Below are 102,862 nucleotides of genomic sequence, written 5' to 3'. Positions count from 1 at the left end.
AGGGTGCTTCTACTAAATACTGAGCAAAGGGTCTGAATACTTAGGACCATGTGATATTTCAGTTTTTCTTTTTTAATAAATCTGCAAAAATGTCAACAATTCTGTGTTTTTCTGTCAATATGGGGTGCTGTGTGTACATTAATGAGGAAAAAATGAACTTAAATGATTTTAGCAAATAGCTGCAATATAACAAAGAGTGAAAAATTTAAGGGGGTCTGAATACTTTCCGTACCCACTGTAGATGTGTTCAGGCCAGAAATATTATAAAACGTGAAGTTTGGAGCAGATCAGACATTGTATGCCTGAGTTACAACAATTTCCTGTTTCGTGGCGTTAATTGCGTACATTAGCACTTAGCCAAGTGTTGCATGATTTAACGTGTTTCTAGCATGTTTGGTACTTCACGGCATATTAAAATTGTGTTACTGGAAGTGAATTACAGTGTAAAGCATGCCATTTCCTGTTGCCAGCAGGTGGCACTATGACTAACTGAATATTGTCATATAGATGTCTTCAGGGCAGGACTCTCATCACACATGTGCAGTTTGAGGCACATCAGACATAGTATGCCTGAGTTACAACAGCTTCCTCTTTCATGGCGAAACATCAGACTTTGTCAGTCCGCCGCGGACACGCCCTTCAGCAAAAACTCAAGATCTTTGACATTTATCATCGCTATGTCTTAAGATTAGACTGACAACATATGATATGGTTCTGGTTTATGGTTCCAAATCTCTAAGAGGATTTAATCCCAGTGTAAAACGTAATTTCCTGTTGCCCGCAGGTGGCGCTATGACTGTAACTGAGCATTGCCATGTAGATGTCTTCGGGTCAGGACTCTAATAAAACATGTGAAGTTTGGAGCAGATTGGACATTGTATACCTGAGTTACAACAACCTCCTGTTTTATGGCGAAACATCAAACTTTGTCAGGCCGCCACGGACACACCCTGATGAAAACTCTAGATTTTCGCAATGTAACGTCACAAAGGCCTTGACCAAATATGACATTGATCTGATTACAGCTCTAGGAGGAGATGGTTAAACATCTGGAAATGGCAAAAAATGGCAATTTAATTCAAAATATCTGACTTCCTGTTCAGTTTCAAATTTTGCTCCAAGAGACATTTTTGTAGGTATTGAGCTTTTAAATGTGTGTACCGAATTTCAAAATCTACATGAAATGTAGCGTGAGGGGCACTTCGTTAGGTGGCACTATCGAGCCGTTTTTCCCCGCCCAATTCTGAAACCCTTATCAGACGTAAATTTTCACCACTTCTGATGCAAAGTTTAATGAGTTTTCGAGCACATTCAGGCCCTCAAAAATGCAATTCACTTTGGAGAAGAAGAAGAATAATAATAAATGGAGCAATTCCAATAGGGTCCTCACACCGTCGGTGCTCGGGCCCTAACTATACAGTTTCTAAAAATTATTGTTATTATTAAAATGAATAACTATCAAATTGCTGTCAGAATCCCTTTAGGATACATAAGTACATTTCTATAATTGTGTCTCATCAGTTTTAAGCTATCAAAAATATCAATGCCAGACCATTAAAGTTTAAAACTCAAAAGACAGACCAAGTTTATTATTTATATAAATAGTATTTATTGTCAACATTTTACAACTAACCCTAACTACTGTTGTGATTCATGCTTAAAATGGGCACCATAAATGTGAGGACTTGGTCTACATGGGCACCAGATAATATGAGTTTTGGTCACGTCGAATCACCTTTATTTATATGGCGCTTTACAAAATACAGATGGTTTCAAAGCAGCTTTACAGGGATAGTGGTCAATGATTCATTGATGCAGTTCATTTCAGCTGTACAGCAGCTCTAAAAGAAAAGTCATTGATTCAGCTCCCTTGTAAAGATCATCGATTATTAAATTAGTTCATTTCTGAAAAACAGTGATGTCGTTGTCCAGCTCAGTTCAGTTCTCTTCCAGTAGGCTCAGTACAGACAAGTGTAATAAAATACATTTTATTAACAAAAAGAAACCAGAGTTAATCAACAAAACTTCTAAATGAATACCATAAATGGTAAAGGAATAAAGTGCATAAAATACAAGTGATTAAAGGATTAGTTCACTTTAAAATGAAAATTACCCCATGATTTACTTACCTTCAAGCCATCCTAGGTGTATATGACTTTCTTCTTTCTGATGAACACAATCTGAGAAATATTAATAATACCCTGAAGCTCTCAAGCTTTATAATGGCAGTGACTTTTAGAAGTGATGCGTTTGTGGAAGAAAAATATCCATATTTATCAAGTTATGAAGTAAAATTTCAAGCTTCACCAGACCACCTTCTGTATTCAACTTATGACTTAAGTGTAAAACTCTAGCAGTTCAAAACGCTGACGTTATACCCTATGCCTTCTGTATAAAAATGTAACTGACGTTTTTCGTAAGTTGAATACGGAAGGCGTAACCCACTGAAGCCGTGTGGAGTGCATTTATAATGGATGGATGTACTTTCTTCAGCTTCATATTCGTTTGTTCCGTTCACTGCCATTATAAAGCTTGGATGCGTCAAGATATTTATTAAAATATCTCTGATTGTGTTCATCAGAAAGAAGAAGGTCATATACAGCTAGGATGGCTTGAGGGTGAGTAAAGCTTGGGGTATTTTTATTTTAAAGTGAACTAATCCTTTAAGTTGGGTGTGGCTATGGCAGAGTTACATTATCTTATGGGACCCTTATTAAACATCAAAAAAATGAATTAAGGATGACTTGTTATTAACAAACATCAGTTATATTACCTCTAATGTAAATTAGAAAATCATATCCTGATAATACACAACAATGACAAGGTCTCTGGAAAGAGGTTTGATAAAGTGATATTTATGTTTCACGTGAGCAGTCTGATGACGGTGAACTTGAAGCCTTGAACACAAATGTGTAAGATGTTGAACTAGAAAGATATTTTAGTTGAAATCCGATGAGGCCTCTATTGACAGCAATGACATTTCCTCTCTCAAGATCTATAAAGGTACTAAAAACATATCTAAATCAGTTCATGTGAGTACAGTGGTTCAATAATATTATAAAGCGACAAGAATATTTTTGGTGCGCCAAAAAAACAAAATAACGACCTATCTAGTGATGGCCGATTTCAAAACACTGCTTCAGGAAGCATCATGAATCAGCATATCGAACCATGATTCGGATCACGTGTCAAACCGCCAAACTGCTGAAATCACGTGACTTTGGCGCTCCGAATAGCTGATTCGACACGCTGATTCATAACACTCCGAAGCTTCCTGAAGCAGTGTTTTGAAATCGGCCATCACTATATAAGTCGTTATTTTGTTTTCTTGGCGCACCAAAAATATTCTCGTGGCTTTATAATATTAATATTGAACCACTGTACTCACATGAACTGATTTAAATATGTTTTTAGTACCTTTATGGATCTTGAGAGAGGAAATGTCACTATGGAGGCCTCATGGAGCCATCGGATTTCAACTAAAATATCTTAATTTGTGTTCTGAAGATGAACGAAGGTCTTACGGGTGTAGAACGACATGAGGGTGAGTAATAAAAGACATTATTTTCATTTTTGGGTCAACTTACCCTTTAAGGAATTTTATGGGAGTTGGCTGAATCCTCAGGGATTAGTCTCAAGATGGGTGCAGGGACGAAACTGCCTTTGGACTTCCCACGCTTGAGATGTCTGTCAGTTGTCTTAGCATCCTTATCTGATGATATTAAACATTTGTTTGTGCTAGACCAAGAACCAACCAAAATGTTGCAAAAGTTTCTCCACTGTTACAGTAAGAAAGGGTCCCTGCCATAAAACTGGGCCCTGGAATGCGAAGTTCCCTACACTGCCGACTTATAAATGCTCAGAGGGCATTATAGCTGCTGTGCATCCGTAAGTGGAGATCTTTGTTCGTGTAAGTGAATATGACGCCCTCTTGTGGGGAAAACGTGCCCTGTGAAATCTGTGTGAGTGTTTAATTCTTACAAAAAGTTGACCAATTAACTGAACACACCACCCATACTGTTCTACAATATGAATTTATTTCTTACTTAATTTAACTTACATATCTGACAATTTCTTTGTTTGAAATAGTGCATTAAAATGGAAAAAGACAACCTGTGTTTAACCAAACCTGAGATAAATAGACACACATTATGTGACTATATTTATATATATGTACACACCACACATTTATATATATATATATATATATATATATATATATATATATATATAATATATATATATAATAATAAAATACTAAATAATTTAATAAATGGCGATATGACAAATAAATAATTTCAATAAATATGCAACATTGAATAAATAAAATCTTTCATAAATAAAGAATACATATCTTGTGCGAAACCAGCAAATTATATCACTGAAAGTTTAGCTATCATTTTCCCAGTTGAACTCATGAATATTGAATGATATGTCACCGGAGCAGGGGGGTGACAGCTATATAAAGGTCAAGCTTGCAGCAGTGGGTATATCTCTTACTGGACCAGGCTTCACATGAGGTCTTTCCTAGCGGAAACTGATTCTAGATCAGCGTAGAAGCGTAACTCCTGACAGGAGGTCTGGTTCAGAGGTCTTGGTGAAGGTCTCCATGCTCTGGCCTTTTGCTTTGCTCCTCTGGATGCCACGAGACCAGACGCTGGTAGCGCTCCTGACGCTGCTGGTCGGGGTCGATGTTCACCCACACACTTCCTGTCCATTTGAAGCCCCGAGTGACCGAGCAGTCGCCGTGGAGAGAGAATTCGTCCAACTCTCCAACCCAACCTGACGGAAACGAATGGAGAAGAACATGAGTTCATTAATATTCATGATGCATACATGACGGTCAAAAGTTTGGAATGATTATGAAAATCACCATTGCCATCTGAAAGGTGGTTGTACCACAGTAGAGCAGTTCCAGCAACAGGTTTGATCTTCAGATTTCCTTTATCACAGTACTGCTGAGAGAGATCACCTAAGACCTGAAACGCGCACAGTTTTCAAATGAAGCCATAAACACTGCAATAACATCAAGATAGCCATCACAATTCAAGACCTTCTTCCTGTCACCGGCTGGTTGCTATGGCAACAGAGCTCACCTCCCCCTGTTGCCATAGAAACAAGACATGGCTCACCTCCTCCTCGTATGTCCTGTTGTCAGCCACAGGGAAGCTGGTCTCTCCACCTCCATCTGCCGAGTTCAGATACAGCAGGACCGTCAGATACCTGGGAAATAGAAACACCTTTATTATGCTGCAACAATTTTACGAGTCAATCAAATTGGATGCAAAACGTCTTAAAATGTACCTGCATGCAACTTGGTTAGAGGCGGAGTTATTTGCTGCCAGATGTGTGTGGGCGCAGCTGCTGTCAGGGCTGGGGGGGCTGCTGTCGTGGTGGGCGTGGCTATACCCGCCCTGCTCATAACGGACGACTTCCATTGGCTCGCTGAGATCGACCAATGAGGACGGCAGGCGTGTTAAACGGGTCACTCTGGAGAAAAACAAATAGTTTGTCTGTGCTTTTATACTGGTTTTGTTCATTCAATGAATATCAACAAAATGGTTCTTTTCTTTTCTTTTTTGTTTTGGACAAAAACAGTTGAAACATTTTTCAAAATGTAGCCTACTCATTCTTATGTCGTTCCAAACATGTATGACTTGAGTGTTTTGAAGGGATGGAATTCTGGAATCCACTGCCGCTTCAATATATATCTTTTAAGTTATTAATCAACATTTATATTTCTGTTAAATTATTTGAATGACTTCTTCAATGTATGTTAAAGCATCTATTTCCTCTGTACCTCTCACTGAGAGAAAAGAACATGTTATCAGTATGTTTTGGGGAAAGTTTCCTGCTCAAAGCTCAGAGCTCAGATCAACTTCAGCCTTGAAGAAGCTGTGAATCATGTGTATCTGTGTATGTGCGCTAAGTGTTTTGTCCAGTACAAAGGGATCCTGCACAGCTGGGATTCTGCTTGAGACCAGCAGACACTGTGTCATGACCCCAAAAGGACATCCGGTACCTAAATCCAGGGTCCCCTCGTCATCACCGTAACAAAGGGAGATATGCTTCTTACTATCTGTCCACGTGTGGAAAATTTCTAATCTTGTCTATTTTCCTTAGCCAATCAGAATCATTCAACCTGAAGTAATGACGTAGTTAGTTGACTCTGTTAGAGTATAATTGTTGTGGAAATGTGAATGTATGCAGAGCGGCCTACGAACTCCTTGTGAGACTTGAAGCTGGCTTCTGCTGATGAAACTGCAAACTATTTTTCAATAAATTTTTCTTCAATTTATTAATCTTTTTAAAACTTTGACTCCGGGTCTTTATTCAACATATCTGGTTTCAAGGGTCCTAAACTGTTTATCCCCAACAGTTTCAACTGTTTTTGTTCATTCAATGAAAGTAAACGAGGTGTCTAAAACAAAACGAAACAAAACAAAGCAAAACAAAACTACATTTCAACCATTTTGTTCATTCAATGAAAGTCAATGAGGTGAACAAAACAAAACAAAACTAAACAAACAAAAAAAAACCTACATTTAAACTGTTTTGTTCATTCAATGAAAGTCAATGAGGTGAACATAAAACAAACAAACAAACAAAAAAAACTACATTTAAACTGTTTTGTTCATTCAATGAAAGTCAATGAGGTGAACAAAACTAAAACTAAAGAAACAAAAAAAACTACATTTAAACTGTTTTGTTCATTCAATGAAAGTCAATGAGGTGAACAAAACTAAACTAAAGAAAAAAAACTACATTTAAACTGTTTTGTTCATTCAATGAAAGTCAACGAGGTGAACATAAAACAAACAAACAAACAAAAAAACCCCTACATTTAAACTGTTTTGTTCATTCAATGAAAGTCAATGAGGTGAACAAAACAAAACTAAACAAACAAAAAAAAACTACATTTAAACTGTTTTGTTCATTCAATGAAAGTCAATGAGGTGAACAAAACAAAACTAAACAAACAAAAAAAAACTACATTTAAACTGTTTTGTTCATTCAATGAAAGTCAATGAGGTGAACATAAAACAAACAAACAAACAAAAAAAAACTACATTTAAACTGTTTTGTTCATTCAATGAAAGTCAATGAGGTGAACAAAACAAAACTAAACAAACAAAAAAAACTACATTTAAACTGTTTTGTTCATTCAATGAAAGTCAATGAGGTGAACAAAACAAAACTAAACAAACAAAAAAAAACTACATTTAAACTGTTTTGTTCATTCAATGAAAGTCAACGAGGTGAACAAAACAAAACTAAACAAACAAAAAAAAAACTACATTTAAACTGTTTTGTTCATTCAATGAAAGTCAATGAGGTGAACAAAACTAAACTAAACAAACAAAAAAAACTACATTTAAACTGTTTTGTTCATTCAATGAAAGTCAACGAGGTGAACAAAACAAAACTAAACAAACAAAAAAAACTACATTTAAACTGTTTTGTTCATTCAATGAAAGTCAACGAGGTGAAACAAAACAAAACTAAACAAACAAAAAAAACTACATTTAAACTGTTTTGTTCATTCAATGAAAGTCAACGAGGTGAACAAAAACAAACAAACAAACAAAAAAAAACCCTACATTTAAACTGTTTTGTTCATTCAATGAAAGTCAATGAGGTGAACAAAACAAAACTAAACAAACAAAAAAAAACTACATTTAAACTGTTTTGTTCATTCAATGAAAGTCAATGAGGTGAACAAAACTAAACTAAACAAACAAAAAAAAACTACATTTAAACTGTTTTGTTAATTCAATGAAAGTCAACGAGGTGAACATAAAACAAACTAAACAAACAAAAAAAACCCCTACATTTAAACTGTTTTGTTCATTCAATGAAAGTCAATGAGGTGAACAAAACTAAAACTAAACAAACAAAAAAAACTACATTTAAACTGTTTTGTTAATTCAATGAAAGTCAACGAGGTGAACATAAAACAAACAAACAAACAAAAAAAAACCCTACATTTAAACTGTTTTGTTCATTCAATGAAAGTCAATGAGGTGAACAAAACAAAACTAAACAAACAAAAAAAAACTACATTTAAACTGTTTTGTTCATTCAATGAAAGTCAATGAGGTGAACAAAACTAAAACTAAACAAACAAAAAAAACTACATTTAAACTGTTTTGTTCATTCAATGAAAGTCAATGAGGTGAACATAAAACAAACAAACAAACAAAAAAAAACTACATTTAAACTGTTTTGTTCATTCAATGAAAGTCAATGAGGTGAACAAAACAAAATTAAACAAACAAAAAAAACTACATTTAAACTGTTTTGTTCATTCAATGAAAGTCAATGAGGTGAACAAAACAAAATTAAACAAACAAAAAAAACTACATTTAAACTGTTTTGTTCATTCAATGAAAGTCAATGAGGTGAACAAAACAAAACTAAACAAACAAAAAAAAACTACATTTAAACTGTTTTGTTCATTCACAATGAAAGTCAAAGAGGTGAACCAAAACAAAACTAAACAAACAAACAAAAAAACACATTTCAACTGTTTTGTTCATTCAATGAATATCAACAAGGTGAACAAAAAAAAAACATAAAACAAACAAACAAAAAAAAACACATTTCAACGTTGAAAAGTCTACGATGAGGTGCCCAAAACCAAACCAAACAAAACACGTTTTAACCATTTGTTCATACATAGAAAGTCAATGAGAAGTCCAAAACAAATGGATTAAAACATGTAAAGGATTGGAATGATATGAGGTTGAGTAAAAGCGAAGGTCCATGTACCTTCTGGTCATTTGAAAAAGGCCAGTTTTAGGGCCGCCCATGTATATTAATCAAATATTAAAGGTGTAAACTCATTTTTATCCTTGAAAAAAAAAAAAAAAAAATAATAATAATAATAATAATAAAAAAATAGCTCAATTCTTATTCTGTTTCTTAAACAAAAAGAAAAAAAAATCAACAACAAACAATTTTGCATTTCTCTTTATTGCTTTTTAAGTATGAGAAGGTACATGGATCAAACAATAAAAGACTTTTCATTTCAGGGTGAACTATCTTTAAGTGTGTTGCTTGAGTGCATAACTGTGATGGATCAAATCAGGATCCTTTTGATTCCCAGCCCTGAGCTTTAACCACTACTGCAGCCATCAGAATGTATTACCTATTTCTGATGCTCTTCAGCAGGTGGTGTGTGCCCTCTCCGAGATAAAGTTGTGTGTGTGTGCTTCTCTGCCTGACCTTGGCGTGGCCATCCAAACCTTGGCCAGCTCCGCTGTACTGCAACACTCCACCACTGACACGCTTAAACTCCTGCAGAGACAAAACTCCTGCATACACACACCAGACAGCAATCTCAGTCACATAGCAATAAAATCAAATTCTGCACATTATGCTTCTATTTGACCATTTAAAGCAAAGATGTCATGATAAAAAAAAAATATTAACTGGAATTTAGATTTCATTTTTAAAGGGGACCTATTATGCCCCTTTTCGCAAGATGTAATATAAGTCTCTGGTGCCACCAGAATGTGTCTGTGAAGTTTCAGCTCAAAAATACCCCACAGATTTTTTATTATAGCATGTCCAATTTGCCCCTATTTGGGTGTGAGCAAAAACATGCCGTTTTTGTGTGTGTTCCTTTAAATGCAAATGAGCTGCTGTCCCCCGCCCCCTTTTATAAAGAGGGCAGAGCCTTTACAGCTTGTGCTTCGGATACTCCAGCAACAACAAAACAGGAGAATCTCACGCAGCCAAAATGTCATAAATTGTCAGCAGCGGTATTCAGCCTTATATGTTCGAACGGAGAGACTCAGGAAGAAGTTACAACTTTTACACCATGTCTACACTGGACACAAACGTTGTCGCTCGTGTCGCGACAGCTAAAAGCTATCTACACTCGTTGCAAAGCATTTGTCCTTCATGTCAGTACATCATAAACAGAATGAGGCATTACTGATTATAATTGGTTCCATTGCCTTTTGTCGTGTAGCATCGCGCCGCTTGCGTCCGGTGTAGACACGGCGTTCGAATGCAACAGGACGTTTCTGAATGGTTAGCTGATGAATTTATGTAGTTGTTGTGGAATTAACTTTATTAAACTTATTGATTAGCATGTTCAGTCATGATCATCTATAAATTATTGTACAGGTTAAAGACTATAGATATAGAAATAAGGTTCACTCCTATTAGTTATGAATGGGAGAAACTGCAATGTGCAATATGGCGGAAGACATCCCACCTTCTAAGTAAAAGTTAATAAAGTTATTGCGTCACTGCAGCTGCTGTTAGAGGCTCCGGTTCCAGTAGAAACCTGAGACTCGCGCTTAGGAATGCACATGCGCATTGGCTATATCGACCCATCTTTTATAATTAACTTTTGTGCAAATCCAGCATTGAACTGACCATTGTTTGTGAAGCAGTCCGGCGTAAAATGATTTGCACAAACATTTAAGACTTTACCTAATTTCTTCAGCCTACCTTATTTCTTTCATAAATAAAATTAATCCACTGTGTCCTCAGTGTATATGTTGAACGTCACATGACCAAACCAGAAAACTGGTCTCACTGCATCCACTTGTCAGAGAAAGTGTTAACAGCAGTATGAACTGTCGGCATATCTATGGACTTTTAAGGTATTCAGCGAAACTACCTAGTTCACATTGTTATAGGTGTTTTATTCTATTAAATATGTAAATGTTAGTGTGAAGAAGAAAAATTAAAAAAGCTTTTTAAAGGTGCCATAGAATTGAAAATTGAATTTACCTTGGCATAGTTGAATAACAAGAGTTCAGTACATGGAAATGACATACAGTGAGTCTCAAACTCCATTGTTTCCTCCTTCTTATGTAAATCTCATTTGTTTAAAAGACCTCTGAAGAACAGGCGAATCTCAACATAACACTAACGACTTGTGACGCAATATGTACGATCCCAACTTTTGCATATGCCAGCCCATGTTCAAGGCATTAGACAAGCCAGTATTAACGTCTGGATCTGTGCACAGCTGAATCAACAGACTAGGTAAGCAAGCAAGAACAACAGCGAAAAATGGCAGATGGAGCAATAATAACTAACATGATCCATGATATCATGATATTTTTAGTGATATTTGTGAATTGTCTTTCTAAATGTTTCGTTAGCATGTTGCTAATGTACTGTTAAATGTGGTTATAGTTACCATCGTTTCTTACCGTATTCATGGAGACAAGAGAGCTGTCGCTATTTTCATTATTAAACACTTGCAGTCTGTATAATTCATAAACACAACTTCATTGATTCTTTATAAATCTCTCCAACAGTGTGTAATGTTAGCTTTAGCCCATTAGCCACGGAGCACAGCCTCAAACTCATTCAGAATCAAATGTAAACATCCAAATAAATACTATACTTACATAATCGGGTACGCTGCATGACGAACACTTTGCAAAGATCCATTTTGAGGGTTATATTAGCTGTGTGAACTTTGTTTATGTATTATAGAGTCGCGGGCTTGGGGGTGGGGAGCGTGATCATTTAAAGGGGAAGCAGCCTGAATCGGTGCATTTATAATGATGCCCCAAAATAGGCAGTTAAAAAAATGAATTAAAAAAATCTATGGGGTATTTTGAGCTGAAACTTCACAGACACATTCAGGGGACACCTTAGACTTATATTACATCTTGTGAAAAAGCATTCTAGGGCACCTTTAATATCAATCTACATATGTGGGGGACATCAGTTATCCTCATCTTTGCTCGCTCCTTTTAAGTTATCTTGAATAAAACAGATCATTTTTCATGAAGCACATACAAAAGACCTAAACCGAAAACGGAAGTTAGATCGTCACCATTCATGGGCGGGGCTTGTGACATCAGAGTAGGGAGAAATCTGGAACAGCGTATTTTCAGACACCGCTTCTGGTTTATGGGGATTATTAAAAAAGTAATGGGCAGATTTTTACCATTATAGCCTGGTTGTTTACACACACTGTCGACACACATCAGTGTTCAAACACTATGTAAAAGTGAATTTTGCATAACAGGTCATCTTTAAAGAAAATATGAGTGGTGTAATGCTAGTTTATGGTTATGTGGTTGCAAAGATGTTGCTATAAGGTTGCTAAGATGTTCTGAATGTTTTAATGCACTGTTACGTGGTTGCTGATGTGTTCTAAGTGGTTTCCTTCAGGCCCAAGACAAGAGTGCTCATTTACAAGTCTCTATGATATCCTAGTCTCTATATATGGCTTGGATCCCTCCTTCATTGTGACTCATTGTGATTCATCAACAAGCTGCATGATTTCAGTTATCATTTATGTAGGTTCCAAAAATCACAAATGGTGTGGGACAAGTTACATGCTGAGGATTAATATTTAGGGTTAGGGGTGCGTTTAAAATTCTCAACTTTAAGTATGAGCAGGAGTCGCAGAGATGCACGTCTCAGCAAACAGCAAAAAAATATTATAGTTGACGGCAGCGTTACAATGAACAAGGCGAGAATAAAGAGAATAGCATTTCTCTATTTTTCTCCTTTATTCACAGGTCAGTGAGTCTTCACTCTTTCCCCTCCGGAACCAAACCACAGCGGGATGCTCTCCAGACAATAGGGCAGGGGGACCGGAAGAGGGGACGCAACCTCAGTGAGTCCGTATTTGAGGCGGATGTGTGTGTGTGTGTAACCCTCATATTAATGAGACTAATAGGATCCATCCGGAAGCTGCTAGAAAACACTGCATGTTGTGTCATTGTATCAGACCCACCACTCTCTTTCACACACACACACACACACACACACACACACACACACACACACACACACACACACACACACACACACACTTCACTTACCAGAAGGGTTGGTCTCAAGCCCGGTGTGGATTTTCCGTAAATTGTATGAGCTTAGCCAAGATCCATCAGTCGAATGGGACAGACTCAAAATCTGTGGCAGAACAGATGCTTTTAGCTCTAGGAAAATTAATTTCATTGCTTTCTCTGTTTCTATCTCTCTCAGCTCTCTCCATGCTCACTCTCATCCTCGAAAGGGAGAGTTCACCTAAAAATAGAATTCTGTCATCATTCACTCACCCTCACATCATTCCATGAGATTATTCCGTGGAACAACAAATGAGATATTAAGCTATCAAAGAAGCACTACAATGTTTTGGCGATACACCGAAAGTTATTATTCAGTGAAATACTCCCCTCCACCACAACTCGCTTTTAGTTTCACAGAAGTAAAAAAAAGTCACACAGGTTTGCAAAGACATTGGGGTGAGTAAACGATGACAGAATTTTCATTTTTTGCCCTCTTTAAGCTATTGAACTGATACGTTTAAGGTTCAACACTAGCAGTGAAGTGTAGAATGATTGTGCCTGACCTCCTCCCTCTGCAGAAGACCGTCCTGGTTGAGGTCGAGCAGGCTGAAGAGCTCATCTTGAGTGAGCTGCTCCTCCTGGCTGTCAGGGGCCGTGAGGAGAGAGCTGTGGGTCAGGCCCTTCAGTTGGGCTAGCTGCATCACCACACTGCTCTCCTCCACACTCAGGAATCCTGGGATCTCTGGAACACACATCAACATGCAGATGTCAGATTGCATACCCCAACCAATAATATGAATTATAATGATAAACTATATATGTACTACCATTCAAAAGTAATTGTAACCTTTAATATTATAGTAATGTGCAAGAAAGGGCTCCCTGTATATAGTTTACCGCATTGGCTGAGATAGATTTTTTTTATCCTTAAGAAAATGTCAATTATAGCTGAATTTATTTAAATAGAGAGACACAATTTGTTCAATAAACCAGTTTAATAAAAAAAAAAAAAAGTAGAGAAAAGAGCAATTTTAAGTTTATTTTTCTCCCCTCTGCTGTACCAAACTGTGAACCGTGACTTCAATACTGAGGTACGTACCAAAGAGTCATATATATATATATATATATATATATATATATATATATATATATATATATATATATAGCAGTGGCGAGCGGTGACTTTTTAAACCAGGTACGGGTGGTGCATCATGTAAAAAAAAATGTGGCCAATGCAGTTACGTTGAATGGGTTTATAGCTAATATGCGAGACGCTCGCGTTCTCAGTGTTAGTTTATTCATTTGCTTGCTCATGACAAATAGCAACACAGCGAAAAGTATTTCTAATATGTTGGACCTTTTATTGAGAGCAGCCCATATTTACCTGTTGAGACGTGCCTTCACAAACACCTGTAAGAGCTTTTGTGATGTTTGAGTCGATGGAGGCGCGACATGCGAAAGGTGCGTTTGCAAAATATGCTGTATTTTTGTAATCCGCTAGGTGCAGCTAGTGTCACAGAAACAACATACTTCACCTTTAAACGTATCAGTTTAGGACACAGACCTAAATCAGACATGACAAATAAAAAACATCATTGCGTCAATTTAAATGTATGCCAGAAGTATTTTTAAACTAATAATTAAAACTAAGTATAAAATAAATATTAGCAGTCTATTATAAATAAAAAATAAAATGTAATTATAATAAATAGAAGTAGGCTATAATAAATAAAAATATCAGTATTCTTTAAAAATACACTGCGTTCCAAATTATTATGCAATTGACATATCAGTAAAATTTCAGTACAATAAACATTCAGATTTTAGTTTTTCTAAGAAAATGTTTGTTTGTTTATTTATCAATGTCTTTTTAGATAACTGGTATCAATCTCAGACAAAATAATTTGCCAGGTCTATGGAAACCCTACTTAGAGGTTGTTCCACATTATTATGCAAGTCACAGTTCTCATGCAATATGGGGAGGAAGAAAGATCTTTCTGAAGATGAAAAGCATGAAATGGTGCAATGTTGTGCAAAAGGCATGAAAACAACTAATATTGTGTGAAACTGAATGGAGATTATCGAATTATCATAAGATTTGTGAGTGATTTAGAGCACAGCAGAACTCGGTCAGATAAAGGCTTATTAATGAAAGTTCCTGTCAAAAAAAAAGAATTTTATTAAAAGGGCAGCTATAAAAAAGCCAGTGTTGAGCAGCAAACAGGTATTTGAAGCTGCTGGTGTCTCTGGAGTCTTGAGAACCTCACCATGCAGGATGGCAGTTGTGCGTAAAGATGCATTTTAGACACCACTAACCAAACCTAACAAAGAGAAACATTTACAGTGGGTGTAGAAATACATTTTCAAACAGTTTTATTGCTGTGGTGTATTTTTGCAGCATGGGATAGTGCATAGTGCAATGTACAATAGTGCACTGTACTGTGCACTATCCTCCTTTTTATACCATAGCTGAAAATGGCCAGTTATGAACCCCACATATCTTGCAAAAGTCATTTTAATACCCTCCATCTCACTTCCCAGTATTCCAGCCCAAATCATCACCCACCAGCTCCTTGCTGACGTCGCAGTCTTGTTGGAACGTGGTGGCCATTCACCAACCATCCAGAAATCCATCCATTTAGACCATCCATTGTAGTACGGCATTAGTCGGTGAATAAAACTATTTAAAAATGAGTCTTCATGTATTTCTAAACCCACTGTAAATGTTTCTCTTTGTGAGGTTTGGTTTGGAGTGGCTGAAATGCATCTTTACACACAACTGCCAGCCTGCATGCAGAGCTTCTTGAGACTCCAGAGGCACCAGCAGCTTCAAATACCTGTTTGCTGCTCAACACTGGCTTTTTTTATAGCTGCACTTTTAATACAATTAATTTTTTGACAGGAACTTTCATTAATAAGCCTTTATCTGACCGAGTTCTGCTGTGCTCTAAATCACTCACAAATCTATGATAATTTGATAATCTCCATTCAGTTTCACACAATATTAGTTGTTTTCATGCCTTTTGCACAACATTGCACCATTTCATGCTTTCCATCTTCAGAAAGATCTTTCTTCCTCTCCATATGGCATGAGAACTGTGACTTGCTTAATAATGTGGAACAACCTCTAAGTAGGGTTTCCATAGATCTGGCAAATTATTTTGTCTGAGATTGATACCAGTTATCTAAAAAGACATGGATAAATAAATGAACAAACATTTTCTTAGAAAAACTAAAATCTGAATGTTTATTGTACAGAAATCTTACTGATTTGTCTCTTGCATAATAATTTGGAACGCAGTGTAAGTTGAAATTGTGCAAACTGATGACTTTTAGCAAACGCACAGACTATCGATTAACATCCTCTGATAGGCCTAGTTACAGTGGGACTGTCTTAAGTTTTCATAAAAAAAATTCTCTATGTAGAAAATTAAATACTATAAAAATAGTTTTAGTTATGATTTTTTTCCCCATTTGGCTACTTTTAGTTAGTTTTGTATCAAATACAATGTGATTTTCGGTGATCGAGATCTGGCAGCAGCTCATTTTTCCTCTTGGGCGAGCGATCCGCTCATAGCTTATCCTGCTATGTAATCTGCCATAGGCCAGCAAACCAATGAGAACGCGGTTCAATGATGAAGATCCTTAACAAAAGCGCGAAGGCGCAAAAGCTGCTGTAGATCCGCTTACCCGGAAGTCTCCGTAACTGGTAGATTTAAATAAAATTACCGTCGTTTGGCAAATAAATAAATTACAGACAGTTACATACGCATTTCCAAACATGTAGGCTTTATGGTACACCTCAAACAAGGGATTTAATAGTAATTTAATTTAATATTAGTTGCTGACTAATATTAGTCATTCACAGCTTATATGGACCGCATGCCACTGATGATAGATAGATAGATAGATAGATAGATAGATAGATAGATAGATAGATAGATAGATAGATAGATAGATAGATAGATAGATAGATAGACAACAGTTCTTTCTTGTTCTCGAATCTGATTGGCTGAGAGCCGTGTGATATTCTAGTGATAACAGCACTCCTACCTATTCACCGTTTATATCACTCCGTTTGAAGCGACTGTCATGGTGACCGAGCAAATCCACCATTTTTTTTTTTTACAAATACCACACTTGTTGTACCACAAACTGTAGTTTTAAGGTGGGAATGTAGTTGTTTAGACCTGAAATATGTGACTCATATTTAATCATAATGCCTATTTTACAATTTGTTTAGATGTTTTCGCATATGTGAGCTCCAGGCTGTCAGCGGCCGTTCAGTGCTCGTGTACCCGCCGAGAACAGCTTCATCTCGGTCAGTGCTTCAGGGATTTGCCGCTGGCTCTTATAGTGGTTAAACATGAGACATAATTCATTTTGGGTACATAAAACAGGCAATCATTGGTCTTATTAATCTATTACTTGTTCCTGAACAAATTGAAATGTTAAATTTAATAATTTAATATTAAGGCTATATTTAACTTACTGTACTTCGTGTAGAGCACTACTTTTGTACGTTTGACTGAATTGTACAATTGTTTATTTCCTATTGTCAATTATAATGGCTATTGTTGTTCATTTAAATATTGTTAAATAAAAATTATTTTATATAAATAATATGTTGTATTTGGTGTTGAGAAAAGGTCCATTAGTCAGAGTAGGGCGTAATATGGATTGAGTGAAAGTTGACAACCATAGTATTTTTTTCCCTGCTATGGTAGCCAATGGGGGGCGAGATCTGCTTGGTTACAAACATTCTTCCAAATAAATTACTTTGTGTTCAGCAGAACAAAGAAATGTATACAGGTTTGGAACAACTTGAGGGGGAGTAAATGATGACAGAATTTTAATTTTTGGGTGAACTATCCCTTTAACGTGCAGCATTTAAAATGATTGATTTTAGTTTAGTGTTTTACTTTCAATTTGTTTAAACAAAACAGTATAGAATTTTAAATATGTAACATTTATCTGTGATCAGGTATGGCTGGTATTTATATAGCAGACTTTTATTTTGCAAATAAAAACCTCTGCATTTTTTTTATTTGATTACAGTTAGTATAGTATAGTTTAGTATAGGTATAGTTTAATAAATAGTTTAGTTGCTATTTAAGGGTGGCAAACTCAGTGATGCTAGGGTGGTAAGGTGAATGCCAGACCGTTGCTATGTGGTTGCTAAGGTGTTGCTTATCAGCAGAAGATCCCAGCACACCTCTTAACAATGTGTTAAGGGTGTCTTAAAAGCTGGCATGATTTCAGAGCATCCCTGTTTGATCTATTGTAGAAGTAAGTGTCTGTGAGAGTTCCACCGAAAGGCAGACAGAGAGAACGTCAACATTATGAGATTAGACTAAAGGATTAAAGTATCTCAGTCACACTATGCAGGGCTAATCAACAGACCTGCCCACCGCCGCACTTCACTGCAAATGGGTGTTAATGTCATCAATTCTCATTTGGCGAGAACCAACATTTCCAGGTGAATGTGAGGATGGCTTGAACAGAAGTTGGTAGTAAAAAAACCCCATTTAGCCTGAGGTCAGTTGCATGAACACAGCTACTAATGCTGTTTAGTCGGTTTAGTCTGAGCAGTTAGCCAAGGGGTAATCAGTCTTAATTTTCATATTCAAATTACACTGATCTACCTTTTTATGTAACTGACTTTGGTTATGACCTGTCTTAAAGAAAAAAAATAAAATAGAAGTTTGAAGTCACAGAAGTTTGGACTAAATTTGTTGTTTCCCATTATCTTAAAAACATTTGAATTAAAAGGTTTATGCTTAAATGACTAAAATTTGTTATGTAGAATTTTTTTTAAATAATTAAATCATTATGTATAAAATGTATATATTATTTGGAAATAAATATTTTCATAAATAAAATAAATAAATGCAATTAAAAATTTTTTTTTTTTTTTTGTGTTAATTTATAGTTTTGATGACTTTGATAGTATTATTAAAAAATAATAATAATAATGATGTACTCAAATGTTTGACTGGTACTGTATATATTAAGATTTGTTTAATCTGGGTAGTGGTCACATTATATAGCTAATATTGTGTGCAGTGGCCATTAAAGGGATAGTTAACCCAAAAATGAAAATTATCCCATGATTTACTCACCCTAAAGCCATCCTAGATGTATATGACTTTCATCTTTCAGATGAACACAATCAGAGATATTTTTATAAATATTCTGGCTCTTCCAAGCTTTATAATGGGCAGTGAATGGAGGTGAGATTTTGCGTCCATCATAAAAGTAATCCATACGGCTCCAGGGGGTTAATAAAGGCCTTCTGAAGCGAAGCGATGGGTTTTGTAAGAAAAATATACATATCTAAAACTTTATTAACTATAATAACTAGCTTCCGGCAGATGGCCGTACTCATTGGTTTGTGGCGGAAGGGTAACCTCTGACTCAGTGCATGATGTAATGATGAACGCAGAAGCGCAGAGGATAGAGCAAAGCAAAACACCGGTCACAAAATAGAAGTCTAAAACGAAAGAGAAATGTCTGACGATTTTGATCTAAGAGAAGATGAGCTTAAATCTGTTACACTGCCCTATTTGTTTAAACCACAAGAGGCATCTAAGCTTTTGATACTCTTACATCCTGCGTCATACATCGCGTCAAAGGATTACTCATTTGCCACAAGCTAGTTATTTTAGATTCTAAACTTTTAAATATGGATATTTTTTCTTACAAAAACCCATCACTTTGCTTCAGAAGGCCTTTATTAACCACCTGGAGCCGTATGGATTATATTTATGATGGGATGGATGCATTTTTTGGGACTTCAAAATCTTGCCCCCCATTATATAGCTTGGAAGAGCCAGGATATTTTTAAATACATCTCAGGTTGTGTTTGTCTGAAAGAAGTTAGCCATATACACCTATTCCAATTATCATGGGATAATTTTTGTTTTTGGGTGAACTAACACTTTAAGTTGTCAAATCTAATGAAATGCGCCCATCCCCCTCTTTAAGACTCATGGTATTGCCTGACCCATTGAGAGTGTTAATGAGACTGTGCCATTAATGCGTTCTGGTGGGGGCCATTGTTTCTCTGGGATGGGTGAGAGTGCTCAATGACTTAGATTGCTGTATATAGGTTTCAGTGTTATCTATCACCGTTATTGTTTTGTGCCATTCAAATGCAGATAACACATAAACATACATACGCACAGAGACGCACGCTCTTCATAAAGCTCTTCCGCATGGTTTGTCTGCGAGAGATGCAGTCTCTCTAACTCATTAGAATGGATCAGGGGAAAGAAAGGGTCCTGGGAATGGAGCGGACAGGAAGTGAGGGCCATTTTTGGGGTAGACATTGTGTAGTGCTCCCAGCAGGGGAAGAAAAACTCCTCAGCATCACACACGCACAGACGCCCTCTCACACTTACACACTTCCTTTCACACACCTCTGTCACAGCCAACCCTTCCTTAGTGGTTTCAGCTTTACGCTTTCACTGTCTGACAACTTCTCATACAGTAAACACAAAGATATATATAAAAGATAGATAGATAGATAGATAGATAGATAGATAGATAGATAGTTTTATCTATCTATCTATCTATCTATCTATCTATCTATCTATCTATCTATCTATCTATCTATCTATCTATCTATCGTTCTATCATTCCATCCATCCATCTTCCATCTGCCCGTCTGTTCATCCATCCGTCTATCTATCTATCTATCTATCTATCTATCTATCTATCTATCTATCTATCTATCTATCTATCTATCTATCGTTCCATCCATCCATCCATCCATCCATCCATCCATCCATCCATCCAACCATCTTCCATCCGTCCTTCTGTCCATCTATCTATCTGTCTATCGTTCCATCATTCTATCCATCCATCTATCCATCCATCTGCCCATCCATCCATCCATGAGCATGTAAACACCTCCTCTGCCTCATGGGTAATCTGTTGTGTTATAATAGTCACACTTTTCAGGAAAAAAAGAGAGCAAAAAGAAAGGAAGTGTGTGGTACAGTAGAGCTCACTGTTCATCATCTCCAGCAGAGAAACGGAACAACTGGCAAGTCACACACAGTCACACATCCACACCCTCCCTAACCAATCCGATTACACATCCTGCAAAGTCCCGCCCTCTCCCAAATGGGCCTCAGGCAGTGGCGTATAAATACACCTATTACTGATTCACTCTGACACTACCTTACACTGACTCTCCAACTCTCTGAACCACTCTGGACTATGATGCTGACAGCGCCCGCTCTACTGCTGCTGCTGCTTGGCCTAGGCATCAATGCCATGCCCAACGGACACTGGGAACTCCAGGGATCCTCTCGTTGTGTGCCCATCCCAACCAACATGGCCCTGTGCCAGGGTCTGGGCTACAACAGCATGCGGATGCCCAACTTGCTGGGACACGAATCTCCGGCTGAAGCGGTTCAGCAGAGCACCAGCTGGCTGCCGCTCCTCGCCCGGGAGTGCCACCCGCACGCCCGCATCTTCCTGTGCTCGCTCTTCGCTCCCGTGTGCCTCGAGAGGTAAGACTTATTTCTAAATACAGTAAACGGTTTCATTGATTGGCAGGAACGATAACCCTCAAAACTAGATGATGTTAAAAAATATATACTGTGGATATCTTTTCAGTTGTGGCTTTTGGTCAATGTTACATGTTAAATGGTGTCATTATCATGTAAATGAGTACAAATGTTAAATGGAAGTGAAAATCATCTGCAATGAAGTTTGTGCCACAAAAGAAATGACAATATAGCAAGGACAATACTCTTGCTTACGCAAGAATGTGTTTATCGGATTTAATTAATTTCTGTTTAAATTTGATAAATATAAATTGCAATATAAACAATAGCAATTGTTGCCATTTTAAAGGATTAGTTCACTTTAAAATTAAAATTTTCCTGATAATTTACTCACCCCCATGTCATCCAAGATGTTCATGTCTTTCTTTCTTCAGTCGAAAAGAAATTAAGGTTTTTGAGCAAAACATTCCAGGATTATTCTCCTTATAGTGGACCCCAAAATGGTTGAAGGTCAAAATTACAGTTTCAGTGCAGCTTCAAAGGGCTTTAAACGATACCAGACGAGGAATAAGGGTCTTATCTAGCGAAACCATCATTAATTTTCGAAAAAAATACAACTGTATATGCTTTATATAAACAGATGATCGACTTTCACATGCTTCCGCTTTCCGTATTTTTCAAAAAGTTTACGCTGTATGTCCTACGCCTTTCCTATTCTACTTACAGAACAAACGCGGTTCAGTTACGTTTTTTTCTGTAAGTAGAATAGGGAAGGCGTAGGACATTCAACGTAAGCTTTTTGAAGAATACAGAAAGCGGAAGCATGTGCAAGGCGATAATTTGTGTTTAAAAAGTATATAATGTTGTACTTTTTTCGAAAATGACCGATCGTTTTGCTAGATAAGACCCTTATTCCTCGTCTGGTATTGTTTAAAGCTCTTTGAAGCTGCACTGAAACTGTCATTTTGACCTTCAACCATTTGGTGCCCATTGAAGTCCACTATAAGGAGAATAATCCTGGAACGTTTTCCTCAAAAACCTTAATTTCTTTTCGACTGAAGAAAGAAAGACATGAACATTTTGGATGACATGGGGGTTCAAATTTTTTTTCAAAAATTGTATTTGAAAGTGAACTAATCTTTTAATGCTTTGCTCCAAATCTTAAATTTGGCTCTGTGACGGGCCGAGACCACCAATGAAAATACTTCTCAATCTGTTGGCTAAGAAACCTGACATCTTTAGCTACTTTTCCAAATCAAATCAAATCACAAAGCTCCAAACAGTCAGTGAATGTGAGTTTTCCTCTGCCTTTTCAGGATCATTTCACCATGTAGGAGTTTGTGTGTGTCAGTACGGGACAGCTGCGCCCCCATCATGAACTGCTACGGTTACCCCTGGCCCAGAATACTACAATGTGACCAGTTTCCCAAAGATCACCTAATGTGCATTTCCTCAGTTGCGCATATGCAAAACGGCACCAGCAATGAAGGCCGAGGTAAACAAAGATCTTTTCCCTACCATATACTTTCACAGAGTCGCGCAGACAAAAACAATGCTGGGTTTTCTCCATCAAACCGGTTTTTGTGGTTTGTTTCAGTGATGCCACGTGCGAGCTGCACGGACTGTGAGTTAGAGGAGGCTACGTCATCCAAAGAACTGCTCGATCTCTTCTGTAAAAGTGACTTTGGTAAGAAACACTAGTTTTTGCTTGTTCATCAAAAATGATTAATGCCTAATCTCATTACTCATTTATTTCCTTCTCTCCACTAGTGGTTAAAGTGCGTCTATCCAAACTGAACTCCAGTAGTTCCGTCCTGACCATGTTCTCCCTGGGTTCTCGGGTGGAGGTCCTAAAGCACGGTCCGCTGCTGGGAGGAGAAATGAGGAGTCGCCTGACACTGTGGCTGGAGCGAGACGTCACCTGTGTGGGCAACCTGACCCGCAACCATCCTGACGGAGGAACCTTCCTGTTGACGGGGACTGTGACGGGCAAGAGACTGCTAGTCACCAAAGCTTTCAGCTGGGAAAAACGCCAGCGGCACCTCAACCAAGCAGCACGCAAGTGGAAAAGCCATCGGTGTAGAGGGTAGAGTTTCAGATGGCGGGACAAAGAGGGAGTTTAAAAACGTATCTCAGTGTGTTCATAATATTGTAAATAATAGAAGATCTTTGTACTATATTTTTTAAAGATATTAAACGATTTAAGGTGTTTTTTTAAAACTAGAATCACGTGTCCATTTCCTGTCACAAATCTCAGTGCTGCTTTTACATCCATAATTAATGAGTCGAACTCAAAACTTCAAGATTTAATATATAAAAATAAATCTCTACAGCAGAAACTGGAAGCTCACCAAACAGCAGTGGCTTCAAGCTGAGGGTGCGCATGTTATGGGTCCGGTCAGGAACGAGAGAAACTCTTTGCACATGCCCAACCTGAGTAGAAAATATAAAAATGTAAGTCTCATTAACATTGGATTACACATATATAAATAGGGTAGCATTACTCACTGTCTTCAATATCAAATATTGTAATAATGACTTGGATAGCTGGCATAGTTGGATATTAATGGCATTTTTAAATATATCAAAACAAATAATTTATTGATATGCGATTATTTAAATTCTGCACAGTAATAAATTGTCTTGAAATAACTAAAATCAAGCTGAAATAAAATAAAATATTAGATTAAAAAAAAATGTAAAACAACAACTTCTAGAAATTCTGCCTTGGCAACTAACTAAAAAAAAAAGTTAATATTGTGGTAGTAAAAGTACTAAAACTGAAACTAATAAAAGTGGAAGAAAGTGGAAATGTTCTGTTTTATGAACTTTTAGTTTGTTTTTCATCGTTTCCCTCTGTTCCTGTTCTTGTGCCCTTTATTCCCTATGAATGCATCCCAATTTGCGTACTTATGCACTATTCTATGATGTTTTTATGTATAAATAGTGCAAGTAGTGCTTGAAAATTTCAAAAAGAAAAAGTGCACTTTAAATACCTGGATGATGCACTAAATTAACAGAAAAAACAAAGTGTGTAATGTTGGACACTTCATGTATTCAACTGTCGCAGCTTCAATTACATAGCGGAGGAGGAGGGGCTATCAGATTTCAGTGTTGAATGACAAAATACTCCATGTACATAGAGTACATGGTGCATAAGTACATAGTGTGTAAGTGCATAGTGTATAGTGCGTCATTTGGGACACAACTCCTATGTTCTTGCTTCTCGTTTGTTTTCATAGGCTGCGTCTAAAATTGCCCCATACACTTAAAGGGACAGTTCACCCAAAAATTAAAATTCTGTCATTAATTACTCACCCTCATGTTGTTCCACACCTTCGTTCATCTTCGGAACACAAATTAAGATATTTTTGATGAAATCCGACACTTTCAAGGTCCAGAAAGGTACTAAAGACATCGTTAAAACAGTCGACATGACTGCATTGGTTCAAACTTAATTTTATGAAGCAACGAGAATACTTGCGCAAAAACAAAACAAAATGAAAATGAAAATAACAGCTTTATTCAACAATCTCTTCTCTTCCCTGTCATTATCCTTACGTAGCTGCAGTTCAAATTGTTAAATAAAGTCGTTATTTTTGTTTTGTTTTTGGGCATTCTCGTCACTTCATAAAATTAAGGTTGAACCAATGCAGTCACGTGGATTATTTTAACGATGTCTTTAGTACCTTTCTGGACCTTGAAAGTGTTGATTATATCGCTGTCTACTGAGGAGTCAGAGAGCTCTTCAAAAATATCTTAATTTGTGTTACGAAGATGAATGAAGGTCTTACGGGTGTGGAACGACATGATGGTGAGTAATTAATGACAGAATTTTCATTTTTGGGTGAACTAACCCTTTAAATAGGGCACTATTTGAGGGGACAGTCATTTGTAGCAGTATCCGAAACCATAGTGGACGTTTTTGAGTGCTCTCATTCAATCCCATAATGCACCACAATAACGAGTGTACAACTGACGTACACTCAACAGGTAGAGAATATCCATAATGCACTGTGAGAGTCGCACGCTGAATGAATTCCCACGTCTGATCAGAAGACGGTCCAATGTGTCTACAGTGTAATATTCCTTTTTAATTGATTATCAAATTGTTTAATTTAGGTTAATACATGCTAGTTTCCATGACAGAGTTCAAGATAAATCTTTTCATTTCACTAAGTTTCAAATGATTATTAAAAGGCAAGCACAAACTATGCAAAAGTGGCAGCCCTTACGGCACATTCAGTGTCTGAATTCACTCGTTTTCATTCACTCCTTCAAGTGAACTATATTAGTGGACTAATGTAGGAAATAGTGAATGAGGGTATTTCAAACACAGCCTTGGTTACTGATTCGGTTTTCCTCATTATCGATTCCTTTCACCTGTGTCCCATCTGGTTTCCTAGTTAGTTCTGCATATTTAATGCTGCCTTCAAATGCTCTCTAAATTATCGTAAATACGAGTTTCAAGGGAAAAATTGCACATGAACACCCTCCCATTTCGAAACTTAAATGCGATAAACTCATAATCACAACTTCAGTGGAATTATCATTCCATTTCCGATAGCACGTGAAGGCAGCATAAACCCTCAGATTCAGTCATTGTCTATGCTGTTGCGTTATTTTGCTCTTGTTATTTATCTTATGTTTCTGGTTTTGGATTATCTTCTTTGTTTTGTTTAATAAACTATGTTTGGCTACAGTTTGGATCCACCTCTTCTCTTCTTTGCCTGCTCTGCACATAACAAGCACATAATAAAACTAGTAAAACTAAACTAAAATAAAAACTGAAAATATAAGCAAATTCAAAATATTAATAAATACTAAAATAACACCGCCTCCAGTGGGATGCATATAATAAAAATGTAAACACTTTCTATGTGCAAAAAAATGCTTAAAATTAGAAATTTAAGGGAGAAATGTTTTCTGAATTTCAGTCTTACTGTATTACTGGTTTGAATAAAAAATGTTTTTCATAAGTCTACATTTAAAATGAAAGGGTTAATTCACCCAAAAATGAAAATTCTGTCATTTATTACTCACCCTCATGACGGTGGTCTTACAACCGCAAGACCTTCGTTCATCTTCAGAACACAAATTAAGATATTTTTGATGAAATCCGATGGCTCCGTGAGGCCTGCATAGGGAGCAATGACATTTCCTCTCTCAAGATCCATTAATGTACTAAAAACATATTTAAATCAATTCATGTGAGTACAGTGGTTCTATCTTAATATTATGAAGCGACGAGAATATTTTTTGTGTGCCAAAAAACCAAACAAACAAAAAAACACTTAACAATATCTAGTGATGGCCGATTTCAAAACACTGCTTCAGAGCGTTATGAATCTTTTGTGTCGAATCAGTGATTCGGATTGTGTGTCAAACCGCCAAACTGCTGAAATCATGTGACTTTGGAGCTCTGATCCACCGATTTGATTCGTAAAGCTCCGAAGCTTCAAGAAGCAATGTTATGAAATCACACATCACTAGATATTGTGAAAAAGACGTTATTTTGTTTTTTGGCGCACAAAAAATATTCTCGTCGCCTTATAATATTAAGAATGAACTGATTTAAATATATTTTTAGTACCTTTATGGATCTTGAGAGAGGAAATGTCATTGCTATCTATGCAGGCCTCGCTGAGCCATCGGATTTAATCAAAAATATCTTAATTTGTGTTCCGAAGATGAACGAAGGTCTTACGGGTGTGGAACGGCATGAGGGTGAGTAATTAATGACATTATTTTCATTTTTGGGTGAACTAAGGTTGTGAATTGCAATATAGAGAAGCTACTGTGGTCAACACAGGACAAAGATGTCATCGTCTGAAGGCAGGAACACACCAAACTGACGCCGACGAACTAGTGGCGACGAAAGCAGACTGCGGGGTTGGCTCACATCAACAGCGTCTGGGTCCAAAGTTGCCCTGAAACACCAAACCGACGCTCGACAGCCGACGGCCAAGTAGCATGTGCGTAAGATGAAATGCCTTTTTTTTGTACCAGCAGGTGGCAGTAACTGACCAGCCAATCAGAATGATCAAATGGCCCGACGCCGATTCAACATGTCGAATCGGCCAAAAAAAAAAAAAAGCCGAAGAGGACCAACTTCAGCCGATGGTGTGGAACACACTGAGAAAACTTAGTCGGCCGACAAACAAAAACTGCCCGACGGCCGACCGTCGACTTGGTGTGTTCCTGCCTTGAGACAGCAGAGAGCAGTTAGTCTAGCAAACACGCTCTGTGAAGCAGTTTGACCGTTTAGGGCTACTGTAGAAACCTGCCGGCGCAAAATGGCGACTAAACATGTAAGGGGACCCGCGGTGTATGTAAATATAAATGGCTCATTCTAAGGTAATAAAAACATAATGGTTCATTATGTAAGGTCTTTATACACTACTGAAAACATAGTTATGTATATTATATTGCATTTCTGTCAATAGATTCTCCTAAAATGTACATATTGCACCTTTAAATGAGGGTGGTGATGAGGGACACATTAATAATTATTTTAAACATGCACAAAATTTTAATTTTTCATGTATTTTTAGTATAACAATACACTGATAGTGTACTTGATATTCTTTGTACTTGACATTAAATTTACACAGCTTAAGGGCTAAATTGTATATATTCCAAAATACATTAATTTATAACAGACAAATATATGAATGTTATCTCAGAACCTGAGATATACACTACCAGTCAAAAGTTTGGAAACATTACTTTTTTTTTATGTTTTTGAACGAAGTCTCTTATGCTCATTAAGGCTGCATTTATTTCATAATAAATACAGAAAAAAACAATAATATTGGGAAATATTATTACAATTTAAAATTATGGTTTTCTATTTTAATATACTTTAAAATGTAATTTATTCCTGTGATCAAAGCTGAATTTTCAGCATCATTACTCCAGTCTTCAGTGTCACATGATCCTTCAGAAATCATTCTGATATGATGATTTGATTGTAGGGCTGGACGATTATGGCCTAAAATCAAAACCTCGATTAATTGAACATTTTACCTCGATTACGATTAATGAACGATTATTTTATTTCTGATTTTTTCTGACAAGGTTTGTACAGTAAATACCCTATGATTGACTATTAAGGTGGGATTTTTTTTTTCCTATTGAAAGAGTGATCTGACATCATAGCTCACTATCAGCAGTTATTTTATCTATGGTTTGTAACATTTCTTACAGGTTTCTGCTCGTTGTAAATCAGATAAAGATAAATTAGCACAGTACCAGTAGTGATTGCGTGTGTGAATTAGTCATACCGTCTCTCTATTAATTGTGAAGCTGTGGGTTGTAAATAGTTCCTTCAAAAGTAGAAAAAATAGATGCTATAACTTTTGAGTTTCTAAGCTATTTTAGTGACAAATCACAGGACAGCGCTGACAACAAGTTTCTGCGTTCCTCTGTGTGCGCGCGATCTTCACGTTTTGCGCAGCTGTTTGTATGAGTGTTCGTGCCACATGCAGCTGCGCGAGCGCGGCATAGATATAATTATGTATATATCTATGCGAGCGCGGTAGCTCGATATAATAATACACATCCGATCGTCTAATCGCTTGAATGTCCAAACCATAAAACAAATACAACTGACAAAGTTTAGTCAAGACGCAAGGCTCACCGCTCGCGTGCCATCACTATGTGTTGGTTGAACCGGCGTTCACCTCCGTGTTTTGCTTTTATGCCACTGACTGGACTGGGCGGAGTCACGTGGCTATACACGCAGTTATGTTTTTAAGGGGGAAGTATTAACAGGATTAAAAAACCGAAATAACCGACATGGGAAAATTACGTCGGTTAGAGGTTCTGAATTTCGGTTTCGATTACTTTTCGATTAATCGTCCAGCCCTATTTGATTGTGTTGCTTAATATTGTTTTGGAACCTGTGATACTTTTTTCAAGATTCATTGATGAATAAAAGGTTAAAAAGAACAACATTTATTCAAAATATAATTTTTTTCTAACAATATAAATCTTTACTATCACTTTTTATCAATTTAACACATCCGTGCTGAATAAAAGTATTAATTTCTTTCAAAAAAAAAGAAAGAATAAAAATTACTGACCCCAAACCTTTGAATGGTAGTGTATATTGTTACCAAAGATTTTTATTTTAAATAAATGCTGATATTTTTTTAACTTTTTATTCATCAAAATAATCCTGAAAAAATTATCACAGGTTATAAAAGAATATTAAGCAGCATATTAGATTGATTTCTGAAGGATCATGTGACACTGAAGACTGAAGTAATGATGCTTAAAATTCAGCTTTGATCACAGGAATAAATTATATTTTAAAGTATATTAAAATAGAAAACCATAATTTTAAATTGTAATAATATGTCACAATATTATTGTTTTTTTAAGTATTTATTATGAAATAAATGCAGCCATAATGAGCATAAGAGACTTTAAAAATAGTAATGTTTCCAAACTTTTGACTGGTAGAGTATAATGCCAAAAAACAAAAACAAATGTGTTATATATAAAATCATCTTTTGGAAAGGCACAACAGGACAGAAGCATAAATCATCATATCTCATAATGAATAATGAGTGCATGTACCCGAATGCCCTCCAGGCGAGGCAGATGGAAGGAGAGCTCCGGGCTCAGGTTTGGTGACGGGGTTTGGTGTTCAGTGGGCATGGGTCGCGGGACACTCTTCTCAAGGGGCACATCCTGCTCCCCAGACCCCGTGTTATAGTGCACATAAAGCAGCAAAGCTATGATATTAATTATGTAGATGTGGAAGAAGGCCATCACCACCACGAAGTAAGCCCTGGAGCAGACGCTGCTCTTCTGGATGTTCATTCGCTCGCGGCCGCCAGGGTGCCGCAGCGGCGGAGGGGGGGGGAAATGACCCGAATCCCCCTCGAGCCCACGAAAGCTCTCCTCGTACTCACCCATCTCCCAAATCACTGCTCTTCCATATCTAACCTCTCATTTCTGAAGACTTCACCAGGTTTGACAGCTGCTCACAGGCATCGCGAGCGTTGTTACACACTACAGTATGCCTACATGGCGATTCAGATGCAGATATTGGCCGGGCGTTCATCAAAAGCGTCCATCATGTGTGTCGATGAGGATCTGTGCAGGAATTTCTTCAGGCTGAACCGGAGGAAAGAATAAGGACGATGTCAGCAGTCTAACAGCTCTCTTATAATCCAATGGGCGATTAAATCAGACCAGTCATACACATAACATGACGGATAAAAGCGAAAAAACAAAACAAAAACGCTTGACTCCTTTATAAGCGGAGATGGAAAATAACAACAGCGTTTATAATCATCTGTCATTCGCCATACAAGCACCGCGAAGCAACCGACGCTAAGCGAGGAGTGCCGATTCAAAGTGTGCCTTTCAAAATAAAAGCATGACGGGTTTATTTTACTTATTTTTTAATTTTTTAAAATAACTCTTTACTTAACTTTTTATAAATTACACAAACCAAGACAGAGACAGCTTTATAATACCTTATCATTAATAGCTGTATCAATATTACCATTATTATTATTATTATTATTATTATCATTGCTATTACAACTACTATTATTATTAATAGCTGTATCAGTATTACCATTATTAATATTAATTTTATTATTGTTATTATCATCATTGCTATTACAACTATTATTATTATTATTATTAATACCTGTATCAATATTACCATTATTATTATTATTATTATTATTATTATTATCATCATCATCATCATCATTGCTATTACTGCTACTATTATTATTATTATTATTATCTTCATCATTGCTATTACTACTACTTTTATTTTTATTTTTATTTTTATTTGTCCTCTTCCTGATCCTTTAACCTCCCCCTCATTCTGGATGAAATGGGTTTATTTGTTAATATGGTATCATGCTCCTTTATTCATATATTTCCACTCCCACACCCAGTTACAGTTACACACACACACACACACACACACAAATCGTATTGGCTGTTATGTATGTTTTGTTGGTCTTTGTATTTGTATTTTGCATTTAATTTCTAATCTGTAATTATTGTAATTATTATCTTCATCATTGCTATTACTACTACTTTTATTTTTATTTTTATTTTTATTTGTCCTCTTCCTGATCCTTTAACCTCCCCCTCATTCTGGATGAAATGGGTTTATTTGTTAATATGGTATCATGCTCCTTTATTCATATATTTCCACTCCCACACCCAGTTACAGTTACACACACACACACACAAATCCTATTGGCTGTTATGTATGTTTTGTTGGTCTTTGTATTTGTATTTTGCATTTAATTTCTAATCTGTAATTATTGTAATTGTCTGTTTGCATAATATAAATAAATAAATAAATTACACAAACTAATATTTACTTACAAATTGAATTTGATTGTATTCTATTCGATATTATTTTATTTTATACATACTAAGTCATAATTTCGACCTTTTCTCTTATAATTTTTGTTTACTAATTTAATAATTTAGTAGGCTGTCATAATTCTGACGTTTTATGATTTCACCTTTATCTCGTAGTCATGATTTAATGTCATAATTATGACTTTTTATCTCATAATTTCGACGTTTTATGTCATAATTGACATAGGAAGTCAAATGTATGTCATAATTATTAGTTAGTATGTCATAGTTTCGACTTTTATGTTATCATTTTGACATTTTAAGTAGTATATAGAGGGTATGCATCGACGTCACTTTCCCGCCGAAAACGCGCTCCCTCAGCTGGACTGAGTGGCAAAAGAACCTGCTGCGTAACTGGATTAACGTTAAAAGGAGAAACGGCGAAAACGCGAGTAAAACTAACGAATTACCCTAAAGGTTGGACTCGAAAGTGTTTCTTACAACTTGTCAAATAAACCTAATCCATGGATATTGACATGCAGCCAGGAGTCGTGTTTCCTGACATTTATATGTGCCTGATTTGACACCGGGGAAATACATAAAGCAAATCTGGCTGTGAATATTTTATATAACTACAATATCGGTAGGTTTAAATCTGCTTAATCACTTATATCAATGTTATATCGTCATATTGTCCAGCCCTAAAAACACACAATTATGCATAATATAAGATGGAAAATATTTAATTGACGAGTCGTCAACATAATATATAACAATACAATATATAAGGTATGATTTTACCTCAAAATCCAACAATTCGACACAAAATGATAACTGCAAATCCATGTTTCTTTGCCTGGAGTCCAGCTGTTTCTGTGACTTGCAGTGATCCATTTGCTTCTTTTTCTGTTGCTTTCTCTAGTTTTTAAATATATACCTCAGGGTTTGTGTCAAATCTATTTGTACAGTCAGCCGCAAAGCTCTTTCCCGTTTTGAATGTGTTTTGTGTGTTTTTCGCGACATTCACGCTGAAAACCAATGCTGCTGCTCAGTCTTTTGCCACTCAGCGTGCGTAACCGCAGTCCTAACGGTCGACGGTGACGTCACTTGCATACCCTCTATTTTAAGATTTACCAAAGCATTTTTTCTTATGTGGCGAAAATGGGCTTCCGCAATATTATTTAGACAATTTTATCAAATAATTTTATCAAGCGCTAATCTACATAATTTATAATTGACAAGTACTTTATTTATTTAATTTTTTGTTAATTATTGGGGAAGCTTGAAGATGTTAATAACGTTAGATTTGGCATTATTTGTAGTTGAGTTGAAACGGAAGTTCTAGAAAAGGCCACCGGTGGTGAGGGGCGTGGCCTGAGGCCCCGCCCACCCGCACTCCTGTGACACCACCAGAACAGAACCTCGGGAGAACATACCAGAAAACCTCTGAGCAGACGCTGACCATCACACATTCACACACAGCCGCCAAAGTCATGTAAGTGTGCGCTTTTTGTTGAATATATCTGTCCTGGTTTAAGCGAAAAACAGCTCGTTACTAAAACCAGCACTGAATCACTGTGTAGACTGTGAAGCTTTTAGCTAGCCAGCATTAGCTACTTCCGCACGACTCATTCACTCCTCTCGGAGTCGTTAAACTATCCAGTAACTCAATAAAATCCCGTGCAGGTTCATTAAACGCTGGATCTAAAAGTATTAGGATCATAAATCTTGTAGTGTATGTTGAAATATGTAATAATATTGTGTAAATATAAGTTTCTCGTCACAGTTAGCCTGAATAAGGTCACCAATGTTAGCATGTTGCGCTCTTTTGCCACTCAAGTCCGTTCATAAATACACACATCTTTGTAAATTTGTATTTTAGTATCGACGAACTTACTGAAAGAGTTTCTAATGTGAGGGAGTTTGTCGGTTTATTTTATGGTAAAATGATTCGCGAGAATGAGCGCGCGCCGCCTGCACGTGCTGCAGGGCCAGAGAGCTGGGATGAATGAATGAACACACTCATAACACTCATTTACTGAGCACATCACAAGAAGACAGCGATTATATCTCAACTTCTCACAGTAAAAAGTCCCCCAACAGCTTTTAAATGAAGATGCTTGCTGGGACTCAGATTATCATATTGATTAAATCATGTGAGCACGTTATATTGAAAGAAAACATATGCCCTAGTGATATTTCGTATCAGTTATCAATTATTGAATGTGGTCATATGTGTATGTACAGTATGAGGATGGAATTTAACTCATTTATTCATTAAAATTCCACCGTTGTTTACTGTTTACTTGTTTCATATTCAGAGTACAAGCATGGGTCACTCAGTACTGCAGGGGGAATTTGATACACCATCCTTTAGAAAAGGAGCAGTAACAGGCGGCAGGTTGAAGTGGTGTGTCACAGATGTCCATGCCACCTGCTCTTTGCAGATCTCTTTATTTGTTGAAAGAATTGAGTTTTCTGTACCTCACCTGATACTAGTATTTAGGGGAATGGTGTTTTGACACATAATATTTAAATTAGTGGTCGAATGATGGTGTTTCATTGGATAATGCTAATACCAACATCTAGAGCGCAAGGTGAACAGTGCTATATTTTTTTTTATGATATATATTTTGTTATATTTTGTCAAGAATTTTAATGGTAAAAGTGTGGAAACAGATGAATGCAAACAATATTATTAAAATATTTATAATGTATTTTTTGTTAGTATAATAATTTAGTAGTTGCATCAAAAGTAGAAATAATTTAAAATCATTTTTCCATGTAAGCAATTAGTTGGACAATATTATTGGAATCAGTTATACAATCATACATCATTATGAACTAACGTTCAAATGTTTGTGAAAGAAGGCTTGTCTGCTCCCCAAAGCTGCTTTCATGTGATCGATACAACAGTAATATTGTGAAATATTACAATTTAAAATAACTGTTATTTATGTGAATAAATATTAAAATGTAACTTATTCCTGTGATGTCAAAGCTGAATTTTCAGTATCATTACTCTTCAGTCTTCATATTTTTGTGGAAACCGATACTTTTTTTTTTTTTTTTCAGGATTCTTTAATGAATAGAAAGTTCAAAAGAACAGCATTTATTTGAAATAGAAATTTTTTGTAACATTATAAAAGTATTTACTGATATTTGTGATCAATTTAATGCATCCTTGCTGAATAACAGTATTAGTTTATTAAAAAAAAAAACTTTGAACCATTGTTAATATTCTAAAGTTTAATTGTAGCAAATTAGAGAAACTGCAACAATTTCTTTTGAACAATTTACTTACTTTTAGAGATGTGCCGATGTATCGAGATGGTCCTCACTGCAGAACACAAGATCCAGGGGGCGGATATCGGTTATAGCTAGGGATGCACGTTACCATTTTTTTAAGGGCCGAGTACGAGTATCAATACTTTTTTTTTTCTAGTATTCGCCGATACCGATGCCTATACATCTATTAATTTCTCTCTTTTTTCTTTTTTTTTTTGGTGATGTTGCAGTTTTCCAAGCACAACACAGTGAGACTAATAAATGTAGGACAGCTTTATTATTATTTCTCTAATGAAAAAAGTAATAATTTTTATGTGCTTGTCACAAACTTAAACAAAATTTCACAGTGTTCAATAACCTTCAAAGGGCATAATTACCAATATATATAATTGTTATATAAAAATAAATTTACAAACAATACAACAAATACTATAGAGATACAAATGAAATAAACTTGTTTTTCAGATACAGTAGGTTTATTTACCATGTATACATTTATTTAACATATTTTGTTTTATTAACATTAATGACAAATATAGGCTACTGTCCCTTTAAGACCGAATCCATGGATACTGACACATATCCTGTTTTCACCCAAATGTTTATGTCCACTTAAGCCATAACCGATTGTATTTACATGAGATACTCTACACACGATGGACATTTTGACAGCTATTTGTGAATTTGACCATTCAGGCGCGAAAAAAACCGATCACACGCGCTGTCTGAGAGAACTGGGATCAAGCGCCAGAAAGAGAGAGAGCGCTTCTGGTTTGTGTTATTCAGCTTGATTCCGCATATCCCGCCTTCACTAATCGATAACGAATTGTGATTGAAAGCATGCAGTTCACAATGTGTGTGTTGTCATCATTAATTTTGAAGTATTTCCACACCCCTGAGGCTGACATTGTTTCTGCTGCTGCCGTCTGTGTCTCTGTGCACAGAAAATTCTGTCTTTGTTATCGGGGGTATTTTTACAAGTACAAGTACATGAGCTTGGTATCGGCCCAATACCGATACTAGTATCGGTATCGGTGCATGATCCCTAGTTATAGCATAAACAAGCCAATATAGAAAACCAATGGCCTACTATATTAATTAACTGTGTGAAGGCACTGAATTGTATAATGTCTATTGCATAATCCAAAGTTTTTCTCTGGGTAAAATAATACATCGCTTGCTAAAACAAAATGAAATCTGTTTCAAAATACAGCAGGGCTCAACAATAAGGACTGCCCGGGGTCAGGCAGTCCCAATCAGTCCAGTGCTGCATCTTCACAAAAGTTTATTATTTGCACGTGTTTATAAGTCTTGCGAATTTAAGCGCAAGAACACACAAAAGAGAACTCAATTCTACTCACTGTGTGTGAAGATTTGTGTGCGCCACAAATACTGGAATGAGTTCTCTTTCACTTCTTCTAATTCACTCAAAATTATATGAAAATACCTATATTGGCCAGTGTCCTTGAAACAGTTGGTTATGTCTTAACAAACATAAACAGTTGAGAAATAAAATGCTTGTGTGTCAGTATATTGGATCCGTGCAGCTCTTAAAGTGACAGCAGCCTAATGTTCCTGCTGCGCTGCTGTCTGTTTTAAATGTTAATCAAATAACAAAAGACAAAAAAATGCCAACTGTGTCCCGCAGTACAACAAACCACACCCCTACTAATTATGCCCCCTACTTCAATCACTAGTACTGCCCTTTTACTTCACTTTTGCCCTTCTACTTCACTATTGCCATCTAGTGATAAGGCATACAGATCGTAAAACAGAACAGACGCCGTAGTCATCCTGTTTGTTTTCATTAGTTTTTAAAGTATTTTAATTATGAAATTCTACAGTCAATTTTATTTTTATGGGAGGGGTAGGTTTAGGGTATGGTTTAGGTGTGGGTAAGTTTTTAGCTATAATTACAATGAGTCTGTATTAATTTGACAGTATAATTTATTTGATGTTTTACCACTAGCTGTTATTTCATATTTAATAAGATTCAAAAGTAATATAAGCTCCTCAGCTGATTGATCAGCCTGGCCGACATATTCTATCCATTTAATTTAAATGAATATTTCCATATTTCAAATATTTATCACTAAATTATTCTGTCCATTCAATCCTTAATTTAAATTTCCTCAACAGGCACCCAGCAACTGCTAAGTGGTACGACAGACGGGACTTTGTCTTCATTGAGTTTTTGGTGGAGGATAGCAAGGATGTGAAAGTAAATTTTGAAAAGTCCAAATTTGGTTTCAGGTATGTTGTTGTAATTTCAACATCTATGACACTAAATGCTTCTTATTGTCATTGCCTTGGATTCTAGACTGTATTTTGAATGTTTTGTGGTTTAGCTAATGTTGTCTTCTGTGCTCTTCTTCAGCTGTCTCAGTGGGACGGATAATATGAAGCACTCAAATGAAATTGACCTTTTTGATTCCATCGATCAAGATGTGAGTTTAGCACACATTTGAGATATCATGTTTCAGATGATTCGCAATATTGGGATGAACATGTTTTGTCTTATGCCTTACTTTCTATTCTCAGGGGTCCAAACATAAGCGTACAGACCGGTCGATCTTGTGCTGTTTACGGAAAGCAGAGGCAGGGAAATCCTGGCCCAGGTTAACAAAAGACAAGGCAAAGGCAAGTTTATTGTAGCTGCTTTATTTGTAGTTAAAATGGTTTCTATTTGATTAAGAACGTTATCAGATATATCTTGACAATTTGAAGTTAAACTCAGTTAAGTGCAGATGTTAGTGATTATTTAAAAGTGGCCCTATTATAATATTTTAAAGGTTCCTAATTTTGTTTTGGATGTCTTCTACAATTGATTTACATGCATCCAAAGTCAAAAAACACTTTCATTTTCTCATAATATACATTGCACATCACCTCTTCTCATAGTGTCTGAAATGGTTTGAAGATTCAGTCTCTCTAAACGCCTCCTTTCCGTGAGCCTACTCTTTTCTGATTGATCAGATGCCTCAGATCCAGGAGCAGAGATGGGGAGATTTAGGGATATGTAAAGTGGGAGGAGTTGGATCTAGATCCTCCTGTATCTTGTGTTCTGCAGTACGGCCCATCTCTCTCTGATTGGTCAGGTGGCCCAGTCTGTTATGATTGGTATACTCTGCTCTGATTGGTCAGTTGGCCCAGTCTGTTGTGATTAGTCTTACATCATGTGTTGGAAATGAAACACTTATTACCATATCTGATTTTCTGCTCCAGAGGCTTCCTCAGCACTTGATACAAAGTGGCTGCATTTTGGCTGCAAGCCAGGCAGCGTTTTTGCACGAAGGTACCTCGCAAAACTGATGTGGACCGGCTTCTGAGGCTGTATAACGTTTGAATGATCTACAACTAAATGGAGAGAGCTTTTATGATAACCAAGAAAATATTTAATTTACGACATTAGTAAAGTCTCTAGTGCTGCTGTCAAACTATTAACTGCAAATAATTGCTTCCAAATTAAAAGTTTGTTTACATAATATGTGTGTGTACTGTGCATATTTATTGTGTATAAATACACACACATGCATGTAATATATTTAAAGGTGCCATCGAATGAAAAATTGAATTTACCTCGGCATAGATGAATAACGAGTTCAGTACATGGAAATGACATACAGTGAGTCTCAAACACTGTTGTTTCCTCCTTCTTGTGTAAATCTCATTTGTTTAAAAGACCTCTGAAGAACAGGCGAATCTCAACATAACACCGACTGTTACGTAACAGTCGGGATCATTAATATGTATGCCCCCAATATTTGCATATGCCAGCTCATGTTCAAGGCATTAGACAAGGGCAGCCAGTATTAACGTCTGGATCTGTGCACAGCTGAATCATCAGACTAGGTAAGCAAGCAAGGACAACAGCGAAAAATGGCAGATGGAGCAATAATAACTGACATGATCCATGATATCATGATATTTTTAGTGATATTTGTAAATTTTCTTTCTAAATGTTTCGTTAGCATGTTGCTAATGTACTATTAAATGTGGTTAAAGTTACCATTGTTTCTTACTGTATTCACGGAGACAAGAGCCGTCGTTATTTTCATTTTTTTTAAACACTTGCAGTCTGTATAATTCATAAACACAACTTCATTCTTTGTAAATCTCTCCAACAGTGTGTATTGTTAGCTTTAGCCACGGAGCACTATCAAACTCATTCAGAATCAAATGTAAACATCCAAATAAATACAATACTCACAGGAATCGATGTATGCACACAGCATGAATGACGAACACTTTATAAAGATCCATTTTGAGGGTTATATTAGCTGTGTGAACTTTGTTTATGCTGGTTAAGGCAGTCACTAGCTCCGGGGGCGGGGGAGCGCGAGATTTAAAGGGGCCGCACGCTAAATCGATGCATATGTAATTATGGCTCAAATAGGCAGTTAAAAAAATTAATTTAAAAAAATCTATGGGGTATTTTGAGCTGAAACTTCACAGACACATTCAAGGGACACCTTAGACTTATATTACATCTTTTGAAAAGGGGTTCTAGGGCACCTTTAACAAAAATATATTTATATATACATTTAATATAAATATGTGTAAATATTCCTTAAATATATGTGTGTGTGTGTGTGTAATATATATATATATATATATATATATATATATATATATATATATATATATATATATATATATAAAACATAATATACAGAGTACACACACACACTATGTAAATAAACTATTTTGGATGTGATTAATTGCAGTTAATTGTTTGACAGCACTAAATTTCTCATTAGAAATAACATCAAAAGTGGAAAAAGTTGGTCAAAAATGTACATTTATCAATTCCAGCGCGAGTCCTCGTCTTTTGGAAGTGCAAAGTGGATTTGCAGCACTAAAAACAGCATCTTCTCAAGATGTCGAGAACACAAAACAAACTCTTCTGGTTGTCAGCTACAACTACAGTGTATGAGGGTCAAAGTGGCCAATGAAGACCAAGGGCTGATATTATGCAGTTTTTTTGTTGTTACATAGGTTTGTAACAGGAAGTGAGACTGTAATTGCTGACGACTCGTTTTGGCAGTCCAGAATCAATTCTTTCTTTTAGAAGACGATAACTTTGTTTTGCACTTTGATCTTTAAAACTTTGCAGACATTACACAAACATTTACATTCACAAACAGCTACAGCCAAACCAAAAATTATTCAGACAGTTTTGATATTTTTGATATATTGTTACTAGTGGGTGCAGGACACTATAGTTAATTTATGTAAGTGAGGATAGCAAAATAAAGTAAACTATGATGACATATACCCAAAAATTCTTCATACTGTGGACTACCAGTAAAATCGATAAAAATTTGAAACAAAAATTTTTCAGACACTTTGACCTGACCATGTTTTGCTAAAGTGTTATCTGACATAAATCAAGATTATTTTTTTCTGACAGTTTAACTCTGAGATCTTGTCATATTTTATTACCTTTTTTAATGTACAGTGAATAAACTGTATTAATGAATGAAATGTTTAAGGTGTCTGAATAAAAAATGAAAGGTAATATTCGAAAAAGCATAATAGGGGTACTTTAAAAATGTTAGTCATGTACTTGTATTTTGTTTGCCCCAAACCTGAAATATACCAAATAATAGCACATCTGGTTTAAAGGCACAGATGTTTGAAGGATGTACTTGAGTACTGTGGTTTGTAACACAAGAGCATAGTGTATGTTTAAAGTATTTCTGATCTTAAAATGAAATTGTAGACAAAGATGTCAGTTTTGTAAATCTAGTTAACCATTAATGCATCAGATAACCTGTGTAAAATTATTATTAGTTACTAATACCACATCAGCCTTTAACATTAGTGCATCCATATATACTTTGTTGTCTTGGTTAAGACAAAACTTAATTGTTTGTCTTCTGTCTACAGCTCAACTGGCTTAGTGTTGACTTCAACAACTGGAAAGACTGGGAGAATGATTCAGATGAAGAACTGGCCAACTATGATCGCTTTTCAGAGGTTAGTTCTTTTTACATAAAAAATAGCTATTCACCTTCCCAGCAATATTCCTTATTATTATGGGAATTGTGTGAGGATTGTGCCTGTAATTAATGTGCTGTACTGACATGATTTGTTTTTTTTGTTTTCAGATGATGAGCAACATGGGAGGAGAGGATGATTTACCTGATCTAGATGGAGCAGATGATGTAAGATTTAATAGTTTCTGCATATGTGTAATAAAGTTTAGTAAATGGGATAGTTCACCCAAATTATTCACAAATCATCCCAAACCTTATGATGTTCTGACATAAAAGATATTTTGAAAATATGTATATTTTTTTGTCCATACAATGGGTCCATTGATGATTTGTATCCCACTGACTTTCATAGTATGGACAAAAACATTCTTCAAAATATCTTTTTTTGTTCCACCGAAGAAAGTCATACAGGTTTGGAACGATGTAAGGTGAGTAAATGATGACACCATTTTCATTTTCAAATGAAAATTATCCCATAATTTGCTCACCCTCAAGCCATCCTATGTGTATATGACTTTTTGTCTTTCAGCCGAACACAGTCTGAGTTGTATTAAATGGTATCTTCGCTCTTCCTAGCTTTGTAATGGGATTCAAGCTCAAAAAAGCTCATCCATCCATCATAAACGTAACCTATACGACTCAAGTGGTAAGTAAATGCCTTCTGAAGCGAGCGATGGGCTTTGTAAACCTGTTATTATAAGTTTTAAATATGGATATTTTTCTTACAAAAACCCATTGCTTTGCTTTAGAAAGCATTTATTAATTCACTAGAGTTGTTATGATTACTTTTATACAATTACAAAGCTGGGAAGAGCCAGGATATTATGTAATATACTTTCAATTGTGTTTGGCTGAAAGAAGAAAGTCATACACACCTAGGATGGCTTGAGGGTGAGGAAATTATGGGATAATTTTCATATTTGGGTGAGCTATTCCTTTTAAGGTTCAGTTTAAACTAGTTGGGGTTGCCTGAATGATTATTCAACTAGTCAGCCTCAAGGAAGCCCAGGATAATTCAGGGTGGGTCACATCCAATCAGATGCATTTCTTAAGGGGGGTAGAGCACAACAGAAAGGAACAGAACACAGAGTTCTCAACATGCTTTTAACTGATTTTTTTTTTTTTTTTTTTTTTTTTTTTCCAGGAATCAGCTGATAGTGATGATGAAAGTAAGTTTTCCTCTTTCTAGCTTGTACTTTCAGATCATTACTGTTTTAAAGGAGACCTATAATGCCCCTTTTGACAAGATGTAATATAATTCTGTGGTGTCCCCAGAATGTGTCTGTGAAGTTTCAGCTCAAAATACCCCACAGATCATTTATTATAGCTTGTCAAATTTGCCCCAATTTGGGTGTGTACAAAAACACGCCATTTTTGTGGATGGGTTGCTTTAAATACAAATGAGCTCGTGCTCCCCGCCCCCAAGCTCGCTCGTCATTGCAATACACTGAGGCATACATAATACAGTAGCTCACACAATAAATAAAACTCGCAAAATGGATCACTAAAATATTCTTAATGCAGCATATAACATAGGTATGGCATGTATTTTGTGGATGTTTGGTAAAATTCGATTCGGAATGAGTTCGATAGTGTGTTGCACGGTTAACGTGGCTAAAGCTACACACTGTTGGAGACACTCAATAAGAATGAAGATGCGTTTATGAATTATACAGACTACACACGTTTTTTTCGCGTTAAAAATGAAAATGACATGGCTCTGGTCTCCATGAATACAGTAAGAAACAATGGTAACTTTAGCCACATTTAACAGTACATTAGCTAACGAAACACATTCAGGAAGACAATTTGTAAAATAAATATATGAAATTGTATCAGTTGGTATCGATTTCTGTGCAAATCCTGTGTTTTACTGATGATCTTGTGAAGCATTCTAGTGTTAATGACTTAAACATACTGGTATATGAATTTATCTGGACACATTTCCTTTATAAATAAAATTACACCACTGCATCCCTAGTGTCTCAGATGCCAGGAGTTTATGGAGTCTCATATGTTTGCTATTATAGCAGTTAACAGATCAGTGATAATGTTTACATAGCTGAGAAATATAATGAGCTCAGGGACGGTCGTTCCTGATGTTACTCGTTGCTTGCGAATGCGAAAACAATGGCGGTGCCGTGGGTGGAAACGCACAGATTCAGGGGGCAGTAATATTATAATAAGATCCCATTCCTATGTCACAAGGGGAGCGAAATCAGAATGGCTCGATTTGGCTCATGCTTGCAGAGAAAAGCTTACCAAAACTAAGTTACTGGGCTGTCCTTTTTCATATTTTCTGTGCTGGTGGATGTACCAGAGACCCAATTATAGCACTTAAACACAGGAAAAGTCAGTTTTTCATTATATGATGCCTTTAAAGGGATATTTCACCCGAAAGTCATTTGTCATTTACTTTTCCCCCTTATTTTTAATATACTCATAATTTTGTCCACCCATTTAAAGTCATATAAATCTAATCAGCACTTTCAAGCTCCAAAATGTACATAGACAGTAAACATATTCCAATTAATCGATTAGTTTAATCCAAGTCTTATAAAGAAACACAATTGCTTTATATGATGAATGGATTTAATTTATTCACATATAATCACTCATCAATGCACATACATAGAGCACATGCAATATGGAAAACAGAAGTTCAAATGTACTTGATTCACATGTGAGAAAAGATAATTCCACTCTTGACTTTCATCCACTGAATGCAAAAGGTGAATTTGAGTCATTTAGAATGTGCTGGTGATCTCCAAAAATAATCAAAAGCACTACAGAAAGTGTGAAAACTCCAGTCCTCATTCAGCTTAAAGGGGCTCTATGTAGGAATGACACCCAGTGGTCGACATAGGTACTGCAGTCCAAATTTCAAATATTGTTTGTCCCGCCCCCTCGTTCAAAGATGCGGGTGGCCAGCTTGGCACGCAACAAGAGGGAGCGCAATTGACAATGAAAGCTGAGGAGACTTACACACTGTAAGCTGATAAGTTGATTTATCTTTGTTTTAATATGCTGTAGAGATGTTTAGATTGATGCAGAGGCTTTTTAGGTCAGGTAGAATCTGCGATTCTCTGACCCAGTTTGTTTGCTGGTTTCCGTGGCTGCAATACGCGGTGTTTTCCGCCAACTGGCAACTTGTGATGTCGAAATACTACTGGATAAACTGGCAGCACAGGGTTTTGCGCAGACCAAAACAAAGACAGACATTCCGACACGGAACGCACATTTCAAAGTAGGCTGTATCATTGGTTTTCTGAGAAACAAGTAGGTGAACTTAGCATGTTTCCTAAATATCTGCAAACACATTGGTGTATTTTTATGCTTTATTAAAGTAAAAATCTTACATATTGCCCCTTTAATAGCAAGAAGAGCTAACATTACATTATAATAGTAAGCCGTGTTTCATCCACAGTTTGTCCCAGGAACTTTTTTCCCACAGACCTGTTGCTGTCTGCATTTCCATCACGGTCTAAAGTACCATGAAAATTATTCCAGTGACGTAGGACTGCACGCAACTGTCCAGTTCCTGCTGGATTTCGTCCTCCGCATATAAGCTTAGAAGCCTGAACCTCCTCATCAGTCCATCTGTCGTATTTAAACTCCATTGTTGATTCGAATAGCAAACGCTCTTACTGTACGCACCGCAACAGACTTTTAAAAATGGTGGTTGAAATAAAATGCTGTGTGGAGTCAACCAATCAGCATGTTCAGCGCCCAAGTACCACCCCCGAAATTTCCTAAACTTTGGAAGAAAATACTACTTCACAAGCAATCTTTTTGAGGGGAAAATTTTTTTGCCCGGAACTTCATTTAGACCCTGGTCCCTGCAGTTGAAACACACAGAGTACCACCCTAAAGTCCCTAGTTCCTGGGGAAAGTTCCTGCAGTGAAACGCAGCTGTACATAATGGATTTTCTTTTGTGCTTTTCAGAAGAAATGTACAAATTGGAACAACATTAAAGTATACTTCAGCTATTCGTGTTCCGCAATTGTCCACGTACTGTCCATGTGATGTAATTTTCATCATCAGGAGGGTCCGTGAATGTCTTTTTTTTTTTTTTTTTTTTTTTTTTTTTTTTTTGTGGACGGTGTACATACAACAGCGCATGTGCAAGGTGAATGTTGAGACAAGAGTCCACTTGGTGGCAATATGCGATTGTGATGTACAGGTGCTGGTCATATAATTAGAATATCATCAAAAAGTTGATTTCACTAATTCCATTCAAAAAGTGAAACTTGTATATTATATTCATTCATTACACACAGATTGATATATTTCAAATGTTTATTTCTTTTAATTTTGATTATAACTGACAACTAAGGAAAATCCCAAATTCAGTATCTCAGAAAATTAGAATATTACTTAAGACCAATACAAAGAAAGGATTTTTAGAAATGTAACTGAAAAGTATGAACATGAAAAGTATGAGCATGTGCAGCACTCAATACTTAGTTGGGGCTCCTTTTGCCTGAATTACTGCAGCAATGCGGCGTGGCATGGAGTCGATCAGTCTGTGGCACTGCTCAGGTGTTATGAGAGCCCAGGTTGCTCTGATAGTGGCCTTCAGCTCTTCTGCATTGTTGGGTCTGGCATATCGCATCTTCCTCTTCACAATACCCCATAGATTTTCTATGGGGTTAAGGTCAGGCGAGTTTTCTGGCCAATTAAGAACAGGGATACCATGGTCCTTAAACCAGGTACTGATAGCTTTGGCACTGTGTGCAGGTGCCAAGTCCTGTTGGAACATGAAATCTGCATCTCCATAAAATTGGTCAGCAGCAGGAAGCATGAAGTGCTCTAAAACTTCCTGGCATACGGCTACGTTTACCTTGGACCTCAGAAAACACAGTGGACCAACACCAAGCAGATGACATGGCACCCCAAACCATCACTGACTGTGGAAACTTTACACTGGACCTCAAGCAACGTGGATTGTGTGCCTCTTCTCTCTTCCTCCAGACTCTGGGACCCTGATTTCCAAAGGAAATGCAAAACTTACTTTCATCGGAGAACATAACTTTGGAACACTCAGCAGCAGTCCAGTCCTTTTTGTCTTTAGCCCAGGCGAGACGCTTCTGACGCTGTCTGTTGTTCAAGAGTGGCTTTACAAGGAATGCGACAGCTGAAACCCATGTCTTGCATACGTCTGTGCGTAGTGGTTCTTGAAGCACTGACTCCAGCTGCAGTCCACTCTTTGTGAATCTCCCCCACATTTTTGAATGGGTTTTGTTTCACAATCCTCTCCAGGGTGCAGTTATCCCTATTGCTTGTAAACTTTTTTTCTACCACATCTTTTCCTTCCCTTCGCCCCTCTATTAATGTGCTTGGACACAGAGCTCTGTGAACAGCTCTTTTGCAGTGACCTTTTGTGTCTTGCCCTCTTTGTGCAAGGTGTCGATGGTCGTCTTTTGGACAACTGTCAAGTCAGCAGTCTTCCCCATGATTGTGTAGCCTACAGAACTAGACTGAGAGACCATTTAAAGGCCTTTGCAGGTGTTTTGAGTTAATTAGCTGATCAGAGTGTGGCACCAGGTGTCTTCAATGTTGAACCTTTTCACAATATTCTAATTTTCTGAGATACTGAATTTGGGATTTTCCTTAGTTGTCAGTTATAATCATCAAAATTAAAAGAAATAAACATTTGAAATATATCAGTCTGTGTGTAATGAATGAATATAATATACAGGTTTCACTTTTTGAATGGAATTAGTGAAATAAATCAACTTTTTGATGATATTCTAATTATATGATATTATAATTATATGACCAGCACCTGTATTGTGCAGTAGTCGAAGAAGAGTGTGACACAAAACAACATGCTATTCCAAGAACAGTAAACAAAGCAGCATATCATTTTTGTTTTGGTTCTTGTTCTAAACTTTGCATGCAACAGTGGATCCCCCACTTTTAATCTTTCATCCTACCAAGCAAATGTGCTGTAAGGGCAGTGTAAGACTTTTCATCTGACATCTTGTAGATTATAAAAAAGCAGCTGTACTGCACATGTCGAACTCGTCCATCCGCGGTTGAGTGTACTTTGAAAGCTGTGCAGACATGACTGTGCGCGAAACGGATACACGGAACACGGAAAATGAAGTATACCCGGAATATTTTTGCAGTAAAATATCCAAAAACCACTAGGCCAGCGTTATATATTTTGTTCACTTGAGTACTTACAATATCCCAAATGTTTCCAACTATTTGTAAATCGTGAGAAAATTGCAATTTTAACCAAGGCTCCGGGACTTGTGAGGAGGCGTCTGTCAGTGGCGTCATACCTGCGTTACCCTCGGTTTCCGGTTTTATTTTGTAGAAAACATGGAAACACCAAAGACACTTTAATATATTACCTCTTAATAGACAAGGGAACAACTGTTTTGATATACTGTTGTTATATAGCTCAACACATTTGGTCTTATTGTTTAAATCAATTTTCTTGTTTGTTTTTTTGCGAGTACCATGCTTTACCATGCCTCAGAGAAAAACACTTTTGTCAAGTAGCTAACATAGCATAATCAGATGCAGCTTTATTTTTAGTAAAAGTAATACATAATTTTCTCCATCATACAATACGTTTTAAATTTAATTGCATGCCATTTATCAACACAAGCCATCCAATATTTAATATAATATTCTAAAATCGATCTATCTTACTGCAGTGTGTAACAGTGTCTCACAGCAGCCCCCAAGTGAACGCACAGAGTAATGTTATAAAATCATTTTCAACACACTCAAATGTCTCTAATATGATAAACAGAGCTGTGTTACCTCAAACTCATGACCGGAAAAGTGGAAGTGGCGCCAGCGACTGTGTCATAATAAAAGTCCCACTGCTCGTGAGGTGTATGTTGCGCAATCGCTCCAGCGGCCTCGTTCAGCTCCCACAACACTCGATCCTGCTCTGCTTCATACTACAGTAATGTTAATAATCGCATCCATGAACATGATTTCTTCCCGACTCCAATCCCTATTCTTTTGCACCGTCCGTTGAGATGGAGACCACATGTCCTAAGATTCCGCTCTCAAACTTGGCGTCATCAAACTACGCCTTTGTTTTGAATAGGCCTCTAGCGGACAAAATTATTACATACTGCACCTTTAAATTATGACAGACTTGTTCTTTTCCTTCAACATGTTTTTTTCTTTTCAGAAATGCCAGATCTGGAGTAAGCAGCTGGCTCACTGGACAGACAGAGGAGGAGGGGATGACATGCAAATGAAAAGAGCTGTCATCTAAATGGTACATGATCTGAAAGGGAGCAGAGCTGAATTCATTGAGATCAGTGGATTCATAGGCATCACCTCTGTCCACTAATGGCTGCACTCCAGAAGATCGACACAACCCTCTGTTGGGAGTTAATATGCATATTGCTGTACAGAGCTTCGTCGTCCCCCTCCTTATGAGCAGTCCCGGCTTTTTTGTTTTCTTTTAATCTCTACTAAAACATGATGTATACTTAAACTGTTTGGAAAAACTGCACTGTGTTCATATTTTTTCAACTGATAAGCAATAGATGTGATGGAAAGTTTCTTTTTTTATTGTAAGGCATTGAAATTAAAATGAAACGTGAAACAAACTTTGCAGAGGTGGAGGGAGTTTGTGTTTTGTAAAATCTGTTTAGTTTACAACCTTGTGATTTAAAGCGTAAGAACTGTAAAGTAGCAGTTATTAGACATAAGACCCACCTCCCTAACATACTTCAATCATCTTCAACATTAGCCCTCAAGTCTCTTGAGGTGGTAACAGATTTATTGATGGCTGATATTTTCTGCTGACTCCCTCTGAAATTATCCCTAAGTCTACATTGGCACTGTATGTGGTATTGGACTGTTAATGTCTTTAATATTATGACTGCAGTATGATGTCTTTACATGTAAAAGACTAGGTATTGTATGTTTCAGAACAAGTCTAAAACAAAAAGACCAAACAAGTTTGCACTATCAAAAAATTGGGTGTTGCTAGTTGAGTCCTATCAATGTTTTCAAAAGAAAAGAAAAAAAAAGCTTTCAATTTTGTCTACGTATTTCTAATAAACTGCTCAATGCTTACCTTTTCATTTTGTCTGCTAAACTGTTAAAGGGTTAGTTCACCCAAAAATGAAAATGGAGGAACACAACAGAAGATATTTTGAAAAATGTCATTGTTTTCCTCAATACAATGAAAGTCAATGGGGTTCGATGTTGTTTTTCAGAACATCTTTTGTGTTCCTCAGAAGAAAGAAGGTCAGGTTTGGAATGACATGATGGTAAGTAAATTACATAAGTTTCATTTTTGGGTGAATTACCAAAAATGCAATTAGATGTGTTAGATGTGAAATATTTTGATTGGTTAAAAGTACATCTTTGTGCCCAAAAGCATATTGACTACTTTAGATGCCCTTTTAATGTACAAGCTTTGAAAATAGTTGGCAGTCGTTATATTTATAGTGTTTCAGTAGAGATGCCCCTGTCAGGAAACCTGGTTTCAAGTAACTTTTTTAAAAGGCATGATACAGTGATGATAATACATATTAGCAAGTACAATTGCAGGGCGTAAAAATGTGTTTTACCTGCCAACTCCGTATTTCCAGAGACGTACGTAGCTACTTAATAAGCAACCGTAACTCGCCCATTTTAAACAACATTACGCCGTGAGGTCACGAAGGAGGTGCTAGAATAACGTTACTAGGTTCATAAAGATGCACGCGCTCGGCCTATGACCACATGCGGATACTTCACACGAGCTTGCATAATTTTATACCAAGTTAGTTAAATTGAAATGTGGCCACCTATTTAAAATTGGGATATTGTGGATAAATACAGGTGGTTTCTATATTTTGTAAGTCGGATGAATGGCATGGCCTCTACCTATCCGTAGCGGACCATCACTTCCTGCAGCCGCATTCTGGCTGCGCATCCACTCCTCTCCAGTGACTCCAGATTGATCATCGCGCTGGGTCCTAACGCCGGACCGCTTTCCGTTCCGCTCTGCTCTTTATACTCATGATATCTGCCCCACTTATGCAGCAGCATATTGGGTATTTAAAAAGATGCAACCGGGCTTTGATCTTTCTCTGAACAGACATCGTTTCCCTTTTACATTTACCACTGTTAAAGCTGCTGTAAGTGATTGTTTTGGTGTACCACACAAATATATAGGCCTGGTTTCACAGACAGGGCTTAGTTTAAGCCAATACTAGTTAAAGGTACAATGTGTAAACGGGTCCCCTTACATGTTTATTGTCCTGTCCAAATACCCACTTATGGTCTTTACTCTTGACCACTTGTCTACTTGCATGACGTATTCAAGTAGGCGTGAAGACTGCAAGTGTGCGTTGAACTTTTTATTACCCACACGCTTATAGTCTTGCAAAAAATGCAAGTGTTTACTGAGTGTTATTATTATTATTATTATTTTCAATACTTTGCATTTTAAAATACACTTCTAAATGTATGTTCAGAGGTTGCTATGTAACTAACAGAAGACACAATTTTAAAATTGTGATAGCAGTTGCAAATGATGTACAAAATACACATAGACTACTCATCTTTGCATCAATAAAATGTGCAACACTTTGTGTTTTACTACCAAATTATATGTAATATATAATTAATTTAACTTACACTTGAATGTTTTCCTTGACATCTCATGATTTCGGGGCATGTGAGTTCCTGAACATAATGCATGATGGGATACGCTAGCCTTGAATACTGTTTTGAAGCGGTATTTAAAGGGTTAGTTCACCCAAAAATGAAAATTCTGTCATTTACTACTCACCCTCATGTCGTTCCACACCCGTAAGACTTCGTTAATCTTCGGAACACAAATTAAGATATTTTTGTTGAAATCCGATGGCTCCGTGAGTCCTGCATAGGGAGCAATGGACACTTCCTCTCTCAAGATCCATTAATGTATTAAAAACATATCTAAATCAGTTCATGTGAGTACAGTGGTTCAATATTAATATTATAAAGCGACAAGAATATTTTTGGAGCGCCAAAAAATAAATAAATAACGACTTAGTTAGTGATGGCCGATTTCAAAACACTGCTTCAGGAAGCATCGGAGCACAGATGAATCAGTGTATCGAATCTGCTGTTCGGAGTGCCAGTCACGTGATTTCAGCCGTTGGCAGTTTGATACACGATCTGAATCATGATTCGACACACTGATTCATTTATGCTCCGATGCTTCATGAAGCAGTGTTTTGAAATCGGCCATCACTAAATAAGTCGTTATTTTGTTTTTTTTGGCGCTCCAAAAATATTCTCGTCGCTTTATAATATTAATATTGAACCACTGTACTCACATGAACTGATTTAAATATGTTTTTTTTAGTACATTAATGGATCTTGAGAGAGGAAATGTCATTGCTCCCTATGCAGGCCTCATCGGATTTCATCAAAAATATCTTTATTTGTGCTCTGAAGATTAACGAAGGTCTTACGGGTGTGGAACGGCATGAAGGTGAGTAATTAATGACATTATTTTCATTTTTGGGTGAACTAACCGTTTAAGTTCATCTTTATATGCAAATTTGTTTTCCCATAATTACTTCTGTTGTCTTTGAATTGGTTAAAATGTAGCCTACTGCTGAATACAGACAATAATTTATGGTAAACTAAAATAAATGTAATTTCTATTGAAACTTGTATGACATTAATTTAAATATGTTTATAATTACATAGTTGTAATGGTCAAGTTGCAATTTACTTTAAATGTATTATCAAATAACATCTTTAAAGCACAACAAAACATTAAATGATTATTACTTATATTTGCCTATTACAAAGTTTACATGTTAAAATTGTACATAAGAAAAGAATCTAGTCAGAAGTGTACTTAAGTGCCTTTTTATTATCTACAAGTACATTAATATATATATATATATATATATATATATATATATATATATATATATATATAGTTAAGATTTGAAGTACACTACAAGCGCACATTCAAAACAACTAAGCACACTTCTTTTCACAAGGGCATTGTGGTCTTCTCAATGAGAGGCTGGTCTGTCTCAGAAGTCCATGGTCCGTAGTGCACCTAGTCGGCGCTAAGACCCGGAGGCGCGCGGTCGTCTAGCCGTCATTCACTTCCTCTTTCGGCTCGCTCTCTTTCTCTCCTATGTGATCATGGCTGCGCTCAAACATTACCAGCCATGTTTGCAAATCTGAAACCCAAAGGTTAGCGATTTAGCCGTTTATTATTTACATCGCTTACACCCTCTTCATCCACATTGGTCCTTTGCCGGGGGGCCAGAGTCTCTGTCTCCTGTGCGATCGGCACATATCAAGGTTGGGCAGTTTTATTATCATTATACGGGGGAAACTTTTGAGAGTGTGTTGTGTGGGTGATGCTGCCTCATTTTCTCTCACCGTATATCGGGAAAATAACGTGAATTAATCAACGAAAGATGACCTTCCGAGACGAGACGATCATCGTCTCTTAATATCGCATTTTTCCAGGCAAGCTTTGAAAACATAAGCCACCCATAACGTCTTAGAGATCACAAACCCTCTTATATTTATATAATCAGTCCGTTTATCTGTACGTTTAACGTCTTTAATTATTTAAATAACGCACAAACCCGTGGTTATGTAAATAAGACCTGCTGTTTTCATTTACACCGTTTTCATCGATGAATGAACGCTGTTACATTACATTCGAGTCTAATTTCATTCATACTCCAAATTATTGAATTAACACAAATGCTAATCGCCGAATATTGTTTGAAAGCTCATAAATGGTCGTGATGAATCGTTGTTATGCGGCACGCAGGCCTCATTTTGTCATGTCATCACCGTTGATATTAACCGAGCACTTTAATCAAACTTCATCGCGAAATATTCTTTTATAAGTGTGTGTATATCGCTAGATTTTCATTATGAGCATCACTGAATTGTCTTCCCTTTATTTTTGCGGTCATATGTCTCGGTACATAATGTTATTTTCAAGCAGTCTTTTTTGTTTTCGTTTTTGTGTCGTTTGTTTGGCCGCATTCTCGTTTCTTTTTTTTCTTTTTATGGCTTAAAATAAGCTGATACAAGACTAAAATTACATTAAAGAGGCTGAAGAACTCGAGTTAGAGAAGATATGAGCTGGTTTACCCTGAGTTGTGGTGTTTTAGTGTTGGAGAAGTTTAATAAAATGTGAATATATATATATTTTGTATGTGTGTGTGTATGTGTATGTGATGTGAGACCCAGAAGCAGCGCATGGTCATGAGCAGCGCTTTAGCCTCCGTGCTAACCGTTTCCCACATCTCCCTCTTTTCTTTATTAACATTTTTCCGCATAATATTTAACTAAATATAACTCTTTTACCGTGTGCTTTGCTTTTTAGTGACGTATGTCGGTTGCACCGCCATTTCTGAATGAAATTACACAGTTTTGAGTTGGATGTTTACTGTTAGCTGTGCGGTTAATGATGGACACGCATAAAAATAATTAGTGCTGGATTTGATCTATATGCATAAATCTATATCAGATCATTTAAATGAGCTTTTTAAAAAATGCTTTATTAATACTTATTAATGTGTTGAATGTGTAATGGTTGAGTTTGAGGCTGGTGTTCAGCATCTGTGTGTGTGGTGTGTGTTATTTAACGCGATTGCTCGGGCATCTCATCGGCTTTATCTGCGACATTTTATGTTGAGATGTGAAGAGCAAAATTTGTGATGTCCGCCACAGCAGAGCTCACTGGCTGTGTCTCAAAACCATGTACACCGGCTACCTGCACGGCTTTCTGGGCGTCGTTCGTGCGATCTGACCGGTCTGTATGTCCTCAAAGATGCCGAAAACCCAATTATAACGTTATGAACGCGCCTACAGTGCTGGAAAATGCCATATAGTTAGGCAGATCACTAGGTATTGAAACGCAGCCACTGTCTTGAGCACTGTGCCACAGACACATTAAGCGCTCTTTACTAATGTTGAATGAGAGTTTAAGTGCAGATTGTTTACTACAGAAAGATAAGGATCTGCTTATTGTTTAAAATTGTTGTTTTAGTAATATGATAAAATAGGAGTTTGGTTAGTTGGAAGATTTAAATTAGTTTAACTCTCTGGATTTAAAGGATTAGTTCACTTTCAAATTAAAATTTCCTGATAATTTACTCACCCCCATGTCATCCAAGATGTTCATGTCTTTCTTTCCTCAGTCGAAAAGAAATTAAGGTTTTTGATGAAAACATTCCAGGATTTTTCTCCTTATAGTGGACTTCAATGGAGCCCAAACAGTTGAAGGTCAAAATTACAGTTTCAGTGCAGCTTCAAATGGCTTTAAACGATACCAGACGAGGAATAAGGGTCTTATCTAGTGAAACGATCAGTCATTTTCTAAAAGAAAAAAAAAAAAAAAAAAAAAACATTTATATAAGTTTTAACCATAAATGCTCATCTTGAACTGGCTCTCTTATTCTCTATTTGAATTCCAGCAGTGTAGACACTGCTAAGTGTATTACTCCCCTCCACAGGTCAAAGTTTGAACTAATTGTTATATACTTGCACTAGCATATTGTATATGACAATTTAGTTCAAACTTTGACCTGTGGAGGGCAGTAATACACTTAGCAGTGTCTACACTGCTGGAATTCTAATAGAGAAGAAGAGAGCTAGTTCAAGATGAGCATTTATGGTTAAAATGTATAAAATTTTTTATTTTTTATTTTTTTTAGAAAATGAGCAATGGTTTCTCTAGATAAGACCCTTATTTCTCGTCTGGGATCGCCGTAAACTGTAATTTTGACCTTCAACCGTTTGGGCTCCATTGAAGTCCACTATATGGAGAAAAATCCTGGAATGTTTTCATCAAAAACCTTAATTTCTTTTCAACTAAAATAAGAAAGAAAGACATGAACATCTTGGATGACATGGGGGTGAGTAAATTATCAGGAAATTTTAATTTGAAAGTGAACTAATCTTTTTCACAGGACAAAATTGGTTGTTCACTGAAATTTTTTTTGTAAAGTTGTATTTTTAAATGGTTTGACAGCTGAACGAGACACGAAGGTAAACAATGGTACACCATATTGAGCACTCATGTAGCTCAAACAGTAAAAGCAATGGCAAAGTCATGGTTTAGATTAGCATGAACTGATAAAAATGTTTACCTTCAATGCAATGTAAGTGTAAGGCTTCCTCATTTTCATTCCTCAAAACTACACTGTTAAAAATCAATGTGATTTTAACGGTAAAATAATGTAAAAACACTACGGGGGAAAAAAAATGTAAATAGGTTAACAGTAAGTTCCTGTACTATATAGAGGGAAAAACTGTAAAATCTCTTACCAGATATTTTATGTAATTTTCACAGTAAAATGCTGTAATTTTTACAATTTTTAGAAGTAAAAAAAAAAAAAAAAACACATCGATGTATAATTCACAGTCAAAAACTGTAAACTGATATTCCCACAATTCCCTGTGCGACACTCCACATTTGAAAGTATTTTGTTAACAAAAACTATTAAGAAACATGTTTATTTAATCAGTTTTGTACATTAGGGTTTTATGTTACATCTTCTGTTGTTTAATGAATGTTTATTGCATTATATATAAGTGTTGTGGGGGTACCATGATGGTGTTTTGTGTTTGCGCGTGTTGCTTTTTCAAACGTACATTATTAGCCACTCAAACTCGCAGTGCTTTCAGGTGGATTAGCATTTGGAGCCATACTCCATTGACAAGCCACACATAAAAAACAATCGCAGCCTTTGCGATTTCATAATCACACTAAGAATTGCATTTTCAAGTTCAAGAATTGCATTTTCAAGTTCAAGAATTGCATTTTCAAGTTCAAGTTCAAGTTCAAGAATTGCATTTTCAAGTTCAAGAATTGCATTTTCAAGTTCAAGAATTGCATTTTCAAGTTCAATGTTATTTTTCGTATTGTGTGATATATCGTGCAATCCCTAGTTATCAGTATATGTTAAAGGTGCAAAACAGATTTTAGTAGTAGATTTTAGTTGTTGAATTTACTAGTTTACATTCAAATTTTCTTAAATTACAGTTTTATACTGTAAAATTTACAGTTCTGTAAATGTGTTTAGTTTTTCTGTATTTTTTACAAAATTATTCTGTCAACCACAGCTGCCAAAATAATTTTGTAAAACTGTTTTTTTTTTTTTTTTTTTTTTTTTTTTTTTTTTTTTTTACAATGTACATATGCACATCAGGTCTAATGTCTGAAGTTACTGGGGCCGGTTGCATAAACCACTTGGAGTAGTCTTAAAAGTTACGACACTAATGTTTTTCTTGAGTTTTTTAAAGTCTTTTAAATTAAAAGGTAGAGTGGTGTAATTTGAATTGGAAAAATAACATTTATTACCCCTTGGTTAACTGCAAGTTGGTCAAACTAGTTCTTAAGACACAGTCTTAATATAGTGACTAAGTTTATGCAACTGGCCCCTGTTTTCAAGCAGGTTTCTTAAATATTTTTCTAGGGCTGCACAATGTATCCTGATTTATTGCAACTTTTATCGCATGTGATTTGGCAAAGGCTGCGATTATTTTGTGTGCAGCTTGTCAGAGCTGTACGGCTCTGTGATCAGTTCTCCATCTGAAAGCCAGAGGGCGCTCTTGCACAGAAACTCCAAATATGCCCTGCCACAGAAGTATGTAACGCGTGTCATTCCAGGAAATCCCTATTGGGATCGCTGTAGCTTCATATTTTCAAATATACATTATAAGTGACTCAAACTCGCAGTGCTTTCAGATGGATTTGGAGCCATACTTCATTGACAAGCTGCGCATAAATAAATAATCACAGCCTTTGCGATTTCATAATCGCACTAAGAATCCCGTTTAACTGATAATCGCGTTTAAGTTAAATGTTATTTTTCGTATCGTGCGATACATCTTGCAGCCCTATATTTTTCAGCACCGTCTCATTGGTTGTACAAATGGAAAATCCTGGCCTAAACTTGATTGGTTTACCCAGCATTGCATTGTTCAAGATGTTCAAACAGAGCAGATTTGTTTGAAAGAGTTATAAAATGCAAAGTAAGTAGCATACTAAGTAGGCACTACATTTGATTGAAAAATTTATTCTATGTAGTATAAATATGAGAGTGGTATTGTAATCTGGATGTACTACATTTGTCATGTTGGCAGTGTCATATAACCTATGACATCATTTGTATCGCTTACGGCCATTAAAGGGTTAGTTCACCCAAAAATGACATTTCTGTCATTAATTACTCACCCTCATGTCGTTCCAAATCTGTAAGATCATCGTTCATCTTCAGAACACAAATCAAGATATTTTTTATGAAATCCAGGAGTAGGAGTCTGACAGGGTAGAGAGAGGACATTGTTGAATAAAGTTATTTTTGTTTTGTTTTTGTGCACAAAATGTTCTCATCGCTTCATAATGTTAAGGTTGAACCACTGCAGTCATGATGACTGTTTTAACAATGTATTTACTACTTTTATGGACCTTGAATGTGGTAATTTCATTGCTTTCTATTGGAGTTAAAAAACAAAAAACACTTGGATTTCATCAAATATCTTAATTTGTGTTCCGAAGATGAACAAAGGTCTTATGGGTGTGGATCGACATGAGTGTGAGTAATTAATGACAGAAATTACATTTTTGGGTGAACTAACCCTTTAACAACTCATCTCCCGTGGCCTCATGGGATGCTAAAGTGTCTATCAGTACTAATTAGTAAGAAAGTAGTAAGTCATCCGGACCCTTTTTACCTATAGTTTTATGAATATCATGAATTTGGACATGAGCATAGGGAAGTAGGCATATTCAGAAGCAGAGACAGTGTTTACACTTTTTAGGGAAGTCATCCGACAAATGGCTTACTTGTCTGTGTGTATGAACGTGGCATGGGAGAAAGCATTTTAATGCTAAAATATGCCCCATATCATCTTTCAATTCTGTTATGTTTTTTTTTCCCCTGTCCAACAGATGGAAGCAAATAACCATTTTAACTACGGGCCTCACTCTTCTGTGTCAGCTAACTCAGGACTGAAGCATTCCTCAGGAGATTCTCTCTATACTAACGGGTCCTCCATGAGCTTCCCCCAGCAAGGGAAAAGTGAGTCTCTCTACACTGCTTTTACAGTTTTTACTGCCTAATATTTTTGTGGAAACTCTGATAAATTTTTCAGAGTTTTTATTTTTATTTTTTATGAATAGATCATTCAAAAGAACAGCATTTATTTGAAACAGAACTCTTTAGTAATAATATAAATCTTACTGACCCCAAAATTTTAAATGGTAGTATATCACAGTTTACACACAAATATTAAGCAGCACAACTGTTTTCAACATTGATAATAATATGTTTCTTGAGCATCAAATCATATTAGAATGATTGATCATGTGATACTGAAGACTGGAGTACTGATGCTGAAAATTCAGCTTTGATCACAGGAATAAATTACATTTTGAAATATATTCAAATAGAAAAGTTATTGTAAATTATTATTGTTCTGTTGTATTTTTGATCAAATAAATACAGTGAGCATAAGATACTTCTTTCAAAAGCATTAAAGTTGTAATTATTCCAAAGTTTCAAAGCAGTAGTGCATCTTCCATGTATAATAAATGAAATGCAAATATATGGAGCCTACAAATCCATAAATGTGATGCCTTTTTAATGATGCTGTTCATCACACAGATCTGAATGGCGAAATGAATGTGAATGGCATCACTACTGCAGGTGGGAGCAGCCAGCCCGGCGGCCACCCTCCCTCTTCCTCTTATCCTCATATGAGCAACCATCACCTCCCAGGCAGCATTGGATATGACTATCTGTGGGGCCAGTCTCAGTACAACCCAGCGATGGGGCCTGTCCCTCCCCACGGGTTGCACCAGAAACAAGGCACCCAGGGGGGGATACAACCACAGCAGCCTCAGCACCACTTCCAGGGGCATGGACCGTACCAAGTCAACGGCAGTGTAGGAACGGCCCGGCAGCCCCCGGGTGCTGGGCCGCAGTTCTGGGGAAGGGGTAATCCTGGGCAGCAGCAGCAGGGGGGATCTTCGATGTCCATGGGATTTAACTCTCATAGCATGTATGGGACTTATCCCAACCAGGGGCATCCTGGCATCCCACCGTCCCAGCATCACCAGCAGCCTCCAGCCGTGCAGCACCAGTCTGCAACGGCACATCATCTCCAACATCATTCACACCACCACTCACCTCAACACCAGCAGCCGCAACAACAACAGCAGCAGCAGCAGCATTATGGCATGATGCCGAACGGAATGCCATATTACCAGCATCCTTCACACCAGTCCCAACCGCAGGCTCAGACTCAGTCTCAACCCCAGGCTCAGATGATTCCACCCGCCGCGCAGAGTTTTACGCCTCCACGAGGAAGCCCTCAGCATCATCACATGGGCAGTGGAGGAGGCAGAAGCAGTCCCCACCACATGCAGGTCCCAATGAGGTCCCCTTCTGCAATGCCTGATAGTGGTTCGCCTAAGAGCAAAGAGATGCAAGGTGAGATAGTGCCACACACAGTCTGGAAACAGGGTTATTATAGTTTACATTTTTGTACTTTATATTTTTTCCCATTAACTGTAAAAACAATGGTTGCAACTGGTGGCACTCCTGTCAACGATCACTTTTTTATCTTAAAAAAGCTGCAGTCTGTAACAATTTTTGAGCAAGTACATAACCAACCATCTCCTTACCTTACCGATTCACAACGGTAAGCTTGTAATAATGTTTTCTAATTCGAGTGGTACTGTTAGGTTTCCGTTCGTCTTTGTGTCATTACATCACGTCAGTTTACATAAAGGAGTCCCAGCTAGTAGGCTATATCAAATGTGAGGATGCTGCAGATGGCGGATCATTTATAGCCTTTTCTCACAGCAGCTGGAATTATTATAGGGTTAGTTCACCCAAAAATTAAAATGTCATTTATTACTCACCCTCATGCCGTTCCACACCCGTAAGACCTTCGTTCATCTTCAGAACAAGATCCATAAAGGTACTAAAAACATATTTAAATCAGTTCATGTGAGTACAGTGGTTCAATATTAATGTTATAAAGCGACGAGAATATTTTTGGTGCACCAAAAAAACAAAATAACGACTTATATAGTGATGGCCGATTTCAAAACACTGCTTCAGGAAGCTTCGGAGTGTTATGAATCAGCGTATCGAATCATGATTCGGATGAAACCGCCAAACTGCTGAAATCATGTGACTTTGGCGCTCCGAACCGCTGATTCGACACAAAAGATTCATAACGCTAGATGATAATTCCGCAAATAACTGCAATTGCATGTTTCAAACAGAGATGGCGACAGAGGCAAAGCCTATCGACTGCAACTTTAAAGTTTTATTAAAGATCTTTGTGTAGTCAATGGTATTAAATTAATGGAAATTTGTGAGTTTTTTGCGATGTGACAGATTTGTGACTAACTGTTTAGTTAGCGTGTTTTATGAGGCCTTCGTCGTTTCAAAACAAGATAGCTGTCGGGAAACAATATATTTCATTTTTGTTAATGTCTATTTAATTTTAAGTTGAATGATTATAAAAAATAGCAGCACGTTTTATCATGCATGCCCGTTCAGATTTCCTCTACTTAGGTGGCGTAATGCACTTCCTGAATGGCTTTTAACATCACCAATTCTGGTATTCTAATTCTGTCCTCTGACTGAAATAACATTTGTCAAATCAGACTTGTTTTCACCAAAGGTAATTGACTTTTTGGATTAGGAAATGATTCAAACTGACTTATGGTTTGTTAAAAGGTGATGTCTTGCCCCAGTTTTACATTCTGCCTCACTCATCAGAAAATGGGAAACTGCATGAACACATGCAACCTAGATAAAATAAAACAATCAACAATACTGTGCTTTCCATTGAAGATAAAGATGCATTATCTGTCTTTTAATATATATTTGTTTACTCCGCTTTGGCCTTGTTCACACTGTATTCAAATTGCTTTTCTGCTGAACATGAGGAGCATGAGACGACAACCGTTAGAGGCGTTACTGCAGTTTCCACATTGATGCTGATTTTGGAACTGCTCACTCATTCACTTGTGTAGCGAATGCCTCTGTTTATTACATGGGAGAATAGTACGAGTAAAGGAGTGAATTCAGTGCAGATGCTGCACATTAGCAGCATAGTGCACCACTTTCCAGGCCACATCTCTGACCTAAAAATCCAATTTCAGTTGTATTTCAAATCACATACAAATGATTTTAGATTGTTGCTGTGTCTGAACAATTTTGTTATGTTCTTGCATGTCTTGCTAATAGCTTTTTTTGTTTGTTTGTTTTTGTGGTCTGTAGTTCATATGAATGAGTCCTTTAAAGAAACCGATAAAGGCTTTAATGGAGTCGAGAGAAGCTCTGTACCCCAACGGTTGCCTAAACCTGAGGGTTTTCCTGTAAAGTCCCCTGGCCCTGTTTCCTCTACTGACTATAACCAGGGTGTGCAGCATCCAGCCGTGGACCTGGAGAAACCTGCAAAACAACATCAGGAAATGGGAGCCGCCGCAAAGGAGCTTAGTTCTTCCCCCATCTCTGGACCTCCTCCGCTCCTGGCTAGTCCGCCTCGGAAAACATCGACCCTGCCTCACCAGACGGTTTCTGGGCAGAATTCACATTCTCCTTCATCTTCAGGATTTGCTTTATCTACAGCTTCGGGTGTCGGTGTAAACGCGTCCGTGTCTCCACCCTCCCCTCTCGCTTCACTGCCTCAGACGGTCCAAGGCCAAAGACCTGGGTTCTCTGCACCTTCATCAGCTGATGGGACACCTGCAGGACTTTGTACAACTCCTTCAATGTCTTCTCCTAAGAGCTCCAGAGCTCTACCTGCTGTTTCGCACAGCCAGTCTGTGGTGTTTTCTTCTAACATCTTGACGCATCCTTCAACGGTGCCTGTGCCTCCTCAAACAGTTCCTCTGGCGGAGGCCCAGGGGTCAAAAAGTCCACAGGTCTCTCCAACACCTCTATCTTTAGCGGCATCTCCATCTGTTGTCTCTGCTCCTCCTGCGTTGGCACCACTGAAAGGACCCCAAGAGGCATCACCTCTAACAGGGCAGAGTCCTAAACATCCTGCTGCTTCCTCGACTCCAACATCTGCTGCCGATAACATCTCTCTCCCAGCGGTCTCTGCACTTCCATCTATTGTCTCTGGTTCTCCTCTCGCTCGGGCTTCATCTGCACCATCTCCCGCTGTTAGGTTTTCTTCTCAGGCATCCGTGGCATCTCTCAATGTTTCTCCTGCTCCAAACGTGTCTCGTTCCCTCGTTGGCTCTGTGGCTCAACCTTCAGACATTGTGGCAAATTTGGACAAATCTCGTAGTCCAGGGCAGGTGGGTTCTCATGGTGTAGTACGGTACAACTTTGGGGAATCGCAATCTACTCAGAAGACTCCTGGTAAACATGAGGCCTGTGGTTCCCAGAGTAAAGTTGGAGTCATAATCGGCACATCCAAAATGGAGTCCAACAGTGAGGCTCAGTCTGAGTTGAATAAGTTGCAAACTCATGGTAGAAACCTTGAACCAGCTTTCGTTGTTCCAAAGGAACCTGAGAGAGACACTATGGCAGTTGGCAGAAAAGACTCTTATAGTATCAAAGATCAAGCTACCCCAAGGAAAGGAGAAAGTGACACTTTAAATGATACTTTTGGCACTGACACGTCACTGGACTATCCGTCCTTGGCTGAGTCAACCTACCTTGAAAGCTCAAGAGCAGAGGATGGGAGTTCTATGATGGACACTTTTGATAATTCTTATAGTCTTTCACAGACGGGAGACCAATCAAAGTTTACTGAAGGATCCATGTTTGATGACTCCAGGGACTTGCAGGAGACATCTTGTGAAGAGGAAAACTTGAACAACTCCATGACCTCTACAAGTTCCACCGAGGAGGCTTCCCTCATAGATAACACATCTCTACTGGATGAATCTTTAAACACCTCACAAAACTGCTCCTCCCTGCTTTCTCCATCTATTAATGCCTCTACACTCTCTATCAAAGGTGAGATTCCCAATGCACTAATAATGAATTTATTCTCATCTGTTTTTAAAGAACCTCATAGTTGAACAGTAACATACATTTCCTTTTTTAGAAGGGATGCACCAAATTTTAGCCCATAATTATTTTTATATTTTGACCAATAATTGACATTAAAATTCAATATTATTTTGTCTAGATAAAATGACACTTAAAAAATGAGATCAACTTTTAAATTGCTATGTGAATTTATGCATCAAAGCATTATGTACAGTATGAAATACTAAATTTTTTTTTAAGTGATTAACCTTAAGAGTATTAGATGACAGTAAAGGTAATCTAAATGTATAAATAAAGAAAATGAGCATGTACAATTACATATCCAATATTGTCTGATTAGATGATAAATTCACTAATATGGCCCCAGTGTTGTCCTGATATATCATACATCCCTATTATTTTTTGTTAAAATGAATAGTAATAATACTTATTAAAAGCAACACATTTTATTCCCCATAGGTGATCAGATTCTTGATACTTCAGACCTATCTGGAGGTGACCGAAGATCTGCGCTCTCTGCAATGACCGCTAAAGCACTGCAAGTGGTTGTAAGCGGTTCTGTTGAAGGGACAGCCACACATATATCTGAAACCCTTATCGCCATTCCAACAAAAAAGCCACGGAAGCCTAAAACCCCAAAGATGCCAGTTGCTATTGCTGAAAGTAAATGCAGTTCATCTTTACTATGGTTCTGGCATATTTAATGGTTTGGGTTTTTTTTTTTTTTTTTTTTTTTTTTAAATGAGCCATTTTCTTTAAAGGGATAGTTCATCATAAAAATAAAAATTAAGTTATCATTTACTTACTCACTGATGGTGTTCTGATGCCGTATGCCGCTCGTTCTTTTTCAGACCACAAAAGGACATTTTTTAAAAAATGTCCCTCTCGCACTTGACCACATAATGACAGTGAATAGTGACCAGCATCAAGCTTTTAAAAATGATGCGAAAGCATGCCATGCAATATGTCATACATTCCAAGTATTCGGAGGGTATACAATAGGTTTGGTGAAAAACCAACCAAAATTTAATGTATTTAATGAAAATACTGACCTTGGCCATTCGTCTTCTGTGCACGACGTGGGCGTTCATTACACTATTATCGCCAAAGTTCACTCCGACTCGCCTAGAAAAAGCACACAAGTTGTTAGAAATAAAGATTAATAAAAAACACGACATGAAATAAAAAAGTATCTGTGTACTTTCTTCACTGAGTCGAATATCTCCGAGCAGGAACTCTGTTTGTCTGATGACAGTCAGAATGACAGCTGACAGATGTGAACATGACAACTTTTGTTGCGACAAACGCAACGGATATGTTCACCTCAGAGAAGAAAGTACATGGATTGTATTTCATGTTGCGTTTTATTTAGTCCTGATTTCTCGCAACTTGTCTGTTTTTTCAATCTTTTTTTAAAAAGCTTGATGCTAAATGATGGCTTAATTTTCATTTTAGGCTGAATTATTCCTTTAATGAAGATGCTAAATAATGTTAGATGCTAAATACTGTCTTATCAATTATTTCCAGTCGGGTCTCCTGATTCCAAGATCAAGAAGCGGAAATTATCACCTGACGGCCCAAAACAAGAAAAGGTTAGAAGGAGAAAGAAAACAGAGGAGAATACATCGACTGCAGTGAAGAAGAGGAAAAAGGAACAGGAGAGCATCCCAACTGATACCTCAAATCCTTTAAATGCTCCGCTTTACCTTCCAAATGATCCTCTGACCTTTGTCCATGACTCAATCCTGACCAATAATGAGAGCCCCATAGTCCAACCCAAGAAGATCTGGAAGCGTAAGATGAAAGAAGGCGTGAATGAGGCAAAGCCTTCCAAACCAGCCAAAACTGAGTTGGCAGAAGGAAAAGCTGAAGATGATGATAACAGCTCCACAGCAGGTATCTACAGATCAGGGGTTGAAATTTGTTCTTTTTAAGTAGTGCTCAATCTATTTTGTATGCATACTTCTGGCACTTAAGATTAAAATATATTTAATTGTTGTTTGTGTCACAGGTGACACCCCAAGACGTAGGATTGCAACTGAAGAGCAAGTCCAATTTCCTTTGCAGCATGGGTGAGCAGTCCTTTGTTCAAAGTAGTTTTAACCAGGGTTTGGCAATTGCTTTTTCCCAAGAAGCCCATGTGCTCTTAATTTAAAAAAATTTTTTGGAGTGCATAAGAAACTTAAGGGGTGCGATGGAATTTGATCAGATAATTTTTTTTTCCCTTAAATGTATACGAGGAGACAGTTACAAGCAAAATTATTTAATTTATTTGAAAAATGTACACTAGGTTTTTAAATATATCTGCTTCATACTGAATTCATTTAATGCCTAATACAATTTGTGTAACCAAAATACCAATAATATGCTGGGGAAAAAAATGCTACGTTATGCACTTGGACTCTTATTTTGAAGTGTCTGTGCTACTTCTAGCTTCTTCTAGCTGGAAATAAAATTTGAACTGAATACAACCATTTACAACATATTACAATATTAACACTATAAAGTAAACATTGTCATAATTCAGCAGTGATCATAAGCAATTGCTGGGCAATATTGTGAGCTGTTCATTGATTGAGAACTGAAACTCTGAAGACTGTAGAATGCACGACAGTACCACGTTTTTACTTAAAAAGTGCGTAGCGCTCACAATTATTTCATTACATCATAGTCTTTTGAAGTTTAATAACCACATTAAGCTGTGATTCCTGTTTTCCGTCCCCAAAGTTAAGGTCTACAATATTTCATTCTCACATGTTCTCCTAAATACATTTTGCAGTTTGCACACATCTGTTTTTATTTGAAGATGCAGGTGAAATGCTTGCACTGTCAAGCCCTAATAATGGATAACAATTTAGTTTTTTATTTTACTGGTAACATTTGTTTAAAAACCAAGGATATATGGTAGCCACTGTTGGGATAACACATTGCAAGTAACTTATGTAATCAGATTACTTTTTAAGTAACTAGTAAAGTAACGCATTACTTTTAAATTTACAACAAATAATCTGAGTTACTTTTTCACATTTATTGACCTGACAGCTCTTCTGTCCTCATGTTGAGAGAAATCTGGAGTGCAGAGGCATTGTGTGCACTGTGTGAACATGACGATTAATATAGTTTTAGCCTAAATGTAAGAATTTACTCATTCCTGTTGCACAAAAACAGATTCAGTATTCCTCAAAATGAATAAAAACAGTGAAATGCAAACTCAGAATATTGCACAAACCTGCAATAATTAAATAAATTAAAAGAAACAAATATGCTTTATGTATTTAATCTCATTTTATTAATTAATGTCTTTGCTGCTGACTTTCGATGATCCAGTTCAACCATACTAATCAGCATGAGGCTTATTCAGTTCACTCTTGGTGTGAAAGGGCTTTACATTTGCCAAAAACAGAACTTTTTTGTTATTAAAAAACAAACAAGCAAGCCCAGTCCAGGTGAGAAAATGTAACGCATTACTTTCCATAAAAGTAACTAATGCAATTAGTTACTTTTTTAGGAAGTAGTAACACAATATTGTAATGCGTTACTTTTAAAAGTAACTTTACCCAACACTAACATACAAACAGAAATCCACTCCAGCAATCTTCTCAAAATAGTTTTTAAAAATGCTTATCCAGCAATTCATTGGTCTAGGTTTGACAATCCTGTTTCATGTGCTGTGTTTCACATTTGCTAGCTGGAAGCGAGAGATTCGAGTCAGGAGGTTTGAGGACCGCCTGAAAGGGGAGACGTGGTATTACAGCCCCTGTGGCCGGAGGATGAAGCAGTTCCCTGAAGTCATCAAGGTGAGATTTTATACAACAAATGAGGGTCACGATTTGGGAGGGGGAAAAAAATCTAACTTTCTGATGATAAAAAAAAATTGTGGTTACAATTTAAAATGTTCTTAAATTGCTTGTTTGAAGGGCTGCACAATTTGGCCAAGATTTTGTGAATTAAAATTTTTAATATTTCACAGTTTTTCGAGCAGCATTTACTGAGATAATGAAAACACCAGATCATGAGTGTAAATGAACACAGTGCCACTTCACTCTGAAGCACACAGCGTATATACTTATTGAATTAAATTGCAGCCTATACGGTTTAATAATTGCTCTAAGCCATGCCGTGATTTCGGTTTTGTTTCAAATGATCGTGCAGCCCTTTCCGCAGTACCACTGTAACTTAATCTGCATGAGTGATGATAAGGCTCGTCTTCATCCCCTTGCTTTGGTCTCTCCTACATTCTCCAGTATCTGAAGAGGCATCAGGATGGTCTCCAGGGCGTTTCGAGAGAGCACTTCAGCTTCAGTCCACGCATGCCAGTGGGTGATTTCTACGAGGAGCGGGAAACCCCCGAGGTGTGTATTAAGATGTCTACAGGAGCTACATGCAATCCAGGACAGTTAGACTGTTGCATGACATGCCATTTCTCTTTAATCTGTTACAGGGTATGAAATGGTTCCTCCTTGCCAATGAGGAAGTGCCCTCCATGATCATGGCAATAACAGGCAGACGTGGTCGTCCTCCAAATCCAGACAAAGAGCCTCGTTCCCGTGGACGCCGAGTCAGAGGAGCCCAAGGTAGACGGCCAGGCCGACCTCCCAAGGCCAAGATGGAGGATCTGCTCAGCAAAGTGGACGCCAGGCTGCTGAAGAGACTGGAGGCAAAGGGTGAGTCTGAATATTCTCAACTGGAAAACCTGTTAGTGTTTCCCACAGGATTTTGTGAAATTGTGGTGGGTGTACCTCGGTCCCTCTTGTCCGGCCCTCCCCCATTATACATTGTTAAAGTTAAATTCATCAATCTGGTGCTCTTTTAGAGTTCAAAATCAAGAGCTCCAAACCGTATTCTGTGCATTGACTTGTACCTAAACTTTAAAGGGGTCTCAATCCTCTTTTAGTTGTGAAATAGTGTTTCAGTCTACAGGTAACACTTTACTTGAAGGGGTGTGCATAAGACTGACATGACACCTTCATAATCATGACATGACACATGTCATGAATATGAAGGAGGTTTTATGAATGTTTATGACAACTGTCATTAAGTGTCATTCGCTCAGTTATGTCATTTTTAATGCAAAGATGACATTGTTTGAGATGTCTGAGTTATGACAACTTGACATAAACCAATACATCAAAACCTGTCAGTGTCTTTGTCATGACAACTTGACATTATTTAGCTTTATGGGTTAACATTACATTAAACTGTCATGTGGTTGGTTTTGACATTGGCTGACATGAGGCCATTATAATAGTGTCATAAATATGTATCTTGAGCTCAAGTACAGTGGTACAAATTTAACTTGTCATTAAAATGTCATTAAGTGACAATACTCTGACAAATAATTTTATAACAGCATCATGACTATTTTTCATTTCATGATTTGTTTGTTTTGTTTTTTGTTTTTTTTAAGTTTCCTCCAACAGAAGGTCAGATAATAGACAATTTCAAATTTCTTAAAAAAGATGACACTGTTATAAAATAATGGTAACACTTTATTTTAGAGTCTTTTAACTAGTTGCTTATTACTATTAGCATTCATATGGCTAAAATATTGGCTATTTATTAGTACTTATAAAGCACATATTAATGCCTTATTCTGCATGATCTTATTCTACATTCTTAATCCAACCCAATACCTAAACCTAACAATTAACTATAATAAGCAGTAAATTAAGAGTTTATTGAGGGAAAAGTCATAGTTAATCGTTTATATATGTGTTCCCTATACTGAAGTGTTACCAAAATAATGTAATGTAATGTTAACCCATAAAGCTAAGTAGTTTTTTTAAGTTTGATAATTAATCTGCTATGTCATGTTTATGACAGGTTATGATGTTTTGCTAATGTCAAGTTGTCATGACAAAGACACTGACAGGTTATGATGTATTGGTTTATGTCAAGTTGTCGTAACAAAGACATCTCAAACAATGTCATCTTTGCATTAAAAATGACATAATTGAGCGAATGACATTTAATGACAGTTGTCATAAACATGCATAAAACCTCCTTCATATTCATGACACGTGTCATGTCAAGATTATGAAGGTGTCATGTCAGTGTTATGCACACCCCTTCAAGTAAAGTGTTACCCAGAAGGGTCACCTTTTTACTGACTTTTATTTTAGTCATTTTGTAGTTGCAGCCATTTTGTCAAAGATGAGCAATTGATGTTAATTGTTTTACAGAGGATCTCACTGAGGAAGAAAAAGAAAAACTAGTCAAGATCAAGAAGAAAATGAAGAGAAAGGTGAGCTGAATTTATATTATTTACTATAACAAGTTCATTGGAATATTTGTTTTTAACTTTTCATCTGTTAAAACTGGAGCGTCTGATTTGTCTCACGCAGGCAAGAATGAAAAGAAAGGAGGATGCAAAGATTAAAAAGATCCGGCAGGAGAAACGGAAAGCCAAAGTATGACTCTTCAAAAATGTGACTAAAAATAATGAAAAAATAAACCCCAGTGTTCTAAGCTCTTAGTTTATTTTCTGATGTGTTTTGAGCAGTTGGAGAAAGCCAAAGAGCAAGAACAGGCTGATGAAGACCAGACTCAGAGCCCGTCATTTGAAAGCCCTCTGTTGGACGCGGAGGGGCCCAAGAAGCCCGGGCGCAGGAGGAAGGTCGCCGTACCAGTGGCAGTGGCAGTGGCAGAAGCAGAGGCGCTGGATCCAGAGAAGGCCAGCCCGATCAAGAGAGTGGCCAGGGCCCGCAGCAAAGCCAAGGCTCTTGCCAAGGCCCAGGCTCAAGCTGAGGCCGAAGCGCAGGCTGCTCTGGCAGCTAAGAGGCAGGCGGAGAGGAGGGCGCAGGCTCAGAGACGAATGGAGGAGAGGAAGAGGCAGCAGATGATCTTAGAGGAGATGAAGAAGCCTGCAGAGGACATGTGTCTCCCCGATCATACGGTGAGCATGACATGCTGAGGGATTCACACGTAGTAGATGAGATTCTCACACAGTAGCCCCTCACTGCAGAACACATGAGATCCAGGGGGTTTAGATGGGTAGGTTTAGGGCAGGGTTGGGGAACGTTGATCCTGGAGGGCCATTGTCCTGCAGAGTTTAGCTCCAACCCTGAAAGAAATGCTCACCTGCCTGTAACTTTAGTAATCCTGAAGACCTTGATTAACTTCAGGTGTGTTAAATTAGGGTTGGAGCTAAACTCTGCAGGACTTTGGCCCTCCAGGATCAGCGTTCCCCACCCATGGTTTAGGGCAGGGGTTTTCAAACTTTTCTGTCAGCCGAACCCCTTTGGCCCAATAATTTACTTGAAGTACCCATTAAGATTTTAAGTATATATTTCAAGAATGTAATGGCATATTTGTATGTTTACTTATCAGTATTTTACATTGCTATTGTTATTACACATTTGAACTTGGGATGTGACGCGAGGACATTTTCCTACCTGTTTAGTCAATGTGTGACAACACCGGCGGGGGCTTTTAAATCGCTAATTCAAAAGTGAAAGTAAAATGCTCATGGTCGCATGGGCATTCACAATGGCTCCGCGCCATGCACAGTTATGAACGCCCGTGAACGAGTTTTAATGATGGGTTAATTATTATTCTTAATGAAAAACACAACAAAACTATTGACAAACTCGTTTAAGGCGCTTTTACATTTCGCTTTGAAACCAAATCTTCCTCCATCATCTTATCAGTCAAAGGTGAGGCGAAATGGGCGAAGTGAGGTGAAATCTGACTCTGCAGCTGATCTGTACTGTGACTCTCATTCAGTTCTGTAACTGAATGGTCACATGACATGCAGATTAAAGAATTAAAATTATATTTTTGTTAGCATGTTTTTTTTTTTAGATTTTTTATTTGAATGTTATTTAGCATATTTGTTTTTTAATGATTTAATTTTAATTTAATTAATTGCTTTGTCATCAACTTACAAACCCCCTGCAATTCACTCATGAACCCCTGGGGGTTTGGGAAACCCTGGTTTAGGCATATGTAAAGTTGGAGGAGTTGGATCTAGAACCAACCCCACCCCCTGGATCTCGTGTTCTGCAGTGAGGACCATCTCCATTCACACAGTTTACTTTTGAAGCCACATTAATAAATAAACTTAGTGTCAATATGTTGAGTTTATGTCTCTGCAGTCGTTTAATACCTGACCATTCAGAGATTGTACTCACTGTCTTCAGAAATGTTTTTAATGCCTTTTTTTTTTTTTTTTTTCATCTTGCCTAGTAAGCTCAGTGCTTTTTATGGGTACTGGGGTAACCACTGTACTTCTGCTTTTCCATAAGCGCCACTGTCAGAGAGTGATTTTTGCGGTTTCATTCGGTTTGTTTGCTGTTTTTGTTCAGACAAATTATATAGCATACATTATCATTTAATAGGCTTAAAGGCAGGGTAGGTAAGAAATTTTGTTCCAAATTTGTTTAAACTTTCTATATATATACATGCATAATTAAAATGTAAGAACTCTGATAAAAAGAGTATAAAAATCGAGTGACTCTAGACCGTTTAATCTGTATTAAACACAGCTCATTATTTCCATCCGGGACGAAACATAGGATTGGCTTAGGCGGCTGTCACTCTCTCGCAACCATGGCAACCACCCTTTTGCCACACATGACCTGCCCACTTGCGCGCGCACGTTTGATTTGGGGAATCCAAGAGGCATGGATCCTAGGAATACCAAAACAATGGCAGAGAAACAGCAAGCTAAATTCACAGTATCGGCCTATGCAGTTAGTGAAGGCAAACCAGGCAAAAAAAGGAAGACAGTAACAGTACAAGAAAAGGCAATGAACAAAAAGTCTTTGGATAAACAAAGAAATAAAACGCGAGTTAATATCGGCGTGGCTTTCCAGCGATGGCGAGAACTGAGGGAACTCAAGGGGCTGAAAAGTGACTCCTTGATGGCTTTATTTCTGCTGGACAGGTAAATCTTTCTTTTTGTATTTTGATCATACATATTTTTTTGTTTATTTTTTCATGAAGCATGTGTCATTAGCACACGTAGCTGCGTAATATAGCTAACATAACATTACTTAGCGAGCCGTAGTAGAGACGATAAATAATGATAGCTATAGTGTTGAATTGTGCATAATTTTACCCTCTGTCTAACTCTTTTACCATGTTCACCTGTAAGTTTACCTGCACGTTTTTTTTTCGCCTTTGTTTTGTTTTTATATTCTCTACCTATGTTTACTGATGTCTTTATCTTGTATCTGTGTGTGTCGTACACACTTTGTTGTATGTGTGTGTTATTATTTTGTGTCTGCAATGCAGTTGTGAGTTGATATTTGAGTGTATGTTACTCTGTTGATCTGTAGAACAACGTATATGTTATGAATCTTACACGAAATTCATCTTCATCACAGTGTAAATGATGGTAATGGAAAAACGTGTATCATGCAACCTGTTTTTAGCTTTGCCTTATAGATAGCTCGTTAGCGAATCAAAAAATATATATTTTAAACTTTACCAATATCAATATGCTAGCTTGATAGTGAGTACTAAAATACATCTTGTTTGTTTATCTTCATAATTATAAAGTTATTTTTATTACATGTGATTCTGACATGATGTCACTACATGCCGTGCTCCTTCCTCTCCGCTCGTCTCAGGTAAATAATGCGTCTTCCAGCTCAGTGGTCGGAGTCACACGTTCATGCGTTTTGGGGGCGTGGCTTTGGAAGGAGCCCAGAAGGGAGGGGGTGGAGTGAATGGAAATAATGAGCTGTCTTTAAAACAGTCGTGAGAGGTCTACAGACACTCGATTTTTATACTTTCTTTTTCAGAGTACTTACATTTTAATTATGTATTGATATATAAATAAAGTTTAAACAAATTTTGAAAAAAAGTTTTTTATACATTTTTTTGCCTACCCTGCCTTTAAGTGTGAGGTTTATCAAAAATTTGCATTATTTGAATGGCAAAGTTGTCTAATCTTAGTTTTTTTTTTTTAATGGTTAAAAAAATATGTAGTTCTGTTATAATGAAATGATTTCAACTGCTTCTAAATACTCCTTGAAATCAGAATACTTTCCATCACATTTTTGGGTGGGGCTTGGGACAGATATGGCCATGCAAATTGGCCTTGTTCATACTAATGTTAATGCTTTTTAATGCTAATGTTAATGCTAATGCTTATGTACTAATATATGAACATTTTTGATGTTTAATATACAGTCATGTACTGCAGGGGTTTCAACCAATGGGATTTCTATCAGATTTAAAGACAACTTAAATGTTCACACTTGATTATGACAGTAATTCACACGGACGAGGCATGTTTACTTTACTATGTTGTTTATAGTTAGGACACCGTGTAATGCATATGTCCACTGAAGCAAAAGTACTCCAGTCATAATGGAGCTCCTCTGCTTTGCGTTGTGTCAGTGTTAAGTCTATCATTGTTTTAATTACAGTAAATTAATATGCATGTATACACAATTGTGCAAGTTTTGTTTCCGAATGCCCAAAGAAAAGATATTGTCAATTTAATGTCCATTAACCCAGTTAGTGTAGTGACAATGAAAAGCATACATTTCATAGTGTATGTTTCATATGAATGAAATATAATATGTAAATAATTAATAATAATAATATTGTGTAAACAAGCAGCTCCCATAGGAATTAATTGAAACGCCCACTCAGCACCAGTGGACGCACACCGTAATACACAATTGCTATCATTCTCGCACTACTACGAACATGCCGATAAAGATTTTATTTGATGGAAGAAAAAGTAGTAGCCTACTATATTGTCGAGTACATGTCTGAATGATGGGTAATTAAAGTGTGGTGTCATACCTGGGATGGTTTATCCCATCACTCATAATGTTGTCGTCTGTCTCCATCTGTAGCTCCTCCCAGCGTTGTCACGGATACCAGGACTGGTGCTTTCAGGGTTGGCCTTCTCCAATTGTTTAAGGGTGGTCGAGTTCCTCCATGGTTACGGAAAGATTCTGGGGCTCCAGGTGCCCAAGGACATTCCCAGCCTGAGCACCTTGCAGGAAGGGCTCCTCGGCATGGAAAAAAGCCAGGGCGAGCTCCTGGATCTGCTCATTAAACTGGTGGAGGCCGCTCTGCACGATCCTGGACTGCCCTCTTATTACCAGGTTTGTCTTCTTTTGAGTGTGATATCAGTATATTCAATTTATTTGTCAAGTTGTAATAATTAGTGTTTAAAAGTCTTAAATGTTTTGTTAACACATCCATTTGATTTGAAATATAACTTTAAAACCGGGTTAACTTTAAATGTTTTGTTATTTTAGTTGATGGAAAACAGGCTTGAAAGCAACATGAAACAACATTTGCACTAAATTTAAGGCATTTGAGTGATCAGTGATTTAATGAAGCTTGGTTTGTTTCTCTTTCCTGTCTCAGTCTGTGAAGATCCTGGGGGAGAAGCTGGTGGATCTGGAGCTGAGCCACAACACTGTTTCTGAAGTGCTGCGGATCTTTCTGGAAGCCCATGGCTTTGAGTTGGAGGTGTGTAACAGTCTCCGTACAAAGAGCTTCCAGACCCTCAAACCCGATGTCAAAGCCTCCATACTGGCCTTCCTGGTGGAGGAACTCAACGCCAGCAACATAGTCACCAGGTCAGCAGGAATTCAAATCACATTTTCATCGTAATTTGAAAGTTTTTCTAGATCTGTATATTTAAACATTTTCAACTGTTCTGCTTCTGCAGGGAGATTGATAACACACTAGAGAATATGGCAACCTACAGGAAAAACAAGTGGATTATAGAAGGCAAACTACGCAAGTGAGTTATTCTTTTCCCGAAAGCTTTTTGGACCACCCAGAATCAAAAATTTGGTTGCTGTGAAAGAAATCTGGTGTGACTATGAAATATTTAAACTTCATGTGATGGAAATATGTATAATGTATCACAACAAAACAACTTGAATCATTCTGTTTGATGTTGCTTGGGCACTTTCCCATTGAAAATGGCCAGCTAATTTCTATCTGGATACTTTAGATTGAAATTTGTTGCCTATTCTCAATGGGGAAACTGCCTAAGCAACATCGCTTTGCAACATCGCTCAAGAAGTTGCCCCGTGCATCACCTTTAAGACTCTTCTGTAGTTGGCTTCATCTTTCCTAAAACGTGTGTGTTTGTGTCTGAGCAGACTGAAGGCTGCGCTGGTGCGGAAGACGGGCCGCCCAGAGGAGGAGCTGTGCTTTGAGGAGCGTCGGCGCAGTGCTCGTGTGGGCATGACGGAGGAGGAGAGCATCGAGGAGAGCTGTGTGTTGGAGAGAGGGAGCCGCCGCAAAGCCAAAGAGGAACCCAAAAACACTGAGGTACGCGAAACCAGAGCTGTGCTTGTGGATTACAATTGCAAAATTGTCTGTGATTTTAATGGTTTAAATAATTTTAGTGCACTACATGTCAGATGTCAATCAATATATGTATATCTTGGCTGGATAGTTAAATTTGGTTGATTTATATAAGGCACGGTGTACTGACAGCAGAAGTGAAATGTTGTAATTTATCAAGAAATGCATCTACTAAACATTTCCTGAGTGGTGTTAGTTAAGAGGGGAAAAAAACTGTATCTTGACTTGCTCAAGATAACAATCACTTTTCTAATGGCCTTCTAAACCTATTAAGCACCTCAGATGTGATTAGAGTATCAAAAATGAGCCACTTTGGTTTCTGAGCTGTGCTTTCTCTGTGATGACATGGGTTTAACTGTGGGTTTCCTCGTTACATATTACTACGAAGAGTGAAGCTGTGTGTTTGTTACTAAGAAACATATGCCAGAACTTTTCAGTTTCTAAGCAGTTTTATCGATAAATCGCAGTGTTGATAATACCTACTAAATGCTTCTATGTGCGAGATCTGCACATGATGTTTGCGATACTGTTTGTATGTGTGCGTGTTACAATTGTAGCAGCGCATTCGTTTAGAACGCCAGTTAACTTGCATCTAAAATAAGCTGTTTAAAATGACTTGCATTCACCCGATCAATATTTAGCATAATCAAACACATCTTTTCAAGCACTCTTGGAGTATGCATTTATTTGTTATTAACTGTTGGATACAGACTGTAAATGTGTGTGTGTGTGTGTGTGTGTGTGTGTGTGGGGGTGGGGGGTGTGGGGGGGGGCAATACAGGCAGAAACACTGTTTTTTCAGGCATCTGTCAATTTTGAGATTTTGCGCTTTTTGGCTTTTCATAAAGTGCTTTTTCAGACTGGTGGAAAGAAAACATCCAAAATGCACTTTTAAATGTTTATATAAGTGTTTTTATAGCACTTTATCTATTTGCGTGTATAGATTTCAATTACAGTTAATATCTTTAAAGGCCGTTTTCTCAAAATACGTTTTTTTTTTTTTTTTTTTTTTTCTTCTTCTTTCTTCTCCTGCTCTGAGTCAGAAATCTCCACTTCAGCAGAACTTACATACACCAAACTTTACAGTTTTATTCCGGTCTATTTTCTGAAGGTTTTTACAGAGGGATTTGTTGATATTTAATTTGCCTGATTTTATACAACATTTTATTCCTAAAAAAAAATGGTGAATTTTTTTTTTTTTTTTTTTTTTTCTGGCTGTTGAGTATTTTCTGATTTATGGAGTGATGAAAAGATATCGAAAATTCCCTCTGTAAAAACGTTTGAATTTAATGTCCAAAAAAAATGAGAATTTTGAACCTGACATCATCCAATATTCAGATTTTTATTCTAGAAATGTATGCAAATTAACATATATTTAATTAGATAACACCTCATTTGCATATTTAAACATTTTAGAAAACTTGTAATACAAAAAAAAATGTGTTATGGTGTTAAATATTAAATTAATATGAAATATTAAACCTCAGTGGGTACTTCAAGAACTAAAAAACTATTTTAGGTTAAAGGTTTTCCATTGTTTAACTGTTTAGTAACCTTTGTGCAAATAAATAAATAAATAAATAAATAAATAAATAAATATAATTTATTTATTTATATTTATTTATTTATTTATTTTTTTTTTGTCATTTGTTTGTCATTTATTTTTAATGACAGTTTTTTTTCTCCTCACAGATTGAGAGCCCTAATACCTGCAGTGTTGCTGAACTGGAGCGTCAGATTGATAAGCTGACCAAGGTAAAATATCTAATCTCAGCTGCTAAAAATTAAGTTACTCCAAAAAGGCTTGTTTAAAATGGGTATATATAGTTTTAGACCTAGTGTTGGCTATAAACTTTAAATTTTCACTAGAGCTGCACTGAGACTAAATTTCTCGGCCGATTATTCAGAATTAATTCTGCCAATATCGTTGCTGATGAGTTTGATTTTCCTAAGGAAACAAATTTCTCCCAACTAATGCTGTAAACTATACAGGGAACCCTCTCATTTGATACATTACTGTATTGTTAAAGGTTAAAATTAACAGAGCCCAACCGATGATATTCAGCTGCATTTTATTTTCAGATTATTACACTCAAATAAAAACTGAAATGTTTGTGTTCAGCACAGTTGTACATAAGGCAGTTTTCGTAAACACTTGTCATGACAAATTTATTCAAACATGCATATATAATTAACAATAAATAAGCTCCTCTAGTTTTTATAGCTAACAAACTGAACATTGGATAACTTTACTGAGATAAAATGCAATGTTAAGTGACATTGTTCACAAGCTGTTTTATTGACGTGTTTCCGCGGTTGAAACACTGATTGAGTGATTACATGAGACATACGTTTCGGTAAGTTGTACTCTATCTTTCAACGCTTGGTGTAGGGAAAAACTGCGGACCTGATAACCCTAGCTTGAACTATGGGTAATCCATAGGGTTAAATAGACGGGTTTTTTTAAACCGTTCTACTTTAAAGGCCCCGATATACTTCAAACTAAGTTCTTTTTCGTTCTTCGTTTAGGGGTAAAACGAAGTTCGAAATGCGTGACCAGCGATATACTGTAAACGAACATCTGACGCCGCCCACACTGCTGAGAGCGACGGTTAGATGAATATGTAAATACGTGCCATACACTTTCTTCTCACCCCTCCTCGAATGAGCTTTGGGTCATGACCGAAAGAATGAGATCCCGGATACAGGCGGTCGAAATGAGCTTCCTCCGTAGGGTGGCTGGGCGCTCCCTTAGAGATAGGGTGAGGAGCTCTGTCACTCGGGAGGAGCTCGGAGTAGAGCCGCTGCTCCTCCACATCGAGAGGAGCCAGCTGAGGTGGCTCGGGCATCTGTTCCGGATGCCTCCTGGACGCCTCCCTGGGGAGGTGTTCCGGGCATGTCCCACCGGGAGGAGGCCCCGGGGAAGACCTAGGACACGCTGGAGGGACTATGTCTCTCGGCTGGCCTGGGAACGCCTCGGGATTCCCCCGGAAGAGCTGGAGGAAGTGTCTGGGGAGAGGGAAGTCTGGGCGTCTCTGCTTAGAATGCTGCCCCCCGCGACCCGGCCCCGGATAAAGCGGAAGAAAATGGATGGATGGATGGACACTTTCTTCTCAGTAACAAAATAAACACAACAAAAATGAGAAAACAGCAAGCATTTATTATAGAAAGCATAAGAAAAGCGAATGATCATAACAACATTGGTATGTTAGCACGAGCTCTGCAAATTAGCACTCCAGTCACGTCACGTCTTCATATAGCACTTTATTCAATGGATTGCTTAAAATCAAGCAGCTTTACAGTATCAAACATGAAAAACAGTGTGAGTGCCTCATTTTTTTAACTTCATTTTGTACTATAAAGTGGCTATCCAGTGTGTTCATGTTTTCACCCACGGAGCTCTTACTTCGACGAACTCAAACACACGAAATGAGTCAAAGACGCGGTCCAAGCGAGTGAAGGCGGAGCCTCAGCGCTCCTATGGCTCTGCTATTACGTTATCGTCACTGACCAATGGTAGTACGAAGGTGTTTTGCAGCTGGAGCGAACTTTTCCTGAACGTTCACTTTGGCAAGCCGTTTCGAACTTCCAAAAAGAACACAAAACAAACTTCGTTTTGGCCTGATTTTGTTCTCAACGACGTAACATCAGTTCGTTCTTCGATTTCGTTTGAAGTATACCGGGGCCTTAACGTTGCTATTTTTTTAACTGTCCGTGCGTTATTGTCGTGTTAACTAACATTTTCTTAACAAACAGTCTGCAGTCTGACATGTTTTTCCACCTCCTTTTGATTGACAGGATATAATCTGCCCTGATCATCGGCTGTTTTTAAACAATTAGCCGATGGCCAATAGTTTAAAATAATTGCTTTAATTGGCTGATACATTGGTGCATCCCAAATTTTCACTAGTCAAAAGTTACAAACCTGATCATTCTTTGTTCAACGTTCTGTTGATCTTTTTTTTTTTTTTCTTCACTATTGAGTCATTCTAAATGTTTTTATTTTTGTTACAATATTTTCTTCTGTGTGTTCAGCGGCAAGTGTTTTTTCGCAAGAAGCTGCTACAGTCGTCTCATTCCATGCGAGCAGTGTCTCTCGGGCAGGACCGGTACCGTCGCAGGTACTTGCTGCTGCCTTATATGGGATGTATCCTCGTGGAGGGAGCGGAGGATATCTTGGGTGAGTGGAAACTCCCATGCATCTGGTATCTTGCACACTTAGAGATATCGCCACACTTACTGTCCCCTAAGAGTCTGTTCTTGATTTCTTGATGTAGTGCCGTATATATTTAGCTAGTAGTCTGCTGTGGAGTCACAAAAATTCAACGTTTTTTAATAAATCTGTTTATTGCAAATCATATGCAGAATAAAATATTACAGACATGTGCCATTCTATGTGAAACACTGCACGTTTTGTTTACACACGATTTAGGGATTAAAAACGAATTGTGAATTTTTTTTTTTTTTTTTTTTTTTTGCAATTCCAATTTAAAAAGCGATTTAAAAAATACAAAGGTTTGCTCTGCTTGTAGGGCTACATAATTTGGCTGGAATTTTGTTATTATTAACAATATGGCTTAATAATGAATAATAATAATAATAATATATAATTTATTATTATTATTATTTTTAATGTATTAGTTTTATGTAGTAGTAGTAGTAGTAGTAGTAGTAGTAGTAGTAGTAGTAGTAGTAGTAGTAGTAGTAGTAGTAGTAGTAGTAGTAGTAGTAGTAGTAAATAAAAATTTAAAAATTAACAAAATAAAATAAGAAATATTAATATTGTAATATTTCATTGAAAAACAAAAATAGTATTTAAGAAAATTATAGTTTTTTCTTTAACAACTAAAATTTAAATACAAATATTTAATAAGAATTTTATAATGGTAATAATAATAAATTCACATGGCTAATATTACTAATTTTCAGAATGGTTGTCAGTTCAGCTATTAAGGTTAGTTCACCCAAAAATGAATTATATTTATATAATAATAATAATAATAAACTTTTAATTTTAATTTTTATTCATATATTAATTATATATATAATTCCTTAGCAGCCCTACTTGTTACCCACATTAATGTTCAGTTATTACTTCCTGTGTTCAGCCTCTGGTGAAGTGACGGTCAGTGATGAACCTGTGACTTATGTGAAGGTCATAAGCCCAGTGAAAACGGAGGTTAAAGCGGAGCCTCCCCTCTCTCCGGGTTTCGGGACGTCGCGTGCCTCTTCCCCTCGAGTATCCCAGCTTTCCCCCACAGAGGTGGATCCTCTACCCGGCGAGGCCTCTCTGATGAGCAGCCCCCGAGGACGGGGACGCCCACGTAAGATCAAACCGGAAGTGGAGCTCCACCTTCGAGCCGCCAAGAACCGGCGGCGACGTCGTAGCAGCAGATCAGCAGGTGAAGATTCGGCCCTTAACTCCCCTGTGCAGGATCTCGCTCGGCCCGCTTTCCAGGCCCCTCTCGAGCAGCCGCAGGACTCGGAGGCTGACGGCAGCACGCCGATCGCAGCATCTGGAGCTGGTCAGGGTGAGGATAACAGCCAACCAGAGGACAGTATGAGGGAGCAGGCAGAGAAACGAGGCCAGTGGTTCAATCTGTTGCCTAAGGAGCCGTGTGACGAGGCGTCTCTCTCCCAGCCATGCGAGAACACCCCTGCACCCACTTCATCCCCCGCTAAAGACACTCCAGCACCCCTCGGCTGTGACCCGCTCGCTGCACCTCCACTGCAGCCTCCGATGACACAGGTTCATTCTTCAGTAATATCAGAAAGTTAATGAATATCCTGGATGCAGAATGTTTCTCCTTCTGATCACTTCTCCTTGTGTCCTCATCCTCAGATGCAGATGGAAGCTGCTCCTCTTCCTCTTCCTCTTGCTGTTCCTCAGGTGTGCTCCACTCCAGCTCCAGCTCCCAGGGCTGGCAGGAGGCGCAGGAGAGGCAGCGGGCCGTCCCGGGTGCACTCTCGATCCAGCACGGCCAAGAGGCGCGGCAGACCTCCCTCCAATCTCTTCCAAGAGGTTGAACTGAAGTATTTCACTCAGCTGATGGTGAAGCCTATTCCGTTAGGTGAGTGTCGTGATGTTAACAGACTTCACAGTAAGGATAAAAAACATTTTTGCTAATCCCGCATTTGTAAATTATATAAGTGCTTTTCTGAGCGTTGCCAACTTAACCATCCAGTTTTCTCTGAAATATTGAACATAGGAATTGCCATTGGATGGATGTTCAATAATATTTGAAATGTGTCACTTAAGGCAACTTTGTCTAAATCAGGAGGATTTTAGAGTAGTTGATGAAAAGCTAATAATGAAATCATAAAAATGTCAAATTAAAATAATTAAATAATTTTAAAATAAAATAAAATACCCACTTTGTTTACCTGCATGTCATTTGACCAGAGTTAAACGAAACAAAGCTAAAATAAAATATAAATAATAGAAAGATACGAATAATAGAAAATTAACTAACTTAAGTTTAAGCAGTAAAATTACTAACTGGAAATAGACTAAAACTAAACAAACTGAATTAAATTAAATCTAAATGGTAATGTTAAAATGGTAACAAAATTAATAAATTTGTAAAAAAGCACATTAAAAATTAAACGCATTCAAGATAATAATAAACAATTATAAAAGTATAGAAATAACACTAAAATAACCCTAAATACTATCTAAACTATGTTTTGTTTTTTTAATTCGCCATCCTTAATTATTTTAAGAATTCATAAAATACATTGTAATTATTTATATTCCAGATCAACACCTGTGTGGTATGTGGATTTCTATTCAAATCACCTGCGTTTTTCATGAGTCAAAAATGGTCTTTGGTGGTGGGGGACAAACACGGCCGTCCACACACAGTACGAAGTACCCTACCCATGTGAACTGAGAGCCCAGTACTGGCAATATTTTCAAAATGAATGCAAAAAAACTGTTTGTAATATTAACTTATCCTATTTATTAATGAAATAAAAATAATCACTGTCAGGACAGATCATAAAACAAAGTGCTTACAACTATTTTTTATTTAATCTGTAAATTTATAGTTTTAAAAAGTCAATGAGTGACTGATGTGTAAAGTTAGTATTAAAATGAACAACAAAAGTAACACATTACATAGAAAAGGTGGCAGGTCTATTATTTTGTATTTTTTCTCTCCAAGACTTAATGCACAGATCATTTGACATAGAGTATTAGATTCCTGTAATCCTAAACTTAAGTAGTGTTTTACAGATTAGAGCAGAATGCATCACATCCCTGATGAGTTAATCTTCATTCTAAGTTCAGGTTTTTATCTATGACATACTCTGTTGGTACAAAAGCAATGAAATGTGACATTATATGCAATTTATTATTTCATTTACGTATTAAAATATTGTTTATGCACCAAGAAAAATGTAACATTTTTTCATCTTAAATGACATTCTAAAGCTCTTTATTTCCAGCTGAGCTGCGTTCATTGGCTAAGGGTACATTTACATGACTATATTTACATGTACTAATAACGTAAACGTTGTTCCTTTGCGGTTTTCACGTACTGATGACAACGTTGTCAAAATGATCCCTATTCCCAAGGATCCACTAAAAGGACTAAAAACTCTGTATTATGCTGCCAGGCCAGTAGATGGCGATTGTCACTTTCTGAAGAAACTATGTGCCTAAAGACTGAATACATAATATGCATGCGCATGATGTCACCATTTTCACAAATTCACGTTTTTGTAGTTTACACAGAGACGATAATGGTAAAAAAAAAAAAATTGCGTTTTCAGGCCCCCAAAATGGCATTGTCGTGTAAATGAACGGCCAAAACGCATACGTTTTCTGTTATTAGTTGAAAACGGTGTCATGTAAAACGGCCCTTAAATGTCTTTCTCTCTCCCACAGAGATGGTGAAGGGCTGGTGGTGGATCAAAGAACCGGAGGAGCTGACAGCCATTCTGAGCGCCCTTCACCCACGGGGCATTCGAGAGAGGGTTCTCCACAAACACCTCACTAAACACATGGAGTATCTGGCTGAGGTCTGCAGACGTCCCGTGACCGGTGAGGAGCAGGAACATGCTGAGTGTGATTGCAGGCTTTGGTTGATGGCAGCCTGTTTAGTGTGTTCTTTTCCATTGTTCCTTCCCAGATCCCATCTTTCAGATGACAGTGGAGGATGGCGACACGCTGCTGGAGGCGTCTAAACAGGCGTGGAGTGAGCAGGAGAGAGCGGTAAAGTTAGACGTCAGTGTTCTGCAGTGGGTGGAAGACCTGGAGCAGAGGGTAGTCGGTGCAGACCTTCAGCTCAAGGTAACGAAAATGCAACAAGCAGATTCAAAAGGCATTTCTTCCTTTATTGAAAGAATCACAGCACTGTAAGGTCTTGCTCCAATAGTGACCACAGGGTGGCGCTGTTGGTTTATTTCTGCATTTACAGCACACAAGCGTGCTCACTTTATCACTGTCTCCACAATCTCTATTTCCAGGTGGCCATTCCCAACACAGAGAGTGATATGGAGGCTAGTCAGGAATCATCAAGCTCTCAGTTTCAGGTAGTGATAACCAGCGATCCACACACTCAAGTACTCGAGTCTGAATCCTAATATGTAAAGGAAACTGCTTAGTCAATTACTGTTAATTTGAGCACTCTGAGCAATTCGTAAGGTTGTGCCATACCCATTAAAATTAAAAGGTAATTTAATCGTTATAAAAATAAATGTAATAAGTTAAAAAATAAAAACAATAAATAAATAATTTTAATACATTATTTATATATTTATTTCATTATTCCTGTTATGAAATTAATGAAATACATGTAGTAATTAAACTCTTTAAATAATTTTAGTAATTAACATCTAAACTTTTGTAAATATATATTCACTTATTTTATTTCATTATTTATTATTGCAGGTATGAAATTATATATTTAAACTCTTGTAAAGATATATCAAATGATATTATTTTATTAATCATTTGAAAATCTATTTATTTCTGAAAATCCAAAATGAATGATTCATCTCATGTGGGATCTATTATGTTTTAACTTGGCTTTCGACATCAAAAAAGCCTTCAAAGCTGTCATGGCATTAAGAAAAGCTATGAAAGTTTACCACAACGGACATGTCCTCGTTTCAGATCTATACCCCTCCCGAGCCGGACTCCACGCGGGAGGACCTGCAGTATTACGAGCATGAGGTTGACCCCAAGGACGACTGGATGGTCAAGACTAAAAAGGAATGGTCCGATCTCCTGCGAGTTCCCAACAACCCCCTGGACCTGGCCGTCCTCCGATTGACTAATCTTGAGCGGAATGTTGAACGGCGTTATTTGAAGGAGCCGCTGTGGAATCTGGCAGAGGTGGTCCGCTTGGCACCTCTCACCCCTCCGCCCGGTGGGGAGGAAGTCCCGTTAGATGCTGTTAGGTGAGTCAGAGTTGATGGTCGTTAGAAAGAAGATGCCGTTTTCTTTTTAACCATCAAATATCGCTTCGTTATTACGCATTGTAATAATATTTTTCAGCCTTCATCAAAATGAATCATTGTTCCAAGTTATATAGTACATTATATGTGCTCTGGAGCGTATCAAACGTGTTTGTTTGTCTTTTATAGCTTGGAAAGTGAGATCACACCCAGGCTGAGGACGTGGCGCCAGGCCCTGGACCGCTGCCGCAGTGCATCTCAACTCTCGCTCTGTCTGCTGCAGCTGGAGAAAGCCATCGCATGGGAGAGGTCCATCATCAAAGTGGTGAGAGCACACACACATTAGCTCAGCTTCAGAGCCTGTACAGTTATTATGATTTATCACAACCAGTGTCGGGGAAAGTTACTTTTAAAAGTAATGCATTATAATATTGTGTTACTCCTTAAAAAAGTAACTAGTTGCATTACTTAGTTACTTTTTATGAAAAGTAATGCATTACATTACTTTTGCATTACTTTTTCTCACCTGAGCTGGGCTTGCTTGCAAGCTATTTTGGGCAAATGTTAAGGCCCTTTCACACCAAAGTGAAATGAATAAGCCTAAAGCAGGAAATGCATATTTACACCTGTACAGAGGGCGCAGCTCAAACAAAACATTCAGCTGTGTTGTCATTCTGGATCAAAGAAGAATATGATACAGGGGAAGGAAGTTCAACACTCTTATTTCTAAATCTAAAGTAATTTGTATAGTTGAATTGAATCTTTGAAAGTCAGCACCAAAGACATTGGTTAAAGTGAGATTAAATACATTAACTGTGTGTGTAATTTAATATAGTTAATTATTACAGGTTTGCATAAAATTCTGAGATTGCATTTCTGTTTTTATTTTGAGGAGTACTGAATGTTTTCATGCAAGATGAGTAAATGCATGTTCACATTAGTCAAGCACTACAATAACCATCATGTTTACACGGCCCACACAACACCACTGCACTTAGACAGGAGAGCTGTCTCTCTAAATGTGAAAAAGTAACTTGCGTTACTTATTTGAAAATAACTTAGATATTTTGTTGTAAATTGAAAAAGTAATGTTACTTTACTAGTTACTTGAAAAAGTAATCTGATTATGTAACACAAGTTACTTATAACGCGTTACCCCCAACACTGTGAACAACCTTCTACAATAAGAGTAATTCAGTTTCATATGTGACCAAATTTCACGCGAGGCAACTAAAAAATGTATTTTATTAGCCAAAGGCTAGTAAATTGTACGATTTCAATTGCCTGTAATTGAGTTGGAGGCAAAAAATAAGTTTGCCGCAGATAAAATTTCATTGCCTGCTGAGCTTTACCCACCATCGGTTGGCTAAGAGCGCCCTCTGTTGCTTTCTCTCACACGTGCACACTCACCTTGAGAGAAAGAGAGAACACATGCAGGGTTTGCTGTAGGCATGTGACGGTATCAAATTTTCATGTTGCGATTAATTGCTGAAGCTTTTTTATACCGTATTATCACGATATTGAAATAAGTTGCAAAAAAAGTGTTGTCATAGTGTAACAGGTTTAAGAACTCTTTTTGTAATAACAAAAATTACTGAATGTTTAAATACAATAATACAATACACAAAAAAAAAATATGAAGTCAAATTTTCAAACAGATTAAAGTGCAAAAGAATTAGGCTATAAAGAACAACATATAACACTTTACAATAAGGTCTCATTATTTAATGCATTAACTAAGATTGAGCAATAGCTACATTTGTTACAGAAAGTATTATTTTTTGTTAATGTTAGTTAAGAAACACAACTGATCATTGTTAGTTTTATCTCATGTCCATTAAATAAGTTCTTTTGATTTTAGTAATGTTATTAAACTGTAACTAAGAAATTAATATTAACTAAGAATAATTAATGCTTCATACGTATTTTTCGTTGTCAGTTTGGTAATAATGAATTAACATGTTAACTAATATGTCTTTAAGTTTTACTGAACAATAACAAATAATCAGAACATTTCTAATCATTAGGGCATGTTGTAGTACAGATTAAAATATATGTTTGAGGCATTTTAAAGGTGCTCTAAGTGATGTCACGCGTTTTTAGGCCAAAACATTTTTTGTCACAATCAGCAAACATCTCCTCACTATCCGATAGCTGCCTGTCCCCTGAACACACTGTAAAAAATGCGGTCTCTGTAGTCGCCACAAGCTCCGAAAACGGCAATAAAAACAAACTGGTGCAGCCTGGACCACGAATCATAATAAACATGCTCCAGCCAATAACCGACAAGAATGATTTTAAATGCGCGTTCATGACTGTTTCAGGAAGCACGGAGGGGAGGGGGAGGAGGAGGAGGAGGAGGAGGAGGAGGAGGAGGAGGAGGAGGAGGAGGAGGAGGAGGAGGAGGAGGAGGAGGAGGAGGAGGAGGAGGAGGAGGAGGAGGAGGAGGAGGAGGAGGAGGAGGAGGAGGAGGGAGGGAGGGTCTAGCTAGCCTCTGTTTTGTTTGACAACACTTCGAACGTCAACAGGAAGTTACTCCACCCAGGATCGCTTAGAGAACCTTTAAAAACTTCACCAGCGCAGTTGCTTTGTTTATGGGGTTTCCGGAGTAACCGTTGCACTGCTGTTCCATCAGCGCCCTCTGCTGTCAGAGAGTGAACGGGTGCTTTCATTCAGCGTGTCTCCTTCACTCGTTCGGCCATGTGCTTCTCGTGCACGTTGGGCTTGTTTACATCTGAGTGCGTTTCCCTTTGACGCAGAATACAGCGGTGTTGTGCATTTTATATGGTTGATGGGGAAAGTATTCTTAAATGCATTATAAAAATTTTAATAATTGGTAATAAATTATTATTTACGGTATTTTGAAATGCCCACGATAACAATATCGTGCATATTCATTATCGCGATATATCGCATTACCGAATATCGGCACAAGTCTAGTTTGCTGACAACTGTCACTGTCCCGATCGGGCCAGTGCTGTCATCATGAAAGTTTATCATTTGGATGCGTTTTTAAGCATTGCTGATTTAAACATTCAAGCGCAAGTAGACGCGAAAGATAACTCACGCGCATTGTGTGAGAAATTTTGTGTGCGCACCCAGAAAGCCGCATCTGACAGCACGTGAATACTGAATTGAGCTCTCTTTCACGTCTTGTGCTGTGTGTAACAGTATATTGTATATGTCCATTAGTCTTAAAGTGACAGCACCCTAATATTCCTGCTACTGTCTTGTTTGATTATTTGACCTTATTTTATTACAGACCGTTTACTTGACTTTAGTATTGTTTGAAATTTATATATTATATTTATGTAGATTTTTTTTTCATTTGCATTGTTCTTGCATTCCATGTAAAAAGCCTGGCGAGTAAAATACACAATTTACTAGACAATGGCAACTCGAGCTTCAGTGTGTCTGTAGAGGGTTGTATCATTTTATATATATGTACATGACAGATATCACTAAAATAGAGAAATTGAGATCACATCTTTTTTTTAGGTCTACTTCAATGTTTAAGGGTGCTTCCACACTAGCATTTTGGTGCACACCCATGTGTACCCTGGTAAAGTTCGCTGCTGAAATGAACTAAATTGTGGAAGTGAACCGCTAATGATGTATGATTCAATAAATTTGCGTGTTTGTGCATGTTCTCACTCAGTTTCCTGACAAGCGTGACTGACGCATTGCAAGCAGAGGGAATGTGTATATAGTTTCTGTTGGTCTCTCGCGTTCTTTAGAACATTTGCAGCTTGTTCACTGCAGATGGACCCAGGTGCCGTTATGTGGTAATGCTTTGGGAGCAAAACAAAAGGTTAAAAAAAAAAAAAATACAAAAGTGAGGCGAGCAATGCTATGCGTTTTGCCGCCTTCTCCTGTGTTGTTGTTACCAAGCAACAGCTTCTGCTTTGACAAAATTGCACCATGATTCAGAATCAAGCAGTGTGAACACAATCCACCAGGGGAGGTGGGAGCAGTCCAACTAGGGTACGGACCAGGCAAACAAAGTGTGAAAGCACCCTAAGTATGCTGGAGCTGTTGCATAGGCAGTGTTTGTTCGCTAACCAAAGATATGTTTGTTTAGCCCTATTCGCTCATTTTCTAAATTGGAAAACTAACCCTGAATAGGGTTATGTAAACCTGGTTGAATGTGTTTTCTACACACTGATGTTCATATGTGTCCACAGACGTGTCAGGTGTGCCGTAAGGGTGATGATGACGAGTACCTGCTCTTGTGTGATGGCTGTGATCGTGGGTGTCACATGTTCTGCCTGAGGCCTAAGGTCATGCAGGTGCCAGAAGGCGATTGGTTCTGTCCCACCTGCGTTGCCAAGGTATGTAAAATTTAAAATATCCACCACCCTTTTTTTCCATCTGACTCACACTGTAATCTTGAAAAATTTGCATGAGTTTTGTTTGTATATTATATTTGTCTATGCCTATGTTTATGAGAAACAAAATTTTGCAGGAAAACGGTGACACTCCAAGATCACAGCGTTCATCGCGTCAGAGATCAAAGGCGCGGAAACGGCGTCTTGCAGAAGATAGTTCAGATGAGGATGAAGGGTACAAACGAGGCATGACCACGCGACAAAAAGATACCACAGCTTCCTCAAGTGGGACGAGCATCTCCCCTTCCAAGCGCAGGAGGATGACCACACGAAACCAGCCTGACCTCACCTACTGCGAGTGAGTCTTCAGTTCTGTGGAAAATAATATTTTCAAAATTTCATGTAGTGTGTAATATAGCTGTCTAAATGGCGTTATTGTCTTCTAAAAAGAACCGATTCCAAACTGCCTGAAACGAGTCATCAGCAATTCCAGTCTCACATCCTGTTACAAACTTATATAACAATGTAACAAATTTGCATAATGCCAGCCTATGGTCTTCAGTTTTAAAAAAGAAAACATCTGTTGTTTTGAAAATTCATCTTGGTGCATCTCTAACCTGAGTCTAAATGAATCTGCTACGTGGAATAATTACTGGGTGATGTGAGATAATTACTGATCTGTTTGATGTGCTGTAGGATCATTCTGATGGAAATGGAGGCTCACTCAGACGCCTGGCCTTTTCTGGAGCCGGTCAATCCCCGCCTGGTGCCTGGCTACCGACGCATCATCAAAAACCCCATGGACTTCCTCACTATGAGGGAAAGACTTCTGCAGGGAGGGTAAGAGGGAATGTACCAATCACAAATTACAGTGTTGAGTCACGAGGTGAACACACAAATGGTGTTTGGAGATACAATAATCAATTTGACCATTTGTTTAATTTATTTATATTTTATTGTATAAAATATAAATTAATTTATATTTATAAATTAATTTTAGTTAACCAATATTTAAACGTTTCCTCAATCATTTATCAGTTCTTAAAGGGTTAGTTCACCCAAAAATGAAAATGATGTCATTAATGACTCACCCTCATGTCGTTCCAAACCCGTAATGCTGCGTTCACACCGAACGCGTCTGAGGCGTCTGATTTACATGTTAAGTCAATGTAAACGCGCGTCTAGGTGTCCTGCTGTGCGAATCAAGCGTCTAGCGCTGCGCGAATCAGCCGTTGACGCGCGAATTGAGCGTTCATGCTGCTGACGCGTGAATTGAGCGTCTGACGCCCAAACGCCCGAGTTGAAAAATCTGAACTTTGGCGTAAATTCGCGGTGCGTTAACCAATCAGGGACTCTGCTTTGGTAGTAACGTGTTTATGATGTGATCAGTGGTGGAGACTAGAACAAAGATGTCCTGTGTGTGGCCACCCTGAGCTCTATGATGTGTCATTATATTTTTATCGAGACAGGAATAAAAAGGACCTTGCCTGGAAGAGAATAAGCGAAGAAATCTGACAATCTGGTTAGTTGTAAAACTTTTTGCATGATTTTAGCCATTGATACTAGCCCACCTTCTAGCTAGCAAAAGTCGGCCGGCATAACCGAGTGAAATTGCCGCTACAGGTTTCCAACTGACGAGATTATGTGTTTATTCAGAGGATCTGTACAGAAAGAGATGAAAGCCCCTCCCATGACGCGAATTCGTGTCCGAACACACTTTGTTTAGACGCGCGAATTGAGCGAATTTTACGCGCGCCTGACTTCAAAATGTTCAAGCGTCCAACTAGACGCGTCTGGCGCGAATTTGACGCCCCAGACGCGTTCGGTGTGAACGCAGCATAAGACCTCCGTTAATCTTCGGAACACAGTTTAAGATATTTTAGATTTAGTCCGAGAGCTTTCTGTCCCTCCATTGAAAATGTGTGTATGGTATACTGTCCATGTCCAGAAAGGTAATAAAAACATCATCAAAGTAGTCCATGTGACATCAGTGGGTTAGTTAGAAGTTTTTGAAGCATCGAAAATACATTTTGGTCCAAAAATAACAAAAACTACGACTTTATTCAGCATTGTATTCTCTTCCGGAATCCTTTCCATAGAATTGATTCCATTGAATCGATTCCATTGAATCCTTTCATCTGTCGGCATTGGTAATGCACTTTTACGTCACCGTGGTTGTTTTTGGCGATTAGGACATCCACGACATTTTGAAGCATCGAAAATACGTTTTGGTCCAAAAATAATAAAAACTACGACTTTATTCAGCATTGTATTCTCTTCCGGGTCTGTTGTATATCCTACGCAGTGGCGCTGCTTCTGCTTTTTCTTTCCTGTTTTACGGCGGTTGGCATCCAGCTTATTGGTGCATTACCGCCCCCTTCTGCTCCGGACAGTGATGCTGCTGACATAAGACGCTGCTGACGGGGGTCATGCACACCTACGCACCATTTAAAAAAATATAGAAACACCAAAATACAAACAATGTAGAGTAGCTTGAATACAGCGTGCGTCTCCCTCAGACAGTAAACGAAGCTCGGGCGCACCAGATAACACGTCAGCAGATGTCAGCAGCGTCACCTCATACATGGCCACTATCAAATATAAGGGGCCTTCCTTGCCATAAATGCTTGGATAACATGCCTACGTCTCCTTTGATTAACAAATAAGGTCTATTGCAGTGGCTCAGATATAAATAAATCTACCAACATATTGCGAGAGCAAAAAAAGACGTTTTAGTCGCATAACATCAGTTAATGGAAACGCCGTCCTTTCGCAATAGTTTTTATCGATATTTAGAAAATAGTTTTACGAAAATCTGTAATGGAAATGTGGTTACTGACAGTCAACTTGCTATCAGACAAGCACAGTTTTGGCCGAAACCAAAAATTCATTTCCGACTAACTATTCTCGTTTGCTGAAATTTCGTTGCATCACTATTTATTAGTATGGAAGACTGCAGCTGTGTTCACATCTGTGTCTCTCAGGTACTGCAGCTGTGAGGAGTTTGCTGCCGACGCTCAGCTGGTTTTCAACAACTGCGAACTCTTCAACGAGGACACGTCAGAGGTGGGCAAGGCCGGCCACTCCATGCGACGCTTCTTCGAGAGCCGCTGGGCGGAGTTCTACGAGAACAAGGACAAATAGAGACGCTGCCCTCTGCTGCATGGGAGGAACCATCGGAATGCCACGCCCCTTTGATGATGCTCATTACTACTAAAAACTCTTTCTGGAGAGCCCTCCAGTCCTATGTATGCATACACATGTAGATATATGTATAGATTTGTTCTCTTTGTTTTACAAGTATCTGTTTTTGCCCCCCCAAAAACTTTTCTTTATCACCTGGTATTACGGCGTACAGACTTCTCATCTTTATTCAGTTTCATCCGTCTCTCTTTTGGGGTAGAAGTACTTTTACAGGACTTGATTGGGTCACACTTGATGTCACGTGTCAAAGACACACCTCTATCAGGACGTTCTCTCTGTTTCGATCATTTACTCGAAGCCTTCTGCTCTATAATGTACTGCTCGTGGACCACGCGTGTCCCCTTGATTGAAAATGTAACGTAACGTGCTTTCGATACTAGAAGCAATTTCCTCAGTATATATTTTTTATTATACACTATATATACACTTAAAGAAAGAAAAAAAAATAGTTGGGATTATTTAATAGCAATAGACTGTAGTGAATCTGTACAGACACGTCGTAGAGAGATGTATAGGTGACTCATGAAATGGCCAGTAAACATACTATATCACGTGTAACTCATCACGTCTTTTGCTTGTAGAATATTGGTCTTATGAACTGGAGGTTTGCCATCTTTTACTAAGGTTATTTTTCTGTCATGCCCCCTAAACCCAGAAAATCAGTGTTTGTTCATAATGAAATCTGACTTAATGCCAATAGCAGACTCGTTTTAACCGCTACAACAAAAGGCTGGTTTTAACTTCCTTGTTTTTAAGCTCCGCTAGCTAGATAGCCGTTTTCGAAGCTTTTGCTTGGTGTATGACTATTGTCTGTGGGGGAAAAAAAAAACTTTAGGCCGTATTGATATTGGTTTATATGGAAAGGATATGTACGTACTTCTGACAGTAGAGGTTTGTTTAGCGACGCTTATTTTCATTGGAACAGTATCTCCGCTGTCTCTTCGGTATGACTGGATCCGGTTTTCATGAATATAATTTGTTGAAACCCTTGCATCCTCAGATGTTTAGACTGTTTTATGTGTTTTAATGATGTGCGTGTGATTGTTTGAACCTGGACCAACTCCCTCATAAAGGACATTGTAACCATGCTTTCTCAAATGAAAATGCCTTGCATCATTAGTGGTCTAACTGACCCGTAAGGATTTGCAAAATCCAAACGTTTTCATTGTCCCCGCCCCAATGACTTTTTGAGTTTCACAATTTTTATTAGTCAAAAGCAGGATGCTACAGCACTGAGTAGAGAAGCGCAGTAGAGCACACTATTCATGTTCATTCATACACTGAACTCAACGTGCGCAGCAGGAAATGTATCGTTCACTCTGTGTTCCTCAGCATACAAAAAGGGACATATTTGCTGTTTTTTTTTTTTACAGATGGAAAACCTGAAGACAGTACTAGAAAATTCAACCAAATGTGGTGTTTAGTGAATTTTTAATAATGTACAGTTTTTGTGACTTTAAATTTGTTCCTTTCTATATTTTTAGGACCAATATATCGTTTTTAAGAGGCGACATTAAATGACCATGTTGTTTCAAGGTAATGTAACACGCGTGCATCTGTAGAATGTACTGTTAGCGGAAATAAAACCACATCTAGTAGACGATAACTGGTCTCCTTTTATGGTTATTAACTGTACTGTGTCTAGTAATGAAGTTTCTTATATTTAAAGGGGACCTATAATGCCCCTTTTCACAAGACCTAATATAAGTCTCTGGTGTCCCCAGAATGTGTCTCTGAAGTTTCAGCTAAAAATACCCCACAGATCATTATTATAGCTGGTCAATTTGCTCCAATTGGGTGTTAGCAAAAACATGCCATTTTTGTGTGTCCCTTTAAATGCAAATGAGCTGCTGCTTCCAGCCCGCTTTCCAGAAGAGGGCGGAGCTTTATCGGCTCAAGCTTCGGTTGCTCAACAACAACAAAGCTGGAGAATCTCACGCAGCCAAAATGAGGATTGTCAGTAACTGTGTTCAGCCTTACATTGTTCAAACCGGAGTCGACACTGATGGAGAGACTCAGGAAGAAGTTACAACTTTTAGAATGAAACTGGACGTTTCTGAATGGTTAGTGGATAAATTTATTTAGTTGCTGTGGAGTTGATTCAGCGCATCCACTAGCATGTGCCGTCATGTTATATCTTTTGTGCAAACCCCGCATGGACGCCCACTGTAGTATACCCGTTTGCCAAACAGAGCCATACACACCAGGCTAACGTTTATGATTGCTATCAAATGCTGTTAATGGTCTAATATTTTTTACAAAATATCACTCGGACAGAAACACTCCTTTTTAGCAATTGAGCTTGCCAGGGTCAACTTGCAGGCTAACAAGACTCTAAATAGTGTTGTGTTCATCTGTGCAGCCAACGACAGAACAGTTAAAATACTTTGCTCGATCTTTTGCCATGGCGTCTGGTAACGCTTGCGAAAACAAAATGGCGGTGCTGTGGGTAGAAACGTGCAGATAAGGGGTGGTAATATTATAATATGATCCCCGTCCTATGCCACAAGGGGAGCGAAATCTGAGCGGTTTGTTTTTTCACATGCTTGCAAAGAAAGGCTTTTTATTTTTATTATAGCACTTAAAGGATTAGTTTACTTTGAAATGAAAATTAGCCCAAGCTTTAGCCATCCTAGGTGTTTATGACTTTCTTCTTTCTGATGAATACAATCAGATTTATATTAATAAATATCCTGATGCATCAAAGCTTTATAATGGCAATGATAGGGTTCAATGAGTATGAGCTGAAGAAACTGTCTCCTTTAGGGGTGCAACGGTTCTCGGTTAAAAAAAAATCGAATCTTACGGTTCTCCACTTAGGGTTCGGTACGCACTTGCACCGCGGTTCATCTCGAATGACGACGCATCTATTGGTTAATGTGGTTTGTTTAAAATAGCAACGTGGGGAACACAGAGTTCAGATAATGTTTGTTTCAGTCGATGGATGCGCAAAACGTTACAACAACGATAATCAAAAAGCGTGGACAAAACAGTCACTCTTTGTAAACTGTTAACTGCGAGTGCCGTATGCTCTAATGTCCAGTTATTTACGCCGTCATCACCCTGGTGTTGATAGGTGAGACCTGAACAGCACACGTTGCTATCTGTGTTTAAACTAAACTCATTTAAGCCTTGCTGATTTAAACCTTCAAGAACAAGACGCGAAAGAGAACTCGCGCGCGCTGTGAGAAGATTTATGCGCTCATCCGAAGCGCGCACACGCTTATTTCAGTCAGCGCGCAAATACTGAATTCCCTTTCAAGTCTTGCGCTTCAGCGGCCAACTTCATACAAAAATTATGTCAGCATGCCCGTCTTGGCGAGTATCCTAGCAAACATAGTCGGTTATGTCTTAAGTGAACGTATAATAGTCGAGAAAGACAGCGCATGTGTAACAGTACTGGATGGCGCATGTCTTAAAGGGAAAAATACTATTCCTGCTGCCTGTTTTTAATGTTAAATCAAACAACAAATGACAAAGAAATCACTCACTGCTCTTGACTGAATAGTTTTTGTAACTTAAATAATGATTCATCTTTATTTATTTTATACAGTAAAGATAATATGCAGTGTTACTTTATATTTGATTACCCATTTTCTGTACCTGAAAACTACTGTTAGATACCTGAAAAGCACTGTTTATTTTATTTGAATATTTGCTTTATTGTACTTATTTGTGATGTTGCTTGTAGTTTGATTGTTTGTTCTTATTTTCTTTATTTTTGACGGTAGTCCTATTTTCCCTAAACATAGCACATACCGAACCGTACCAAAACCGTGACCCTAAAACCGTGATACGAACTGAACCGTGAGCAATTTGAACCGTTGCACCCCTAGTCTCCATCCACATCCATCCATCATAAACACACTCCACACCGGCTCCGGGGGGTCCTTCTGAAGCGAAGTGATGCGTTTGTGTGAAAATATATCTATTTAAACAAGTTATGAAGTAAAATATCTAGCTTCCGCCAGACCGCCTTCCATATCGAAATTACGAAGAAAGTGTAAACTGGCGTCACGTCAGTTAAGACTTTATCCGTAAGCTGAATAGGGAAGACGTAGCGTAAGCTTTATGAACTGCAAGAGTTTTACACTTTCTGCGTACATTGAATATGAAAGGCGGTCTGGCGGAAGCTAGAAGATTTTACTTTATAACTTCTTTAAATATGGATATATTTTCACACAAACCCATCGCTTCAATTCAGAAGGACTTTATTAACCCCCCCGGAGCTGTGTGGAGCACATATTTATGATGGATGGATGTGGATGGACACACTTTCTTCAGCTCATACTCGTGACCCCTGTTCACTGCCATTATAAAGCTTAGATGTGTCAGGATATTTATTCACATTTCTGCGATTATGTTCATCAGAAAGAAGAACGTCTTATACACCTAGGATGGCTTAAGGGCCGAGTAAAGCTTGGCGTAATTTTCATTTCAAAATCATCTAATCCTTTAAACACGGAAAAAAAGTCTGACTGTCATATGTTCCCTTTAAGCAATATCTGCACTGCCTTGATTGCAAATCTGATACTGCTTTTATATATAAAGAAGTGAACCTTCTAGGTTTGTTTAGCCTATTGTGTCATATTTGATGCGCAATTTCTAATGATTTATTTGCCTCTAAAAATCATCAACGTGATCAGCTTTAGCCTAGTGAAAAAAACTGTTGTACACAATCCTTTACATTTTTATCCTTTTATTATAACTGCGAAAACATTCCCCTTCAGGTCGTGATATGCATGTCTTTTTCTGTGAAATCTTTACTGATAAGTAAATGTAAGAATTTTATATTATAAATATTTCAAGATGAACACTTACTGGACTGAAGCAACTCAGGTTTACTTGATTATCCAAACATATTCGTTTTTAAAAAATCATGTTAAAATGTATCAAATATGATCCATCAGGCTTTTGAGGAACATTTATTTGTTCATCTTACAATCGTATTGCATTGCATATGTGTTTATACCTCCACAATAAAATCTACAGAGCTTTGATCAAACTAAGCATTTAAAAATCATCTTAAAGGTGCTAAAGAGGATCTTTTCGTCGACTGAGAAACCAAAGACTGTTAGTGAGTTTTTGAAATGAGCGCATGCGTAAGAACAACCCCCCTCCTTCACAGCTCATTTCAAGGGAACGCCTCCCAAAACTCGTGCAGGAGTATTGGAACACGAGTGTTTACCACCGGCATTCGCTGTGTCGTGTTAGTGGATTCATTATGTCGGACTCACCGCAGGTAACTCATCATCTGCAGTTGTTACTCCTGTCTCCTGACAAAAACATTGCATGCGGCGCCTGTGGAGTGTGGAAAGTTACTGGAGAGTGCAGCCGCGCACGTCTCTCACAAGGAACGTCATGGCAGTGATTGACAAGCCAGAGCGCCAAACGTTTACGCGATTGGCTGATGTTTTTAAGGCCCTGCCTCGTGCACAGATGATGTATATTAATATTATTCCTTTCAGTGCACCTAATAAATAGTCTTTTATCAGTTAGTAAAGACAGTTTCAAGTAATATTGCAAAAATGTATAAAACAAAACATCCTGTTTAGCACCTTTAAGACATATTATTGGAAGATATATAGTGACGACTGATATTTATATGCATTTTATCTGCTATATTGGTATAAAGATCTCATTGGTTTACATTACAAGATATCAGAGTTTCATCTCACTTTTTGGCCAAATAAATATCAGCAACTGCACCAAATTACATTTCTTCCTCAGTTTGTGCCTCTGAATAAGACAGGTGTTTTTTCCTCCTCAAGTGTGAGCTTCATATTACTATATCATATGAGCCATAAAAGCATGATATATTGAACATGATACAAAACTTGTTCTTTTATATTTTGTCTAAACATCCATTTCAAAACATTCGATTTTTCTGACTATTATTTCATATGTCAGGCTTTACAGGGTTAATATTGAACAGGTTACATTTTATATACAATATTTACAATTACAATGTCTGTTTTTCTCTGCCACCAAAAATACTTTCAAAGTCAAAGCAGAATTGTGACGTCTCCAGCAACACATGGTCATTGTGTTTGTTTCCTAAATGAATCAGTGTGTTTGAACGAACCAATTAAGTTTAATTGATTCAAGTGTAGTACCTAATTCTAGTTTATCTTTTTTTCTACCAGACATAGTTCCAGATGTATTCTACAGTACATATTTGGAAATGGGGAAAAAAGTTTTTGTGTATTTTGTTTACAGCACTATCGCTGGTATACGAAATTGTCTATTGATGTCATGATTGCTCTAATGGTAGAGCCACCGAGGTTGGTAAGGAAATCTCTATTTTTAATATTTTCGAGTGGGGGTTTTAGAAAAGTTACCACAGGATTGACATCATGAAAACAAGTTTTTCAGCAATATGGCTTGACAGAGTGGGAATGTTCTGTATTATTTGGAGCAGAGAGTCTGTGGCTTGGAAACCGTTGTGTTGTGTTGGTTGTGCAGCATCACAGGCACCTCTTCATGTCCGCGAGCAGCAGGTGGTTGGAGTGTATCTGCACGCTTTGTGTCGCACAGATCCCTGGAGCGCGTGTCTGCAGCACATGGTGCGGGTCAGGCTGCTGTCTGTCCCAGCTGGGCCTGGACGATGCCCCTGTCTGTCTCTGGAATCTAGTCATTTTTTTTGTTTAGAGTATTACTGTTTATTTCATTTCATTTGAAAAATAAAAACACCTTTCTCTACACTTTCTAATTTTCATGGGCCCAGCTAAGCTCCTTGGTATAGGACATAAATATATTGTCCTTGTCCTGTGGATTTTAGGGATAACCCTGAAAAATACACATAATAGCAAATATGACATTTTACACTACAAACAAAAAAAAAGTCCAATAAATGACTTCCCTTTAGGGAGACAAATACTTTGTTTTAATGTCACAATGAAATCAAATCTCTTTTTTTTTTTAAATGGGATATTGCAGTATTTATTATAAATGATTTATCCATGCACATCATTATTTTTTAAAATACATATGCCCTTATAATCTTTAATCAAAATAACTTCCCCTCCTCACAGCGACTTCTCTTCTCTTCTCTTCTCTTCTCTTCTCTTCTCTTCTCTTCTCTTCTCTTCTCTTCTCTTCTCTGATGACGTGTTTACTGGTGCGAGGGCGAGACAACCTGTCACTCACCAACAGTGACGGATTTAGGCATTGGCGACGTGGCCTAGAGAAATCCTCTCACCCAGAAGTACTCAAAATAAGGAGAGGTGGGGGTTGGTTGACGTCACCTCAGGGCTTCCAGTGGGGAGACCTGAGGTGACGTCAGTAGGGAGAGTGGGAGGAGGAGCGGGAGAAGTGGGGAAAAGTAGAGGGGAAACATGCAAAAAAAAAGGTATGTATGCAGCTATATCCCTCATCTTGTTATGAGTATATATTTTAATAAAATAGGCTAATATGTCACTTATATTATGCTATGTTGCTTGCTATGCTGTTACACGTAGGGCAACGGTCAGCGTGATTTTGCCAAGTAAGACATGTTCCTGGATCAGCATGTTTTGTTGATCCTGGAACAGCATTCCAGTCTGAAAATTTAGTCTTAACCCTGTTCCTACCCCTAAACCTAATCCTACCCATAACTTATCCCTAAAATCAGAGGGGAAAGATAGGTGAATAACATTGATGTAAGCACCTAACCCTGGTTGAAAGCCTAAACTTGACATAAACGGTAAACTTGTCCCTCAAATCTGATTGGTTGATTGGAATGTTGTTCCAGGATCAACAGATATGTTGATCCAGGAACATGTCTTACTTGGCAAATCACAGTGACTGTAGGGCAACATAGGCCTATTCCTTTTTCTGTCCTCTTGTTCCAAAAGCCGTTTCAGTCAGATATACATCATAATAGGGAAGAAAAGACTCACAACTTCCGTTTCATGCCGACTTTAAGGTCTGATATTTGGCAGTTACTGCTTTAATGTGTAAATCCTATAAAACCGGAAACCAACATTTCAGAGACAGCTGACATTTTTTAGAATTAAGAATTAAGTTCTTGCAGTTTTCTATCATTTGGACCCATAGAATGTTTTGGTTTACATCGTCATCTGTGTCCTAACAGACAGTAGCACACCTGATTCTATTTATATAATTTTTTCCCCCATGTTTTATCCAATAAAGTAAACTCAAAAATGACTTAAAAGTACATATATAAGTTCATAGTGAACGTGAACTTGAGGAGAATTGACTTCATATAACCACTAAAAATCATCTGGCACCATCTGGTTAAAAGTTATTGGACAAATGGCTAAGAAGAATGAAGTTAGCACTAAGTAAAGCTCATTTGTTTGCAGTTGACAAGTTTGATGTTTTGATGTTTAATGAAATTACATTCAGACATCTTTAAGTGTTACTTAAAGGATTAGTCCACTTTTAAATACACTTTTGAAAATTTACTCACCCCCATGTCATCCAAGATGTTCATGTCTTTCTTTCGTCAGTCGAATCTCTTGAAGATTTTTGAGGAAAACATTCCAGGATTATTCTCCTTACAGTGGATTTCAATGGCTACCAACAGATTGAAGGTCAAAATTACAGTTTCAGTGCAGCTTCAAGGGCTTTAAACGATACCAGATGAGTAATAAGGGTCTTATCTAGCGAATCGATCGGCCATTTTCGAAAAAAATACAACCGTTTATGCTTTATAAACAAAAATATCACATTGAACGTACTTTCCGCTTCCGCATTCTTCATAACGCTTATGCTGAATGTTCTATGCCTTCCCTATTCTACTTACGGAACGAACGCGGCGCCAGTTTCGTTTTTTTCCGTAACTTAAATAGGGAAGGCGTAGAACATTCAGCGTAAGCGTTATGAAGAATACGGAAGCGGAAAGTACGTTCAATGCGATATTTTTGTTTATAAAGCATAAACGGTTGTATTTTTTTCGAATATGACCAATCAATTCGCTAGATAAGACCCTTATTACTCATCTGGTATCGTTTAAAGCCCTTTGAAGCTGCACTGAAACTGTAATTTTGACCTTCAATCTGTTGGTAGCCATTGAAATCCACTGTAAGGAGAATAATCCTGGAATGTTTTCCTCAAAAACCTTCATTTCTTTTCGACTGACGAAAGAAAGACATGAACATCTTGGATGACATGGGGGTGAGTAAATTTATCAGGAAAAGTGTATTTAAAAGTGGACTAATCCTTTAAGTGTCCAAATATTTTGAAGCCACTGCAGAAATCTCTTTTGCTGTGTCCCAATTCACTGTATCCTTCGAAGGATTGGAATTCCTGCTGAAAATTCCAGCATTGCTGGTCATCAACATGAGGTATGTTTTGCATACTGAGACCAGCATGGAATGCTGGTTGCTGGTTCCCAACATGGGATGCAACATTTGCTGGTTTCTGGTTTGCTGGATCCCAGCATGGGAAGCGGGTGTGTTGTTGGACCAGTATATGTTGTTTTTGGGTGCTGGTATGATCCCAGCAAAACCAAAACAAAACTTGGTTGTTGGTTTGCTGGATCCCAGCAAAACCACAACAAAACTTGCATATGTGTTACACATGCTGGTTGCTGATTTGTTGGTCCCCAACATGGGATGCTAGTTTCCTGGTTCCCTGCATGGGATGCTGGTTGCTGGTTTGCCGGTCCCCTAAATGGGATGCTGGTTGCCGGTTTGATGGTACACAGCATGGGATGCTGGTTGCTGGTTTGCTAGATCCCAGCTTGGGATGCTGGTGTGCTGGTGGACCAGGATGTTGTTTTTGGGTGCTGGTATGATCCCAGCAAAACCACAACAAAACCTGTGTATGTGTAAGATATCATGTTTCTTAGTGTGTTCATAGTTAAATAAAGACAATTATCCATTTTTTTTTTCTAAATTCCAAAAGAAAAACACGTTGCAGGTTATGTTTATTGGTACAAAGCAAAATCCTCAGTGTTAAACAAACACTGCTCAGTTTTCATATGGTTCCAATCTACAGAGAGTAAAAGTAACACTGAAGCAATGTTGCAGTCAGTGAAATAAAGTAGATTCACTCTACAAGTGATGATTGACCATTACTGATAACATATGCCGTTAACAAGCAGAATCACTAAAGATAAGAGGAACAAAGAAGAGAAACTGAACTGAAAAAGAGAAGAAACAAGCTGGCAGCAGAACAACTACAACTGATTCACAGCCACACAGCCTTCAACTGCAAATGAAATCAATATCATCTCACCAGAGGATATCATCACCATCTTCGCTTAATATAAACCAGTTTGGCCTTATTTACTTCATATGGTACATGTTTAAAAGCTGTTGAAGCCTGTTTGAAGTGTAGTGTTCACTTTAGTTGGGCACTTGGTCCTTGACTTTGGTTGAATTAACTGTTTTGTGTTGAAAGTGCATGCTATCACTATTGACCACAATATTTCATGCTCCTGACTGCAATGAAACACCTTTTACTATACACATTTTGTAATCAGTGGAACATCTGAATCATCTCATTGAAATCCCATTGAAAGAGCTCTTCTCATAACCCGTTATTGAACAAACTGCTGATGATTATGCTGTTATTTTGGCATTTTTTTTTTTCAGTTTTTATTTATATATTTTGTTTTGCAATGTACATAAGTTCTTTTTAATTGATTTTAACCGATTTTTGTAGACAACAGGAGACAAATCCCTTGGCTCTTTGAAATATTTCACCAGTTTGAATTTTTACTTTATTCA

General features: G+C 37.6%; 4 protein-coding genes across 5 annotated transcripts; 3 read left to right on the top strand and 1 right to left on the bottom strand.

Annotated features, from left to right (window-relative positions):
- Nucleotides 1-4,015: 4,015 nt before the first annotated feature.
- On the bottom strand, nucleotides 4,016-30,619 carry p4htma (prolyl 4-hydroxylase, transmembrane a). Its single transcript, XM_048178361.1, has 9 exons — nucleotides 29,888-30,619; nucleotides 23,653-23,734; nucleotides 13,346-13,524; nucleotides 12,816-12,906; nucleotides 9,152-9,317; nucleotides 5,305-5,490; nucleotides 5,133-5,223; nucleotides 4,874-4,979; nucleotides 4,016-4,782 (listed from the first exon to the last, which is right to left on the bottom strand). Exons 1-9 carry the CDS (start codon nucleotides 30,227-30,229, stop codon nucleotides 4,586-4,588), a joined length of 1,440 nt encoding a protein of 479 aa, XP_048034318.1. The 5' UTR covers nucleotides 30,230-30,619; the 3' UTR covers nucleotides 4,016-4,585.
- LOC125260150 (secreted frizzled-related protein 5) lies at nucleotides 20,586-23,641 on the top strand. Of its 2 annotated transcripts, XM_048178363.1 has the most exons (4): nucleotides 20,586-21,304; nucleotides 22,618-22,796; nucleotides 22,899-22,988; nucleotides 23,072-23,641. In XM_048178363.1, exons 1-4 carry the CDS (start codon nucleotides 21,009-21,011, stop codon nucleotides 23,389-23,391), a joined length of 885 nt encoding a protein of 294 aa, XP_048034320.1. In that variant the 5' UTR covers nucleotides 20,586-21,008; the 3' UTR covers nucleotides 23,392-23,641. The 2 variants fall into 2 exon arrangements, with proteins under 2 accessions (XP_048034320.1, XP_048034319.1); XM_048178362.1 differs by having other exon boundaries at nucleotides 22,618-22,988.
- A 2,373-nt stretch (nucleotides 30,620-32,992) lies between the features above and the next one.
- On the top strand, nucleotides 32,993-49,009 carry ptges3b (prostaglandin E synthase 3b (cytosolic)). Its single transcript, XM_048178281.1, has 8 exons — nucleotides 32,993-33,149; nucleotides 37,082-37,195; nucleotides 37,320-37,389; nucleotides 37,484-37,582; nucleotides 40,835-40,924; nucleotides 41,056-41,112; nucleotides 42,089-42,113; nucleotides 48,111-49,009. Coding segments are annotated over exons 1-8 (477 nt in total). The 5' UTR covers nucleotides 32,993-33,147; the 3' UTR covers nucleotides 48,131-49,009.
- Nucleotides 49,010-51,958: 2,949 nt separating this feature from the next.
- On the top strand, nucleotides 51,959-93,789 carry baz2a (bromodomain adjacent to zinc finger domain, 2A). The gene is made up of 30 exons (XM_048179084.1): nucleotides 51,959-52,243; nucleotides 57,867-57,996; nucleotides 58,582-59,409; nucleotides 61,219-62,913; nucleotides 63,409-63,612; nucleotides 64,477-64,845; nucleotides 64,961-65,021; nucleotides 66,638-66,746; nucleotides 67,194-67,301; nucleotides 67,391-67,613; nucleotides 69,132-69,193; nucleotides 69,294-69,359; nucleotides 69,452-69,844; nucleotides 73,767-74,021; nucleotides 74,290-74,504; nucleotides 74,597-74,671; nucleotides 75,039-75,210; nucleotides 76,939-77,001; nucleotides 79,282-79,426; nucleotides 80,355-80,995; nucleotides 81,089-81,317; nucleotides 83,138-83,293; nucleotides 83,382-83,542; nucleotides 83,719-83,784; nucleotides 84,368-84,654; nucleotides 84,841-84,976; nucleotides 88,836-88,982; nucleotides 89,117-89,337; nucleotides 89,676-89,819; nucleotides 91,964-93,789. Exons 2-30 carry the CDS (start codon nucleotides 57,867-57,869, stop codon nucleotides 92,121-92,123), a joined length of 7,521 nt encoding a protein of 2,506 aa, XP_048035041.1. The 5' UTR covers nucleotides 51,959-52,243; the 3' UTR covers nucleotides 92,124-93,789.
- The last annotated feature ends 9,073 nt before the right edge of the window (nucleotides 93,790-102,862 follow it).

The sequence above is a fragment of the Megalobrama amblycephala genome, linkage group LG24, assembly GCF_018812025.1.
Source record: "Megalobrama amblycephala isolate DHTTF-2021 linkage group LG24, ASM1881202v1, whole genome shotgun sequence".
In the NCBI taxonomy this organism is placed as follows: Eukaryota; Metazoa; Chordata; class Actinopteri; order Cypriniformes; family Xenocyprididae; genus Megalobrama; species Megalobrama amblycephala.
Note: the sequence above shows the minus strand (reverse complement) of the source record. Positions and strands in the feature narration are given on the sequence as shown.

Bases quoted from the DNA above. Each gene is read 5' to 3' on its own strand.
- LOC125260150 (XM_048178362.1), top strand. From the start codon at position 21,009: ATGATGCTGACAGCGCCCGCTCTACTGCTGCTGCTGCTTGGCCTAGGC. The intron at 21,305-22,617 runs GTAAGACTTATT...CTGCCTTTTCAG, and splicing joins GCTCCCGTGTGCCTCGAGAG to GATCATTTCACCATGTAGGA. The intron at 22,989-23,071 runs GTAAGAAACACT...TCTCTCCACTAG, and splicing joins CTTCTGTAAAAGTGACTTTG to TGGTTAAAGTGCGTCTATCC.
- p4htma (XM_048178361.1), bottom strand. From the start codon at position 30,229: ATGGGTGAGTACGAGGAGAGCTTTCGTGGGCTCGAGGGGGATTCGGGT. The intron at 13,525-23,652 runs GTGAGCTTCCAG...TGTGTGTTCCAG, and splicing joins CTTGAAGCCACTGCTGTTTG to AGATCCCAGGATTCCTGAGT. The intron at 5,491-9,151 runs GTAATACATTCT...GTTTTTCTCCAG, and splicing joins CTGAAGAGCATCAGAAATAG to AGTGACCCGTTTAACACGCC.
- ptges3b (XM_048178281.1), top strand. The intron at 37,196-37,319 runs GTATGTTGTTGT...GCTCTTCTTCAG, and splicing joins AAGTCCAAATTTGGTTTCAG to CTGTCTCAGTGGGACGGATA. The intron at 41,113-42,088 runs GTAAGATTTAAT...TTTTTTTTCCAG, and splicing joins ATCTAGATGGAGCAGATGAT to GAATCAGCTGATAGTGATGA.
- baz2a (XM_048179084.1), top strand. From the start codon at position 57,867: ATGGAAGCAAATAACCATTTTAACTACGGGCCTCACTCTTCTGTGTCA. The intron at 66,747-67,193 runs GTGAGATTTTAT...TACATTCTCCAG, and splicing joins AGTTCCCTGAAGTCATCAAG to TATCTGAAGAGGCATCAGGA. The intron at 79,427-80,354 runs GTGAGTGGAAAC...TCCTGTGTTCAG, and splicing joins GGGAGCGGAGGATATCTTGG to CCTCTGGTGAAGTGACGGTC.